We start from the raw sequence: 144,179 nt of genomic DNA, 5'->3' as shown, positions 1-144,179 counted from the left end.
CTGCAGTGCGGCGGGAAGGAGTGAAGGTGTAACCTGTGTGCGGCGGTGCAGTGCTAGGGTGGTGAGCGGGGACCTGCGGGGCAAGGAAGGGCATGAGGGCATGAGGGCCGCGTTTGGGTCAGATGCGGTGCGGACAGTCCGCAGTTTCGATACGGGTCCTCTGTGGCTGGGGGTCAGGTTGCGGCTCTGGGCCTTGAGCGGCTCCTCGGAGATCGGCCGGATAACGGTGGCGCGGGGGCGGGCACTGTCGCCATCGCTGCTCCCAGGGAGCGGCGGCCCCGCGTCCCGGCCCGCCTTACCTGCCGCCATGAGTGGCGGGCGGGATAGGTCAGAGCCGCTGTCCCCGTGCCTTCTCCTTGAAGTCGGAGGGCGCGGCCCCGCGTGGTGGGCTGCGGGGTCGAGGAAGGCTGTCCGCGGCACCTGCCACCTGCAGCGCCCCTGGGCGGGCTGCTGTTGCGCGGGCCTCACCAGCTCTCCGCCCGGCAACGCCCGGGGGTTCTGCGGCTGTAGGGAGAAACTCAGCCTTCCCCATGCTCCCCCTCCGGCCCCTGTGCCGGCTTCCAGCGGGCTCCGGACGGCCCCGCTCCGCGAGCGGCCCAGTCTTGGTCATACTGGAGGGCTGTGCCCCTAGCCTTTCGCAAGGGGTTTGAGGGACTACAGTGACCGGCCTGCGCGAGTGTGGTTTCCATTTTTAAAAACAAAAAACTCTACCTGACAGTTTGACGCGGTCTGTGTGATGTCATATGCTTTTCAGGTGAGCTCTGCACAGGTGTTTGCTCAGCTATTTTTGCTACTTGATTCCTTTATAATACTGTAGATATTGCTGAGTCAGCCGACAAGAGATGGGGAACTTGTGCTGATCTAATAGATAGTGTTGCAGAGGATTTCTCTGAGGTGAGAGCTGTGTGACAAATCGTAGGTATTTAAGCCAAATAGTCATACAGTTAAGTGGCAGATTAATGCTGTAAAGCATTACATACAACCAGTCTAGTTTGCTTTTTACATTCTGGTTAAGTTTTTGAAGGGGTTGCAGTTGGGTTCTTTTTGTTTGTATTTTGTTTTGATTCCCAGAATGCATTGCTTTATGTTATAGTCTCCTGGAAATTTTTGATTAAAAACAAAGGCAAGCAGGAAATGAATAGGATTTATAAAACATCCCTTTTGAACCACCATTTTGAAATTTAACAAAATAATATTAATTATAAACTTCAGCTTTAAAGATACAGCTTGAAATTAGCAAGACAGTGTAGTTATAAAAATATTTTTAAAGATAGGAATATGAGCTGATAATATGCATTGAATTTTTTTTTCAGCACTCAGTAGTGCAGAATCAGTACATGAAATCTTCATCAATGTTTTCTAGAAATGCCAGTTGCATAGCAAAAAAGATGCACTTCAGGCAGGTTAAATAAACATGAAGGCTTTAAAGAATCCTTTCAGATTAGGAGTTATTGCTACTCAGTTAACCCCAAGATCAGCAGTGAGGCCTCCTGTATTTCATAGCAGCAGTTAATTATAAAACATTGACTAATAATAGATATTATGGAGAGTTATTTTTGTAATCAAATGAATGCATTTTTCCCTAACTTATTTTTCTGAAGCCATTTTAAACTTACTAATTTTGCTTAGAAATGTGAGAAGTAATATCTGAAGAAAGATTTTGGAATCTTTCTAGATCTAATAACAATTCGTTAATTACCTAGATAATAATTCCAACTGTCAGAATTAGAGTTGTATTACTAATTTTAGGACTGGCAGGACCCTATATAGTCATGTAGTAAGTACTAACTCTGATTTTCCTGAAACAGTGTGGTATTCAAAAGTATTAGTGTTTTCATAGGATATTGCTATGCCTTTTCTATCTTTTGCTTTGTTTCAAAATCTTTGGTACTAAGATATTCCTCTGGCTATGTCTTATTTTAGTTTTCCTAATTAAAAAATACCTTCCATGCTGCTGAGGAAAAACCATAATACCACTTTGGAACAGAACATAAATTTACAAAATAGTATGTAGATTATATTATACAGGGAAAAACTAAGGATAATGTTGACTTTAAAAGGAGATTTTTGTTGTGTGTTTGCTGGGTGGGTTGGTTGGTTGGGTGTTTTTATTAAAGCCTTCTGTCAGGAAATGAAAGAATTTGTTCATAAGGCAGGTAGTCCTCTCAATGATTTCCACCAGTTGGTTCTGTCAGTCATGAAAATCCTGCCACACCTTCACAGTGGAAGGATAAAGAAAAATATATTGGTGCTATTGATGCTCACATGATCGAGACTGGCATTGATATCTGGTATCTTCAGTAACACTAAGGAGATAGATTTGCACTGTCTATTACTCTCTCCATTGAATGACAGCTTCATTTATGATGTCCAAGCAAGAAGTAATACTAGAAAGACTGTCTTCCCAGAAGCCTGACTGTTACTTTTAAGGCACTTTGAAGTGACAGTGTGTAGAGCCCTCAATCCTCTATGGAAATCTCCACAGTACTAGGTTTGTACATGTAAATACTGAACTATAGAATGTCTCTATAAGAGTACTATTTAAGCATCTTTTGAACTCTAGGATATAATTATATAGTTAACATTCATCACAGAGTCTTATAAGTTGTTGATTTTGTGCAGTGAGAAAAACAAAGTCCCAGTACTAATGTATTTCAGAGTGTTTTATGGCATTTTGTTTCTATCTGTGTTTCATGAGTAAACATCTTTGAACTCATCTAAATGTACAACACAGAGCAAATAGATTAGGTTGCAGTTTTTGTACAGAATATCCATGCTCTCAGTTACGTGAGAGAGGTGTGAGAGTTTCTGTTGAATGTTATCTATTGTGGTGGTTTGACCCCGGCTGGATGCCAAGTGCCCACCAAAGCCGCTCTATCACTCCCCTTCTCAGCTGGACCGGAGAGAAAAGATAATGAAAGGCTCATGGGTTGAGATAAGAAGAGGGAGAGATCACTCAGCAGTTACCGTCATGGGCAAAACAGACTCGACTCGGGGAAAATCCGTTTATTACCAATCAAAACTGAGTAGGAGAGAGGAGTGAGAACATTTGAGAGTAATGAGAAATAAAACCAAATCTTAAAACACCTTCCCCCCACCCCTTCCCTTCTTCCTGGGCTCAACTTCACTCCCGATTTTCTCTACCTCCTCCCCCCGAGCAGCGCAGGGGGACGGGGAATGGGGGTTGTGGTCAGTTCATCACGTTGTCTCTGCTGCCCCTTCCTCCTCAGGGGAGGACTCCTCACACTCTTCCCCTGCTCCAGCGTGGGGTCCCTCGCATGAGAGACAGTCCTCCATGAACTGCTCCAGCGTGGGTCCCCCACGGGGTCACAAGTCCTGCCAACAAACCGCTCCAGCCTGGGCTCCTCTCTCTCCATGGGGCCACAGGCCCTGCCAGGAGCCTGCTCCAGCGTGGGCTTCCCATGGGTCACAGCCTCCTTTGGGCATCCACCTGCTCCGGTGTGGGGTCCTCCATGGGCTGCAGGTGGATATCTGCTCCACTGTTAACCTCCATGGGTGCAGGGGCACAGCTGCCTCACCATGGTCTTCACCAGGGGCTGCAGGGGAATCTCTGCTCTGGTGCCTGGAGCACCTCCTCCCCTCCTCTGCACTGGCCTTGGTGTCTGCAGTCCTTCCTCTCACATATTCGCACTCCTCACTCCAGCTGCAGCTTGTGTCCTGGTGTTTGGGGGGGGGGTTGGGGGAGTTTTTTTGGTTTGGGTTGGTGTTTTGGTTTTTTTTTCCTTCTTAAATCTGTTATCCCAGAGGTGCTCCCACTGTCGCTGATGGGCTTGTCCTTGGCCAGTGGTGGGTCCATCTTGGAGCCGGCTGGCACTGGCTCTGTGGGACATGGGGGAAGCTTCTAGCACCTTCTCACAGAAGCCACCCCTGTAGCCCCCTGCTACCAAAACCTTGCCATGCAAACCCAATACATCTGTTTAAACCAAAGGGGATGATTAAATGCATGAGTAACCTGGGAGTTAGTTATGGGTACAAGAGAGCTCTTGCAGAATACTGTATGTGGGAAGGATTCATGTGTTTCAGATGAAAAAAGAACTGTTTTAAATGTGATTAACTTGAATCACTGAAGAATATTGAGCAGAAAGTAGAGAAGACACAATCAGAGGAAGATAACATTGCAGTTCCTGCTGTTGAAGTTGAGCATTACCAACAATGGTTTGTTGGTAATTTATATAGTTAAAATAAAGTTAATAAGTATTTTTGATAGGAAGAGTGAGTAGAAAGAAGTAATGGCATTTAGTGAGTGCTTACATAGAGAGGTGGTAAAAACAAGAAGTTGGAATCAAAGCGGTATTATCAAAAATTGTGTGACAGGAAGATACTAAGAGATGTTATGAAAGTGGTGGAGTCTTGCTAGTAAGACTTTGAAGAAACAAGGGAGATGTGTATTAAAAAAAAAGGATTAAGAAGGCAGGAGCGGATCATATTGTGTTTCAGAAGATTAGAAAGGAATGTGTTTTACATGGAAAGTTGAAAGGTGAAGATGAGTTTCCTTACTCATTTGTTACTTAACTGGTTTTGATTTGTTTGGTTGTTTTGGGGGTTGTTTTGTTTTGTTTTCTGAGAGATGAACTTGCAGATATTTATATAGCTCTCTCCTTTTTCCCTGAATCTTATACTTGCTTATATGAAATATTCTTTTGTTGCAGGTTTGCTAAGTATAGAAAAACAGTCTTGAAAATGTTGTCCAGACTCTTTCGAATGCATGGCCTTTTTGTAGCCTCTCATCCATGGGAAGTCATTGTGGGAACAGTGACTCTCACTATCTGTATGATGTCCATGAAGATGTTCACTGGGAATGATAAGATATGTGGCTGGAATTATGAGTGCCCCCAAACTTGAAGAAGTAAGGATTTAAGTTCATGTTATAGTACTTACTGTTAATCTGTAGATGAAGGGTTTTCTGTAGAGTAAGATCAGGTTGTGATGTATTAGGAGGAAAGTAGCTATGCAGAAACTTCTTTATTGCCTTCTTTTCCCATGCTGAATATTAAAGCTGGATGCAAGCAGTGATGTGCCTACAGAAGGTTTTCATTAAACCTAACTTTCAGTGGCATGGTATCTAGTGAGCAAGCATTTGATATTCATATTGTTTGCAATATTTTAATCTTTTTAAGAGAGACTAGCAGATACTTATTTTATTCCAAAGCTTTATTATTAGTGCAGCTTCACAATGGAATTTTTTTGTTACTGAAACTTAACAAGTTACTACTTAATGTAAAAGCTAACTAAATCACTTTGTATTTCAAACAGGATGTTCTGAGCAGTGACATCATCATCCTGACAATCACACGCTGTATAGCAATCCTTTATATATATTTCCAGTTTCAGAACCTAAGGCAGCTTGGGTCAAAATACATTTTGGGTACTGTATCTGATTTTTTTTTGTGTGCATTTTAATTGTTTTTTAAATACAAATTGGTAATAAATATAAGAGTTTTAATACTTATGTACAGAACAAGGTTATTTTAATTTTTTGCTAGATAGCAGAATAAATGTTCTGCATAGATCAAAGTGCAATTCTTTTTTTAAGAGAGATTGTGTAGGATTATGTAAACATTGGAAATGTAATTATTGAAATAATTGTTTATTGTGTGAAACCCTAAAAATATAGAGCTGTTTAAGCCAGTTTTCATTTTTGCTGATAAGTGAGAAGATTTGTGGCTTTTATTTCTCACAGTCTTACTTTGAATGCAGTACACACTTTAGATTTATATATCTGTATAAAAATAGCATCCTCATCAGTTTGTATCTCAACTGCTTTTTATGCACTCTGAGAGATGAGAATTGTCATTTGTTTGCTTCAGAATTGATTTAAAGGTATAGTGTTTCTTTTTCCTTTTTTCTTTTTTTTCCCTCCTTTCTCTCCTAATATATATATATAAAAAATAATTATTTATTTATTTTAAGGTATTGCTGGCCTCTTCACAATCTTCTCAAGTTTTGTTTTTAGTACAGTGGTAATTCACTTCTTGGATAAAGAATTGACGGGTTTAAAGTGAGTAATGAATTGTTATTCTGGATTTCTTGCTTGAATTTTTTTTTTTTCCTCTACAATAAACCTTGAATTTTACTCTTAACATATGCTTCTCCTTTTCAGTGAAGCTCTACCATTCTTCCTGCTTCTGATTGATCTTTCAAGAGCAAGTGCATTAGCCAAATTTGCGCTCAGTTCCAACTCGCAGGTCAGGGTTTTTTTTGTTTTAGTTGGGGTTTTTTGGTTGGTTGGTTTTTGCAATGGAGCTTCTGAATTTAATATTCAAAGATGAATAATCCAGGTGGAGAGACATACAGGTGAATACTGTATTGGTGATATATAAAAAGGATCAGACTTAATCCATATTCTATATTCTGTGTTGTCTTTTATTCAGATCAGTGTTCAAGTGAATAATAACACCTTAAAATTAGCGTGCATAATCATGTGAGCCAAGCTAACTGTACGTATGAGTACTTTATAGGTTCAGAACTTTAAACAGCAATGCTTATGGCTCTATTAAGGAGGCTAGAGTTCCTAGACTGAAGTCTTCCATTTATTGATAGAAAAAAGTTAATTTGTAGGGCTCAGGAACAGTATATAAATAGACATTTGATGTTATAATACTGATACAGAAAAAAGCAGACAAAAATCTTAGCAGAACAAACACGGCATATGTGTAGATAGATACATATTTAAGCTCTAATGCAATTAACACAGCACAATATGAAGGATTGACAGTATATCTTGCCCATCGTACATTGGAATGGTCATTTCCTAATATTCTAAGTTCTGAAATAAAAGTATTTTTAGTGAAATTAATTTATACCTACAAAATAATGTATGTGGTAATTGAGCATAATTGTGACAAAAATACAGTATAACATACAGTAATTATACTATAACATATTGTATATATGAGTATATTGTACATTCTATATGCAATAGTAGTGTGTTATATATTATATAATAATTACAAGCACATAATTTTTTATTTATTTTCAAGAAAGTATTTCACAAATAGGTTTTCACCACAGCTTCTCTCCCGCTCCCCCCAAAACCACCACCAACAACAAAACAGCAGCAGACCTCTAGAGTTTTCCATGCCTGGCTTCTGGAAGAAATCCCTTTCTCCCCAGGGGAAAGTCTTAGTGTTGTTTATGTCCTCTTTTACAGCTGAGTCTAGAGAGTTAAATAATTTAAAAAAAAAAAAAAAAAAAATTAGGGTACAGATATGTGGTTGCAAGAACTTTTGAGATGCCATGACATAAGTGGCTTCTGTTTTATGTCTTAAAATGTAGAAGTCCTGTTCTTCTGAATGTACTTTAATTAAAGTCTGTGCCCATCAGTGTTGTAGGACCTTAGAATACTGATGAGCCAAAGGTAGAGACTTACAAAATTAAATAACCTTGTTGTGTTAATAAAGACTATCAAAGTATAATAGCTTATGGGAAACTAAGCAATTAAATAATGTATTCTCTCATAATAGTTTCTTTTCAACATCTGTTTTATAAGGCCTTATCACCTGTTGTGGTTTAACCCCAGCTGGCAACTAAACACCACCCAGCTGCTCACTAACTCCCCCCACAATGGGATGGGGGAGAGAATCAGAAGGGTAAAAGTGAGAAAACTCATGGGTTGAGATAAAGACAGTTTAATAGGTAAAGCAAAAGCCACGCACGCAAGCAAAGCAAAGCAAGGAATTCATTCACTGCTTCCCATGGGCAGGCAGGTGTTCAGCCACCTCCAGGAAAGCAGGGCTCCATCACGCGTAACGGTGACTTGGGAAGACAAACGCCATCACTCTGAATGTCCCCCCTTCCTCCTTCTTCCCCCAGCTCTATGTGCTGAGCATGACGTCATACGGTGTGGGACATCCCTTGGGTCAGTTGGGGTCAGCTGTCCCGGCTGTGTCCCCTCCCAACTCCTTGTGCCCCCCAGCCTGCTCGCTGGTGGGGTGGGGTGAGGAGCAGAAAAGGCCTTGACTCTGTGTAAGCCCTGCTCAGCAATAGCTAAAACATCCCTGTGTTACCAACACTGTTTCCAGCACAAATCCAAAACACAGCCACATACTAGCTACTGGGAAGAAAATTAACTCTATCCCAGCCAAAACCAGCACATCAGCATAATATGACTCAATTTACTAATTATTTACTAATCATGTTATGTGCACTCCCTTACTTTGGTTTTTGTCTTTATGCTAATGTACAGAAATTTTTATTTTTAGGATGAAGTAAGAGAAAATATTTCGCGTGGAATGGCAATTTTAGGCCCTACATTTACACTGGATGCAGTTGTGGAGTGTCTTGTGATTGGTGTTGGTACTATGTCAGGTGAGACCTTTTATCATTGCCATCATTCCTGTTAACATCTTAAAGCAGCTGCTAAAATTTTCTCTTGGGAATTCTTAAAAATGAATGATACTTTCAGTACATGCATACCTATTTCATATTCTTGCAAAAACTAGTGTTTCTAAAAATGACTCCAGGTGAAGGAAAGTTATTCTAGTTCAATTAAAAATAACCAGTCCTACTGTGTTCCCCCCCACCTTTTGATCTTCAGTTCTGTGTGCAGTAGCAGTTGTCTTTCCTTACAGTTAAATGTAATAAGCAAAGGATTTTCATGTGCAAATAACTAATTTATTTGTAAAATAAATTGCAGTTCCATAGTACTTACTAAAGTGGGGGTTTTTTTTTGTCTGTCTGTTTTTTAATCTACCTTGCATACCTTAAAGGCATCTTTCAAAGCATTTGCTTTTTAAATTCTTTTGGACATTTGGGGGGGAGGGAAATGTGTGTTAATAAGCTGTTTTCCTGTTTACATCTGGGGGGGGGGGGGAAACTCTGTTGGTGTAGCATGTAGTTGATTTTTTTTTTAATGATTTATACTGTTAGCTCTTTCATCTTTATTAAGGGGGTTCTGTAATGCATGTATGATACGGCATATCGACTTTTCCTGGATACCAGACTTGTGAAAGAGTAGGTGGGGCATATACAGTTTTATTCCCTGAATACTTAATTGGCAATCTTTCACAAGGGATTTCAATACATAATGTTGGGTAATTGTTCTTTGCTTAGATAAGGGAGGAGTTTCAAGGTTTCATTGTGAAGCTTTAAAATCTTAGTAAACTGTAATTATTTCTATATTTATTTAGATTTACACTTTTAAAATTTTCTGTAAATACCATAAATACATATTGTGCTTAGAATAAGCTAATACAAAATGAGTAGGGCTTAACATGCTTGGTTTTCTTTAATCTAGACAGTTCCCTCTATAGTCTGCAGTGTCAGTTTAATGGTTTCTTTCTTACTTCTGCAACGCTTCTTCAAGTATATAGAAAGCCTGATGCATATTCAAATGTTAAACTTTTTTTTTTTAATGTAGGTGTACGACAACTTGAAATTATGTGCTGCTTTGGCTGTATGTCTGTTCTTGCCAACTACTTTGTCTTTATGACCTTCTTTCCAGCTTGTGTGTCCTTGGTATTAGAGGTAAGACCAACTTCAAGACAACATCAAGCTTAGTATTCAGACCCTGTGCTTCTTGTAGGCTATGCATTTCTTCACTGAGGTATACACCAGCATGTTTGTCTTCCTTTTGAGGTGAACAGAGGGAATGCACAGAAAGAGTTATGGTGGCTCAGCTGATGGACGGTGACTTGTTAATGCCACTGTAAATGAGTCGCACTCAGTAGTATGAGTTCTGATCTAAAGCAGAGTAAACAAATTCTATTTTAAATTAATGGCTGCCCAGGGTTTTTCACTATTTAAAGTCTAACATAGGCTAAACAGTAGACTGTAGGCTAACTCTTTTGTTGGTAATTTCTTAATGATCAAATAAAAATACAATGTTTAAGCTCACTTGTTGGTTCTTCTAATACATACTAAATAGGGCCTATTTCTTAATTTTGTTATTTTTGCAGCTTTCGAGAGAGAGTCGTGAAGGGCGTCCTATATGGCAGCTTAGCCATTTTGCTCGTGTTCTGGAAGAAGAAGAAAATAAACCAAATCCTGTAACACAGAGGGTCAAAATGATTATGGTTTGTGGCTTTTTTTTTCACCTGTAGTTATGCAATCAGTAAGATGTCCTGGTGCAATGAATAAAGCTTTTGTTTTCTGTAGACTTGTGTTCTGCATCCCATTAGTCTAGTTTACAGTGGTAATTTTTAATAACCTCCCCTGTATCTACACCTAAAGTCTTCCTGCGTATGCCACTTCTGTGCAAAACACTCATGGCTTTTTAATGCATACTAATTCTTTTCCTCTTATCCCTACAGTGCCCTCAGCTTCTTCTGCTTATTACTTGAGCCAAGAGGAAGGATGTGGTGGGACAGGTTCAAAGCTATGAGTGTTATGATTGGCCAAAAATGGTGTTGATGAGAGGTGTGGAAAATCAGCCTTTAGCTTTAGACTTTTGAGGCATGGGAAACAAAACAAACAAACAAACAAAAACCCTAAAAGTTTAATCTTGGTAGGTTAGTTACAGTTGAAAGAATTAATATTTGTTTTGTGTTTTTAATACAGTCGCTGGGTTTGGTTCTTGTTCATGCCCACAGTCGCTGGATAGCGGAACCAGCTGCTCAAAACAGTACTGTAGAAAATGCAGTGGGATTGGATGAGAATGCACCGAAGAGAATTGAACCTAATGTTTCATTATGGCAGTTCTACCTTTCTCGGTAGGCGACCTCACAGAAGAGAAGTGTATTTCCTCTATTAGGGTCTATTCGCCAGTGCTGCTAAGCTATGGTCCTAGGGTACAACACTTGTAAACTTGCAGATCTGATCACTGTAGGATTTCTTGGAACAGGAGATGACATTGCATAAGAAATATTTCAATATTATGCTGTTTGTTCTATTTCCTTGAAGTAATAAGAACATGATTAGGAGCCAGCTGTCCTGTATGTATCATAATGCTATCTTTTCCCACTAGCACTGACGCCTTTCAGAGCATGCTGGAAAATAAATTTTCTGACTGCACTAGAGTAATTATTTATGCAGAGCTTCTGACCATTCACATACAAGTGCAAAAGCCATGTCATTATTGCTTTTCCTTCAGCTCAACTGAAGTTAGCGGCAGCTGTGGTTCCATGTTACTTCTGAAAACTCATGTCGTGGTTTAGCCCCAGCCAGCAACTAAGCACCACGCAGCCACTCGCTCGCTCCCCCTCCCCCAATGGGATGGGGGAGAGAATCGGAGGAGTGAGAGTGAGAAACACTCCTGGGTTGAGATAAGAACAGTTTAATAATTGAAATAAAGTAAAATAGTAATGATAATAACGATGATGATAATATACAAAGCAAGTGATGCCCAATGCAATTGCTCACCACCCGCCGACCGATACCCAGACAGTTCCCGAGCAGTGTTCCCTGCTCCCCGGCCAACCCCCCTCAGCTTATATACTGAGCATGATGTCATATGGTATGCGATAGCCCTTTGGTCAGTTTGGATCAACTATTCTGGCTATGCCCACTCCCAGTTTCTTGTGTACCTGGCAGAGCATGGGAAGCTGAAAAGTCCTTGACTGGCATAAGCAGTACTGAGCAACAACTAAACCATCAGTGTGTTATCAGCATTCTTCTCCTACTAAATCCAAACCACAGCACTGTGCCTGCTACTAGGAAGAAAATTAACTCTATCCCAGCCGAAAGCAGGACAACTCAGAACTGTCTCTTAGGTTCCCCCCCCCCCCCCCCCCCCCCCAGCAGTTCAACTTCCATCATAGTAGTCATTATTGGTAGAAGATGATAATTGAAACATTCTACTTTATCGTTAGGAGATAGGTGTTAAACCAATTTGATGTATCTGTTAAATAGTGAATATTTTCCAGTCATTTCTCTTACTGGGACTGTTTTTTTAACTAAGATTTAGAAAATAGTTAATGAAATCTACAAGTTCTTAATATAAAGAATGATTTCTTTAACCTACCCTAACCTAGCATACTTGAATGTCCTGCTCAAAATGTCTTTTGACAGGAATTTCAGTAACTGTATAAATGATGATCAAACTATTACCCTTTCTAAAGCAAAGGGATGTCAAATGTTGTTATAAACAAACAAATTGTATATACCATGTATTTACTTTTTAATTTGTCTTTTTTAGAATGGCCAGTATGGATATTGAACAAGTAATCACTCTTGGATTAGCCCTTCTCCTTGCTGTGAAATATATTTTCTTTGAGCAAGCAGAGACTGAATCCACGCTCTCACTGAAGAATCCCATAACATCACCAGTGATGGTCCAGAAAAAGGTCCCCGAGAACTGTTGCAGGAAGCAATCTGGACTTCTGAAAAACAATCAGATATCTGACACAGTAGAAGCAGCTTTAGTTCCCAAAGATGGAAATGGTAATTTTGAGCATTTTAAAGTCTGAACCTATTCCTGAATATTTGGAATAAATAGTGAAATCTGTGTTAGCATGTCGTATTTGGAAAAAAATTTAAGATTTTTGTAAACCAAAGTTCATTTTAATTGTCTTTATGCAGCTGAAGTCATAAAACCTGTATTAGCAGAGTCATCAACCAATGCTAAATTTGTAGTTGGCAGTTGCAACCCTGTGGAAGCTTCTTCATTTCTTAATAGAAAAGAGGAAGAAGTTGAGTTACCTAAAGAACCACGTTCTATTACGGAATGTGTTTGCATACTTGGAAATGCAAAGGTATGGAAAAATAACTTTTTTTTTTTAACCTCTACTGCAACATCTGATTTAAAAATTCTTACAGTTCATTTTCCAGCTTTTAAATGATCCTATTGACCGTAATGTTATTCTTCAGAGAATTATATGGCTTTAATAACTTGGGGGGGAGACCAAAACAAGGGGGAGAAAAAAACCCACACCCTTTCATAAGTCACTTCTGCTCCAGACAGTTTGTTGCATTTTTTTCTTCAATACAGATAAGAAAAACAGAGGTGTATGTTTTTTGAAGTTGTAAAAAATAATCCTTTATTATGAGTCTCCCTCTATCCCCAAGATTGGGGGGGGGAAGCAGTTTCATCATTCATGACATACCAACTAACTGAAGCTTCATCGTGCACGCATATAAGTTTGGTGTCTGAGTAAAAAAAATTTTTTTATCATATCCTGTCCTACTATAAAACCTGACATTGGCAGTTGGTTCCTTTAGATGTTCTCTGATATTGTCAAAGTGAAGTTGTTAACCCTTTTTCATTTGGAAACATTTAAAATTATTTTCACCAAGAGAATCTATACTTTCTCTCCCCACCCTTTACATTTCCAGAAGGGAGCAAAATTCCTTACTGATGCTGAGGTCATCAGCTTAGTTAATGCTAAGCATATTCCTGCATACAAACTGGAAACTGTGATGGAAACTCAGGAGCGAGGTGTGTCCATTCGCAGACAGATGTTATCCAAGAAACTCCCTGAACCTTCATCTTTGCAATATCTTCCTTATAGGAACTACAATTATTCTTTGGTAAGTAAAAGGCATACAAGCAAAACTCACTGTAAAACCATTTTCCAAATCTATGAAATATCTGCTCAAAGTGATGTATATGAATTAACAATGAGCTTGGTCAAAACTGATGTAGAAGAGGGGGGGGAAAATAAAGCAAACATAAGGCACTATCTCTTATTGTCTTTGATGTTTTTAAACCTAGAGAGGTAGGTAAGTTTTATAGCTTACTCAAAAAATATTTCCTACCAAGGTATGCAGTTGCCTTATCTCCTGAATGCAGAATTCTATTCATACCGAGCCTGAGTTCAGCTGAATGAAAATATTACCTTGAGCTCAAGTTAAAATGGAAGATTATTTAAAATCAATTTAATAGTATTAAGCACTATTAAGTACAATTAATTTAAGACTTAATAAGATACAATAGGTCTGCTAAATACTAGACTTTAGCAGTATTAGCTGTTGATACCTGTAGCTGTAACTTTTTAAGGTGCCAATTGGTTGCTTTATGGGTAGGGTTGTGGGTTTTTTGCTAAGATACCTTGTTGTAGTCACATGCATAGTATGTAGCATGATGTACTATATTGCTGTACATGTAACCTTAATGATACCTTTTCTATTATTTTTGTAAGGTTATGGGAGCTTGCTGTGAAAACGTGATTGGATATATGCCTATTCCTGTAGGTGTAGCAGGACCGCTATTTTTGGATAACAAAGAGTTTCACGTTCCAATGGCAACAACAGAAGGATGTCTTGTAGCGAGCACAAACAGAGGATGTAGAGCAATATGTGTAAGTATTGTTTGACTAGCTTGAAAAGAATTTCTATATTATAAAACATATTTGGGGGTGATAGAAGGTGTGTGGGTTTTTTGTTTGTTTTTTACTTCCTAAAAACTAAAATTTACTTTCAGTAATCTTAATTTGTTTCCCTTCTGCTTTGATTTTTAGCTTGGTGGAGGAGCAAGTAGCCGCATTCTGGCAGATGGAATGACTCGAGGACCTGTTGTAAGGCTGCCCACTGCTTGCCAGGCTGCAGAAGTGAAAGTTTGGCTTGAAAGCCCTGAAGGCTTTAAAATAATGAAGGAAGCTTTTGACAGCACAAGTAGGTTAGTACAATGGCTATTCCAGTCTTATTTCTCGATATAAGACTTCCTATGGATGGTAGAAAGCTCCTAACTGTATTTCTGCATACTGCAATACAGGAAATTACATGCTCATTTGAGCTATCCTATGTAGTGTGAATCTAAGAAAACAAAAGTCACTCTGGCTATATACCAAGGCTAGTAATAAACATTTTCCGATGATAAGTGGTAAACAACTAGATCATAGCAACAAATACATTTGCATTGAGTAATACTTAATACATAATTTTATCTAAGCATTTAAAAATAAACATAAAAGCTTATTTGGATTTATAGTAGTTATTATGTAAAAAGTAATTATTAACATTAGTAATATTATCTGAAAGGCTAGATTCCAAACTTTGAATTAATTTGTGAGGTTCCAGAGAATACAGGATAAACTAATGCTAGAACTGAAATGCTTAAAAAATGTAAAACAGTATTAAGACTAAGTTTATTCCAAGCCCTAGAGTTTCTTCTAAGACTTATGATTACCTGCTTTCTTTAGGAAGATTTGGAAAGAGATTTCTTTATAACATGTTTCTTACCAATCTTACAAGTGTCACCCAAGGACATATGTATATTTTGGTGAGAATCAATTCATGCCACTGCTTAAATGCAGCGTTTCCTGTTTTTTTTTTGTTTGACTCTTACTCTGCATGAATAAAGCTTTGACTTGTGGAGCTTGCACTGTTGTTGAAGATAGCATGGGTTTTGCCTTGCTGTAAAACTGACATAAGAATTTCCAAAAGCCTCATTTTTAGTTTATACCTGGTAGTCAGATGTTTTAGGGAATACAAAGGAGTTAAATTTACGTTAGCACTTTGGGATATTTTATTTCATGAAGTCCAGGGATAGAAAACATAAAAAGGCAGTGAACACTTTTAAAGTTAATGTTTTAAAGTATAGTTTTTACTTCCATTAAAAATAATCCAGCCACCAAGGCAGGAAACATGAAATTGCTACTCTCCCCTTAATTGGTTTAGTGGTGGACTTGGTAATGTTAGGTTAATGGTTGGACTGGGTGATCTTAAAGGTCTTTTCCAACCTGAATGATTCTATGGTTCTATGATTTACTTGAGAGAACTATGTGCATGGTAGCTGTGATGTTTTTTGTCCTGCGCTGAGGGAGGAGTACAGATAGCACAGTGTAGTTAACAGTGCTATCTGCAATGATTTACTGTCACTTTGCCACTTAAAACTAATTTAATCTTTTTCCTTGAGGATTGTAAGTAATTAAATTTTCTTGCAGGTTTGCCCGCTTACAAAAACTTATCATCAGTTTGGCTGGTCGTAACCTTTATATCCGTTTTCAGTCTGGAACAGGGGATGCAATGGGAATGAATATGATTTCAAAAGTAAGGTCCAGTCCCCTTAAGTCTCTCCAATAAATGTGTATTTCTTTTAAAAATAAACAAATTGTATCCTACCAGTCTGTGACTACCTGGCATGTGAAGACAGAAAGACAAGACATAGCGCTGTTTGCAGTACTATAAAATAACAAAAGTGTTTGACCTTGTCAAGTGTAAACAAGAATAGGATGAGCACGATGAAAAAAAAAGGTTAAAGTAACTTTGCATTTTAATTTTTTTAATTTATTTTTTAAACAAAGTATTCTTGATAATATGGAAGTTGTTTGCTCTGTTGTTTTGGGCCAAAGATTTTTATCCAGCAGTAATTAATCTGTTACTGTGTTTATCACCCCTTGTAAATAAGGGATTAGACATCTGGTGAGTGGCGGCAGGGGGGGTGTTCTCTAGTTTTTGTTTGGTTGTTTTTGGTTTTTATGCAAACAAGTGGAAGAACCTGAGATATGACCCATGGACTGGGGGGGTGCTTTGTGCTGTTTGAGGCAAATTGTATATAGAATAGGCAATCAGTATTAAAGTTTGTCAGAACCATTACATAAATGGGTCTGACCATAGACAGGTACTAAATATAGCAGACCTTTTGTCTGACTTCCTAGTGTAGAGAAGCTCTTTCCGCTACATCCAAAGTGAATTCATTTCATGCCTGTAGTGTCTGCCTTGGTTCACGTTGTATCTTCATGGTAAGCATATGCCCATTCACCTAGAATGTATCCAGAGAGTCCATATGTACTGGGAAGAACCAGTTATTCCCCATATAATTCCCCAAGTGGTTAGAAAAAGGGTAGTGATAGATTTTTTTTTTAATTTTTTTTTCTCTCTCCTGTTTCAGGTTCCTTCCTGAAATCATGTTCTTTTCTTCAGCTGTAAATGATGATCTGATTAGACTTAATCTAATCTTGCTGTTCCACTATTCTTGAGTAGCTTGTTTTACAACCATAATGATATACTAGCTCTGTATCTGTTTCTTTTCTAACAGGGTACTGAAAAAGCACTGGCAAGGTTGAATGAAGAGTTTCCTGATCTCCAGGTTATAGCTATTAGTGGTAACTATTGTACAGACAAAAAACCTGCTGCTATAAATTGGATAGAAGGAAGAGGGAAGTCTGTTGTCTGCGAAGCAGTTGTTCCAGCCAAGGTTGTTAGAGAAGTAAGTGTCTGCTTTATTTTATTTCATTTGTTTATAAAAATGCATACATTTTACAAAACTGATACATATCTTACATCACAGATATTAACTGTAAGCTGTGTTCCATGTAAGGATGATCCCTATGTGTATTTTTAGACTACTGCTGTAGGATAAGTCATTTTTCCTGAGAACCTCTTACAGTAGATATTTTTTTTTTCCTTTCACTGTCTCTTCTAAGATAATGTGCTATATATTTAATGACAGATATCTAGTTGAAGGCATTAGGATTTTCACTTTTTACCTTTGAAAAAATTATGCCACGGTTTGGTTTGGGTTTTTTGTTTGGTTTGGGTTTTTTGTTTGGTTTGGGTTTTTTGTTTGGTTTGGGTTTTTTGTTTGGTTTGGGTTTTTTGTTTGGTTTGGGTTTTTTGTTTGGTTTGGGTTTTTTTTTACACATGGAGTTTTGCCTGACGTAATACCTAGTCATTTTGATCATTTCACCCACTTATTGTCTCTTGCACGAACCTGGCATTCTCTTCAAAGTTTATATGCACCCCGCTACAATGAAAACAAATAATCATAGAATACTTTAGGTTGGAAGGGACCTTGAGAGATCGAGCCCAACCCCCCTGCAGTAAGCAGGGATTGAACCTGTGAACTTGTCATTATTAGCACCATGTTCTAACCAACTGAGCTAACCTGGCTGGTCATCAGGTGCTTCACTTAATTCCAGAGCTGCCTTAGCTTCTTGCATGATGAAGGGTAACCTTTATAATCAGTGCCAGTCCTAGCCCCTGGCAAACTTGTCCTACATCATAAGGGCTATCTTAGATTCTCTTCCACCTGAGCTCAGAAGATTGGCTATGTGTGTCAGACCAAATCCATTGCCTGTTACCTACCTGGTTGCCAGCACTGGCCATGACAGACAATATCTAGGGAGGAGTTTACTACACCATACTCAGAATAGACTTCCACCAACGTGTTCAAGATTGTGTGAATTGGTGCTTTAGTATTTAATGGATCCACCCCCCCCCACACCCCCCCCCCCAAGTAATTTGTCCAGTCCCTTCTGTGAAACTACGTAAACTTTTAGTACTAATATACTGAGCAGAATTCCACAGTGTAGCTACACTTTGCGTGAAGAACTACCTCCTTTTTATTGTTGATATCATTTGATGATGCCCTAGTTTGTACTGGAAGAAATACTTAAGAGTCTTATCTTCTTTCTACCGCTCAAGATTTTATAGCTCTAACAAAGTTCTTCTACCTTCCCAGCTATTCTAATTTTCAGACTGAAAAGTAATAGTTTCTCTATGAGGAATGAGTAAAAAGACTATCCTAGCATGTCTTTGAACATCCTTATCTCTGGATCTTTTTCAATTCTAAAATTCTGTACACAGAGTTGGACATAGTATTCAAAGCGTGTGTATGTGCAGGCTGGATTTATACATTGGCATAATTATGTGTTTTGGTTTTGCTTCCTAGTAGTTTCCTAATTTTCAAATTGTTTGCATTTTTACTGCTGATTCAGTGGCAATATCTATTATAACCCCAAGATTTACTGCTGATTCAGTGGCAATATCTATTATAACCCCAAGATTTCATTCCAGAGTAATAATGGGGAGCCCATCCTTTGGTAATTGGCATTGATAGCTTTTAAGTAAATTTGGGATGTGTTTTCCCACCCCCCCAACTATGTACATCACTAAACTTACTTACATTGAACTCCTAATATATTAAACTTCATATTTTTGTAAGTATTGTAGACTTTGTGCAGATCTGTCATCAGTTGCTGTTCCTACTATACTGGAATATCTTAAATTTTGTTCATAGCACTATCTTGTTTGTTCTCTTTGATTATTTTTATACTAAATTCAGTGTAAATCTCTTATCTGAAGGTTTCAAAATACAGTCAGTATAGTATAAATGTCATTTAATTTGATATTACTGTGCACAATGTTTATTTAGCAATGTAGCACACCACTGTGCTTAAACTCTTCAGTTTAGCTCCATATTCTTATGCAGAGCAAAATTGGGGAGGGTTTACTGTCTGGAGCAACTTGGGAGGACAGTTGCTATCATGTCAAGGTGAATAAATGGGATATTTCTGCCAAGTTGGTTTTGTTTGTTTCATACTGAAGATAAAGAAGAATTTGAAATGGAAAAGGTAGCTGATGAATTTTTCTTAAAGGCATGTGCAAGTTCAAATCCTTTGCACTGACTTTTCCATTGCTACTTGGATGATGCGGTCTGGTTTTGAAAGGGCTCCTTTTGAACAAAAATAAAAGTAGGTATCTAGGACAATGATTGAGTCAAATTCCATATGGAAGCAAACAAGGGGCGGGGGCTTATTAAACATGAAAGGAGGTATTTCTACTCCTGCCTAAGGAATGGTGTAGTAAAAGTGTATCAATCTGTCTAGGTATTGAAGACAACTACAGAAGATATAGTTGAAGTCAATATAAACAAAAATTTGGTGGGTTCTGCGATGGCTGGTAGCATAGGTGGCTACAATGCACACGCAGCAAACATTGTGACAGCTATCTACATTGCATGTGGTCAGGTAGGCTTGTTTTACACCAACTCAGTTTTTCTTTAATTCAGTAATTCTTAACCAAACACTTAGTTGAGTTTTTTGTTTTGTTTCTTCTTCCTGATCTAAAGGATGCTGCACAGAATGTGGGCAGCTCTAATTGCATCACTTTGATGGAGCGAACTGGTTTCACCAATGAAGACCTGTACATCAGCTGCACGATGCCTTCTATAGAAATAGGAACTGTTGGCGGAGGCACCAACTTGCTTCCGCAGCAGGCCTGTTTGCAGGTATAAAGCAGAAAGTTTAAAGCAATTTAGCTTCCTAAATCAAAGCTCGCTTTCATGTTGTGTATGTTGTGTCCAAGTAATGTGGGAATGGGGCTTCTTGAAATTTGGTGGATTTGACATGAAAACTTTAGAATTATCTAATTGTTTTCATATATCTAGTTTTTAAAGCTCAAGACCTTTAATGTTAAAGAGACTTAAAGCTAGTTGATTGGATATAATTTGGAAAGACTTACTTTAAAATTTAGCATAAATTTACTTAGATTTCATAGCATAATATTGCATATTTTTCTCTTCAGATGTTAGGGGTTCAAGGTGCAAGCCAAGATAACCCTGGTGAAAATGCCCGTCAACTTGCTAAAATTGTATGTGCTACAGTGATGGCAGGGGAATTATCACTAATGGCAGCTCTTGCAGCTGGGCATCTAGTTAAAAGCCACATGATTCACAACAGGTAAGAAATAGAAAAATTCATATCTTTCTCTGCAGTTCTGTCCTTCCAAGTACACAAGATTCAATAATAATTACATGAATAATTGTAACATATAATAGCAGTGTATCATTTTAACTGTCTAATGTAGTTATCTTACTGTTTTTATTAGGTCAAAAATAAATCTACAAGATCTTCAAGGAACCTGCACTAAGAAGGCAGCTTGAATACTAAAGCAGCTTTGAAATGAAGAATTGTTCTAGCAACTGACCAGGTGCACAGGGGGGAGGGGAGAGAATCTGTGAAGTTTAGAATGAAAATCACCTTCAACTCAATGATTTCTGTGGAAGATAAACTGAGAGATCAATGGACTTGTGTGAGACTACTTATGCCTTTGACCTTCTTCAGTGGTTAGAGATGACTTCATGAAAGAAGTCCTGTCAGATGTCTTGAATATGGCTTTGGAATTCTTACTCTTGCGCATCATTTTCTGAAGGGTCTGTCTTATGTTTTTACAGGTTGAGATTATTTTGACTAATAAGCTCCTGGTAACTACCAAGGTGAAAAGTGATGTAACGTACTTTGTACTGGGGGGGGGGAAGTTGGTCTAAACTTGACTTGAATGCATTGGTCCTTGCCATCTTTATTTTCTGTTTAGCCAAGTATGTTTTTTAAAGTGATGGCAAGCCTAATCACTTTCCATGAACTCCCAATTTTAATTTTGTTTGCATGTAAAAATTAGGCTTTAAGACAATTTTATTGAATCGTATTAGTTTTATAGAAACCTCTATCTATATGTAGTACGTACTTAGCTGAAGCAGCAGCAATTTAGCATTCAGTGTTTTAACTCCACAATTTAGGTTATTCCTTCATGGAAAAATTGTGACCTACAAAGTGCTGAACTGTTAAATATAATCTGTACTGAAGTAGGGAAAAACAGTGCTTTCAAGTGTTTTGTCATTTTGTTCAGGTAGAAATAATAGATTTTGAAACTAGTAACTCCAAAAAAACAATTACAGGTCAGACAGCTTTAGTAATTTAAGCAAATGAAGTTTCTCAAAATTGTTTGAATGCACTCCTATAAAAAAAAACCACCAACAAAAAAACCAAACACAAACCAGGAATCAAGAACAGATGTTTACACTTCTATTAAAAGAAGTCTCTTAAGGTATAGTGTGTTTGTATATTCCTAATTTTTTTTAACTGTTTGACACTTATTCCCCAGGAACAGGTGTGTATCCACTGCTTAAGCTGAGATAAAATGAAGCCAGAAAATCCCACTGTTCTTTAAAAGGAATTAAAACATAAATACTTCCCCCTAAAAAAGAAAGTTTAACACTAGGTTTTTTATGTTAAGAAGAAATCTTATCCTTTTTTCAATTAAAAGTACTAATTAAGGGAATTTGGTGAAATGACATGTTAAGGCAACAAGCAGTTTTTGTATTACAATACTGTACTTGGACTAGTGGAGCAGTCTCAGGTGTTCTTAATGTAATACAGAAAACCCAGGTCTATTCTGGTTTGATTCACCTTTGGGAAGATTGCTAAAGGCATCACCCTGCCTAGTTAATCACAGAAGGAAAATTGTTAATATGCTTGATGATGTGTTTTTTTTTTTTTGTTTTGGTTTGGGGTTGGTTTGGGGGGGAGGGAATCAGTGGATTGAACTGGGTTTCTTACAGGAATGCAGCAGCGTTCCTAAAGGGGTGACTAGCAGAGGTGGGGTTCTAATGTGCAAATTTGATATAAATAATGATGGGTTGTTTTGTAGTACATCAACACACTAATATCATTGTAATGAGCTCATAAAGCTAATGTGCAAACATGAAGACATACTACATGCTGGATATGTTATGATAGCATGTAAATATCATTAATGTTTATCTTCCTGCAGTATTATTGCTAATAGCTACCATTTTATTTAAGGAAAGTGAAAACTACTTTGTTTTCTATGTTCATTCAGTGATCTTACTGAAAGTAACACTGTACTAGCAATAAATGGTGGTTCAGTGTTTATTTTGGTGGATTTAACTGACATTCTGTCTTGCAGAATTAACACTTTGTACTATTACTAAATTGTATACATTTTGGTACAGAACTACTTTTTCAGTTTGAGTAAAACAATGGAAAACATTGGCTTAATTGTGATATTTTAAGCTTACTTCATGGCTTAGTGAAATATCTTAACATAAAATAAGAGAGTTAAGGAAAATATGACTAGCATACAGTACTAAATACAGCAGGGATATGATACCAGAACCTCTTGCCTTGTTTGCAGAAGCCTGTACACATTTATTCTCCTTGAAGCTGAATTATGCGGTTTGCCCAAATGGGAGAACTAATTCACTTCACCATTAGTGATACCGTCTGTTGAGGCCTATTTGGGCATTTCTCCTATCTTCCAGAAAATTCTTGAATTATACTTTTGATAGTTTCTCACATATCCCCCAAAAACAAAGTTTCAAAGGTGCTTTTTAATTTGTTAACTTGCTACCTGAATTTTAAACACTGCTTTCACCAGGAAAATGTAATTTTTATCAAAATACACAGTACTGTATATTCTTGCAAGACAGGTTAAGCTGGAAGAGTAAAAGAACCTGTTGGTACCACATCAAGAACTGTTTGAAATTCTTATCAGAACTTTTAATATCATAGTGCATGTTAGCAGTGAAGTGGTTAAGCTTTCAGTCAGTACCCCACTACAAATCCTGGAAGCTATCAAAAATTTGGAGCTGTAATCTAGGATAGAGATTCACCAGCCCATGACTGCATTTCCTGCCCCCCCCCCCCTTTTTTTTTCTCCTCTTCTCCTCACCTCTAGTTCAACTCCCATGTTTGATCTTGATAACGTCCATCAGTCTGTAATCTGACATACAATGCAGTCTGTATTATCTCACAGTCTCGTCAGCACTACAGGTTTTGTACCAGAATCAGAGGTTACCGTTTCATATGTGTTAGAAAGTTTAGGGAACTGAAGGGTTCTTATTTCCCTGCATACATTAGAGTATTTCTACATCACTGCAAAATTTGTGTAGCAAGACTGTTTCAGTACAAGAAGTCCTGTTTGTTTTGAGTCCTTGGTAAAACCAAACCAGCTGACTGGAATCAAGTTTCTAGAGCTGCAGCAACCTAAATGCTATACTATTACAATTGATATAGTTTTTCAAATATTTTAAAACTGTAAAAAAAAAATGGTATATTTGACTTGGGTGTAACTAGTTTGCTTCTCTCTCTCTACCTAGATTACCTTCTTCCTTTGGTGTCCTGAATCTACTTTCCCCCACTGCTACACACCAGTCCTATTCCTGCTGTCTCATGTGAAAGTTTCAGAGCTGTGAGGCTTGGAAGTTATGCTGCTCCAGCTGTATCTAATTATACAATTTTTGTCCACTTTGATTTCTCTCAGCTAGCTAGCTTATAGAAGAGTTCAAGTATATCCAAGCTCTGGGTGTGTCAATATATAGCACTGTTTGGACAATTTCCATTCTTGGCATAAACCCTGCTCATAAGGCAAATACAGCTCTCGGAAAATTTGGTGGACAGCCCATCCTCCTGCTCCTTTCAGCTGCCTTTTGGGGTGGAGTGAGAGCTCTTACTACTCACAGTGCTTTTAAGATACATCATCATCTTATCTCCATCTCTTCTGGGACATAGCTTACCATCTTTGAGGTTTTGTCCTTTTCCCTTGCTCCCTTTTGGCTTTGGCTAGAGAAGGCTTATGCTGCACAATGACACCTGCTAAAACAAGGAGATGATGGTTTGGCTTCAGGTGGTGTCCTTGTTATAGCAAGTTTCTCTGCTCCACAGGTCCTCTCTATTGCCTTGGGGGAAGTTCATATTACTGGCAGGTGCATCTTGCCTTACTTAGATGGCAATTACAGGGCCATGCATCCAGTGAACCTCCTAGTACTGACAGTTCTGTACCTTGTCTTCCTGGCTACAGATTACTCCTGGCCCCAGAGTCACCTTGAACCATCCTCTGGGAGGAGGCCTGCCTCTGAAGCTAACCTTATCTCTACAGTACTCTAGGGATTTTGCAGTCTGTTATACAATGCAAAATTAACTGTTGTCCCATCTTGACCATTGGTTTATGTTCAGTCAGCTTCTTAATCTACTCAAGGGCATAATGGAGGCTTTTTAGCCCCAGCTTTTATAGGTTCTTCCCTAATTACAGAACCCAACAGCATTCCCACTAGGACTCAGGCTATCTAAAGAAATGTGTTGGGTTGATCCAGCTGCTTGCTTACCCCTACCCCAGCAGCATGGGGGAGAGAACTGAAGGGTAAAAGCAAGAAAACTCATGGACTGAGATAAAGACGGTTTAATAGGTAAAATGAAGCTGTGCACACAAAGCAAAATAATTAATTTATTCACTACTTCCCATCAGCAGGCAGGGCCTCAGCACACTAACAGTTATAGGGAAAGACAAATGCCATAACCACAAATGTCCCCCCAATTCCTCATTCTTTCCCTGAGCTTTTGGTGCTGAGCACAAGGTGTGGTGGGTTTGACTCTGGCTGGATGCCAGGTGCCCACCAAGCTGTACTATCAGTGCCTCCTCAGCTGGATGGGGGAGAAAAATATGATGAAAGGCTCATGGGTCAAGATAAGAACAGGGAGAGATCACTCGGCAATTACCATCACGGGAAAAACAGACTGGACTTGGGGAAATGAATTTACCAGTCAAATCAGAGTAGGATAATGAGAAAATAAAAACTAAATCTTAAAACACCTTCCCACCACCCCTTCCCTTCTTGCCAGGCTCAACTATACTCCTGATTTCCTCTACCTCCCACCCCTGAGCAGCGCAGGGGGATGGGAAATGGGGGTTGCGGTCAGTTCATCACATATTGTCTCTGCTGCTCCTCCCTCCTCACACTCTTCCCCTGCTCCAGCATGGGGTCCCTCCCATGGGAGACAGTCCTCCAGGAACTGCTCCAATGTGGGTCCTTCCCACGAGCTACAGTTCTTCACAAACTGCTCCAGTGTGGGTCCCTTCCACGGGGTGCAGTCCTTCAGGAGCAGACTGCTCCAGCGTGGGTCCCCCATGGGGTCACAAGTCCTGCCAGCAAACCTGCTCCGGCCTGGGCTCCTCTCTCTCCATGGGGCCACAGGCCCTGCCAGGAGCCTGCTCCAGCGTGGGCTTCCCATGGGTCACAGCCTCCTTCAGGCACATCCACCTGCTCCAGTGTGGGGTCCTCCATGAGCTGCAGGTGGATATCTGCTCCACCGTTAACCTCCATGGGTGCAGGGGCACAGCTGCCTCACCATGGTCTTCACCAGGGGCTGCAGGGGAATCTCTGCTCCCCTGTGGGCCTCCATGGGCTGCAGGGCACAGCTGCCTCAGCAGGGGCTGCACCAGGGGCTGCAGGGGAATCTCTGCTCTGGTGCCTGGAGCACCTCCTCCCCCTCCTTCTTCACTGACCTTGGTGTCTGCAGTCCTTCCTCTCACATATTCTCGCTCCTCTCTTCTGGCTGCTGTTGCACAGCAGTTTTTCCCCTATTCTTAAATATGTTATCACAGAGGTGCTCCCACTGTTGCTGACTCGCTTGGCCATGGGCGAGTCCATCTTGGAGCCGGCTGGCATTGGCTCTATGGGACATGGGGGAAGCTTCTAGCAGCTTCTCGCAGAAGCCACCCCTGTAGCACCCCTGCTACCAAAACCTTGCTATGCCATGCAAACCAAATACATATGGTATGGAATAATCCTTTGGTCAGTCTGGGTCAGCTGTATCCCCTCCCAACCTCTTGCCCATGCCCAGCCTACTCACTGGGGGGGAGCACAGTGGGAAAAAGCACAAAAAGAAAACCTTGGTGCTGCACAAATACTGCTCAGGAATAGCCAAAACACTGGTGTGTCATCAACATTGTTAGCCAAAAATTCAAAACACAGCCCCATACAGATTGCTATGAAGAAAATTAACTCCATCCCAGCCAGAGCCAGTACAAAAAAGAAAAAAAATCTAGGTCTTGGCACCAATATCTGTTGAGATCCACAACAGCCAAATAAAGACCAGCTCTTCTGGAGAAGAATTGTACAAGGTCAGTTCATTTTCATAAGCTGTAACACCAGCATGAAATAACCGTGCCATAAAAATTAAATCACACTGAGTTGGAATGATTCACAAAGGGATTGCGTATATAGGGGATAAGGAGGACCCTCCTGTTGAGTCACGAGGTTCAGAATAGACCCCCTTGCTTTCTAAACTCCTTCTCAGGGAGGAGTCTGGGTGTGGCTGGGCCCACTCTTAGGCTCAGACTTGGTCTGAATAAGGAATAAGGATAATGCAGCAGTATAAGACTCACTTTGAAATTAAATCATACATCTACAGACTACTTAAACTGATTCACACATGCATACACACAAACATGACTACATATATAAAAATGGTATAGCTGTATCCTGGTTTTGGCTGGGACAGGGTTAATTTTCTTCCTAGTAGCAGGCACAGTGCTGTGGTTTGGATTTAGGATGAGAAGAATGCTGATAACACACTGATGGTTTAGTTGTTGCTCAGTACTGCTTATGCCAGGCAAGGACTTTTCAGCTTCCCATGCTCTGCCAGGCGCACAAGAAGCTGGGAGGGGGCTGTGGAGTAATTGCAGGAGGTGAATTAGACATTAAACTTAGATTTACGATTTTAGGAAAGACACAGCATTGAAGAAGCTTTCCGGGTGGTATGCAGCTGGAATTGATTCCACAGGAAGTTCCCTAAGCCTGTAATCTTGGATGTCGCAACCCAGGGGAGCCTGGTGCGCTGGCTCTGAGGGGAGTTGCCCAGAGGGAGGAGTGGTGTGGAGACATCACGGCCAAGCCCTGCGATAAGGGACTCAGAGGAGTACCCCGGCACCAATAAGCTGCATATTTGTTACCCTGAGCCAACAAACTGTCATGATTTTGACAAAATGCTGTCCTTTTGGTAAACTTTGCTCATTATAATATCATTATAATACCAAAACACACCTCCATCCCAAAACCTACCCGCCTCTAAGGTGAGACCACTCCTCACTGAGCCTGCGCTCTGAATTTTTCCGAGCCTGTACCTTTAAAACGAAGCGAGAAAGTTTTACACCAATCGTAACAAAAGTATGTATGACTAGAGTCCCTCAAGCTCCACCTGAAAGGTAAAAGTACTATAAATTGGCCTAAGAGAGAGGGGATGTTAGGGAAGATACCATCATGTACTACTCTGACCTCTGGGATCAGTCGACGGGCTGAGCCTCTCTTCCCCCCCATCGGGACGCCTTTGGGTAAGAATCTAACACTTGGTTATACCAAGTGCCCCCCCACCCCGGGAAACTTAGAAACCTCTATAGAGTCGCTTTTATGTCTTTTGATGCATCTGTGTTATCCAAAGCTTTGGTATTTGCATGTGCCTTGCAGTCAGTGAATTTATCGCCGGTAATCCAAAGAACCTGTGTGTCTGTTGCTTTAATAAATTGCTTTGATTCATTGGTCTAGCGTGATAGTGGTCATTGAACGCGAGCAGACGCTTTAAGTGTGGCCGTGGTAGTTCATGCAGCACAACTAGACGAAAGGTGCCTACGTGATTTGTGAATCCGTAATCGTGATAGTTCAGTGCACTGAACGTGACTGGACTTATAACGATAAATTGGGTACTTTCCAAAGCCCTCTTGATGCAACAGGAACACAGCCAGAATAGCTGACCCAAACTGCCCAAAGGGCTATTCCATACCATACGGCGTCATGCTCAGTATATAAACTGGGGGGGGTTGGCCGGGGAGCAGCGATCGCTGCTCGGGAACTGGCTGGGTATCGGTCGGCGGGTGGGGAGCAATTGCATTGGGCATCACTTGCTTTGGTTATTATTATTATCATCATCATCATTATTATATTGTTGTTATTATCATTACTATTTTACTTTATTTCAATTCTTAAACTGTTCTTATCTCAACCCAGGAGTGTTTCTCACTCTTACTCCTCCGATTCTCTCCCCCATCCCATCGGGGCAGGGGGAGTGAGCGAGCGGCTGTGTGGTGCTTGGTTGCTGGCTGGGGCTAAACCACAACAACCTGTTAAAAATTCCCCTCGAGTTCAGTGAAATACTCACATCAAATGTCTTGGCATTTCTCAGCAGGCGAGGGTTGAGCCTCAAGGAGTGAAGGGTTTCAGCCCAGGCTGCACTATCAGTCTTCAGCAATGGATCTCTGGTTGTAGCAAACTTTCAGGGTCTGCTAGTTTCGCTGACTCTGAGAGGCGTTTCGATCAGAGGGAGATGCTGGTGCAGCCCGCAGCAGTCCAGGAGAGCTCAAAGGGCCTCACTTAGGACTGCTGTTTATAGGATTGTGAGATGATTGGCTTTAGTCAAGTCATTGTAAATCTCCATCCGAGCCACAATTTGAGTTGGTAATTGCTCAAATTCCAGTAACGATGATACCGCTCTGTTTCAAGGCTGTCAGGGGTAGCTGTTCTTTCTCCCCTCATTAGCCAAAATACAAAGATTTTGATAAGGACAGGGCCGCTCTCTGCTTCAGCCATGTAGGAGTTTCTGGTACAATTAAGGGGCGCTTAACTGACCAACTCACTACACAAAGGCTGTGGTCTGGAATTCCTGAGATTGTAAAGCGGTTGAAGAGAAAGAGGAATTGGCAGGGTGGGATGCACCACCACAGCCACTGACCAGTCTCACCTAGGACCACTGGGTGAAAGACTAGACTTTGGCAAGACTATCAAGCTCAGAGCAAGACAAGTCGCATAGGTCTGTAGCTTCTAGCTTTCCACCTAGCACCACAGCATGGTTTGCCAAATTGCTTCCCACTTACCCTGTAATGAAATGCTTGTCTCCAAGAAAAACTGGAGGGCAATCTCACAGTAAATATATGCTGTAGGCTGTATAATCATCAAGCTACATTCTCAGAAAAGTGGTCTTACAAAGAGGCAGTCACCCTGCTGACAGAGATATACATAAAGGTGCCCTCAAAACGAGTGGGCAATGTTGTTACCCTCTTTTGCCCAGCACTGATTGCTTGATCAGTGTTTCACCCATAGCCCATATCCACTCAAGCCTGCTTTATACACTGTGTACTGGTATAACTATGCTGCCACGAATAAAACTTTTTTTTTTAAAAAGGTACTCAGAACAAGCCTAGTACTAGTGTAAAAATACTTATAGCAGTCCAGCTCATTCTCCTTCTTCTGTATGTGAGAGCCACCTTGCTTTGTGTGATCTTGTTCAGTTTAACAATAGTAAAATAGTTAAAATTAGTTCAACTTTTGGGAATATCAGCTCTAAAAGACTGCTTCATTAGTGAAAAAAAATGGGCAGGCCTGTCAGACACAGAGAGGTATCACTGCTAGCAGAGATTCTGGCTAAACAGAGTTGCACTTTTCAAAGAATAATCTTGGCTTTCCCATATGAAAAATGTTTCTGGGTAAGTCTATAGAACAGAATAGAACAGAACAGAACAGAATAGAATAGTTCAGTTGGAAGGGACCTACAACGATCATCTAGTCCAACTGCCTGAGCACTTCAGGGCTGACCAAAAGCTAAAGCATGTTGTTAAGGGCATTGTCCAAAGGCCTCAAACACTGACAGGCTTGGGGCATCCACCACCTCTCTAGGAAGCCTGTTCCAGTGTTTGACCACCCTCTCCATAAAGAAAAGCTTCCTAACGTCCAGTCTGAACCTCCCCTGGCACAGCTTTGAACCATTCTCACGCGTCCTGGCACTGGATCCCAGGGAGAAGAGCTCAGCACCTCCCTCTCCACTTCCCCTCCTCAGGAAGCTGGAGAGAGCAATGAGGTCGCCCCTCAGCCTCCTTTTCTCCACTCTAGACAAGCCCAGAGTCCTCAGCCACTCCTCATAGGACATGCCTTCCAGCCCTCTCACCAGCTCTGTTGCCCTCCTCTGGATGCATTCAAGGACCTTCACATCCTTCTTAAATTGTGGGGCCCACAACTGCACGCAGTACTCAAGGTAAGGCCACACCAATGCTAAATACAGCAGGGTAATTGCCTCTCTTGACTGACTGGTTATGCTGTGTTTGATGCAGTGTTACTTGCCAAGGTGAGCAGCTCTGGTGCTGGCACAATCCACAGTGGAGCACTCTAGCACAGTGCACAGGGGGGTTTCCTGAACAAGGGAAACCTCAGGGGGAGCTAAGAGAACCACTAGAAGCCCTCTCACAACAGCAGCCGAGAAGACCTGAGCAGGTCCAGGAGCAACAGCAGTCAATCCGCCCCTCACACATATAAAAGAATCTCCTAGGGAGCATGGCGAACAGGGCAGGCAAACAGGGTGTAGCACATCAGCAAGAGCATGGCACGGCAGTTCATGCAGGAAGGGCATGCAGGAAGGGTGCTGAAGCTCCGCCGGCTCAACCAGGGAGTAAGGGTATCTACCTGGCAGAAGGCCATGGCCTCTCTAAGCTGTGCACCTGCCGCGACTGATGCAGCTTCTCAGACAGAGCTCCGGTGGGAACATGCTGCCACCCAGGTGTCAGGCTGCAGGGTGTGCCCTACTCTTATGCCAGTATTGGACAGCAGTAGTGAGTGCACCTGTGGGAGGTGTGCCCAGGTAGAGGAGCTCCTCAGCTTAGTGGCAGAGCTCCGGGAAGAGGTGAGTAGGTTGAGGAGTATCAGGGAGTCTCAGAGAGAGAGAGAGTGAGATTACTGGAACCGCACCCTACCTTCCCTGGGACAGCCCCGACAGGCAGACTGGACACATGATACGGAGGATTCCCTATCCTCTCTCCACCTGGCAGAACACAGGGATTTAAGGGACAGGGGGCAACAGCAACAAGTTCTTACCTGGTGCAGCAGGCATGTCTCCTCTGTGACTACCCTACCTTCCCAGGTGCCCTTGCATAATAAGTACAAGGCTCTGCAAGTGGAAAGGAACAACGAGGACGATGGTTCATCTAGGTTGGAAGTGTCACCAAGGTTAAGTTGGCCTATGCACTGCGTCAAAACCACTTCCATAACGAAAAAAAGACGTGTCATTGTCATAGGAGACTCTCTTCTGAGGGGAACAGAAGGCCCAATATGCAGACTGGACCCACTTCTTCAGGAAGTCTGCTGCCTCCCTGGAGCCCGGGTTAAAGGTGTGACAAGAAAACTTCCTACCCTGGTACAGCCCTCAGATTATTATCCATTATTGATTTTTCATGTAGGCAGCGACGAAGCTGCAATGAGATGTCCGAGGGCAATCAAGAGAGACTTCAGGGCCTTAGGACTAATGGTTAAGGGATCAGGAGCACAAGTAGTGTTTTCCTCTATCCTTCCAGTTGCAGGGAATGATGAGGGAAGAAACAGGAAGAGCCAGCAGATCAAAACCTGGCTCTGAGCCTGGTGTCACCAGCAGAATTTTGGGTTTTTTTGATCATGGGTCGGTCTACACGACACCAGGCCTGCTGGCAACAGATGGGGTACACCTGTCCCAAAGGGGGAAAAGGATCTTTGTGCAGAAGTTAGCAGAACTCATTGAAAGAGCTTTAAACCAGATTTAAAGGGGGGGAAGGGGATAAAACCAGGCTCGCTACAGATAAGCCTGGGGACAGCACACCAATGTTTGAGGGACAGTGTGCGAGCAAGGTCCTTGGGTCTGCCATCTCAGTGGAGGTATGGGATGGCGATCCATGCAGCAGCAAAGACACGAGGGTTACTGATGTGTTAGAAACCACGGAAGCGCCTGAGAATGATCACATAGGAATTAGGGCTTCTCCCCCCAAAAAGGTGGCAGGATCAGTAGCCCAACTGAAGTGCATCTCCACCAATGCACGCAGCATGGGCAACAAACAGGAGGAGTTGGAAACCGTTGTGCAGCTGGAAAACTATGATATAGTTGCAATCATGGAAACATGGTGGGATGACTCACACAACTGCAGTGATGCAATGGATGGCTATAAATGCTTGAGATGGGACAGGCAAGGAAAGAGAGGTGGTGGGGTAGCCCTGTATGTTAGGGAATGTTTTGATTGTCTAGAGCTTGATGATGGTGATGAAAGGGTCGAGTGTTTATGGATAAGGATGAGGGGAAAGGCCAACAAGGCAGGTATCATGGTGGGAGTCTGTTATAGACCACCCAACCAGGATGAAATATTCTATAACCAGCTGGGAGAAGTCTCATGATCGCTAGACCTTGTTCGCGTGGGGGAATTCAACTTACCAGATGTCTGCTGGAAATACAATACAGCAGAGAGGAAACAGTCTAGGAGGTTCCTGGAGTGTGTGGAGGATAACTCCCTGACACAGTTGGAGAGGGAGCCAACTAGGGAAGGTGCCCCTAAATCCAGTTGGCAATCTGTCACGAGCGGTGTTCCCCAGGGCTCTGTTTTGGGGCCAGCCTTGTTTAATATCTTTATCAACGATCTGGATGAGGGGATTGAGTGCGCCCTCAGTACGTTTGCAGATGACACCAAGCTGGGTGGGAGTGTCGATCTGCTGGAGGGTAGGATGGCCCTGCAGAGGGACCTGGACAGGCTGGACCCATGGGCCGAGGCCAACTGTATGAGGTTCAACAAGGGCAAGTGCCGGGTCCTGCACTTGGGTCACAACAACCCCATGCAATGCTCCAGGCTTGGGGAAGAGTGGCTGGAAAGCTGCATGGCCGAAAAGGACCTGGGGATGCTGATTGACAGCCGGCTGAACATGAGCCAGCAGTGTGCCCAGGTGGCCAAGAAGGCCAACAGCATCCTGGCCTGTGTCAGGAATAGTGTGGCCAGCAGGAGCAGGGAGGCGATTGTCCCCCTGTACTCGGCGCTGGTGAGGCTGCACCTGGAATACTGCATCCAGTTTTGGGCCCCTCAGTACAAGACAGACATTGGGGTGCTGGAGCGTGTCCAGAGAAGGGCAACGGAGCTGGTGAAGGGTCTGGAGCACAGGGCTGATGGGGAGCGGCTGAGGGAGCTGGGGTTGTTTAGTCTGGAGAAGAGGAGGCTGAGGGGAGACCTTATCGCTCTCTACAACTGCCTGAAAGGAGGGGGCAGTGAGGTGGGTGTTGGTCTCTTCTCCCAAGTAAGAAGTGATAGGACGAGGAAATGGCCTCAAGTTGCACCAGGGGAGGTTTAGATTGGATATTAGGAAAAATTTCTTCACGGAAAGAGTGGTCAAGCATTGGAACAGGCTGCCCAGGGAAGTGGCTAAGTCACCATCCCTGGAGGTATTTAAAAGATATGTAGACGTGGCGCTTAGGGACATGGTTTAGTGGTGGACTTGTCAGTGTTAGGTTAAAGGTTGGACTCGATAATCTTAAGGGTCTTTTCCAACCTAAATAATTCTATGATTCTGTAAATACTCCATCATAGGTGCAGAATCCGACATTTGTTCTTGTTAAATTTCATCCCATTAATCATTGCCCAATGCTCCAATCTATCCAGATCCCTCTGCAAGGCCTCTCATCCCTTGAGAGAGTCAACAGCACCTCCCAGTTTGGTATCATCAGCAAACTTGCCAATGCTGCATTCAACTCCTGCATCCAGATCATTGATAAATATATTGAACAGAAGTGGCCCTGGAACTGAGCCCTGAGGAACACCATGCTGGTGAATGGTCACCAGCCAGATGTAGCCCCATTTGCTAAAACCCTTTGAGCTCTGCCCTTCAGCCAGTTCTTCACCCAGCGCAGCATGAACCCACTCATCTCACAGCTGGGCAACTTGTCCAGAAGGATGCTGTGAGGAACAGCATCAAAAGCCTTACAAAAATCCAGAAACAACACATCCACTGCTTTCCCTTCACCCACTAGGCAGGTGACCTTATCGTAGAAGGATATCAAATTAGTTAAACAGGACTTTCCCTTTGTGAACCCATGTTGACTGCCTGATGATTGCATTGTTCTTTAAATGCCTTTCAATAGCACCCAGTATGATCCTCTCCATAAGTTTTCCAGGTACTGAGGTTAGACTCACAGGTCTGTAGTTCCCTGGGTCTTCCCTCATCCCCTTCTTGTAAATTGGAATAATGTTGGCTAGCTTCCAGTCAGCAGGGACCTCCCCAGATGCCCAAGACCTTTGGTAGATGATCAAGAGGGGTTGTCCTGGTTTTGGCTGGGATAGAGTCAATTTTCTTCCTAGTAGCAGGCACAGTGCTGTGGTTTGGATTTAGGATGAGAATAACGCTGATAACACACTGATGGTTTAGTTGTTGCTCAGTACTGCTTATGCCAGTCAAGGACTTTTCAGCTTCCCATGCTCTGCCAGGGGCACAAGAAGCTGGGAGGGGGCACAGCCAGGAGAGCTGATCCAAACTGCCCCAAGGGCTATTCCATACCATGTGATGTCATGGGCAGTATGGAAACTGGGGGGGGGGTTGGCCGGGGAGCAGCGATCGCTGCTCGGGAACTGGCTGGGCATCGGTCGGCGGGTGGTGAGCAATTGCATTGTGCATCACTTGCTTTGGATATTATTATTATTATCATCATTATTATATTGTTATTATCATTACTCTTTTACTTTATTTCAATTATTAAACTGTTCTTCTCTCACCCCAGGAGTGTTTCTCACTCTCACTCCTCCGATTCTCTCCCCCATCCCATCGGGGCAGGGGCAGTGAGTGAGCGGCTGCGTGGTGCTGAGCTGCTGGCTGGGGCTAAACCACGACAGGGGTCCTGCCATAACATCCGCTAGCTCCTCCTTCAGTACTCTGGGATGAATCCCATCAGGCCCCATGGAGTTATGAACATTCAGCCGATACAGCCAATCCTTTACAATTTCAGTGTCCACAAATGGAAAGTCACTGTTCCCACACTCGTGGTCCTCCGACTCAGGGGACCAGGCAGCCCAAGGTCTGTCAGTATTATTAAACACTGAGGCAAAAAACGCAGTGAATGCCTCCGCTTCTTCTTCATCCCTATTAGTCAGGTGACCATCTTCAACAAGTATCGGTCCAATGTTTTCTTAGACCTCCTCTTGCTATTAACATACTTAAAAAAGCCCTTCTTTTCTGACACAACACTGGCCAGTTTCATCTCTAATTGAGCTTTGGCCTTTCGTGTCTTCTCCCTGCATATGCAAACCACGGCTCTGTAATCTTCCTGCGAAGCCTGACCTTGCTTCCAGAGATCATACCGTTTCTTTTCCCTCTTGAGCTCCACGAGGAGTTCAGCCAAGCTGATTTTCTGCCCCACTTGCTTGACTTTCAACACAGTGGAATTGCCTGCTCCTGTGCTTCTTAAAACCTGACCAGCCCTCGTGGACTCCTAAGCCCTCAAAAGCAGATTCCCAGGGGACTCTGCTAAATAGCTCCCTCAGTAGCTTAAAGTTTGCTCTCCTGAAGTCCAGGGTAGCAACTCTGCTGTCCTTTTTTCATTTTTTTGTACTTATACAGACAGCCTCAGAAATGCCCAACCTCTCCTTACTGCAAATTACGTATTTTTAAAACACAGGCATAACTTATGGGACCAAGAATGTGACTGTATTCTTTTTATTTTGGGAGTATTTCTTTTTGCCAGCTGAAATTGCTGCATTCTTCAAGGGCAGGGCTTGCCTAAGGACTCTGCATTTGTTGCATTATGCTTACCTGAGGCCTGATGCAGCTGAGCTTAAGATAAGTTTTCTTTTTGTGCAAGTAATGCCTTCTATAATTTCAAGCTGTTCCTCCAGTCTTGCATACTTGTAAGGTTTCTACAACTTTATTGATTACTATATAAAAAGTAGAAATCCCTGCATAACAAATAAAAGTAGGATTGTTATTGATCCGTTAGGCACCAGCCATTCCTGCTATTAATAAAGCTTGCTCTACAGAAGCTCATCTCAGTTCTTAAAAATTCTTCATACTTTAGAAAAACCAAGTTTATCCTCTGGCACTCCTCAGTCCTGGATCTCCATTCTTCTCATGGAAATTTCCATAATGTTGTTAATTCTGTACAAACAGAGACAAAAGCTTAAATACAACTTTGCAAGTGCTGTATATTAAGACTATACTGTACAGAAACATCTTTTAACGTGCCTCTGATATGCTAGCACAAAATGAGCTTTTTGATATATAATGTGGCATTCATGTTTTCATCTCCATAACCTCAGTAATACAAGCAAACTACTTTCCTGTTAAATGTTTTCCATACATTATAGTATTGTATATAACTTTATACACGATCTAAAAGTTGGTTAAAAGGTAAAATGTTTTAAATAAGTTTCTCCAAAGCACTGAAAGTTAAAAATAACTACAAACCAGGATTTTTCTTCATAATTTTTAATACTTTTCACTTTTAAATACTGGTTTAAAATTTGTGATTGTAACATGGAAGAGCCAACTTCTTTTAACTTTTTAAAACATCATTAGGATCATAAAGCTATCATAGAACAAACAGTTACACTCTACACACTCAAGGTACTCAAAAATATGATTCATATTTTGAGTCTGTGGATGAACAGTGGCAATTCAGAGTTATCTGTACAACTTGACAAAAATACAGGTGGACAATCTGATTAGTTTAAAGAGAATCTGCACAACTTCAGATAAGCCAGCTCAGCCCAATTAAGTAAAAGGTAATTTTTTTCTCCAAAGTGCATCACATTTTTCACAGATAAATTTGCCAAAATAAGATGTTCAGGTTCTCAGGACAACAATGACCATCTCTCATCCTCATTCCCAATGCAAGTTCTACCAAGTCATTTCCTTCAGATCTAGTTAAGCAACATCCAAATTCTCCAAACAGACACAGATATTCAGAGAATGATATCTGATGAAGACAGCTGTGTTCTCAGCCCTTCAAATTGGTTCAGCTTATAAAAACAGCCATTCTAGAATCATGGGCTGCTTCTGCAAAGACCACAGCTGTATAAATACAGATCCATTAACAGGAAGAAGAGAACTCAGAGTGCACAGATATGTGGCAGTGACTGGAAAGAGGGGTGGGCTCAAGAAACGGGAAATTTTATAAAACCATAAAAGGAAGATCCCTTCTGGAAGAAAAGACCTAATGGCTAATTGCACACAGACAGTCTGAGAGCCCGATAGAGAGCTGCCTTTTTTCATTTGTTTTTAAAGAGATAATTAATACCTGTTCCTCAATCTGTATTCTTTAAGAAGCCTCTTACAACTCTGATTGGGCAGGGCTAGCTGTAGTGAAGTACCAGTGCCTTTATCTAAAAGTAAAATATTCTTTACAAATAGTATCTGTAGTTTAATTTTATTTACAGAATAAATTGCAAAAGTACATCACATTCAGTGCAAATGCAACTAATGATATAAGATTTATATACTGCTTTGTAAACTTTCCATACTTTTGTAAAATAAAGCCATCCAATTAAATTAATAAACAGTTACTTGCCTGTGTTCAACAATTACCAGAAATGGCAAATAAGGAGTTAAACTCTTTATATTTTGGACTTTTTTTTTCTTTTTTTTACATTCCCATCAGTGCCTATGGTGGAATGAACCATTGCTTGGTTGATTGTAAAATGAAGAAGTACGTTTGAGATAAGATTTTTTTTTTTTAACATCACTATATAAAATGTTCACTGGTGATACAGTAAACATGTACAAATTTTCATCTTATTTGCCTTACTAGCATTAACATATAGGCACTTTTCTACATATTCAAATTAACAGAATAACTCTGTAATAAGGCATATTCCATGCACACCATTAGAAAAAGGCAAATAAAAAGGGAAGAATTATGGAGCATGAAATCTGTGTGCATGTGTAATCATGTGTTATGTATGATTTCATCTCTATAGAGAAGATGAACAGATAAAGTAGTTTTTTCAACACTGTGTAGATCACATTTAATCATTCACCAAATCTTCATTAAGTTACTATCTTTTATTTATTTTCAGGCACCTACCATACTACATCAAATAAGACTTTCAGCTTTCTTTTGAAAAAAAAAAAAAAAAAACCAACCCAAAAAACCTCTCTCTCTCTCAAACTTTTTTCTTGAGATACACAGGTCAGTGAAACACCTGGCAGTCTCTGAAGAGTTTCCAACTACAGGACATAGATAAAAGACCTCAAAGTCAGTACCAGTCTGCTGGAGTCCTCTCTTAATGAGCATCTCCAGAATCAAAGGCAGGCAAATATCTGACATTTAAATTCTCACAGCAACTAGAGGGAACTTTCCAATAAGAACTACACATCCTTATAGAATCATAGAATCATGGAATCATAGAATCGTTTAGGTTGGAAAAGCCCTTTAAGATCATCCAGTCCAACCATTAACCTACACTACCAAGCCCACACTAAACCAATCAAGGGTAGACTAGACTAAACCATGTCCCAAAGTACCACGTCTGCCCGTTTTTTGAACACTTCCAGGGATGGGGACTCCACCACCTCTCTGGGCAGCCTGTTCCAATGCTTGACTACTCTTTCCGTGAAGAAATTTTTCCTAATATCCAATGTAAACCTCCCCTGGCGCAGCTTGAGCCCATATATAGCTCTAATGGGTTTTTGATCAAGAGGCAAGTATCAGGGCAACTCATTTTCTACACAAGCCTCATAGCATGGCTTTATTAAGATGAGGAAAACACGTGCAGGATCTGAAAATAATGTACTCATCCTCATTCTAGGCTGAGAACATTGTCCTACGTGGTCCAAACTACTTCAATAAATACTATAGTGTACCTTCTCACAGCTTCGGGAAAGCCCCAGATATCATGCAAGAAAGCAGTCCACATATACCATGGACAGATGACTCCTAGCTTTCAGGCAGTCTCTTGCTCTCTCATACAGAATCTTCCTAGAAATTTCTGGATCATGTTTAATAACAAAAATTCTGTAGCACATATTACATAACTAAAAAATACAATAGAAATATAAAGATGTCTGGAAAAAAATAAAGCTTTTTACACTCTTACTCCTTCAGAGCCAAAGATCTTCATAAGAGTAAGACAACAGAAAAGGCAAAGTCACAAGGATACCGACAGCCCTCAATTATTAACTGACATTTTATGTAACAAGATGATTCATTATAGAAACAAGCAGCAATGAACTATGATTATACAAAGCAAAACAAAACCTGCCAATAAGTCACCTAGGCTTTACTGAACTCCCCCCCCCCCAAAATACCACATATATTTTTGTGCATATAAAACACATACAGTATAGTATATGTGCATTTGTCTTTTGTGCTTTTTAGACATACACAAAAACTGCACGAGTATCTTAGGAATGTTGACAGTGAAATTCTGCAAGTTGTTTAAAATTAAAGCAGTAACCCATGTTGGTGATTCAAAGTTGTACACATTCTTCCTCTTCTAAAGCAAGCAAATAAAATAGCCATATACACGTTATCAATACATCTATTTATAATTACACACTAATTCCACAAGAAAATTTAGGAGAGCACTAGTGTCAAATATTCAGCCTCATGGTGTTGTAACACTTCTTTACTTCAGTATACAAAGCCTAGAACTTCAGCCATAAAAAGACTGTAGATCCTTCATTCCAGCATGGAGTGCTCTATGCATGGTCACTTCAACGTGGAATGCTCACCCAGTCTTGTTCTGATCACTGTAGGTAAGCAAAGACAAAATACAGTACTGAAAACTTTGAACACTAATAGGAAAACAAGAACTTGTTAAACCCCTTAAATAGTATCAGCACTGCTACTATCACGTTTGAACTATTGGCTCACAACAGCCATGTTTTAAATGGTTCACCTACGCTAGTTCTCTAACAATATACAAGTAAAAATGTGAATCATTACAGGGCTACCTGTTACAGAAGAATCAAATTACTAAGACTTTTGGAGTCCGACATAATAAATAGAACCTAAAAATAGAGGTAGCCTATGTCATGCATAGAAAAGTGATAAAAACTCATTTTCAGATCATGCTCTAATAGTCAAGCTACCAAATGCTACTTTGTAGCTGGAATTCGGTGGTTTGACACTACAGTTATACATAATGAAGTATACGGCAAGAGTCTACACTAACAAAAATTAAGCAAAGCCTTACTGAGCACAAAGGCTTACGCCTAACAGATTCAGACATCCCCAAAAGTGACCGAGAAATTATTTTCTAATGTCACATCACCATTTAAACATTAAAATAATTTTAGATTACCCAATGACCTATACCATTAAAATACATCCATTAACTTCGGAAAGCATCTGTAAATCCCTTTTCTTTATTAGGCTCATCAGAAAGACTAAAAATTTAAGTCACAGTCTTTTAAATACTCCAGTAATTGACACTGGTTTGTCAGAAAAGTTCCATTAATAAAAATCCTAGATCTAAACTATTCTGTCAATATAAAAGAATACTTTGATCTTCATAATATTCTATCAGTTATGCAATTATAACTAGAATTTAGATATCAAAATCTCACGAGGCTCTAGAGAAACTTCAGTATGTATTCTTTTCAGAACAAGTGTAAAATGCCTGTGATAGCTGAGGAAAAAAAAAAATCACAGAATAGAATCATAGAATTGTTTAGGTTGGAAAAGACCTTTAAGATCATCCAGTCCAACCATTAACCTAACATTACCAAGTCCACCACAAAACCAATTAAGGGTAGAGTAGCAATTTCATGTTTCCTGGCTTGGTGGCTGGATTATTTTTTAATGAAGGTAGAAAACTAGGAATCATTAAGATTGGAAAGGATCTCTAAGATCATCAGTCCAACCATCAACCCAACACCACCATGCCCACTAAACCATGTCCCAGAGAGCCACGTCTGCCCGTTTTTTGAACACTTCCAGGGATGGTGACTCCACCACCTCTCTGGGCAGCCTGTTCCAATACTTGACTACCCTTTCTGTAAAGAAATTTTTCCTAATTTCCAACCTAAACCTCCCCTGGCGCAGCTTGAGCCCATTTCCTCTCATCCCATCGCTAACTACATGGGAGAAGAGCCCAACACCCACCTCACTACAACCTCCTTTCAGGTAGTTGTAGAGAGCAATAAGGTCTCCCCTCAGCCTCCTCTTCTCCACACTAAACAACCCCAGGTCCCTCAGCCGCTCCCCACCAGCCCTGTGCTCCAGACCCTTCACCAGCCTTGTTGCCCTTCTCTGGACACGCTCCAGCACCTCAATGTCCTTCTTGTATTGAGGGGCCCAAAACTGGACACAGGATTCCAGGTGTGGCCTCACCAGCGCCTCTTGAAGTACAGGGGCGCAATCACCTCCCTGCTCCTGCTGGCCACACTATTCCTGACACAAGCCAGGATGCTGTTGGCCTTCTTGGCCACCTGGGCACACTGCTGGCTCATGTTCAGCCAGCTGTCGACCAGCACCCCCAGGTCCTTTTCGGCCAGGCAGCTTTCCAGCCACTCTCCCCCAAGCCTGTAGCGTTGCATGGGGTTGTTGTGACCCAAGCGCAGGACCCGGCACTTGCCCTTGTTGAACCTCATACAGTTGGCCTCGGCCCATCGGTCCAGCCTGTGCAGGTCCCTCTGCAGGGCCATCCTACCCTCCAGCAGATCGACACTCCCGCCCAGTTTGGTGTCATCTGCAAACTTACTGAGGGTGCACTCAATCCCCTCATCCAGATCATTGATAAAGATGTTAAACAAGACTGGCCCCAAAACAGAGCCCTGGGGAACACCGCTCGTGACCGGCCGCCAACTGGATTTAATTACATTCACCACTGCTCTCTGGGCTCGGCCATCCAGATGTTTTTTTACCCAGCAAAGAGTACACCTGCCTAGGCCATGAGCCGCCAGCTTCCTTAGGAGAATGCTGTGGGAGACGGTGTCAAAGGCTGGGCCCCATCCCCTGATTGGCCTGCACATGCCTGTTGAGCGCACTCAAGATGAGCCGCTCCATAAAATACTTAATCCTTTTATACTTCTACATATATTAAACATGCATGCAAATACTTGCAAGACAAACTAGTAAAAGGCTACAAAAACTAATGCTTGATAACTTGTGCAGCCCTTATTTTTCATGCTAATACACACAAATTACATGAATATTTTGAAAAGTATATCGTATACATATATTAACACTAAGCACTGAATTCATGCTAATTATAAAACATTTCTAGATTGCATACTTCTGGCCTTAAATATTTACAACAGTGAATCAAGAATAAAAAAAATGAATGTATACCTGCTAATACTAGAATAAAATAGGCTTTCCTGCCGTTTTCTCTTGCACGTATGATGTAAAACGCTTTAAGAATTTTGGATATTCTCGTTTTGCCACTGCCCGTAACACTGATGCTGGTGCCCATCCTCCTGGGTTCACTAGAAGTAGACAGACAGGAAGCCAGACACTGAAATACAGCAAATCTGCTAAAAGCTAGAAAATTTAAGTTTGTATTCCTGCAACTCTTTCTGAAATAACAGGAAAGAATAATCAGCAGAATTTATGCCCTTACAGCTTGCATTGCAGCACTTCCTACTTTTAATACTCTAATTCAGTCCAGTTCTATGATGTCAGTATTTAGAAAATATTAAACATGATGTGTTGTCTTTGCGGAATGCCCAAATGAAAGGTGATATTCTTTAAGTACTTCCAAGAAAAAACAGAAAAAGAGACTCAAGTTACTTCTTATTTCAAAGAAAATAGAAGTCAGTCTTAAATTGTCAGTAACTGCTGCATTTGCCTGCAGAATTGCTACATAGCCAATGTCTTACAAATTATTTTTAAAGCACTTTAAACAAAATTTGAACTGATTCTAAAATATGCTTAAATTCACAGGTCAAGTACTTTGCTGAAAAAGCTGCCACTTCCCATGTAAGCACAGTTCAGAATTTGTCAATGAAAATGTATTTTTTAAATAATTGGGAAACTTCTAAACAGGAAACAAAGCAGCTTACCCCAGAGTTTAACATCATATAGTATTATTTCTACAGGATTTAATACAAGTTGCATCACTCCTATATGGCAAAGATTTATTGAACCCATTTTTCAGACTTTAATTCTTTAGTAAGCCATGTAATAGGTGGTCAAAAATAATAAGCATGTGAGATACTCAAAGCATTTTGTAGCTACAGGAGAGGAGCAAATAGGTAATGTGGTTCTAATACTATAATACACTGCTAAATACTGGGTACAGTAACAATACAGTTTGGCTTTGCTAACTTGGCAGTCAATACCAAAGATTCTATCAGTTAAAAAAATTTTAAAATATGTAGACTACAAATTCTATATTACATGTAGATTACATATTACATATTACAGCTTGCAAACATCCTCATACAAAATTTATTTGTCCCTTCTTCATATTGAGGGTAAGAACCGTATCTTTACTATCAGCAGCTTTTCAGCCTAACAAGATGAACTGGGAAAAAAACTGACATCAGTACATGAATAAACAACCAGACTATTACTGAAACTAATAGATTATGCCAAGTCATCCCAGTTGCAGACATTTCTTCTACCCACCGCCCTCCACCCCAAGGTTCTGTACTTAGGACTGAGCTACACATTACTTTAATTTATTACTCCCAGAATGCCACACAAAGAAGGATCCCATTCACTAATTGATGTAGCACATTAATTCGAGTCTTTTTGATCATGAAGACCACAAGTGTGATCCTATATAAAAATTTAACATAAAACTGCATCAACCTTTTATTTGCCAGTATTCAGCTCCCCAGAATTAGCATTGTCCTGGTTTAGGCTGGGATAGAGTTAATTTTCTTCCTAGTAGCAGGCACAGTGCTGTGGTTTGGATTTAGTAGGAGAAGAATGCTGATAACACACTGATGGTTTAGTTGTTGCTCAGCACTGCTTATGTCAGTCAAGGACTTTTCAGCTTCCCATGCTCTGCCAGGGGCACAAGAAGCTGGGAGGGGGCACAGCCAGAATAGTTGATCCCAACTGCCCCAAGGGCTATTCCATACCATATGACGTCATGGGCAATACAGAAACTGGGGGGGGTTGGCTGGGGAGCAGCGATCGCTGCTCGGGAACTGGCTGGGTATCGGTCGGCGGGTGGTGAGCAATTGCATTGTGCATCACTTGCTTTGTGCATTATTATTACTGTTATTTTGTTATTATTATCATTATATTTTACTTTATTTCAATTATTAAACCCAGGAGTGTTTCTCACTCTTACTCCTCCGATTCTCTCCCCCATCCCATCGGGGCAGGGGGAGTGAGCGAGCGGCTGCGTGGTGCTGAGCTGCTGCCTGGGGCTAAACCACGACAGTCCTTTTGGCGCCCAACATGGGGCCCGAAGGGTTTGAGATAAGAACAGATTAACCAAAGTGTATTAAGGAATCTGTTAACAGTTGCCGGTCATAATATTAATTCATCTGATCTGCACCGTGCTCCTTTTTTTGCTGCACATGTTAAAGCTTGGTGTTGCTTTGTGCAGTTTGTTGTGCTCTGCAGTGATTCATGATGTTGTGCCTGAGAGATTTGTTATTAAAACTCTGACCTTAAGCACTATCTGGTATCTGGGGTTTGTACTGAAGCCATTACTGTACTTTGGGTACCTCCTCATGGAGAGAATTAGCAATTATATCTCTTCCTATGAGAGGTTTTTTATAGAGGAAATACAGAATGGCACCTTCACTACCTTCTTCTATGATGTTTCCTCCTTCATTACAACAACTTTTCAGTATCTTGAACACCCCATGGCACTTAAGATACTTCTGTTGATACTTCTTGGGAATACTGTTTCGGTTTTGACAAAGGTTAGTAAGCAATTTAAGAATATCATCCAGAGATCTGCCCCAAGGCTGGAGAGTTATGAGTGGCAGGGTGTGTGGGATCGTATGGGCAAGTACCTAGGGCAGTGGGCACCTCCAGTGTTTTGGAACTTCACCCCTGAACAAGTGCAGAATCCTGAAGAACTAGTAAAGTATTTGGAAAAAGTATGTTGTCACCCTGGCAACTCCAGAGAGACACAAATCACTGCAACGTCCTGGGGGCTTGCCCATGCCTATCGAGCCATGGTCAACACTATTCAGCACCCTCAAGGGAAATAGAAGGTCTCTGGATCTGATGACAAAACAACAGGCACTGCGGCTACTCCAACCACAGCCACGGGCACTACAGGAACTCCAACCCCACTGACAGGCACCATGGCTAAACCAGAGAACCAACCTGCGCCGGTATCAGTTGCCCCTATACAGAAGAAAAAATACACGAGGAAATCAGTTCGTTTAGTAAGGGATGAAGATGAACCAGGGCCATCACGAGAACCAGAGGAGGAAGAACCCATAAATGAGATGGTGACCACCCGATCCCTATCCCTGAGTGAGCTGCGAGATATGCGAAAAGATTTCAGCCTTCGTCCAGGCGAGCACATCATCACCTGGCTGCTCCGATGCTGGGATAACAGGGTCAGTAGCCTGGATTTAGAGGGTAAGGAAGCCAAGCAGCTGGGATCCCTTTCCAGGGAAGGGGGCATTGACAAAGCAATTGGAAAAGGGGCAAAACCGCTCAGCCTCTGGAGGTGACTGCTGTCAAGCGTGAAGGAAAGGTATCCCTTCAAGGAGGATGTTTTATACCGCCCAAGCAAATGGACCACCGTAGAGAAGGGTATCCAGTACCTGAGGGAATTAGGCGTGCTGGAGGTGATTTATAGTGACCTGAACAATGAGCAGTTACCCAAAGATCCAGATGAAGTCAGGTGCACACAACCCATGTGGCGGAAGGTGGTATGGAGCGCACCAGCATCGTATGCCAACTCGTTGGCAATACTGGCCTGGAAAGATGACGAGGCACCAAAGGTGGATGAAGTGGCTGGCCAACTCTGGGAATACCAAGAAAGTATCTCTCCCTCCCTATGGGCCTGTGTCTTGGCTGTAGAGAAACTGTCCCAGAAGGTCCAGCAACTCGAACAGGATATGTCCTACTCCCCACCCATACGGACCAATATCTCAGCCATTAGGAGTCAACGTCCTGCTCAAGAGAGAGGATATAGAGGATACACACCATGGGGCACCCTGTGGTTTTACCTGCGTGACCACGGAGAGGACATGAGGAAGTGGGATGGGAAATCTACCTCGGCCCTAGAGGCACGTGTGCGTGAGTTGCAAGGAAAAACTATTACAAAAGGCGGTTCTCCCAGGAAAATTGCAGCTCCAGTTTCCAGTGAGCAGTTCCCCAGAGTAAGAGGGCTAATTTCACTTGTGATCTTCATCAAGGGACTCTTGATTCACATTTACAAGGGTGAATTATTTATAGCTCGGTGGGCCCATGATGCCTCAGGCCATCAAGGAAGGGATGCAACATATGGATGGGTTCGTGATCGAGGGGTGGACTTAACTATGGACAGTATTGCACAGGTTATTCATGAGTGTGAAACATGCGCTGCAATCAAGCAAGCCAAGCGGTTCAAGCCCCTTGGGTATAGTGAACAATGGCTGAAATATAAATATGGGGAGGCCTGGCAGATTGATTCTATCACACTCCCACACACCCGCCAAGGCAAGTGCTGTGTGCTCACCATGGTGGAAGCAACCACTGGATGGTTGGAAACATATCCCGTGCCCCATGCCACCGCCTGGAACACCATCCTGGGCCTTGAAAAGCAAGTCCTGTGGCGACATGGCACCCCAGAAAGAATCGAGTCAGACAACGGGACTCATTTCCGAAACAACCTCATAGACACCTGGGCCAAAGAGCACGGCATTGAGTGGGTATATCACATCCCTTACCATGCACCAGCCTCCGGGAAAATCGAGCGATCCAATGGACTGTTAAAGACTACCCTGAGAGCAATGGGTGGTGGGACATTCAAACATTGGGATACGCATTTGGCAAAGGCCACCTGGTTAGTCAACACCAGGGGATCTGCCAATCGAGCTGACCCTGCCCAATCAACACTTTTACGTACTGTAGAAGGAGATAAAGTCCCTGTAGTGCCCATAAAAAATATGCTGGGGAAGACAGTCTGGGTTACTTCCCCCTCGGGCAAAGGCAAACCCATTCGTGGGATTGCTTTTGCTCAAGGACCTGGGTGCACTTGGTGGGTGATGCGAAAGGATGGGGAAGCCCAATGTGTACCTCAAGGGGATTTGATTTTGGGAGAAAACAGCCAATGAACTGAATGGTATGGTGTTAGTTGCTACATAATACTGTGTGCCATCTCTTTTATGGTTGTTATATGCCACATCAGTGGTATTACAGTAGGAATCGCCCAGGTTAACGAAGATGAACTTTGATGAATCCGAGCAAAGTGCAGCGGTGATGGAACCAGAAGTGGCTTCAGCATGCAACAATCCAACACTGCACACCATCTCTCCTGCCCTGAAGGACTGTGATGACAGATGGAACCCAAAGTGATGGACTAAATGAACTCAACGTATATTTTAGAAGGATGGCCCATAAACAAAGGAAATGATATCTGTGTGTATATATCAGGATAGGGAAAGTGGTGGTGATTAATTAGAATGCATTGGAAAGCGTGGGATCTGCGCATACCGTAGATGGTATAGAATAAGGGGTGGATACTGTCCTGGTTTCGGCTGGGATAGAGTTAATTTTCTTCCTAGGAGCTGGCATAGTGCTGTGGTTTGGATTTAGTAGGAGAAGAATGTTGATAACACGCTGATGGTTTAGTTGTTGCTCAGTACTGCTTATGCTAGTCAAGGACTTCTCAGCTTCCCATGCTCTGCCAGGGGCACAAGAAACTGGGAGGGGGCACAGCCAGAATAGTTGATCCAAACTGACCAAAGGGCTATTCCATACCATATGACATCATGGGCAGTATAGAAACTGGGGGGGTTGGCCAGGGAGCAGCGATCGCTGCTCGGGAACTGGCTGGGTATCAGTCGGCGGGCGGTGAGCAATTGCATTGTGCATCACTTGCTTTGGATATTATTATTGTTATTATATTGTTATTATCATAATTACTATTTTACTTTATTTCAATTATTAAACTGTTCTTATCTCACCCCAGGAGTGTTTCTCACTCTTAGTCCTCCGATTCTCTCCCCCATCCCATCGGGGCAGGGGGAGTGAGCGAGCGGCAGCGTGGTGCTTGGTTGCTGGCTGGGGCTAAACCACGACAAGCATATATCATGAATGTCATCCTGAAAAATTTTAGACTTACCATTAGCTACATATGTAATCTTGCATAGGATATTGTCCCTGCTTATTTCCTTGTTCCCCTCTGGCGGGCTTACTAATGTCTGACAAATCATAGCAATATTTATTTTGGCACGGACACAGCGATTGTTCAGCTGCTCAAAAAGACAAAAGAAACATTTGTAAGCTGCAAACTATGTTTATTTTAGCATACTTGACTGCTAACATTTTAATTTAGTATAAAGTCTAAGACACTCCAAAAGTTGTGTTTCGGGGAGTTTGCATTCTAGTACTACAGGGATGTAACATGAATGCGAATGAAATGAAAGGTACATGGTGAATAGGGAAAGGGTTAAACTGAAATGCCTGAATCTCAGGTTTCTGTTTGCTTAATACAGTGAATTATTTCAATTATTGTGACAAGTAAGGAAACATCTAGAGAATAATGCATCAGCATTTACAAATATCAGTTAGTAACTTTTCCCTTGTAAGCAGGCAATGGCATAGCAATCAGCACAGAAATACTCCAAAGAAAACAATCATTGCTACTATCTGACAGAACCAAGGCAGAACTGTGTAAGCTGGAGGTTGAACAGATTCCATATTTACAGTTATACAAGCCTATTCCCATGTCTGACAATACTGAAGAGTTATTGATTTGATTCCATACAAAGTAACCTCAATTCTTTAAAATGTTTTCACATCTCCAGAAATTTTGCTTCCACTTTTCTGCAACACCTTAGATCTGCCAACTGTTGAGATAAGGTAAGAAAGCTTTAGGCTCAGAATGCCTTCATCAGGTCATTGTATCATTTGGTTTAAACAAACTGTATTTTTGCATACTTCCCCCCCTTACACTAGTATTGCAAGACCATCACCACATAATAGAAAAATGGTATCTTAAAAGCAGAACTTGACAGAATGAAAATAACACTTACAGGAGCACCGTCATGTTCCACGGAGAAATTGCACACAATCCATGTTTCAGGATCATTTTCACTGAATGCTGGTATCTTTCTGATGGCAGACAAATATAGCACATCCCTTTGAGAAGCCGGCCACACCCTCTGCAGAGAAACACCTGAATATAAGCTTTTCCAGTTTTGCAAATTAAGTACTTACTATCCTTAGATAAAGGAAAAAAACAAACAAGGCAAAACAGGTCAGTCATTTAAGTAAAAAAGTTTCTTCAAGTTAGTAATTTCATGCAATTTTCAAAACTGAAACAGAACATAGGTGTTGTAAAGATGTGTATCAGGTTATATGGCTACACTTAATTTAAAAAAAATTAAGGCAAAAGTTTAAGGCCTTTGAAAGGCAGGGAGCCAAGCTGCAATGACTTTTTCAGTAGACAACCAGGAAGAGGCACTTCTCCTCCTGTTCTCTCAACCTCAGGTTTACATTTTAGTTAATACTTGTAAGCTACAAACTGAACTAGTGGTTAAGTATAAATAGATGCATCTACAGTTATTTATGTCTCCATAAATATGGAGAGAGAGAAAAAGAGAGCAAGAAATAATTATAACAAGTATTATTTCAAAAAGCTACTACTTTAGTGAGACAGATATAGTAAACTGGTATTATCTAAGATAAAGTTTCAGAAGCAAAGTGTCTGATAAAGTAAAACTATACAGAAGCCATTTTCCTGACACTCAATAGGGGAAAAAAGTCTAGCCTTTACCACAACACTATACAGTTCACACAACTGCCGTATTAAAAAATTGGAGTCTGCTGTTATGGCAGCACATATGGTAACCGCATTACTAGTAAAACTGTAAAAAAAAAAAAGATTTGTTTTAATATTTGAGTATACTAATACTTGGAATCATGCAAGATTAAAGATGAATTTCTACACTTCATTCCCAATTTTTCTGAACCTGTCAGGTTACAGTTATTGGGCTATAAGTCAAATGAACATTTTAGTAAAGCTACATCAGAACTGATTGGGGTGAAAAACCACAATGAAGTTAAAAGAACAAATGTTGTACCAGCAATTATACCACCTCATAATGCAAATGCATATGTCAACTAATTGTGGTCAACAATAGCTTGCATTATTGCAACAAAACAAATGATACAGTGGTATGGGTTTCTTCCTTGTAGTCAGTATCAACTTATTGCTTCAAGTTTGCTTTAGATGACCCTTGCCTTGCTGGCAGTGATATACTTAGAGATTAAAACCAGTCCTCATTTGTTATCACAAGCTCTATCAGACACATACACAACCAATTATGCTATCAAGCCAAGTTTGAAAAATTGACAAAGTTGCAGTTTAATAGAGAACTTGTTCTGAACTGTTGTTTTGAACAGTATTTTAAGTTGTTAAGACATTAAAGTATTTCAGAATAGACTAGAACACATATGCCCCAGACTGTCTCACTAAGGTATGTATACAGGTGAAGTGTTATTACCTTATGCATCTGGTAAACGATGATTGCATTATCAGCTAAATTTTCCACAACATGGAAATTTTCAATTGTTGCTAAAAGAGCGGGGGGAAAAATCCATCAGTAAACAAGCACAGATATTAGGTCAATTTTATAAATAATATGCTTGCTGATAAACATGCAAAGCTTAAGAACTGATTCCTTACTTTCCCAATCATTACGAACATCGACATTCCAGAAGTAGTGGCAAACTTCATGCCCTGTTACCCCTTTAACGGCATGTGTTGCTTTCAAAGGATCTAAAACTATTCCATTCTCTTCCACCTCTCTTCTGTACACCTATGGCCAAATACAAAGAAGGAAATGCAGAACAGAAATTGTCAAAACTGTTCATGTTTTAATTGTTTAAAGTTTCATCAGCTTTGATAAAAACTTACCTAGAAGACTAACACATGAATAAATTGCCATGTCAGTGTTCTCTGGTAACTACCAATGCAGACGTTCTTACATGGCACTTCACATTAAAATACCAGTATTTTGAGAATCTCTACTCCAAAAATGATTAAGCTACCTTATTTATCACTATGCACAAGAATGCATACAAGCACAGTGGAGTAGCCAACAGTAACTTACTACCATATAACATTTTCATACATTGAATTTACACACTATTTTGATACCAAGTGTTAGCTAGAAGAAAATGAGAAAGGAATCTGCAAAGACAAAGCTATTGCAAGCATTGCATAAGATTTTGCATGAATAAAGCATATAGAAGAATATTAGAAGCTGCAGCTCTTGTGGACTCCAGTCCTAACTTAAACAGTGCTATTCTCAGAGAGAAGTTTTAACAGCATAACTTGCTGAGTGGTAGTATTCAAAGAGAATAAAAATATCTGTCTTCACAGCATATCATCTTATATCAGTTAAGCAAAAAACTAAATGCTTACCTTCATTTCTCCTTCTTCTACCACTAGCTGCCAATTAGCATCTCCTCCTACATCTTGCAAGGAATATGTCATATGGTTTTGTACCATCTCTTCCACCTTTAAAGGAAAAAATACACATTTTAAAATCATTCCTTACATCTTCTTGGGCAGGGGACTGTATAGTATTGGAAGCCACAAGTCAATACTTCAAATCCTGTGCAGGAGCTGAACTTGGACAACAGAGCCTTCTATCACAGTTTAAGAACAAGCAGATACTTCTGGCCTTCAGAAACAAAAGCCAAAATCTTGATTCAACTTCCAACTTCATTCTTTATGGGTACTTCCCTATCTTTCATTTGCACCTGTAAACTGTCAAGACTCACTATTTCTACCTAAGACTGTTTTATTTCAGCATGTAGAAAATTACTTCAGGTATCTCCAAATAGAATTACAATGCATTGTAAGACTTGAAAGCCAATATACAGTGAAGAGCATTTAAAAAGCTGAACAAGGGGGGGGGGAGAGACAGACAAGCTCTAAAAAAGTGAATGCATATCAAGTCATATTGAAACAGCAGTGAAAGAAACAGTCATGAGCAAAGCATGCCTATTCTGTTTCATTGGCATCTTTGCACAGTTGCCAGCCAGAAAAACAGAACAGAAATGCTTACATTCAAAAAAATTACGATGATGCAGACACTCCACTATTATAAAATACTAATTTAAAAATTACTTAGCTAGACAGTTATGTGCTTTTCTTAAAGGCCAAATAAATATTTGATACATTTTTATTGAGCTCGGGTTTCTTTGTTGTTCCAAATAATGTGCATGAAAATGGATAGTGGGACAGGAAATGGATTTTTATTTTAAATCTACAGTCTTATTCTATGTTTCTTTTGTGTCTATCCCCCCCATTTCCAAATCCCACTCTCCCCCAAATAAAAATAGAGACAAAAATATAAAGAATCCATTGCTGTGTAATGTTTACAAGTGCTGGAAACAATTTAATAAATTTTGCAACCTAAAAGGTAGGCGACTACTAAAACACATCACAGCAAATAAGTCCACGTAATTGACACTATTTTCCTGAATTACTAGAAATACCTTTTTTAAAAAGGAAAAGCACTGCAAGGAAAGGTTAGTCAATTGACCAACATACAGATTAGTCTAAGAAATATACAATCACCAGATTAACAGCCTGAATTTATAAGTGTTTTTTGCACAACTTACAAAAATATTTTACATGCACACTAGGCTTCATAACCTATAAATCATAACTGAGCAAGTAGTACAAGTATAAAGCAAAATTAAAGAATACTTAATGACCTTTTTCTGATAAGATATAGAATTGAAAGATGTTATTTACTTTTAATTTAAAGCAGTAATTTTGTTTGTACAACTTACTCTTTGGGCAATACACTTAAGACCAGGAAGAAAACAAGTAATTGAATCAAGTGAAAAACCTCAAAGTACAACATAAAAATAAAATCCTTTCAACATGAATTCTACTTAATCATAACTATAGACTTCTCTACAGAAACACAAGTTATCAGTCCAGTTTTAGGGGTTTTCTTTAATTTTTTCTTTTTTTTTTAGTTAAAATGAACTATAAACACCCGCAAGATTTGTGTTTCTGCTTTTAGACAGGCCATCTTTTCCTACCACTTATTAAGAGGTTTCCTACAAAATATTCTTCTAATAATTTTTTTCCAGTGACACAATAACAGTACAATCCCAGCCAGGTTAAGAATGTGGGCTATTCAAATATTCAATATACTAGCTCTAGGTCAAACTTCATTCAGAAAAGAATCCTCGCCATGTTCCCAACCTTTACCTGCCACACCTTCAGGTCCCTATCTCTCTTCTTCCCTAGCTCCTAATCTATTAAGGACAAAGCTGGCTTTTATATCTTTCTTTTGTATTTTGCTGCTTTTTGCTTTATGATAAATGCAGATGGAGAAGAAGAACAGGAAATAAAAAAGAGAAAGAAGTATCCACAGGAGTGCAATCTAAACAGTTTAGTGCCTCTGGAATTGTTCAGCATTTAGCCTTCTGACTTCCTCTGAAAACTTGAATGGCATTTTTAGTTTGGTTCTCTCCCACTCCCTCCCGATAAAGTTTCATTCCTGCTAATACAACATCTTTCAGACAGCTTACCCTTAGGTTTGGGGGAAGAAGAGATACCACCACTGCAGCTTACAGAGGAAAGTGAATGCTCTCTTCCATGCCACTCTTCTCCAGAGTGAAGTATATCTTCCTCCCTTGTCTTGGCTGTAGAGAAAAACTGTCCCGGGAAGTCCAGCAACTCAAAGAGAACAGGTCCTACTCTCCACCTACACGGACTTCAGCTATTAGAAGTCAACGTCCTTCTGCTCAAGAGAGAGGATATAGAGGATACACACCATGGGGCACCCTGTGGTTTTACCTGCATGACCACGGAGAGGACATGAGGAAGTGGGATGGGAAATCCACCTCGACCCTAGAGGCACGGGTGCAGGAGTTGCAAGGAGAAACTATTACAAAAGGTGGTTCTCCCAGGAAAATTGCAGCTCCAGTTTCCAGTGAGCAGTTCCCCAGACAGAGTAAGAGGGCTAATTCTACTCCCGATCTTAATCAAGGGACTTTTGATTGACATTTACAGGAAGTGAACAGCAAATACTGTGACCACTGTTAGAGGGACCCTGCCTCCAGCCAGGTGGAGGAAAGGGACAACCGGGTTTCCTGGACTGTGTGGATTCGATGGCCTGGAATGTCAGACCCACAGGAGTAGAAGGCTCTAGTGGACACCGGTGCACAGTGTACCCTAATGCCATCAAGCTATAGAGGGGCAGAACCCATTTGTATTTCTGGAGTGACAGGGGGATCCCAACAGCTCACTGTACTGGACGCTGAAGTGAGCCTAACTGGGAATGAGTGGCAGAAGCACCCCATTGTGACTGGCCCAGACGCTCCGTGCATCCTTGGCATAGACTGCCTCAGGAGAGGGTATTTCAAGGACCCAAAAGGGTACCGGGGGGCTTTTGGTATAGCTGCCTTGGAGACGGAGGAAATTAAACAGCTGTCCACCTTGCCCGGTCTCTCAGAGGACCCTTCTGTTGTGGGGTTGCTGAGGGTTGAAGAACAACAGGTGCCCATCGCTACCACAACAGTGCACCGGCGGCAATATCGCACCAACCGAGACTCCCTGATTCCCATCCATAACCTGATTCGTCGCCTGGAGAGCCAGGGACTGATCAGCAAGACTCGCTCACCCTTTAACAGTCCCACATGGCCAGTGCGAAAGTCTAACGGGGAGTGGAGACTAACAGTGGACTATCGTGGCCTGGATGAAGTTACACCGCCACTGAGTGCTGCCGTGCCAGACATGCTAGAACTTCAATACGAACTGGAGTCAAAGGCAGCCAAGTGGTGTGCCACAACTGACATCACTAATGCGTTTTTCTCCATCCCTCTGGCAGCAGAGTGCAGACCCCAGTTTGCTTTTACCTGGAGGGGTGTTCAGTACACCTGGAACCGACTGCCCCAGGGGTGGAAGCACAGCCCCACCATTTGCCATGGACTGATCCAGACGGCACTGGAACAGGGTGAAGCTCCAGAACATCTGCAGTACATTGATGACATCATTGTGTGGGGCAACACAGCAGAAGAAGTTTTTGAGAAGGGAAAGAAAATAGTCTAAATCCTTCTGAAGGCTGGTTTTGCCATAAAACAGAGTAAGGTCAAGGGACCTGCACAGGAGATCCAGTTCTTAGGAATAAAATGGCAAGATGGACGTCGTCAGATCCCAATGGATGTGATCAACAAAATAACAGCTATGTCCCCACCAACTAGCAAAAAGGAAACACAAGCTTTCTTAGGCGTTGTGGGTTTTTGGAGAATGCATATTCCAAATTACAGCCAGATCGTAAGCCCTCTCTATCAAGTGACCCGGAAGAAGAACGATTTCAAATGGGGCCCTGAGCAACAACAAGCCTTTGAACAAATTAATCGGGAGGTAGTTCATGCAGTAGCCCTTGGGCCAGTACGGGCAGGGCAGGATATTAAAAATGTGCTCTACACTGCAGCTGGGGAGAATGGCCCTACCTGGAGCCTCTGGCAGAAAGCACCAGGGGAGACTCGAGGTCCACCCCGAGGGTTTTGGAGTCGGGGATACAGAGGATCCGAAGCCCGCTATACTCCAACTGAGAAAGAGATACTGGCAGCATATGAAGGGGTTCGAGCTGCTTCAGAAGTGGTAGGTACTGAAGCCCAGCTCCTGCTGGCACCCCGACTGCTGGTGTTGGGCTGGATGTTCAAAGGGAGGGTCCCCTCTGCACATCATGCAACTGATGCTACGTGGAGTAAGTGGGTTGCACTGATCACACAACGGGCTCGAATAGGAAACCCCAGTCACCCAGGAATCTTGGAAGTGATCATGGACTGGCCAGAAGGAAAAAACCTTAGAATATCACCAGAGGAGGAGGTGACACGTGCTGAGGAGGCCCCACTGTATAATAAACTGCCAGCAAATGAGAAGCAATATGCCCTGTTCACTGATGGGTCCTGTCGTCTTGTGGGAAAGCATCGGAGGTGGAAAGCTGCTGTATGGAGTCCTATACGACAAGTGGCAGAAACTGCTGAAGGAGAAGGGGAGTTGAGTCAGTTTGCAGAGGTGAAAGCCATCCAGCTGGCTTTAGATATTGCTGAACGAGAAAAGTGGCCAGTCCTTTATCTCTATACTGACTCATGGATGGTGGCAAATGCCCTGTGGGGGTGGCTGCAGCAATGGAAGCAGAGCAACTGGCAGGGCAGAGGTAAACCCATCTTAACTTGCACAATAGTGTCAATGGTCAAGTTATCCATGAGTGTGAAACATGCGCTGCAATCAAGCAAGCCAAGCGGTTCAAGCCCCTCGGGTATGGTGAACAATGGCTGAATCATAAATATGGGGAGGCCTGGCAGATTGATTACATCACACTCCCACACACCCGCCAAGGCAAGCGCTGTGTGCTCACCATGGTGGAAGCAACCACCGGATGGCTGGAAACATATCCCGTGCCCCATGCCACCGCCCGGAACACCATCCTGGGCCTTGAAAAGCAAGTCCTGTGGTGACATGGCACCCCAGAAAGAATCGAGTCAGACAACGGGACTCATTTCCGAAACAACCTCATAGACACCTGGGCCAAAGAGCACGGCATTGAGTGGGTATATCACATCCCTTACCATGCACCAGCCTCCGGGAAAATCGAGCGATCCAATGGATTGTTAAAGACTACCCTGAGAGCAATGGGTGGTGGGACATTCAAACATTGGGATACGCATTTGGCAAAGGCCACCTGGTTAGTCAACACCAGGGGATCTGCCAATCGAGCTGGCCCTGCCCAATCAAAACTTTTACGTACTGTAGAAGGAGATAAAGTCCCTGTAGTGCCCATAAAAAATATGCTGGGGAAGACAGTCTGGGTTACTTCCCCCTCGGGCAAAGGCAAACCCATTCGTGGGATTGCTTTTGCTCAAGGACCTGGGTGCACTTGGTGGGTGATGCGAAAGGATGGGGAAGCCCAATGTGTACCTCAAGGGGATTTGATTTTGGGAGAAAACAGCCAATGAACTGAATGGTATGGTGTTAGTTGCTACATAATACTGTATGCCATCTCTTTTATGGTTGCTGCATGCCACATCAATAGTATTACAGTAGGAATCGCCCAGATTAATGAAGATGAACTTTGATGAATCCGAGCAAAGTGCAGCGGTGATGGAACCAGAAGTGGCTTCAGCATGCAACAATCCAACACCGCACACCATCTCTCCTGCCCTGAAGGACTGTGATGACAGATGGAACCCAAAGTGATGGACTAAATGATCTCAATGGACATATTAGAGGGATGGCCCATAGATGGAGGGAATGATATCTGTGTGTAGATATCAAAAGACAGGGAAAGTGGTGGTGATTAATTGGAATGTATTGGAAAGGGTAGAACCTGTGCATGACATAGATGGTATAGAATAAGGGGTGGATACTTTCCTGGTTTCGGCTGGGATAGAGTTAATTTTCTTCCTAGTAGCAGGCACAGTGCTGTGGTTTGGATTTAGTAGGAGAAGAATGCTGATAACACGCTGATGGTTTATTTGTTGCTCAGTACTGCTTATGCCAGTCAAGGGCTTTTCAGCTTCCCATGCTCTGCCAGGTGCACAAGAAACTGGGAGGGGGCACAGCCAGGACAGTTGATCCAAACTGCCCCAAGGGCTATTCCATACCATACGGCGTCATGGGCAGTATAGAAACTGGGGGGGGTTGGCTGGGGGGCAGTGATCGCTGCTTGGGAACTGGCTGGGTATCGGTCGGCGGGTGGTAAGCAATTGCATTGTGCATCACTTGCTTTGGATATTATTATTATTATTATTATTATTACTTTCTCTTCTTCTGTTGTCCTATTAAACTGCCTTCATTCTCAACCCATGGGTTTTACTTTTTTTCCGATTCTCTCCCCCATCCCACCAGGGCAGGAGGGTGAGCAAGTGGCTGTGTGGTACTTTGTTGCCAACTGTGGTTAAACCATGACACAGCCACACTAGTGCTCTGATACTCAGGTTTACCATATGGATCCAGAAATGTTATCACAGGCATAAGAGATGAAAATGAGAAGGTTCGCATATTTTAGTGACTATGAATTTTTCTTACATTGAACTGGCCATGTACCCATAGCCTGACAGACAACCAATTCTATCTTTGGAATCAAACTTGCTTTCTATTACTTGATTTCCCCCCTCCTCCCAAACAAAACCAAACTTGAATTACTAATGTGACTACTGGAGTACCCGTAGATGAGCCTATCAGTGTTGTGCAATATGACCTGCATACTTTTCCCGCTTTTGATAAGTTCAAATTCCAGAAATTAATTGACTGCAATAGGTGAGGGCAAGTGTTGGAATTTCAGTTCAATAAGCAAGTCCTTAAGTGTTAGGGTTCTGCTCACAAAGCTGGTGGTAAGGTCTGCAGATAGTATGATTCCAGGCTCTGTTAATCAAAAGAAAATCCATTCCTTCTATTTGAAAAAGCAGGCTGTTTGCAGCATTAGTTAATAATTTAAAAACCAAACAAACCCCAAAACAACAGATCCCAGAAGGAAGCCCCATATTCACAATCATATATGGACCACAGCAGAAGGAAACTAATGGCATGAATGCTATGTCTGAACAAATTTTTTTTGAGAATAAAGACCACACACATGAACTCACTTATTTAATTCAACTCTAAACTATGATCTTCAGAGCAAGCACCTAGAGTCATTTTGTACATTACTGGAATATGTCACTACAACTACATTCACATATTCAGGATGTCAGACATTTTCTGAAGGATAATTGAATATATTGGAACCTTTCAGTAAAAATTCTCATACCCACAATCTACATAAATTCTCATACCCACAGTATAAACATACTTTATGACCTTTCAGTAATAAAACTGGTTGTAGAGGTAAAAAATTATAATAGAGAACCTTAACATTTAGTATCTTAATGTCATTACAAGTGACAAACAAATTTTAAAGACAAAATTCAACCTCTGATTTAAAAGCAAGAAAAAAAATATTCAATTTGAAGCAAAGACCATTTCCAGCCCACACAAAACAGGTGTTATTTTATTACTTTTACTATAATCAGAAATGCAAAATTTTCAAGTTGTAGGCATTTTTATTAAAGCTACTGAAATCAATCCAACAGTTTCACAAGATTTGGGCCTCTGCACAAGTGATATGCATGCAAGCAGAATGTAAAAAGACAACCGTTTAGTATAGGAATAGAGAACTTTTTTTTTGTCTCAACATACTAGTTTAAAGCAAGCAGTGATTTATGCAATAAAAAAAAACCCAGGTTCTAGAGAAGAGGATGAAATACAGCAAAGATATGCAACCCCCATTCTACACATTAATACAGTACCTGGGCGCTGAATCTGTGAACATCAGAGGGACTGACTAGATCAATGGAAGACATGGAGGAAGAGCAACTATAGGGCTACCAGAGACAGACAAAGAAAAAACCAAGTAATCAGAACAAAGGCACAACAGAGCATTCAGTACCATCTTGCAAGCACAAGATAATGAAAAAAAGGAAAACAAAAGCACCATAAGCAGCAAGCACAGCAGTGAATGCTGATTTCATGTACCTATTATGTATTATGCTCCCAGTGTAGCCCTAAGAACAGCATAGTGTTTCCAGTAACACTAAAAAAAGTCAACTGATCCTAATGCAAGGGACTGGATTATTTAATTTTTTTTTTTTTAAAAAATCAATTAAATGAATTTTGGTGAAGGTATCTTAAAAACACTGAGGTTAGCAAGTTGGGATTTTTTTTCCTTTAATATCATCTCTAACTGACAAGCTTGATACAAGTCAAGAGTAAAATTAAAAAATTAAATTGAAAATGAGTAAACCATTGAAAGTTATACTAGAAACACCTAAAAAAATAATAATAAAAAAATAAAAATCAATCTTACCTGTCCATATAAACTATTATATAGAAATATAAGTTAGCCCATTATTCAGAGGAGATCATGAGAAATATCTTACCTTTTGGACAAATCTATGAGTCCCCACAGCAGAATATGCATCTCCAGAAGGTAAGGATAATGGCCAGTGTAATCTGATCTTTTCACTTTGGGACTGCAACAAAATAGGTTTAATTATTGGTAGTCAGCTGCTACTGGGTGGAATATAGCCACTCAATCTATATAGTGGCTACAACAACTAATGCTGTCCATGACAGACATGAAGTTGTCATCCTGCTGGAGTTCTCAGGAAGTGAATGGGCCTGGAGACTGAATTACCCATTCATCTATACTTCAAGGTGTATTTCCAGGTTAAGCAAAATAGATTGGCAGCATTAAGGATGTTGCATCCATGTAGTAGTACAACAGTCACTCAAAACTTTTACTCTCTCCTAAGAGACCTCAACATAGATAAACTCTGTTGGGTACTGTATGTCCACTAGAAAGTCTTATAATTCTTAACCAAGTCATTTTATTCACTATATCCATAAGCCTAAACACTTTTAAGACAAAGAAGGCACCATATTGTTATTCCCTCTCATTTTATACACTACTATATGTTCTCATATTCTATATATTTCATCACATGCATCTTATCCCTTTTTGATCCTTGTCACTGAAGTGTATTCCAGAAACGAGTTAGAGAAACAGCAGAGCCTACACAACTTTTAATAAAAACAAACACCAACAGAACTATGTCTTTCCTATTTCACATACTGCTACAGTCAAAAGAAACTTCAGAGCAATAATTAGGTTTTGAAAAATAGCTGCAGTATTTGATATTCTTATTTGCACAGGGCATCAGTTACATATAAAGATAAGTTTTATACAGGACTAATACACTTGTTTAGGAATTAAAAACCAGAGACATTCAATTAGCTTAACACTTATACTATCCTTTTCTATGCAAGCTGTGAAGTCACTTTCTCAAAATTAGTGTTAACTGTACAAATATTACATAGTGAATTCCATTTATAAGTGTCAGTATAAAGAGTTTCAGGAGATGCACCCCAGGACTAAGTCACAGAAGTCTTCCACAAAGTGCCCATCATTAACACATTTTTCAAGTATCAATACCTGTTCTTCCATTTTATCCTGTCTATCGAGAGCAGCTTCAACAGCATCAAAGAATTCTTCTTCATTAATCAGACTATTAGGACCCTCCTAGAGCATAAGAAACAAAACTAGTTCAACATTCTGGAGACACGAGAGCTCCACTTAAGTTTAATATTAGAAATGGATATTTATATATTATGCATATAACTGACAGAAGGAAATTTCTTCCATAGACCTCAAATATTTTCACCAATATTCTTAGATTACAATTCATCTGAAAACCCTACTTGTTAAAGGAAGTTATTTCCTTTAATTACAATTTAGGGGTAGTTCTATAAACAAGCAAAAAACCAGGAAACTGAAGACTGAGTAACAGTGTCAATATGCTTTGATATCAGATTTAGGTTTTAATTAACATATATCTTCTGTTAAAAATGTTTACAGTGTGTCAGTAAACATATTAACATAATTGTGTAGTTAGACTCCTTCCAAGTATTCCAGTGCCTTAGGGTGGATTTCAGATATGTGCTCAAAGCACAACAAGACAAGACAAAATCCTGGGGATCACTATTGAAAATTCTTGGAAAGAACAGTTTAACAATAAATAGCAGATAGAGTTAACTATTAAAAACTTGTGTCCGCTAAGTAAAATGGTAATTTAAGAAAAGTTTACTGCTTTTATTGTATTGTAAAACAAACTGGTCCAGCAAATTTCAAAAACCTACTTTACAACAGAAATATCTGGGAGAAGCAGCTGGGTTCATAACCAGGTAGACAAAGTCCAACATCCTATCCATCTTTTTCTTTTACAGTGCCTCAGTCACAACGGAGAACCTAAGCTCAAGTATCTTTTAAATATCCCAACATGTTAGTGCTATTTCTCAGGCTATGATTTGTAAGTAGAAATCTGCTTGATTAACATAAATGAAAGAGTCAAGTTCTTAAAAATTATGCAAACTGCATTATAGGTTCATTAGCTTACATTATTCTTCAAAAGGTAGTTTAAGAGCCTTAGAATTTGACTAAATAACCAAACTGAGGAGGAAGCTGCTAAAACATGCAATTTAACAGATGAAGCAGGACCTAAAATCATTGAATTTATCAACACATTTGAAGCAGCAGTGACAAGTTAAAAATCAATTCAAGTTAAACTTCAGATTCCAGGACTGCCTCTGCAGTCAGGGTTTTCATATTTGCATTACATATCTATACAGCTGACTCATTAAAAAGTAAGAGTACAAAACTTGCATATGAGCAGTATCAAATGTACAAGAAAAATAATAAAAAAGCAGAAATATCTGTAAGCAAAATGCTTTAGACAAAAGCAGAATAAGGAAACCTGAGGTGAAGACAGACTTCTATTCTCAAAAAATTAAGGATTTAGATTCTTCATTCAGTTTCAGTTTCCAAGGCAGAAAAAGAAAAGTGGCATGAACATGCTTGCACAGGCAAAGACCTTGATTTACACACACACTCCTTTGAGAAACAAACCAATCTTTAAAAGCCTTAGCATTTTTTAAAAATTTCAGAAGCAGAATTTCTACCTCATAGTCTGGCCCTCCAAAGTGGGACTTTTTCTTCAGTTCTGTCACAGCATTTTTGTATGCTTCTTCAATTCTTCTCCTTTTCTCTATCTCCTGTAAAATTACATGATCATTTGATGCAGCAAGAATGAATTGGCTGATAACAGTAAGCATGCCAATAAATGGAATGACCAGTATAGGGGTTTTTCCCAAGTAAAAATTGCAAAGCTGCTGATTTTCTGATTTTATTTGCATGCATGCATTATATGTGCCCATATACATGCATATATAATACAAAGCTTGCTTGGGGAGCTAGCTAACTTGAGTATACCTTCTTTAAGTCACGTGGAAGAAACTAGATCAGCAAGCAAAATCTGGTATCTAGTTTAAGCATAGCTATTCCTGGTTTGTTGAGGGTCAGACTTGGTATCTGACAGTTTATATAAACTCCTTGACACAGATGTTTGGGCAGTGATAACAAAGGGTGAAAAGTAAGACTGGTAGAAAGCTAACTTGTTGAATGGGGTGAGATACTAGTGAATCACAGCATGTAAGCTTGTATCTATAATTAGCTGGCATAGGATCCACGTGAATCATTTTGTGAACTCCATGCAGAGACTAACAACTCAACATCATTCTCCCATAATAGGTGTGTGACTGTGCTAGAGCCACTAATGATGTCTATGTCATTGTATATTTTGAATAAAGTAGTAGTAATGCTAGAATCAGATTAAGCCTAGTATTTCCTCTGCAAATTCTATATACTGCCAGATATTCCCAGAGAAAGCGCTATAAACACTTCTGAAATTCTCACAGAATTCAGCTTTTGTACATAAGATGTTTCTCTGTTCCCTTTCGGCAACTGGACACCACACGCTACTTCTTGCAGATATGAGTATAATTATTCAACAACCCACTTTGAACTTTAATGATTCATTGGAAAACCCTTAACAACACTGAAAGGCTGAGTTTTACCAACTGGGAATTTGGTGGTAACGTTCACTCTGGAACACATACTTTCCAGTTTCTAAAGAAAAGTTTGAAAAATAAAGCAACAGTTTTGATGCAAAACAAAGTAGCATAGTTTTCCACGGGAAAATTCTTAGGAAAAAAGCAGCACTTAGATGAAGACAGTATTGCCTTTATCTGTGAATGTAGGCTTTTCCCTTCCTGAAACTATCACAAACAGGTGATAACTGCTAACACTTATGTTTCACAAAATTTTGCAAGTTTACCTATTTTGAAAGTAACTAGAGAGTCCTGAAGATGCATAAAGCATGACTTCAGTGCAAGTCATTGAGAGAAAGCATAGAAGTTTTACCAGAATACTTGGAATGAAAAACAAAAATCCACCCCAAAACCAATTCCCCCCCTCCAATCCCCACACTTTCTGTACTTCAATCTGCAAATTAGTGATAATTCACATGTGTCAAAAGACAACTCTCCAAGTCTGCCAGTTTGTCTTGGCAACAACATTAAGTAAGGCAGAAACTGGAAAATTGTTTGACTGCACAGCAGAAAAATTACTGGTGTATCAAAACTATGTAAAATTTAATGAGACATTTAAGTTACAACTGTGAAAGGTGAACAAAATAAACTACCCAAACATGTTAATCTTAAAGTAAAATTTAACATTCAGAAGATAAGTTTGCACATTAATACCAATTATTAAGACCAAAGGAAAGAAGAATAGAAAAATGTTGCTGTAGTCAAGACAAGAAAAGCATCATCACAAGGATTTTGTTGCAAATAAAACAATGGACCAAATACTAGAGATTAAATCCTTTCCCTGTTATACATTTTCTTTTAAAAAAAGTCTATTTTACAAATACATTCAAGAGGCTTATACTAAAAAATATACTGCACTGGAAAAATAAAAAGTCAAGCTCAAGATCTTAACAGCTAAGAAAAAAAGATCAAAAGCAAAGTTGTAACTACAGTTACCTTTAGATAACATTACATGCTTTTGTATTAATTTTATTCTGGCCATTTGACAGTTTTGGTAACAGAAAGAAAACTAAATATAGAATTCTAAAATTACAATCACTAAGTGCACTATTTTAGCAGTCTCCTTCAAAATTAAAAGATGTTTTTATAATGATTTCTTGCTTTCAAAGGTTTAAAAATAAAGTTTCCAACCTTCAGAATGTAACTTAAAAACCTTTCATTTATTTAAAAAACAGGGTTTCTAGAGAAAGATACTCACTTCATAAGACCGTACTCATCTCAAGTCAAATTGTAGTCAGCTCCGGATTCAACAAATTCTGATGATCTTGAGCTTTTTAATATTAGAAATATTAGCTATAATTTTGAAATATATTTGCTTCAAGTTCAGCAGACATAAATCTCTCTTGCATCTTTAGGCTAAAGATGCCCTCTACAAGATGAAGACTGTATAGTTTTGTGAAGTAGCAGGACTCTTCCTAATCACATTTGTGCTTTGCTGTCAAGTAAAACGTGGTTCTGAAGCTAGTGGAGTGAGGAGGCTAGAGAGGGAAGGAGAGCAAGCTGTATTACAACGGTACCTACACTACTTGTAAAACACTCATTGCTTTTAGCCACTGACAGAGATCCTGTTCTTCCTGTGACAAATCTGCACAGCACAGAGCCTGCAGAGTTATTCTGCTGATATACAAAGGAAAAACTTGACACTGCACCTTTCAATTCTTCTAGCTGGTCTTTTACAGGCACTGGACAGACTTACAAGAGCTTTAAAACCCTCCCAGCTAGAACAAACACAAACGGCTGCCCAATTTCATATTATTTTCCCCTCTAATCTCTCAGAGAATATATTCTGAACTTTATCATCACCTAATATTTACTTCCTTTTCAGAGCAGCATAAGCATCTATCCAAGAAAACCAAGAGTAGAGATCAACATCATTCTCCTCCTACATCTATTTATCAGATGACTGTCCTGGTTTCGGCTGGGATAGAGTTAATTTTCTTCCTAGCAGCAGGCATAGTGCTGTGGTTTGGATTTAGTAGGAGAAGAATGTTGATAACACACTGATGTTTTTAGTTGTTGCTGAGTACTGCTTATGCTAGTCAAGGACTTTTTCAGCTTCCCATGCTCTGCCAGGCGCACAAGAAACTGGGAGGGGGCACAGCCAGAATAGTTGATCTAAACTGACCAAAGGGGTATTCCATACCATATGACGTCATGCTCAGTATAGAAACTGGGGGGGGGGGGGTGGCCGGGGAGCAGCGATCGCTGCTCGGGAACTGTCTGGGTATCGGTCGGCGGGTGGTGAGCAATTGCATTGTGCATCACTTGCTTCGTGTATCATTATTATTATTATCATTATTATACTGTTACTATTAGCATTACTATTTTACTTTATTTCAATTATTAAACTGTTCTTATCTCACCCCAGGAGTGTTTCTCACTCTTACTCCTCCGATTCTCTCCCCCATCCCATCGGGGTAGGGGGAGTGAGCGAGCGGCTGCGTGGTGCTTAGTTGCTGGCTGGGGCTAAACCACGACAATGACAGAGCAATGTTTTTTTTGCTCAAGCCCATAGTTACAGAAGAGACTTTTACAGAGCCATGTTTAGCCACTAAAACAACAAGGTAAAAAAACCAAAAGAAGTCCTACAACTGAAGTGGAATAAATAGCATTAGCAAAGGTCTGAATACAGTTGACTGCTGTCTTTAAATTCTTGTGCAGGGTGTAGGTGTCAAGGTAGAGGGGCCTGCAGTGAAAGAATGAAGTTGAGACTGGGAAATGGGGGAAGAAAGCTGTTTTAGTGTTTTTATTTTTATTTCCCAATAACTGTACCTATTTTAATCAGCAACAAACTGATTTTCCCCAAGTCAAGACTGTTCTGCCGTGACAAGAACTGGTAAGCAATCTCCCTGTATTTCTCTTGACCTATGAGCTTTCTCATCCTATTTTTTTCCCCTGGTCCTGCTGGATGGGGTGGTAAGTGAGCAGCTGGGTGGACATTTGGCTGTTAGCAAAGGCTAACCCACCACGATTCTATATTTAACTCAATCAAAATCTCCTCTTCTAAAAGGCTAGCAATTAGAGGAATCCAAATAAAAAAAAAGGTTATTTTATATTAGAATTGCAGTACTTCACCATGAGTGTGCTGTAAACCCCAGGAAATTTCACTGACAAGTGTGACAAAGTTGTAGGTCTACCAAAGCAGAGAAACTTAAAATCTCCAAGTTTTTAGAAGCTTTTGTTATTTTAATTTCTGGGACACCAAGTCCAAATACGCTTGTGACCCCCTTTAAAATGTATTTACTCATGCTGTATGAGGTGGTATGTTGCCGTATGAGGTATCAGTCACATGAGACTCGAAGCAAAATTTAGGTTTGAATTTATCCACTTGCAGCTTAAAACAAGTGCTTTAAAGTTAGTCCACAGAAGAAAAATGTGACCAATAACTAATCTAAACCAATTCAAATTCTATATTAACATATTATTCTGTATTAACATATACTAACCTACTGACAAGAAAAAATTCACTTCATCCATGCTCTAAGCAAAGTCTGATCAGCAAGAGTGAACTGTGTTTGCTCAGTCCAAAGAAGAGAAGGCTTTTGTGGAGGGACTTAATAGTAGCCTTCCAATACCTCCTAGGAGGTCATCAAGAAACTGAGCCAGGCTCTTCATAGCAGTCTTCAGTAGGAAGATGAAAAACAATAGGCAGATACTGGAATAAGAGCTACTCCAACTGGATATAATGAAAAACTTTTTCACTATAACAATAGCTGAGCAGCAGAACAGGCTACCCAGAAAGGCTGTGCGATCGCCAGCCTTGGAGACTTGAAACCAGACTTGATAAAGCCCTGAGCAACCCAGTCTGATCTCAAACTGTACTTCCTTTAAGTAGGAGGTTGGACTAAAGACCTCTTGAGGTCTCTTCCATCCTGAATTACCCTATGATCCTATGAACAAGCGTCAAGTCTTAGGTCTGCCATAATTCCTCCAACTACCTAGATGAAGCAATAATAATAATAATAATAAATTGTTGACAGAAGTCGCAATACAGTTACATAGGACGAGGCCTTTGACATACGGACAAAGAAGAGCCAGAGGCAATGATTCCAACATGGATGCATTTTGTCTGAATGATATCATTCTTTGAATTGTGTACCACTAACACATATGGAGTAAGTTTTGAAGTGTGGTGTGATATGCACCATATGGAAACATGTTAAATTAAAAACAAGACAACAATGGCTAAAGGACTGTAAAAGACAGCAGCCAGTGATGGCAGGATTCTAGAAATCAAAGACTGAAGTACAACCTAGCCATGCTTCTAGCACATCTCATCTGAAGAGAGGAGACACCGCTCCTTTTGAGCTGCTGCAGTGGTTGAGTAGGCTTACCATGAACTGCCACTAGAATAACAGACATTATAGAATCATAGAACCATAGAATTGTTTAGGTTGGAAAAGACCTTTAAGATCATCCAGTCCAACCATTAACCTAACATTACCAAGTCCACCACAAAACCAATTAAGGGGAGAGTAGCAATTTCATGTGTCCTGGCTTGGTGGCTGGATTATTTATAATGAAGGTAGAAAACTAGGAATCATTAAGATTGGAAAGGATCTCTAAGATCATCAGTCCAAGCATCAACCCAACACCACCATGCCCACTAAACCATGTCCCAAAGTGCCACATCTACCCGTTTTTTGAACACTTCCAGGGATGGTGACTCCCCCACCTCTCTGGGCAGCCTGTTCCAATGCTTGACCACCCCTTCTGTAAAGAAATTTCTCCTAATACCCAATCTAAACCTCCCCTGGCGCAGCTTGAGCCCATTTCCTCTCGTGCTATCGCTAACTCCGTGGGAGAAGAGACCAACACCCACCTCACTACAACCTCCTTTCAGGTAGTTGTAGAGAGCGATAAGGTCTTCCCTCAGCCTCCTCTTCTCCAGGCTGAACAACCCCAGTTCCCTCAGCCACTCCTCATAAGGCCTGTGCTCCAGACCCTTCACCAGCCTTGTTGCCCTTCTCTGGACACGCGCCAGCACCTCAATGTCCTTCTTCTACTGAGGGGCCCAAAACTGGACACAGGATTCCAGGTGTGGCCTCACCAGTGCCGAACACAGGGGGACAATCACCTCCCTGCTCCTGCTGGCCACACTATTCCTGATACAAGCCAGGATGCTGTTGGCCTTCTTGGCCACCTGGGCACACTGCTGGCTCATGTTCAGCTGGCTGTCAACCAACACTCCCAGGTCCTTTTCCACCAGGCAGCTTTGCAGCCACTCTTCCCCAAGCCTGTAGCATTGCATGGGGTTGTTGTGACCCAAGTGCAGGACCCGGCACTTGGCCTTGTTGAACCTCATACAGTTGGCCACGGCCCATCGATCCAGACTGTCCAGGTCCCTCTGCAGGGCCATCCTACCCTCCAGCAGATCGACACTCCCACCCAGTTTGGTGTCATCTGCAAAGTTACTGAGGGTGCACTCAATCCCCTCATCCAGATCATTGATAAAGTTATTAAACAAAATTGGCCCCAAAACAGAGCCCTGGGGAACAGCAATTGTGACCGGCCGCCAACTGGACTTAACTCCATTCACCACTACTCTCTGGGCCAGGCCACCCAGCCAGTCTTTTACCCAGCAAAGAGTATGCCTGTCCAAGCCATGGGCTGCCAGCTTCCTAAGGAGAATGCTATGGGAGACGGTGTCAAAGGCTTTGCTATAGTCCAGGTAGATGACATCCACAGCCTTTCCTTCATCCACCAGGTGGGTCACCAGATCATAGAAGGAGATCAGGTTGGTCAAGCAGGACCTGCCTTTCATGAACCCATGCTGGCTGGGCCTCAACCCCTGGTTGATCTGCACATGCCTCTTGAGCGCACTCAAGATGATCTGCTCCATGACCTTCCCCGGTATCGAGGTCAGGCTGGCAGGCCTGTAGTCCCCTGGATCCTCCTTCCGGCCCTTCTTGTAGATGGGCGTCACATTGGCAAGCCTCCAGTCATCAGGGACCTCCCCTGTTAACCAGGACTGCTGACAGATGATGAAAAGTGGCTTGGCAAGCTCCTCTGCCAGCTCCCTCAGTACTCCCAGGTGGATCCCATCCGGCCCCATAGACTTGTGAGTATCCAGGTGGCATAGCAGGTCGTTAACTGCTTCCTCCTGGATTATGGGGGCTCCATTCTGCTCCCCGTCCCTGTCTTCTAGCTCAGGGGGCTGAAAACCCTGGGGATAACTGGTCTGGCTAGTTTAAAGCCCTCTCAATGAGTCCCACCAACTCATGGGTGAGGATCCTTTTCCCCTTTGGAGACAGCCGATCTCCATCAGCCGCCAGCAGGCCCGGTGCTGTGAAGACCTCCCCATGATTGAAAAAAACAAAATTCCACCAATGGCACCAGCCTCTGAGCCACCTGTTAATCAGGTGAGTTTTCCCATTCCTTTCAGCATTCTTCCCTGCCAGTGATGGGACAGAGGAAAACAGTACTTGTGCTCCCAATCCTGCAACCAATCGCCCCAGTGCCCTGAAGTCCCTCTTCATTGCTTTAGGACTTCTCTCTGTAATGTCATCACTGCCAACCTGTACAACCAGCAGCGGGTAATAATGGGAGGGCCTTACCAGATCGGGGAGTTTCCTAGTAACATCCCTAACCAGGCCCCAGGGAGGCAGCAGACTTCCCTGTGGGATGGGTCCGGATGGCAGATTGGGCCCTCAGCTCCCCACAGGAGGGAATCACCCACCACAATTACCCTCCTTTTTTTCTTAACAGGGGCAGTCGTAATCTGTGGGATTGACTGACTGGCCCTCGGCAACCCCCTGGCTGGACCTTCGCCTGCACCTCCCTCCCCGCTTGCCTGGCCCTCAACTCCCAGAGCCCCGTATCTGTTGTGTAGGGGCAGCTGGGAAGGTGAGGGAGGCCGGGAGGGGATTCGCCTGCCACCCCGGGCAGGGACCTGTTTCCATTACCCCCATCTCTTGGATCCCCTCCTTCTGCTTGCTGGCAAGAGCGCAGGGGATCCTCCGCTCCTTGTGGGGCCTCTGCCTGCTGCCCTGGCCCCAGGGACGGACGGGTGCAGCTCCACCAGTCTATCTCCCTCTCACACTCCCTGATACTCCTCAGCCTTTCCACCTCCTCCTTCAGCTCTGCCACCAGGCTGAGGAGATCTCCCTGGTCACAGCCAAGACATTTGCTGTCTCCGCTGCCCTCCGGTACGAGCAACAGGCTCAGGCACTCCCCGCAGCCAGACCTGGACGGCTGCATGTTTGTGCGGGAGCTCCGGCTGGGTCGCTGCATTCCTTCTGGCAGAGGCTTTCGGGCGGGTGGTAACCACAGCTGCCAGGTGTTCTCCTGGGTGGATGATGACCGCTGCCTGAGTTTCCCTTTGGAACTGGGAGTGGGGGCACTCGGCCTTCCCCGCGTGAACTGCCGTGCCACGCCCTGTTTGCCCGTCCTGGTCGCTCGCGCTCCCTGGGGGCTGCTTTTATAGGTGGGGGCTTGGCCGCCGTCACTCCGGGCCCTGCCCACGCTGCGTCAGAGCTGCCCCATGTCAGCAGCTCGCCCTTTCCCGCTCTTCCCCGCTCGAGGCTGGGGGCTGGGCTGCCTGCTCTCGCCCTGTGCTTTTGCTGCCTTAGCGAGGGTGCCCCGGCACGAGCGGCCGCTCCAGAGCCCTTCGCCTCGGTGACTGCAATAGAATAACAGATATTAGAATACCACATACCCCCCTAAAAAAATTAACCAATTGGTATAAAACATGACTTAAATTAATCTCTTCAATCTCCTAAAGGTAAATTAAATAACTGTATTTTAGACCTTTAAAGTTCGAACTGGTTGTTCTCCTCAGTACTGTCACCATCTCTTATCACAATTAAAACTTTTCAGAGATTTGCACATCATTTTGCAAGCATGGATAATTAGGTCTCTTTTAGAAGGCTGCAAGCAATACACTTACTACTGTAGAATACTATCACAATCTTTATAGATATAAAAAAAATAGGAATACTATCTGAACAAGGGCTGGGAAAAGAAAGAATATGATGAATAATGTTACTGTATCACCAACAGTCAGGATGAGGTTTTAACATTTTATAGGAGTAATAAATAATGAAAGCACCTAAAATTAATAAATGCTGTACATAAAAATAAAAGCAATACCTGGAATAAAAAGGTTAAAAACACCTAATTTGAAATTTCAATTTCAAGCTAAAGAAAAAATTTTTTCAACAAAAGTAAAAGAAAAGTGATCTTACCTTATCTAGTCTTTTTTGCCAGCTTTCTTCACGTTTGACCATGAGTTCAATACAATGAGAGAGCGTAGCAAGGATTCCAGCAGTAGTTGCCTTGAAAGTTATAGCTTCTCCTTTAAAGTCTATGCCATTAATTCCTTTGGGTGTCACATGTGGAAACACTAAAAACAAACATGAGTCATTCACTGATAGCTGCCTTTAACTCAAACAAGCATTTTTACATGTATGCTTTATATTACAGCTGTTTGAAGAAAATAGACTGGCTAGAAAGTTAATTTAAAAATAAAAATCAAAAGCGATAATAATTTTCAGCTATCCACAGGACAAGGAAAGAGATTCAAAAGGAGGAACACATCCCTTCAGCTTCATCTTGCTATACTGTATTTCAAGTCTGCTTGTAATGCTGTATTACTCTGCACTCTGCAAATCATGTGGGTGGAGGGAGTGGGAATACTTTTTAACAACAGCAGTTTGACAGCTTGAAGTGGGGCCTAATTAACACAGAGCAACCTTAAAACATATCCAATACAGCGCTAAGAAAGGAACAATTTTCAAAATGCAATCAAACCCAAAAGGTAACATTTCAAGGTTGCTTTAAGCAGGTAATTATAGATTTAAAAACCTCAACATAAAAAGGTATATCAAAGTATCAACTGTGTTGAATTATCCATGTACTGTGGGGTTTTGCGGTTCCAACAACTACTTCATGCTGTCAACCAGGCCATCTGTTGCTAAGGCTATTTAAACAAGTCACTTAAAATATGCAACAAAAAAGTACCCATTTTATGTCAAACTCGTATGTAGGTTGACAGAATAACAAGTCAAACACTACACATTAATGTCAGAAAACATCAGAAAGCAGAAGTAACACCCATGTTGAAGCTCACTGAGCCCAGAAAGTTAAAGTAACTCCTGCTATGCCATGGGGCAAGCTAATGACTTATCACCCAGTGATTATCCTTTTGTACACGGCACTGGTGAAGACCACACCTCGAATACTGTGTCCAGTTTTGGGCCCCTCAATACAAGAAGGACATTGGGGTGCTGGAGCGTGTCCAGAGAAGGGCAGCGGAGCTGGGGCAGGGTCTGGAGCACAGGGCTGATGGGGAGCGGCTGAGGGAGCTGGGGGTGTTCAGCCTGGAGAAGAGGGGGCTGAGGGGAGACCTTATCGCTCTCTACAACTCCCTGAAAGGAGGTTGTAGTGAGGTGGGTGTTGGTCTCTTCTCCCAAGTACTTAGCGATAGGACGAGAGGAAATGGGATCAAGTTGCACCAGAGGAGGTTTAGATTGGAAATTAGGAAAAATTTCTTTACGGAAAGGGTAGTCAAGCATTGGAACAGGCTGCCCAGAGAGGTGGGGGAGTCACCATCCCTGGAAGTGTTCAAAAAACAGGCAGAGGTGGCACTTCGGGACATGGTTTAGTGGTGGACTTGTCAGTGTTAGGTTAACAGTTGGACTCGATCTTAAGGGTCTTTTCCAACCTAAATGATTCTATGATTCTCAGCTACAGTTAAAAAAGACTGTCCCAGTCTTTACAGTACTGGATAGAGACTTCAAGAAGGGAACCTGAAACTTGAGAAACCAAAGAATCTTAACAGCTGCTCTGAGGCAAAGCTTCAGAAAAGGGTGAAGTTTAAGATAAATCTTTCATTATCAGTTAGCCCGAGTAGTTTTCTGCTCAATACATAGGCATGGGTGTCTCAATCTGAGACACCTACTTCTCCCACTGCATCACTTATGACTTATGATTCCACTTTAGGGCATAGAGTTTAACTTTTCATTTCTAATCAAGCTTTGCAGCACTCAGCTACTAAGTATCTTTAGTAGCTTTAGATTTAGCCCTTCGAAATCAAACAGAAGCATAGAAAAACTAAAATGAAGATAAAGCTTTTAATAGAAATAATTGATGGAAAGTAAATTTAATGGAATCAGGATTCATAAGAACTGGAAATAGAAGTTTTGCAGAAAGCAAAGGGTTGCAGAAATTATTTTCTCTAGTGAGCTATAGTAAGTGAGTTTATATACAGGCACCCATAATACATAGCAATTTCTTAGCACATAAGTTCCTAAAGACTTGATAACAGAACTTTTTACAAGAGGAATGTGGATATCACTTCAAATTCCTGTTAAACACGTGATGAAAAAAAATGAAGTCACTTTGCATTTAAATGTTCTAAAGATATAGACTTTCCTAATGACATTCCACATACTGAATGTGTATATATAGTAGATACACCAGAAGAACGTAGATATGAAGAAATATTCTAAAGGTAAATGTGAAAGACTAAAAGAGTTAATGTCTCAAACATTGTGGCAGGACAAGTTAAGGTCTGCAAAGAGACAAGTTAAGGCCTCCATGGCGACAAATTGGGGTCTGCATAGCACCACAGGTGAGAAGCCAACTGGCAGGGAGTCAGGAGGCCTGTTAGACAATGCGCAGTTCTGCCCTCTGATGGCCGAAGGTCATGCGGAGTTCATTTGAGGAAGGGGCTCAAGACCACCCAAAAGACCCCTCGTGACCCCCCTCTCCCAGTGGTGCCTGCACAGAAGATGAAGAACATTCTGGAACAAGCCTTAAGGGGGGTGAGACTAGAGGCGGGGACTGGCCTGTAAAAGACACAACTCTGAGGAGCCATGTGCGTGCCCCCACCACTGGAGGACTGCCACGTTTATCATCAACATCACGGGATCCACGGGTGGTGATATCTCTCTCTCTCTCTCCCCCCTCTTCCTTCCTTTTCCTTTCCTCTTATAAGTATTTGAATTAGAACCCACGTTGCCTATCGTTGCGCTTTCCTGGTTTGGGTTGCCTACCATTATGCTTTCCAAGTTCAGGTTGGTGTTTACCATCAATAAAGTGTTTAATTGGTCGTTTGGTGTTTTTTCACCTTAATTTAGCCCAAGGGAATCACAGAACCTCCACAATTCTCTCTGGGCAGCCCAGTTTGGGTCGTGACAGTAAATTAAGCTGAAACTCCTACATCATTCTACAAAAATTAAGTTTGACAAAGACATCTTTTTCAAAATGAATCATGCAGTGAAATTAAATTCTCACTTAACATTTTTCAAGAAGACTTTTTCAGTTTTCTGAAGTTTGTTCTGACTTAACAGTCCTCAAAAATGTAGACTTTTATATATAAAATAGGGTTAGTGGAACTGTGGACTTGGTTACAGGTGAGTGTTGCAAGCTTGCTTATCTTTACTGATAAGAGGCAAGAAAGATTGATTCAAAACTTCAGAGTTATACACTACTTAACCTCTGAAATCAGCACTACAATTAATCCTTAGCAGAGCAAGCACTTTATATCATTTAAAAAATCTACTCATATGATTAATTCTCTGGAAGTATACTGAAAGCTCCTTCCATTTCCTTTCCTCATAACAGTTTTGGCAATAATCTAGAAAGAGCACTTAAATACAGCAAGGAAAAATGCAGCATACAGGGAACTAGAGCTGGTTAAAAAGAAAACAGAAGACAGAAAAGGCTTATTTTGCCCATATATTTTCCAGGTTCTTGAAGAAAGTGTCTACATTTTTAAAAATGCTTTTGGTAAGTACTTCTTTTGGAGATTCCATCAGATTTGAAACTGGACTGCTTCAAAGTTTTGTGAACCAAAGTCTAACAAATACTGAATCATCAACAACTAGAGAATGTAAATACTGAAATAATTTCAGTCAGGAAACAAGAGAAAGTATAAGAAGAATGCAAATAGATTTTAAATGCATACACAACTTCTGGCAGGCCAGAAGTATCATATTTCTAAACCAGCAAGACTTGCATGAGTTCTTCACATTTACTGCATGGATGCAGTGAGTACAATGACTATAACCAGATCATTTAAGATAAGAATAAAAATCAGAATTCTGTTCATCATAACCTTAGAAAATACAGTTTAAAAAAAGTGCTAAAATTATTGATGAGTGAGAATCAGTAACAATGTTGACTTAACCATTACATAGCCACAGAACTTAGAAAAACCATAATGGGGCATAACTAACTGGAAGAGCATTGTGCTCCGCCACACTGCTAAAGCAGATAACACTTGCAAGAAAAACTGCAATTGCCTGTTACAAATCTCAGTTCTCAATATCCGAATGATGCAGCTGTTTCAACAGAATTTTGTAGTGGAAATGGCTTTGGACAGAGAATAGGAAATTCCAGTTTGACAGGCTTGCATTAATATTTGTGTGAATTAAGAATAACTCAGATTATCATTCCTTAGCTGCTTTTCATTATTATCTTAACACAAATAAGAACTTCCTGTCACATACATTCAAATAACTATTCTTGTTTTTTTCTGCTTAGAAAAGAGCATAAATACCCATTCTTGTATCAGGCTTATCATACCATTCATATGAATTTTCAGCGAAAAAGTTGACACACTTACATTTTTCCTTACTGCTGTTACTGTTATGTAAAAAATCCCCATCAGAACGCATTGTAGGGAAATCATCTTCATCATCTTCTACCACTAAAATTGAGAGAGAGAGAGAGAGAGAGTGTTATGGGAGTGAGAAAGCTTTCCCAATTCTTTAGTGTGCAAGAAAGAATTAAGAGCTTCTTCATGGCTAAGCAGCATTTAAGATTTTTTCCTATAACAAGTCATGAACCCCCCCCCCTTTTTTTTTTACCCGAGACCACTATCAACATTACTGTCGGAAACCATCAGGAGACTAACATTTGCTCAGTGTTGAAATTTAGCACTTGATTCAATGTAAGAACAACATTATCTCAGTGTTACAACTGGATAAGCAGGGAGCCACAACTGAGCAACTATCTACTCTTTTACACTAGAAAGTTCGCGAAGAAGTGGAATGGTACTTATCTACTGTTTTTTCGCTACTGAAAGTTTCAGGCTGCCAGAACAAATGTGGGGATGAATATAAATGCCTCAGGAGAGTGCATGAATACGACAACAAGCTGTGCTCTGGGAAGAACAATTCAGAGATATGTAGACATCTACACCTGAGTCTACTAGGACCTCTAGCTCTAGCTGCAGCCAATACATCTCAGGAGCATTCATTATGGCAGAACCCTTGCCTTTTTTCAAGAATGTATTGTTCCTATAAAAACTAATATCCTATTGTTTTTCAAAATAAAGGTAAGAGACACAGTGGTAAACTAACTTGAATTCATCTTATGGGGGTAAACAATTATTGTTCTATAACATCAAATGCTTAAAAGAACATTTCTTTTATACAGTTGACAGCTACAGGTTAAATATTTAAGTTAAGCAGATTTTTATGGGAATCCAACTTCTGAAGTGAAAATAGTTAACACTGTTTATGCAGAAATATCTATGATTGATCCCATTACTAAAGAGTAAATTTAAGATACATATTTTATTTTATGGTATCAAATGCTATAGTAACTATTTCAAGGGCTATTACTGTGTAAAAAGTTAAATTCTATGGAGATAAGAGTTTTCAATTACAGTTTTACCTTTATCCCTCTGGAGTTCATCTTTGGAAACTGCATCTGCACAGGCATCAAAGTATTTCTGTAAAGTATCAACTTGTCTACACAAGATGTCTCTAAAGGTTTCCATTTCTGCAAGCTTCTCACGTAAGCTATGGCCCTTCTGAAGATACGAGAGAAAAAAAGCTCAAATGCTTCTACATACTCAGCAATAGTTCAATGCCAAAAAAAAAAAAAAATTTCTGCAATTATGAAGAACAAATTCAAGTACACTAAAGATATTTCAGATAGCAGCAGCTATGAAATACTGTTAATGTTAGAACATAAGAAACTGTAAAAAAGTTTCTTACTCATTTTGTCCACTAGTCTCAATTTTTCCTCTTGACTGCATCTGCTACTTTAGAGCATTCAATAAAAGCTTATTAAAAACACGATCTTGCATGCTACCAGGTTTACAACTATTTGCCTGAAAACAGTCAGTTCTAGTTTAAGATCTTTGTTCTAATCTTTACTCCTCCCTTTCCTGTACTGCTCCTCTTCTGCTCTCCCAGAAGTACAGCCCACCCAAGTTCAAATGTTAAATATTTATACACATAAAACAAGGAAAGCCATAATTTGTCAATCAGTATTAATCAAATTTGTTAAGTCACAGAATCAGCATTTCCTTTCATTTAGAAGCCCTGATATTCTCAGAAGTATGCTAGGAAAGGTTAATAAATCCTCTCACAGGTTTGATTTTCTTGCCATTCGAAAATGACACCAGTTTAAGAGGGACAACTGCACAGAGGCATGAAAAAGCTTCCTGTACGATCTGTTCATCATCACATGCTGAGTTACTAACACTTAAAATAAAACAAAGATTTGGGGCTTTTTTCCTATAATTGTGTGAATAAGTCTTCACATAGCTTATTTCCTTTCCAGTTGTGTGTGTTATTTACACACCAATACTAAGAAAATGTTATTCACTAACCTTGAACGAAGAGGTGGATGTTGCAGAGTATCCACTTGCTCCAGAAACAAGAGACACCATGGAGCCATGGCGTCGTAAACTTGACTCTGATCCATAGCCAGATTCATTCTAAAAATCAAACCACACACAAAACTAGAGTGCTGAGGCTTTTAATAAAAAAAGAAATCATGAAAGCAAGTTTAATGTCATCTCCTCTAAAACCAGCCCATTTGTTTCTTGTCATGAAGCAGCAGGGGCTTAACTCAGATTGTGTCTGCAAGTTTAAGATGTTGATGTAGCATCTGTAAAGTTACTATGAATCTTTTTTGTTATCATAATGATCTGGGAAAATGTAGTTATCTGCAGCTTATTATGTGCCCCCAAAAGAGCAAGACAACATATATTTAAGGGTTCAAAAAAGGGGTAATGTTTCCATTATTTTGGTATATGTAATCCCTACCAAGCAATTTTCACCTAGCATTCAAAAAACCTACAGTACTCTACTATTAATCAAGGGATTAACATGGTTCAGTTTGAAGACAATCAACAGCCTCAGTTAATCCTTCCAATCATTCAAATAGTGCCATTTTAGTTTTAAAAGCAACAAAATAAGTAGAGATCATAGAAAACCAGATAATTACTGCTACCAATTTTTTTTGCTTTTTCCAGGCTTCTTTAGCAATATTCTTTATACTAGACTGAAATTATTTTTGACAAAGAACTAAAGTCTACATAAAACAAGGTGACATACTGAAAGCAAGAGGGAGAAGACAACAATAGTAACTAATTAAATAATGTAAAAAATGAAAAACATCTCTTGATTAAAATAGCATGAAAAAGATCTAAAAATATTAAGTTTGACAAATGTCCTCACAAGTGAAACAGAAGCAGATACTGAGGAACTGGAAGAAAAATATTTCCCTAAAGGTTAATGTAAAATGGCCCGTGCATGGCAAAGAAGAAAAACCCTGAAAGAGAACATAAGACGGTGTTGGAAAATCTCATTCCCTAACTACTGTACCAATTAGTCTTTATAGTATGAAATTGTATGAACTTTCTTAGGATATATAGTTTACATTGTATACTGTATAGTCATGGTTAAATAAGCATGACTAAAAGACCCCAGCTCATTGCAAGGAGAAGGACAGCCCCCACCCTGAAGAATAAAGGATACCCCTGGACTATCGAGATAACACTAGCATCCTAGCCCCTCTAACCCCTCTGTGACACCCTCATATTATCTGGCATCATAGACAAGTAACTGTAGCAAGACTGACTCCAGGGACATCTAGATAAAAAAAAAAGCAGATGGATGATGATGCCATAGAATTATAGTTGCTTTGCAAAACAGTAGTGTGTACATGTTAAGTAGTGATTGGTCAAATCATGTTATATCTGAACACTTGAAAGGTATAAGAACCATGTGTAAAATCACATTCAGTGTGCCCCAATCTGAATGAGACACCTCACGAGCATGAATAAAGAATTACTCTTTTAATTCTATACTTTGCATCTGTGGAGTAATTGCTGGAGGTGATTTAGAGATTAAACTTAGATTCACAGTTTTAGGAAAGGCACAGCACTGAAGAAGCCTCCAGGGTGGAGTGCAGCTGGCATGCAAGGAATCCATTCCACGGAAGTTCCCTGGGCCTACAACCTTAGACGTTGGCAACACCAGGGGAACTTGGTGTGTTGGCTCTAAGAGGAACTGCCCGGAGGGTGGAGCGGTGTGGAGACCCCGTGGCCAGGCTCTGTGTGGCACCCCAGATGGGACTGCTGTGAAGCCTTCTGCCCAGCCGGGGCAGCTGTGTGCCCTTGGATTCCCCAGTACACTCCGTCAAGCCCGGAGACTTGGTCTAGCTACGGACATGAAAAGACCAAGCATTTGTCGCCTTATTGCTGCTGCTTTTGGTCTCTGTCTAGTCCTGACTGTGCCAGAACATGGACCAAAACACACCTCCATCCCAAAACCCACCCGCCTCTAAGGTGAGACCACTCCTCACTGAGCCTGCGCTCTGAATTTTTCCGAGCCTGTACCTTTAAAACGAAGCGAGAAAGTTTTACACCAATCGTAACAAAAGTATGTATGCCTAGAGTCCCTCAAGCTCCACCTGAAAGGTAAAAGTACTATAAATTAGCCTAAGAGAGAGGGGATGTTAGGGAAGATACCATCGTGTACTACTCTGACCTCTGGGATCAGTCGACGGGCTGAGCCTCTCTTCCCCCCCATCGGGACGCCTTTGGGTAAGAATCTAACACTTGGTTATACCAAGTGCCCCCCCACCCCGGGAAACTTGGAAACCTCTATAGAGTCGCTTTTATGTCTTTTGATGCATCTGTGTTATCCAAAGCTTTGGTATTTGCATGTGCCTTGCAGTCAGTGAATTTATCGCCGGTAATCCAAAGAACCTGTGTGTCTGTTGCCCTCTTGACGCAACAGTATCCTAGCCTCTCTGTTGGCATGGGCCAGTTGCGAAATTTTTGTGATAAAAGAAACAGATGGTTTGGAGTAATATCTGAAATACTGTTAATAGATGAACTTGATCGAGTAGACAGAGAATATCGTGAAGGATCTTTGACAGGAATAAGAAATTCTGTAGTGACAGAGAAATTCAGATGGGGCAGGGAGAAGGGGAGACAGAACAAATGATATGGAACAAGCAAGAAGCAACAGTGAAATTCTAGCTGTTGTACTTTTGTCGAAAAATTGAAAACAGCATAGGCTTTGGGAAGGCAGGAAACTGCTGATAAATTAAGATGCAACTGAACTTAAAGAGTATTAAAAGCAAGGAGAAAGGACAAAAAGTTGACGTTGGTTGAAACAGGAGAATTTGGACAATACTGCAAGTGTGCAGGACAAAGTATGTATGTTTGGGTTACAAAGGAGCGGTGGCAGAGAAATACAATTTTGGAGAAATGAAGGTATGACTGAAAAGAAAAATGTGAGTTCCAGAGTTGTTAACATAATTCCTGGATGAACATGACTGAATGAGATTACCCAGCAAAAACAAGTAAGAAGGAGCCAAGAGTCAGTTTCTATCTGGCCCATTTAAAGAATGAAGTAGAAGACAATATAGCATTGAGGAAACATCATGAGTATCAAAAGCAGAAAAATGAATATGACCAAGAAATGCAAGTGTAGTTAGAAAAAGGTACTCCAAGTCTTGGTGGAAGATGGCTAAGTGATCATCAAATTAAAATTAAAAAAAAAATATGGGCACTCATAAGTTCAAAAGATTTAATAAGGCACATCTTAAGTTCATTGCTTAATTTAGCAAAAAAATAGAAATATTGTAACTTATCTGAAATAGCAGAAATAATAGTTTTTTAATGACAGCTTAGAGTGAAATGATAGAAGGCAAGACGCATTTAGAAATTTCTGCTGTAAATCATGGTGGAGTCCCCATCCCTGGAAGTGTTCAAAAAACGGGTAGATGTGGCACTTTGGGACATGGTTTAGTCTAGTCTACCCTTGATTGGTTTAGTGTGGACTTGGTAGTGTAGGTTAATGGTTGGACTGGATGATCTTAAAGGGCTTTTCCAACCTAAACGATTCGATGATTCTATGCATTTAAAGCTATTTTATACAGAGCAAGAGTCCTAGAAAAATAGCTACATAAGTGTAGCAACAGAAGTGCTAAAACCTCAATTTTTTAAGAATTAGTCCTACTATTTGTTTTAAAGCATAGCTTTAAAATATCTGTTGGAATAGGCTTTTTATTAGAAACATTCACATTGGATACACAGGGCTCTTCTAGAATATCAGTTCAAGTTTTAAGCAGTATACCTGGCTTTGGTAACATTTGGTATACTGGACCACGTTTTGAATTGCAATGCACTTGTGTGACAGTGCAAAGATTATACCTTAATTCACTGGATTTTAATTTTAAATATAACAAATCAAATAATGAAGCTTTGATTAGGTTTTTTGCAAATACTTAAGTAAGGGCTTTTAGCTCTTTATATAGACTTTAAGTCCTCCAAAGGCTTGACAAGTGAAAACAAAGCAGGTAAGGGAATAAAAGGATTTTTAAAAGAACAATTAAGAGGTTTAGGCATACAATACTACAATTTAATTTCAGAAGCGTTTAATAAGCATAAACCTCAAGAGAGCATTTTTTAAGAGTCACACAACACCTTGAAGCATCATAAAACATTTCTGTTTAGATTTCCTCTAAATGCCAATCTAAACGAAACTTCACTGTTTTCCTGGTAACTTCAATGTTTACTTAATCATATGCTACAAATATTAAGATTACTTTGAATGTGTTTTTACTACAGACAGTTTGACAGTGGGGACTCATTCAATTTTCTGTTTAAGTTGTACACACTAGAAAGAAGGTAAAATTTCATTTCAACAGGATATGACTTAATGAACAGATCAATTTTAAAATGTAGCCAAAATATCCATTGCATTGAGGTCAGAGCATTTTAACTAAGGACAGCAAATGTTTTCTGATTTTCTCCTTTGAGCGAGCAAGACATATCTATGCAAAACCTGGATTTAAGCTTAGGAAGTGAAATTTCTGAATGTCCCTATTTGAAGACTTAATCAAAGTCACATCTTAAGAGTACTACTCTAGTACTTACAAGAATAGATGTAATCTTAGAAGTAGAAAATCTCATTACTTATATGCTGCATTTGAATTAAATCCTTTTCTTCCGACATTACCCTTATAGTCAATGCTCAGTGAGTTTAGTTCACAAAATAAAAGCTGAGGGGTGAAAGAAAAAAACCTTCTTTCCATATCAATATGTAAGCTTGATTTTTTTTTTTAAAAGTACCTTTTCAGCAGTATGTTTATTTGACTGTCATTTATGCTTGTGATTAATAGTTCCATTAAACAGTTTATCCATGCTTCTGAATTGTATACAAGACAGCTGTATACAGCTATCAGCTTTCAAACCCCACCAATAAAAAGGTGCTAGATAAAAAGCATTTAGGCAGTTTTAACTACTTGCAACCAAGGAGCAAATACATCAGATTAAACAGCAGACCAAACAGCACACAACACAAATCCAAAGCGTGTGCATTTACAGATCATGTTCACAAAACTGTCTCAGACAACTATGGGAAAAAAATGAAAATTACATCAAGAATACTTATTTGTCAGAAGAACTAGAAAACAAGCATTGCTTTATAACTGATGCAGAGACAAGTCATCCAGCTCACAGCAGGTGCATGCAGGCAGCTTAACACAAACAATTAAAGCATGCATCATGCAAAGCCCCACCATTCTACTATCACAGAGAGCAGGTCACTGTCACATTTGTCTTGCAAAGCATATTATCATTAATTATTCACTGCAAAAATACTCAATCACATTGAGAAGAGGAATTTTGACACAAGCTGCTTCTGTTTACTCAATTTTTCATTTCCCAAGATAAAAATTGGAAAAGCAGGTAGAGTCCACATGATAGAAGCCAACAGTTGTTGCTTGAAAACAAAATAACTTGCAGAGGTTGTATCAATTCATAGCATCAAGCACTAATGCTAAATTACCATGCTCAGTATATAGATGCAGTTCTTTGAAATTCCATACATACATCATAGCTTCAAAGCTACACTCAAAACTGGCATTTGTTAGTACATAGCAACACCTTCAGCTTTCTAAGGCAGTTCATTAAATCCATTAATCCTTTCAAAATACTTTTTCATTATGATAGACAGGAGGAAAGAGCCACATGATCCAAAGCTTCATGTGATTCTTTACTGGAGCAGGTGCTGGTATCAGCAACAAGGCAGTACATCAGAAAAAATGCTTTCAGTAAAATAGCTAAGTATTTGCAGAATCATATTGCAGACCTCCATTATGGCTCACGCTGATCTGCCAGTTAAGGATTTCCTAAAGTGGGTAAATAATACTCTGGAGTAAAGCAAAGACTCACTGAAAAGCTCCCCCACTTAAAAAAAAAAATCAAATACAGCAAATTATTCTTCCACATCTTAAAGGAATTATGGAATTATTTTGATTATGTCTTAATTTAGTGCCTGTCAAGCACTTCCATGTATGTTTGTCCACCAAAGCAAATATTTTCAGTTCACATTATAAATTATTTATTATTTTACATAACACAAACAGCAGGCAGCTCCTCCAAGACATACAGCTCAGCCTAGGAGGTGATGAAACAGACATTAGGATACAGTGACTCTAATCATGTTCTCTGCGGTATTTGTGAAAAAACCTACTAAAACATCTATGAGATCAAACCACAATATCTTATAAAAAACAATAATGTAGAAAAAAGTAGAAACACAAAATGAAAGAGCTGGAAGACACTATGAAAGACTTGGTAGAGACTAAGCAGAAAAGCTCTATCGAACACCTATGTTCCAAGGGCAATTTTTAGACTTGCTGCAAAGGTTTCAATATATACTTGAAGAAAGGAGGGGTACTGCTAGGATGAGCCAAGGAAGGGCTACCTAGGGATTGCTGCAGACAGAACACAGACGCTACAGGTAGGGCAGTCTGGGATGCATTTCTGTGGATTGAAGTTAAAGATACAATTAACATGTGTCTGTAGGTTTGATTTATATTGTTCTACAGGCTCTGACAATGGAAATGTAAGGTTTCAAAAGTGAGGCAGTTATCAGGAAGGCAGAGACAGAAATTTCACAATCCAGGTCACAGCAGCTAGATGATGATTCCCCTGCCTACAGCCCTCCCAAGCACAGTGCAGGAGACTACTTAGCAAAAAATCTTCTAACGTGACCTTTCTTTCCAACTGCAAGAACAGGTAAAGAAATGTAGACATATTTTTCCTCCAACAGCGATAAATGTTACAAATCCACAGTAAATAAGCATACTACATGCACAGGAGGAAAAAACAGGAATTCCAAGCTGAAAAATAAGCATAAGACGACAACTGAAAAATAAAGACTATAGCAATACAGCACTAAGATTATCATAACTGCTATACTCACTCATCCAATCTAAGTAACATCATCTTTTGCGTCTTTACTTATCAAACACCATATACTTTTCGTAAGTCATCATGTGTTGCCAGCAGACAATAAGCACCTTTAATAGCTGCATGAGCAGCCCTGGAACCACATACTGCTTTCTAAAGAAAGGGAAAGGGCCAAGAAGTAGTACCAATAAGACAAAATGTTGCAGAGAGAACACAGGTTGACAAAGAGGCAACCAAAGGCAAATGACTGGCCTTTGATAATCTTTATCCACATAGTCCACACCCATGTTCAATTACATGGATATATACTGTTTTTCCATGAATTCTCTTAATTGTTAACGTGCACAGGAAAACTATTCACCAAATATTATTCAGCATCTTTAAATGCTAAGATTCCACAAAAGCTGATTAGGAAGGGTCAAGCACTCCAGGAGAATGAAGAACAGCCAGGACACTGAGCAGGAGGACACTCAAGAGCCCACAAAGTCCTGCTTCTCAGGCTCAGGAACCACTATGGAAAAGCGTGATTTACAGAATAAAACTCTTTCCCGACCAAAGGTGCCAAAAAACAATCTGACAATAACTGCTTCCCTCTGTATGCTGACTTAATAAATCTAAAGCAGCTTCTACCACTGGGGCAGCAGGCTATAGCAAGAGTGGGAGAGGGCTACATTTGTCCCTCCTGTAAATCTGGGCTGTCAGGAGGGGGACAAGTAAGATCTGCAAGAGCCACACAAGAACCAGAAATCTACATTCTGCTGTTAGACGCTATCAGGAAAAGCACGGATGTTCTGGCCTCAGCTACCAGTGCGCTAAAGTTCACCTACTGCACCTATCTTGTCACTGCCAGATACAGGAACAGATTTTTTTTTTTTTTTCTCTCCACTCAATCCTCAGACATTCACCTAGCCATCAGAACAGAAACCGATTAAATGCTCAACATATCCCAGAGTATGCAATAGGTAGCAAGCACTGGAGCATAAAGATAGAAAACTCCATATTATATTTGACAGGATGTCCTGGTTTTGGCTGAAAGAGAGTTAATTTTCTTCTTAATACCAGGTGTAGTGCTGTGTTTGGATTTAGGATGAGAAGAATGCTGATAACACACTGATGGTTTAGTTGTTGCTCAGTACTGCTTATGCCAGTCAAGGACTTCTCAGCTTCCCATGCTCTGCCAGGGGCACAAGAAACTGGGAGGGGGCACAGCCAGGAGAGCTGATCCAAACTGCCCCAAGGGCTATTCCATACCATATGGCATCATGGGCAGTATAGAAACTGGGGGGGGTTGGCTGGGGGGCAGTGATCGCTGCTCGGGAACTGGCTGGGCATCGGTCGGCGGGTGGTGAGCAATTGCATTGTGCATCACTTGCTTTGGATATTATTATTATTATCATTATTATATTGTTATTATTACCATTACTATTTTCCTTTATTTCAATTATTAAACTGTTCTTATCTCACCCCAGGAGTGTTTCTCACTCTCACTCCTCCGATTCTCTCCCCCATCCCATCGGGGCAGGGGGAGTGAGCGAGCGGCTGCGTGGTGCTGAGCTGCTGCCTGGGGCTAAACCACGACAGTCCTTTTGGCGCCCAACGTGGGGCCCGAAGGGTTTGAGATAAGAACAGATTAACCAGAGTGTGTTAAGGAATCCGTTAACAGTTGCCGGTCACAATATTAGTTCATCTGATCTGCACCATGCTCCTTTTTTTGCTGTACATGTTAAAGATCAGTGTTGGTTTTTGCAGTTTGCTGTGCTCTGCAGAGATTAGTGATGTTTTGCCTGGGAGATTTGTTATTAAAACACTGACCTTGAGCACTATTTTTATCTGGGGTTTGTACTGAAGCCATTACTGTACTTTGGGTATCACCTTATGGAGAGGATTAGCAATTATACCTCTTCCTCTGAGAGGTTTTTGGTGGAGGAAATACAGAACAGTACCTTTGCTACCTTTTTCTATGACGTTTCCTTCATTACAACAACTTTTCAGTATCTTGAACATCCTTGGGTAGTTAAGATACATCTATTGCTATTTCTTGGGAATACTGTTTCGGTTTTGATGAAGGTTAGTAAGCAATTTAAGAATATCATCCAGAGATCTGCCCCAAGGCTGGAGAGTTATGAGTGGCAGGGTGTGTGGGATCGTATGTGCAAGTACCTAGGGCAGTGGGCACCTCCAGTGTTTTGGAACTTCACCCCTGAACAAGTGCAGAATCCTGAAGAATCAGTAGAATATCTGGAAAAAGTCTGTTGTCACCCTGGCAACTCCAGAGAGACACAACTCATTGCAACATGCTGGGGGCTGGTCCATGCCTATCGAGCCGTGGTCAACACTATTCAGAACCCTCAAGGGAAAGAGCAGGACTCTGGATCTGATGACAAGACAACAGGCACCGTGGCCACTCCAACCACAGCCACAGGCACTGTGGCCACTCCAACCCCGGTTACAGGCACTGCGGCTACTCCAACCCCAGTAACAGGCTCTGTGGCTGAACCAGAGAACCAACCTGCGCCGGTATCAGTTGCCCCTATACAGAAGAAAAAATACACAAGAAAATCAGCTCGTTTAGTAAGGGATGAAGATGAACCAGGGCCATCATGAGAACCAGAGGAGGAAGAACCCATAAATGAGATGGTAACCACCCGATCCCTATCCCTGAGTGAGCTGCCAGATATGCGAAAAGATTTCAGTCGTCGTCCAGGTGAGCACATCATCACCTGGCTGCTCCGATGCTGGGATAACGGGGCCAGTAGCCTGGATTTAGAGGGTAAGGAAGCCAAGCAGCTGGGATCCCTTTCCAGGGAAGGGGGCATTGACAAAGCAATTGGAAAAGGGGCAAAACCGCTCAGCCTCTGGAGGCGACTGCTGTCAAGCGTGAAGGAAAGGTATCCCTTCAATGAGGATGTTATATATCGCCCAGGCAAATGGACCACCGTAGAGAAAGGTATCCAGTACCTGAGGGAAGTAGGCGTGCTGGAGGTGATTTACAGTGGCCTGAACAATGAGCAGTTACCCAAAGATCCAGATGAAGACAGGTGCACACAACCCATGTGGCGGAAGGTGGCACGGAGCGCACCAGCATCGTATGCCAACTCGTTGACAATACTGGCCTGGAAAGATGACGAAGCACCAAAGGTGGATGAAGTGGCTGGCCAACTCCGGGAATACCAAAAAAGTCTCCCTTCCTCCCTACGGGCCTGTGTCCTGGCTGTGGAAAAACTGTCCCGAGAGTTCCAGCAACTCAGAGAGGATGTGTCCTGCTCCCCACCTGTGCGGACCGGTGTCTCAGCCATTAGGAGTCAACGTCCTTATGCTCAAGAGAGAGGATATAGAGGATACACACCACGGGGCACCCTGTGGTTCTACCTGCGTGATCATGGAGAGGACATGAGAAAGTGGGATGGAAAACCCACCTCGACCCTAGAGGCACGTGTGCGTGAGTTGCAAGGAAAAACTATTAGAAAAGGCGGTTCTCCCAGGAAAACTGCAGCTCCAGTTTCCAGTGAGCAGTTCCCCAGACAGAGTAAGAGGGCTAATTGTACTTCCGACCTTGATCAGGGGACTTTTGATTCACATTTACAGGAAGTGAACAGCGAATACTGTGACCAGTGTTAGAGGGGCCCTGCCTCCAGCCAGGTGGAGGAAAGGGACAACCGGGTTTACTGGACTGCGTGGATTCGATGGCCTGGAACGTCAGACCCACAGGAGTAGAAGGCTCTAGTGGACACTGGTGCACAGTGCACGCTAATGCCATCAAACTATAGAGGGGCAGAACCCATTTGTATTTCTGGAGTGACAGGGGGATCCCAACAGCTAACTGTCCTGGAAGCTGAAGTGAGCCTAACTGGGAATGAGTGGCAAAAGCACCCCACTGTGACTGGCCCAGACGCTCCGTGCATCCTTGGCATAGACTGCCTCAGGAGAGGGTATTTCAAGGACCCAAAAGGGTACCGGGGGGCTTTTGGTATAGCTGCCTTGGAGACGGAGGAAATTAAACAGCTGTCCACCTTGCCCGGTCTCTCGGAGGACCCTTCAATTGTGGGGTTGCTGAGGGTCGAAGAACAACAGGTGCCCATCGCTACCACAACTGTGCACAGGCGGCAATATCGCACCAACTGAGACTCCCTGATTCCCATCCATAACCTGATTCGTCGACTGGAGAGCCAGGGAGTGATCAGCAAGACTCGCTCACCCTTTAACAGTCCCACATGGCCAGTGCGAAAGTCTAATGGGGAGTGGAGACTAACAGTGGACTATCGTGGCCTGAACAAAGTTACGCCGCCGCTGAGTGCTGCCGTGCCAGACATGCTAGAACTTCAATACGAACTGCAGTCAAAGGCAGCCAAGTGGTGTGCCACAATTGACATTGCTAATGCATTTTTCTCCATCCCTTTGGCAGCAGAGTGCAGGCCCCAGTTTGCTTTTACCTGGAGGGGTGTTCAGTACACCTGGAACCGACTGCCCCAGGGGTGGAAGCACAGCCCCACCATTTGCCATGGACTGATCCAGACGGCACTGGAACAGGGTGAAGCTCCAGAACATCTGCAGTACATTGATGACATCATTGTGTGGGGCAACACAGCAGAAGAGGTTTTTGAGAAGGGAAAGAAAATAGTCCAAATCCTTCTGAAGGCTGGTTTTGCCATAAAACAGAGTAAGGTCAAGGGGCCTGCACAGGAGATCCAGTTTTTAGGAATAAAATGGCAAGATGGACGTCGTCAGATCCCAATGGATGTGATCAACAAAATAACAGCTATGTCCCCACCAACTAGCAAAAAGGAAACACAAGCTTTCTTAGGCGTTGTGGGTTTTTGGAGAATGCATATTCCAAATTACAGCCAGATCGTAAGCCCTCTCTACCAAGTGACCCGGAAGAAGAACGAATTCAAATGGGGCCCTGAGCAACAACAAGCCTTTGAACAAATTAAACGGGAGGTAGTTCATGCAGTAGCCCTTGGGCCAGTCCGGGCAGGGCAGGATATTAAAAATGTGCCCTACACTGCAGCCGGGGAGAATGGCCCTACCTGGAGCCTCTGGCAGAAAGCACCAGGGGAGACTCGAGGTCGACCCCGAGGGTTTTGGAGTCGGGGATACAGAGGATCCGAAGCCCGCTATCCTCCAACTGAGAAAGAGATATTGGCAGCATATGAAGGGGTTCGAGCTGCTTCAGAAGTGGTTGGTACTGAAGCCCAGCTCCTGCTGGCACCCCGACTGCCGGTGCTGGGCTGGATGTTCAAAGGGAGGGTCCCCTCTGCACATCATGCAACTGATGCTACGTGGAGTAAGTGGGTTGCACTAATCACACAACGGGCTCGAATAGGAAACCCCAGTCGCCCAGGAATCTTGGAAGTGATCATGGACTGGCCAGAAGGAAAAAACTTCAGAATATCACCAGAGGAGGAGGTGACACGTGCTGAAGAGGCCCCACTGTATAATAAACTGCCAGCAAATGAGAAACAATATGCCCTGTTCACTGATGGGTCCTGTCGTCTTGTGGGAAAGCATCGGAGGTGGAAAGCTGCTGTATGGAGTCCTATACGACAAGTGGCAGAAACTGCTGAAGGAGAAGGGGAGTTGAGTCAGTTTGCAGAGGTGAAAGCCATTCAGCTGGCTTTAGATATTGCTGAACGAGAAAAGTGGCCAGGCCTTTATCTCTGTACTGACTCATGGATGGTGGCAAATGCCCTGTGGGGGTGGCTGCAGCAATGGAAGCAGAGCAACTGGCAGCGCAGAGGCAAACCCATCTGGGCTGCCCCATTGTGGCAAGATATTGCTGCCCGGGTAGAGAACCTGGTTGTAAAAGTTCGTCACGTAGATGCTCATGTACCTAAGAGTCGGGCCACTGAAGAACATCAAAACAACCAGCAGGTGGATCAGGCTGCTAAGATGGAAGTGGCTCAGGTGGATCTGGACTGGCAACATAAGGGTGAATTATTTATAGCTCGGTGGGCCCATGACGCCTCAGGCCATCAAGGAAGGGATGCAACGTATAAATGGGCTCATGATAGAGGGGTGGACTTAACTATGGACAGTATTGCACAGGTTATTCATGAGTGTGAAACATGCGCTGCAATCAAGCAAGCCAAGCGGTTCAAGCCCCTCTGGTATAGTGAACAATGGCTGAATCATAAATATGGGGAGGCCTGGCAGATTGATTACATCACACTCCCACACACCCGCCAAGGCAAGCGCCATGTGCTCACCATGGTGGAAGCAACCACCGGATGGCTGGAAACATATCCCGTGCCCCATGCCACCGCCCAGAACACCATCCTGGGCCTTGAAAAGCAAGTCCTGTGGTGACATGGCACCCCAGAAAGAGTCGAGTCAGACAACGGGACTCATTTCCGAAACAACCTCATAGACACCTGGGCCAAAGAGCACGGCATTGAGTGGGTGTATCACATCCCTTACCATGCACCAGCCTCCGGGAAAATCGAGCGATCCAATGGACTGTTAAAGACTACCCTGAGAGCAATGGGTGGTGGGACATTCACACCTTGGGATACACATTTGGCAAAAGCCACCTGGTTAGTCAACACCAGGGGATCTGCCAATCGAGCTGGCCCTGCCCAATCAAAACTTCTACGTACTGTAGAAGGAGATAAAGTTCCTGTAGTGCACATGAAAAATATGCTGGGGAAGACAGTCTGGGTTACTTCCCCCTCGGGCAAAGGCAAACCCATTCGTGGGATTGCTTTTGCTCAAGGACCTGGGTGCACTTGGTGGGTGATGCGAAAGGATGGGGAAGCCCAATGTGTACCTCAAGGGGATTTGATTTTGGGTGAAAATAGTCAATGAACTGAATGGTATGATATTAATTGCTGTATAATACTGTATGTTATCTCTTAACTGTATGTTAATATAGTATAATGTTAATATAATACTATAGTATGTTAATGTTAAGTATATAATACTGTATGTTATGGTTGCTATATGCCACATCAATGGTATTACAGTAAGAATTGCCCAGCTTAATGAAAATGAACTTTGATGAAACGATGTTGGAATGAGAACTGGCTTCAGCATGCAGCAATCCAACACCGCACACCACCTCTCCTGCTCTGACAGACTGTGATGACAGATGGAACCCAAAGTCATGGATAGAGGGATGGGCCATAGACGAAGGGAATGATATCTGTGTGTATATATCAGGATAGGGGAAGTGGTGGTGATTAATTAGAACACATTGGAGAGGGGAGGCCCTGTGCATGACATAAATGGTATAGAATAAGGGGTGGATACTGTCCTGGTTTCGGCTGGGATAGAGTTAATTTTCTTCCTAGCAGCAGGCATAGTGCTGTGGTTTGGATTTAGTAGGAGAAGAATGTTGATAACATGCTGATGTTTTTAGTTGTTGCTCAGTACTGCTTATGCTAGTCAAGGACTTTTTCAGCTTCCCATGCTCTGCCAGGCGCACAAGAAACTGGGAGGGGGCACAGCCAGGATAGTTGATCCAAACTGCCCCAAGGGCTCTTCCATACCATCTGATGTCATGCTCAGTATATAAACTGGGGGGGGGTGGCCAGGGAGCAGCGATCGCTGGTCAGGAACTGTCTGGGTATCGGTCGGCGGGTGGTGAGCAATTGTATTGTGCATCACTTGCTTTGTATAATATTATTATTATTATTTTATTGTTACTAGTATGATTAGTATTTTACTTTATTTCAATTATTAAACTGTTCTTATCTCACCCCAGGAGTGTTTCTCACTCTTACTCCTCCGATTCTCTCCCCCATCCCACCGGATGGTGCATCACCTGCCTACTCACATGGATACTCCAAAAAGAGGCTATGTATGACTGGTATTGCTGGCTTAACACACTTCATTTATTGAATAAATGAGTCTAGCAGCCATGACAGCCTCTTTTCAAGATTAAAACACAAGGCAGCCCAATAAGTCTCTGAAGAGCAATTAGATACACCCGTACAAACATTAACTCCTATGTGGTGTTTGATTAGATTATGGGAAGTATAATCTAATTAGCTCTTGTTGCTTATCTTTGCACTTTTTTACATTTCAAAATGGTAGGTTTACCTAACAGATTTCGTCAAACTTACTAATACCACTAAACAACACACGAATGATATTTTATTTCCTGATTAGCCTTGTTTAGCATATTTGTGGGCAGGTATAAACAAGAATGGAAATAAGTAGAAGCTGCACCTTCAAACAGTGCAAGAATAAAGCAAAACTTCAAGGAGACAGTTAAACCAGATCTTTTATTTACTAAATCTGAAAACTAGCAAGTTTGAGGCAATAAAACTTCACTGTTTGTTTAAAAAAAAAAAAAAGGATCTTTCACTTGCTGTTAAGTAGAAAATATTATGACATGAGCAAGGAAGAATTTAACTGCTATAAGCAATGGGGTTTTATCAAAGAATCAGAATAACTTAGGTTGCAAAGGATCTCTAGTACCACCCTCCTGCTCAAAGCATATCCAAGTAGATATCCAGGCCTCCACTCCATAAGGAAGTATTCTTCAGAGAATTATAATACCTACTTTCAAAGCCAAAGTGATTGTTATGAAACATAACTGGAACACACATGCAAAGAAAGACTGGGTTGGTCAAAGTGAAACAATCTGCATTGTTTATAATTAATCAAGTGTGTTGGGCTGGAACTGACTGAAAGCTTTAGTCCAGCTTTAAACAGTCTCAACTGTAACTACTTATTAATAAAGCTGCAACTTACTGCTGTGGTTGGAACATGGACCTTTGTCGTGGTTCAGCCCCAGCCCCAGCTCAGCACCACGCAGCCGCTCGCTCACTGCCCCTGCCCCGGTGAGATGGGGGAGAGAATCGGAGGAGTAAGAGTGAGAAACACTCCTGGGTTGAGATAAGAACAGTTTAATAATTGAAATAAAGTAAAATAGTAACGGTAATAATAACAATATAATAATGATAATAATAATAATGATATCCAAAGCAAGTGATGCACAATGCAATTGCTCACCACCCACCGACCGATACCCAGACAGTTCCCGAGCAGCGATCGCTGCCCCCCAGCCAACCCCCCCCGTTTCTATACTGCCCATGACGCCGTATGGTATGGAAGAGCCCTTTGGTCAGTTTGGATCAACTATTCTGGCTGGGCCCCCTCCCAGCTTCTTGTGCGCCTGGCAGAGCATGGGAAGCTGAAAAGTCCTTGACTGGCATAAGCAGTACTCGGCAACAACTAAAGCATCAGTGTGTTATCAACATTCTTCTCCTACTAAATCCAAACCACAGCACTGTGCCTGCTACTAGGTAGAAAATTAACTCTATCCCAGCCAAAACCAGGACGACCTTCTTGGGCAAAAGGGTGCCAAGAGAGACAAAGAACTATTTTTTAATTTCCTGAAAGGGAAGTTTCAACAGTTTGGAAGTGATAGCATTAAGGTTTGCTGCAGCATACACTTATGCAGTCAACTGAAACTGCTGATTCACTAGCTTTCCCCTAAAGTCTTCTTTCAGGAAATATACAATGTCCAGCAATAAGTGCGCTTCACAAATTTAGTAACCTTAAATGACAAGCAATATCTTGTGTAGTAAGAGTTCCCGATGATATCAGTGCTAAAAAAATGGAATGTGTAAGACATACCCAACCTTAGTTTTCCTCCTTGAAAGAGCATATTTGATTCAATTTTAAAGAAAGAAACTTTTGTTATTTCCAGTAAAGGACTAATAACTTGAGCAATCCATCTAATCTTCCCCTAAAAGCACGGCTTCTCTACAACATCTACAAGTTTCATTATCAGCATCATAACATACAAGTAGTACATATCAGCTGAGCAGCCCCAGCTATACTTGATTACTCAAACCAGCAATTTTAAGGTAATACACAAATCCCCACAAGTTATTTCAGATTACCGGGGGGAAGAAAGATGGACATCTCTCTATTCCACTCCCCCCAAACCCCAACATATTCTAATACCCATGTTCATACCAATCAATATATCTGACATTTAAATATTAGGAGTTAAATATTAAAACTTTCTTCCTCCCCTCCCATTTAAAACAGCTATGTTCAAGACACCAGAATTTTGATTCCTCTGCAGTAAGTCCATTCACCTAGATGACACTAAAGAGAAAGCAAATGTATGTTTTCAAGCGTTATTTTTTTACAGAGAAAAAAAAAATCTTTTTATTCTTCTACAATAGAAATTATATTAGGAGTATTACCTTCAAAGCTTCCAATAAAGGCAAGTGGACATTGAGTTAAACAAGCAGAAGATGTCCTAAGTCTTGTTCTTCTGTTTTTAAAAGAATTCCCCTTTTCAAAGTCTCCCTCAGCTCTTTAGAGTGCTGTTAGCTGCTGCAGCTATTCTCTTTTTTGGGAGGGGCATGGGGGGGTGTGACAAAAGAACCAAAAAGCCACGAAGGACTTTGAACATTACCTCTGTTGCATGTTACTGAATATATATCATTGCTATTTGTGCACCCCACCCATGTGGCTGAGCAGCATCTACTCCCTATGGCTAGGGTGTAACTCTGGTCTGTTAATATCAAATCAATGAGTTTCACTCTAACAAAAGCTCACTGAAGAAAACCCATCCCTTACAAAGTCTTTTTATGAAAAAAGAAAAAAAAAAAAAAAGACCGCATTTGGTAGATGAGGCAGAGTATCCAAGATTTTTCTATTAAACTGTTTATGCACAGTACTATTTGAGCTGATGAGTAATACTTCTGAGTAAACAGCATGCAGATCTATTTGGCAAGTGTCAACTTTTAACTGTTTAACCACTCACTACTTCCACATTGCAGCTCCGTACTTTCTGTTCTTGATACCAAGAGCAGCACTTACCCTGATTTGAAGAGGCAAGCTTGACACAGGTGTCTCAAATGATATTGTTTTCAGGGAGACCATGCAAAAACATGCTGCCACTCTGCCACAGAGAGCTCGACTCCTAGAGCTACCATGTATCATTCTGCCAGTTACAACCACTGACATTCCCCTTATTTCTATGAAATGAAAGTATACACTATCAAAATGATCTACCACAGTTGTTTTCAAAGTGAATTAATAACACCTTTGAGTTTACTACTAGAATCCCACTTGCTTACAGAAATGAGACTGGTTATTTACTACAGAGCCAGCTGCATATTGAGTCTGGTAGCTTAGTTCCAGTCACCTCAAGATTCAGCATTAGACTTGGCACCAAGTTTACTTCAGCCATGTACATCACCTTTCATTAAATAGCATTACATAAATATTGATTGACATACTCTTAACAGCTTAGCAGTAGTGTCACAAGCCTTTTATGCAATCTGGTATCAAGTTAGCACTTTTCAAAGTGGGTTTTTTTGTTTGTTTTTTTCCCCCCACATGGTATTGCACCCACAAGGAAAAGCTCTGCTTATTTGCATTTTGGCCTGTAATTGTCAGGCATTCTTTAGACATTTCAGAACACCCTGGGTCACCAATCCGGCTATACAGTGAACAAAAAAGTTACTTTAACCTTTAAATACATTTGAATCTTCAGTCAATTCATATATTTAGCTAATTCAAGGGAAAGATAAGAGTAAAGTATCTTAAGTTCACTACCATTTGGGGGCAGGGGTTTGAAAGGAGAGTTCAAGACCTCTACTGAGATTATGAAGACCACCTGTTAATGCTCTGACTAGATGGAGGAGAACACTTTTTAATTTGGAAAATATGGCAGAAAGTGATCACAGCTTTCATGGATACAAAGATTTAAGATTATCCTAAGTCCACATTTTCCACCCCTTATTCCATACCATTCATGTCATGCTCAGGTTCCACACTATCCAATCCATTCTCATTAACCACCACCCTCCTTTCCCATCCTTTGATATAATACAGAGATATCGTTCCCTTAGTCTATGGACCACCCCTGTGAAATGTCTGTAAAATGTCCACTGAGTTCATTTAGTCCATGACTTTGGGCTCCATCTCTTATGGTGGTCACTCAGGACAGGAGAGGTGGTGTGCAGTGTGGAGTTACTGGGCACCAAAGCCAGCTCAGGTCGGGTCACTGCTGCACTTGCACTGCTTCTTGTAAGGCTTCTCCTCCATTGGTTCGGGTGGTTCCTGCTATATTAATTCCTATAATATGCAACTCAAATCACGAGTTACAACAATTTAAAGGTATTTCCATTACAATCTCCACCTCTGGTCCCTTTGGGTCAGGTTATAAGGTTTAACATTGCAATGAACTCCTCCCCTTGCTCCTAGCCTGGCTAGCAACAAGAGGTTCCTGCTATAGTAATTCCCATAACATGTACCTCAAATCGTGGATTATTTTCACCCAGGATTAAATCACCTTGAGGTACACATTGGACTCCCCCATCCTTCTGCATTACCCACCAAGTGCACCCAGGTCCTTGAGCAAAAACAATCCCTTTCCTGAGGAAGGAATAACCCAGGCTGTTTTTCCCAACAAGTTCCTTATATGTAATACAGGGATCTTACCTCCTTCCATGGTGCCCAGGGGCCTTGAATGGGCAGGGCCAGGTCAACTGGCAGATCCTCTAATGTTAAACTACCAAGTGGCTCCTGCTAAATGCATATCCCAACGCTTGAGTGTCTGGTAGGTTGACCTGGCTGGATGCCAGGTGCCCACCAGAGCCACTCTATCACTCACCCTCCTCAGCTAGAAAAGAGAGAGAAAATATAACAAAAAGCTCATGGGTCAAGATAAGGACAGGGAGAGATCACTCAGCAATTACCATCACGGGCAAAACAGACTCGACTTGGGGAAATCAGTTTAATTTATTACCAGTCAAAACTGAGTAGGGTAATGAGAAATAAAAACTAAATCTTAAAACACCTTCCCCCCAGCCCTCCCTCCTTCCCAGGCTCAACTTCACTCCCGATTTTCTCTACCTCCTCCCCCCAAACAGCGCAGGGGGATAGGGAATGGGGGTTGGAGTCAGTTCATCACTCATCATCTCTGCTGCTCCTTCCTCCTCAGGGGAGGACTCCTCACACTCCTCCCCTGCTCCAGCGTGGGGTCCCTCCCACGGGAAACAGTCCTCCACGAACTGCTCCAATATGAGTACTTCCCACAGGCTGCAGTTCTTCACGAACTGCTCCAGCATGGGTGCCTTCCACAGGGTGCAGTCTTTCAGGAGCAGAGAGCTCCAGCATGGGTCCTGCACGGAGACACAAGTCCTGCCAGCAAACCTGCTCCAGCATGGGCTCCTCTCTCTCCACGGGTCCACAGGTCCTGCCAGGAGCCTGCTCCAGCACAGACTTCCCACAGGGTCACAGCCTCCTCCGGGCACATCCACCTGCTCCGGCATGGGGTCCTCCATGGGCTGCAGGGGCACAGCTGCCTCACCATGGTCTTCACCACAGTCTGAAGGGGAATCTCTGCTCCGGTGCCTGGAGCACCTCCTCCCCCCTCCTTCTTCACTGACCCTGGTGTCTGCAGAGTTGTTTCTCTCACATATTCTCACTCCTCCCTCCTGCTGCAATTGCGCAGGTTCCCCCCCCCCCCCCCTTCCTAAATATGTTATTACAGAGGTCCTAACACCATCGCTGATTGGCTCAGATTTGGCCAGTGGCAGGTCCTTCTTGGAGCTGGCTGGCACTGGCTCTATCGGACATAGTGGAAGCTTCTGGCACCTTCTCACAGAAGCCACCCCTGTAGCCCCCCTGCTACCAAAACCTTGCCACGCAAACCCAATGCAGTCATTCTTCTTCCAGGTCACTCAATAGAGAGGGCTTATGATCAGACTGCAATTTGGAATATCCATTCTCCAAAAACCCACAACGCCTAAGAAAGCTTGTGTTTCCTTTTTGCTAGTTGGTGGTGTGGAGTAATTGCTGGAGGTGACTTAGACATTAAACTTAGATTTATGATTTTAGGAAAGACACAGCATTGAAGAAGCTTTCCGAGTGAAATGCAGCTGGAATGCCAGGAATCTACCCCACAGGGAGTTCCCTAAGCCTGTAATCTTGGATGTCGCAACCCAGGGGAGCCTGGTGCGCTGGCTCTGAGGGGAGTTGCCCAGAGGGAGGAGTGGTGTGGAGACATCACGGCCAAGCCCTGCGATAAGGGACTCAGAGGAGTACCCCGGCACCAATAAGCTGCATATTTGTTACCCTGAGCCAACAAACTGTCATGATTTTGACAAAATGCTGTCCTTTTGGTAAACTTTGCTCATTATAATATCATTATAATACCAAAACACACCTCCATCCCAAAACCTACCCGCCTCTAAGGTGAGACCACTCCTCACTGAGCCTGCGCTCTGAATTTTTCCGAGCCTGTACCTTTAAAACGAAGCGAGAAAGTTTTACACCAATCGTAACAAAAGTATGTATGACTAGAGTCCCTCAAGCTCCACCTGAAAGGTAAAAGTACTATAAATTGGCCTAAGAGAGAGGGGATGTTAGGGAAGATACCATCGTGTACTACTCTGACCTCTGGGATCAGTCGACGGGCTGAGCCTCTCTTCCCCCCCATCGGGACGCCTTTGGGTAAGAATCTAACACTTGGTTATACCAAGTGCCCCCCCACCCCGGGAAACTTGGAAACCTCTATAGAGTCGCTTTTATGTCTTTTGATGCATCTGTGTTATCCAAAGCTTTGGTATTTGCATGTGCCTTCCAGTCAGTGAATTTATCGCCGGTAATCCAAAGAACCTGTGTGTCTGTTGCTTTAATAAATTGCTTTGATTCATTGGTCTAGCGTGATAGCGGTCATTGAACGCGAGCAGACGCTTTAAGTGTGGCCGTGGTAGTTCATGCAGCACGACTAGACGAAAGGTGCCTACGTGATTTGTGAATCCGTAACCATGATAGTTCAGTGCACTGAACGCGACCGGACTTGTAACAATAAACTGGGTACCTTCCAAAGCCCTCTTGACGCAACAGGTGGGGACATAGCTGTTATTTTGTTGATCACATCCATTGGGATATGATGACACCCATCTTGCCATTTTATTCCTAAAAATTGGATCTCCTGTGCAGGTCCCTTGACCTTACTCTGTTTTATGGCAAAACCAGCTTTCAAAAGAATCTGGATTATTCTTCTCCCTTTCTCAAAAACTTCTTCTGCTGTATTGCCCCACACAATGATGTCATCAATGTACTGCAGATGTTCTGGAGCTTCACCCTGTTCCAGTGCTGTCTGGATCAGTCCATGGCAAATGGTGGGGCTGTGCTTCCACCCCTGGGGCAGTCGGTTCCAGGTGTACTGAACACCCCTCCAGGTAAAAGCAAACTGGGGCCTGCACTCTGCTGCCAAAGGGATGGAGAAAAATGCATTAGCAATATCAATTGTGGCATCCCACTTGGCTGCCTTTGACTCCAGTTCATATTGAAGTTATAGCATGTCTGGCACGGCAGCACTCAGCGGCGGTGTAACTTCGTTCAGGCCACGATAGTCCACTGTCAGTCTCCACTCCCCATTAGACTTTCGCACTGGCCATGTGGGACTGTTAAAGGGTGAGCGAGTCTTGCTGATCACTCCCTGGCTCTCCAGTCGACGAATCAGGTTATGGATGGGAATCAGGGAGTCTCGGTTGGTGCGATATTGCCACTGGTGCACTGCTGTGGTAGCGATGGGCACCTGTTGTTCTTCGACCTTCAGCAACCCCACCACAGATGGATCCTCTGAGAGACCAGGCAAACTAGACAGCTGTTTCATCTCCGTACTCAAGGCAGCTATACCAAAAGCCCACCGGTACCCTTTTGGGTCCTTGAAATACCCTCTCCTGAGGTAGTCTATGCCAAGGATGCATGGAGCGTCTGGGCCAGTCACAATGGGGTGCTTCTGCCACTCATTCCCAGTTAGGCTCACTTCAGCTTCCAGTACAGTGAGCTGTTGGGATCCCCCTGTCACTCCAGAAATACAGATGGGTTCTGCCCCTCTATAGCTTGATGGCATTAGGGTACACTGTGCACCAGTGTCCACTAGAGCCTTCTACTCCTGTGGGTCTGATGGGCCAGGCCATGGAATCCACATAGTCCAGGAAACCTGATTGTCCCTTTCCTCCACCTGGCTGGAGGCAGGGCCCCTCTATTCCTGGTTGGAGTCTTCATTACTTGATTTTTGTAACTGTAAAACAGAAGTCCCTTCATCAGGGTCAAAAGTATGATCAGCCCTTCTACTCTGCCCAACAGACACTTGGAGCAGCAATTTTCCTGGTTGGATGCTTTTTTTTGGCTGTTGTTTTTCCTTGCAGTTCCTGTACTCGAGCTTCTAGTCTCTAGGTAGGTTCACCATCCCAATTCTCTATGTCCTCCCCCTGGTCACGCAGGAAGAACCACAGGGTTGCACGTGGTGTGTGCCACCAGTACCCTTTCCCTTGAACAGAAAAAGGCTGACTCTTAATAGCTGAGGCCTTGGTTGGTGTGTGTGAGGAAGACCTATCTTTCTTGGCTTGCTCGGACATTTTTTGGGTCAGTCTGTCCACAGCCGAGACGCAGGCCCAGATGGAGGAAGCGAGATTATCCTTGTATTCTCAGAGTTGTCTGGCCAGTCATTATCGCCAGGGTGTGGGTGTATGACATTGGTGCATGACCTTGGTGCATTTCATACAAACTTTCACCACATGGATTGAGTGCACCGGATTTCATCCAGGCCTTTGGATGTCTGGGCATCATCCAGGTTGTTATAGATCACCTCCACCACGGCTAATTCCCTCAGATACTGGATATCTCCCTCAATGTTGGTCCACTTGCTTCAGGAATTTGCAAGTTCTTCCTTGAAGGGATACCTGTCCTTCACACTTGACAGGAGTTGCCTCCAAAGACTGAGGACTCCTGCCCTTTTTCCAATCCCTTTGTCAATGGCCTTATCCCTAGCAAGGGATCCCAGCTGCCAGGCTTCCTTACCCTCTAATTCCTGACTACTCACCCCAATATCCCAGCATCAGAGTAACCAGCTGAGAATTAGCTCACCTGGTTGATGGCTAAAATCTTTCTGCATGCCTTGCAGCTCACTTAAGGACAGGGATCAGGTGGTTTCTGTCTCATTTATGATTTCAGTCTCTTCCTCCTCCTGTTCTTGTGACTGCTCTGCTGCAGAACAGGCTGCCTCTTCTGATTCTTTCTCCTGCTCCCTCTTAGGAGAAGCTTCTTCATTCCTTACTAAACGAGTTGACTTCTGCTTCCATTGTTTCTTTTTAGTTATAGGGGCAACTGATATAGTGTCTGGTTTAGCCATAGTGTCTGTTGGTATGTTTTCCCTCTCTTCTTCCTGAGGGTGCTGCATAATATTGATCAGTGTTTGGTAGATGCTGGCCAGGGCCCAGCACAGTGCAGTAAGTTGTGCCTCTTTGGAATAGCCACAGCATTCCCCCCCAAACATTCTATCACTTCATCAGGATCCTGTAGTTGTTTGGGAGTGAAGTTCCAGACCACTGGAGTTGAGAAGTTCTCTAGATACCTGCCCATATTCTCCCACATGCCTTGCCACCCATGACCATACTCTCACAGAGCCTGGGTCATATTCCTAAATTGCTTGTTAACCTTATACAAAACTGAAGCAATATTCCTAAGAAATACCAATAGAAGTATCTTAACTACCCAAGGATGTTCAAGATACTGAGAAGTTATTGTAACAAAGGAGGAAACATCACAGAAGAAGGTAGTGAAGGTGCCATTCTGTATTTCCTCCACAAAAAAAACCCTCTGAGGAAGAAGTATATTTCCTAATTGTCTCCACAAGGTGGTACCCAAAGCACAGTAATGGCTTCAGTACAGAGCCCAAATACCAGATTAAACTCAGTGTCAGTCTTTTAATAACAAATCTCCCAGGCAAAAAGCCATCACTAATCCCTACAGAGCACAGCAAACTGCAAAAGCTAACACCAATCTTTAACATGTACAGCACAAAAAAGAGCATGGCTCAGACCAGATAAACTAATATTGAGAACAGATAAATCAATATCGTGACCAGCAACTGTTAACAGATTCCTTAATACACCCTGGTTAATCTGTTATTATCTCAAACCCTTCGTGCCCCACGTTGGGCGCCAAAAAGGACTGTCGTGGTTTAGCCCCAGCCAGCAGCTCAGCACCACGCAGCCGCTCGCTCACTCCCCCTACCCCGATGGGATGGGGGAGAGAATCGGAGGAGTAAGAGCGAGAAACACTCCTGGGGTGAGATAAGAACAGTTTAATAATTGAAATAAAGTAAAATAGTAATGACAATAATAACAACAATATATTAATAACAATATCCAAAGCAAGTGATGCACAATGCAATTGCTCACCACCCGCTGACCGATACCCAGCCAGTTCCCGAGCAGCAATCGCTGTTCCCCGGCCAACCCCCCCCAGTTTCTATACTGAGCATGACATCATATGGTATGGAATAGCCCTTGGGGCAGTTTGGATCAACTATTCTGGCTGTGCCCCCTCCCAGCTTCTTGTGCACCTGGCAGAGCATGGGAAGCTGAAAAGTCCTTGACTGGCATAAGCAGTACTGAGCAACAACTAAACCATCAGTGTGTTATCAACATTCTTCTCCTACTAAATCCAAACCACAGCACTGTGCCTGCTACTAGGAAGAAAATTAACTCTATCCCAGCCGAAACCAGGACACCACTATAGGGAGAAAAATCATGCAGCCAAAGCTCGATTAGAGTTCAACCTGACCAGTACTATTAAGGACAAAAAAGGCTTTTTAAAATATGTTAACAGCAAAAGGAAGATCAGAGATAAAATTGGCCCATTACTTGATGAGGTCGGTCACCTCTCAAATAGAGACATAGCCAAAGCAGAACTGTTTAATGCCACCCGCACCTTTGTCTTCAACACCGATGATGGGCCCTGGGACCCCCAGAGCCCTGTGTTGGAAGACTGTAACTAGCGGGGGATGATAAACTCCCAGCCGACCCTGAACTTGTTCGAGACTTGCTGCTCCAGCTGGATGCCCATAAGCCTATGGGGCCTGATGGGATTCATCCCAGGGTACTGAAATCGCTGGCCAATGTTATTGTGGGACCTCTCTCCATTATTTTTCAACAGTCTTGGGAGTCTGGAGAGGTCCCAGTAGACTAGAAGCTGGCAAATGTTGTCCCAACTTTCAAGAAGGGTAAGAAGGAAGACCCTGGTAATTACAGGCCTGTCAGTCTCACTTCAGTGCCTGGTAAAATTATGGGGAAGGTTATTCTGGGAGTTATCGAAAAACACCTGAGAGACAATGCAGTCATTGGTCATAGTCAGCACGGGTTCACGAGGGGAAAGTCCTGCTTAACCAACTTAATTTCCTTTTATGACAAGGTCACCCATCTAGCTGACCAAGGGAAGCCAGTAGATGTGGTGGTTTTGGATTTTAGCAAAGCTTTTGATACCGTCTCTCACAGCATCTTTCTGGACAAAACGTCCAGCACTCAGCTAGACAAGTCCATAATACATTGGGTAAACAATTGGCTGACGGGTTGGGCTCAAAGAGTTACAGTAAATGGGGTTACATGAGGCTGGCGGCCAGTCACCAGTGGGGTGCCCCAGGGCTCAGTTTTAGGGCCAGTGCTCTTTTTATGTTTTTATAAATGATCTGCATGCAGGAATCAAATGTACCTTAAGTAAGTTTGCCGATGATGCTAAACGAGGAGGAGCTGTGGACTCCCTCGAGGGTAGAGAGGCCTTACAGAGAGATCTGGATAGACTAGAGAGCTGGGCAATCACCAACCATATGAAATTTAATAAGAGCAAGTGCCGGATTCTCCACCTGGGACAGGGTAATCCTGGTTATACATACAAATTGGGGGACGAGAGGCTGGAGAGCAGCCCCGCGGAAAGAGATCTGGGGGTTTGGGTTAATGACAAGTTGAATATGAGTCAACAGTGTGCCCTGGCAGCCAAAAGGGCCAACCGGGTCCTGGGGTGCATCAAGCACAGCACAGCTAGCCGGTCGAGGGAGGTGATTGTCCCCCTCTACACTGCACTGGCGTGGCCCCACCTCGAGCACTGTGTGCAGTTTTGGGTGCCTCAATATAAGAAGGACATCAAACTATTAGAGTGTGTGCAGAGGAGGGTGACCAAGGTGGTGAAAGGTCTCGAGGGCAAGACTTATGAGGAGCAGCTGAGGCCACTTGGTTTGTTCAGCTTAGAGAAGAGAAGGCTGAGGGATGACCCCATCGCAGTCTACAGCTTCCTCTAGGGGGGCAGCGGAGGGGGAGGTGCTGATCTCCTCTCTCTGGTGACCAGCGATAGCACACGAGGAAATGGAATGAAGCTGCCTCAGGGAAAGTTCAGATTGGACATTAGGAAAAGGTTGTTCACTGAGAGGGTGGTCGGTCACTGGAACAGGCTCCCCAGGGAAGTAGTCATGGCCCTAAGTCCGTCAGAGTTCAAGGAGTGCCTGGACAATGCTCTTAGTCATATGGGTTAGTTTTAGGTAGACCTGCGAGGAGCAGGGAGTTGGACTCAATGATCCTTATGGGTCCCTTCCAACTTGAGATATTCTGTGATTCTACCTGTGTAACCCAGATGCAGAAGTTGCATTGTGCTAGGTACTGTAGTTTAACTCAACATCTTGGAGCAGTGCCTATCTTGTATCTGAAAGCATAACAGATGTTTTGTGTGCTACATACTTTAAAAATGCCTGACCTTCAAGACCTTTAGGTAAAATCAGAGTAACAGAGTTCATCAGAAGAGATAAGGCATAGATCAGGAAAGCTGAACCAAAATGGTGATGAACAGTAGGGCCTTAAAAGACAAGGAGAGAAAAGCCAGTAATCAGATACAGTAAAAGCAGCCAAACAATGAAAGAGATGAGCCTAAAAACCAGAATGATAACCTAGGAGAATGGACTTTAACAAGTTTAATATCTAGGCCATCTAGATAAGAACCAATTCAATAATCAGTGAGAAAGGATGGAGAAAACCACTGAAAAGTCACTCAAACATAATGCAAGCTTTTTCTTTTTCAAGCTAGAGCGCTCAAGAAAGGTTCACAGTTAGCTCCCAGTTCTCTAAACTCTTAAATATGAAGGATAAGCAAATCAATTCCTTTGGAACATATTTAACACACTGCTTCAGTCTTGCAGCTTTTATCTGTCATAAATACCTGAAGTACTTTAATGACTGTACAGTGAAGCTTACAACTCTCCACAAGCACCACCAGATCTAATGAGGGAGTGAGAAAGGAAATCAGAAAAGAACCCATACCTTGTGTTGTTCTATTGCATCTACCCACTGTTGTCTGTGGTCTGGGTCCTGAGCTCGGAGGTACCAAACACTATCGTTTACACTAATATCAAATCTGCATTCATCAAAGTCATGGGGCTGTGAAAGAAAAGAATGTAAGAATAGCTAAAATTATCAACATGATCAACAACATCTCACACTCTAAAATACTGTAATTAGAAAGACTGATTGATATTGCCTTGAATTCATCCTAGATTCTAAACTCCATTTTATGTAGCTGTCTCAAATAATGAACTAACATACACTTCCATAATGAAAAATGCCAGTCTTCTGAAACAGAAAAGCCTTTTTTGTACATTCTTATTAAACAAAATTGTCGCAAACAAGTTCTACACAAGCACTGACCAAACCTTCATACTTCGAAAGGAATCCTTTAGCAAAATAATTAGTGGACACAGCCAGGAAAATAAACTTTTTTTTTTTTTTTAATTTTCAAAGCAGAAAAGAGAAATTAAGGTTATTGCTATCAATATTGATTTTAGATGGAAGGAATACATACATCATAGCAAAAAGCACCAGGACAGAACCATAAAAGCAGACTATAGCAAAATGACAAGGAAGGCAGGCAACTAAAGGAACCTGTGGCACCCTCTGCCTCAACTATCTTCACTAAGACAGGATTGTCAGATAATTGGGAGCAACATGCAAACCCTTCCCATATCACCACTCAAATGCATCTAACTTTCAGTTCACATGCCTCAAATACTAAAAAGCTTTTACTAGCATTACAGTGAATGCTGGTAAGGAAAGTACAAGGGAACAAAACAATGATCTAATCTGCCCTGTGCCCTGACACTGTCAGTTCAAAGTTACTCCCTAGCAAACATCCAACACAGAGCACAACTTCCCCCCTCCCTTCATTGAAAACTATTCTTAACAAAACATAACACAGGTATAGCTGAATACCTTTTTGAATTCAAATACAAAGAAAAGTTACACATACAAGTAACCACAGGAAGATAACAGGCTCTAAGGTTAAGGTGAATGATGCAATCTGAAAGACCATAAATAATGATTCCTGATGCCAAAGACAAGACTACACATGTTAATATCCTTTACAACATAAGAACTACTCTGTGAATACATTCATCTTGCAGACAACTAAAGCACTGTGGATCACTCGTGAAACACTCCACAAAAATAAACCTAAAAGCAAGTCTCATTTGTTGTGTCATGCACAACAGTTCAGTGTCAGTGAGAATTATTTTCTAAGGATCTGGAAATCAGAAGCTACTTACACATAATACACAATCTTTCTTATTTAAATATACTAAGGAGGAAGAAAAGTACAACAGAAGCCAACTAGAAAATAAAAAATTAGCTAGGAAGAGTTTAACAAAAGTACTTGAAGCTTCACCTTTTTTTAACAGCTTCACATATTTGGCCAAACATCTTAACCTAAGTTCAATTTAAAGAAATTTAAACTTCCCACAGAAAAAAAATCCAGCAACTGGCAAAGCTGACAGTCAAGTGAATCAGCTGCAGCTACTCATTCCCTTAATACCTGACCATCTCAACTTAATTCAATTCAACTTTCAAAACTGGTTACATATGCTGCTTTGCTTTCACTGAACCACAGAACATAGGGGACATAAAGTCTTCTAGTCCAGGCCCCTCTTTTTCAAACTATTTTCTACATTATTATTACTATATATGAGAAAAATGTTCATCTGCTTTAAGGTAGCAAGCCTGCCACATCTATGTGTCAGGCTTATAATCCTGTTCCCAGCCATCCCTCTACCAGGACCTCCTTGAGCAATGTGGTGGGGGATATGTACCTACAACAATGGAAGATTCTCCCAAAAATCAAGTGTACAAGAATTAGCTATCAAAGTTTTTCCTGCCATGATAGTATTCCTCTGACTGATCTCTCTCCAAGGCCCTTTGGGAGGAGTTAAAAGCAATTACATGCTATGCAGTTGTTGTGGTTTAACCCAGCAGGCAGCTAAACACCACACAGCCATTCACTCACACCCCCCTCCCCAGTGGGATGGGGGAGAGAATTGGAAAAAAACCTTAAATTTGTGGGTTGAGATAAAGACAGTTTAATAGGACAGAAAAGGAAGGGAAAATAAAATAATAATAATAAAATAATATCCAAAGCAAGTGATGCCCAATGCAATTGCTCACCACCTGCCAACCAATGCCCAGCCAGTTCCCGAGCAGCGATCACTGCTCCCCGGCCAACCCCCCCCCAGTTTCTATACTGAGCATGATGTCATATGGTATGGAATAAGGGGTGGAGAATGTGCTGGATTTGGCTGGGACAGAGTTAATTTTCTTCCCAGTAGCTAGTATGAGGCTATGTTTTGGATTTGTGCTGGAAACAGTGTTGGTAACACAGGGATGTTTTAGCTATTGCTGAGCAGGGCTTACACAGAGTCAAGGCCTTTTCTGCTCCTCACCCCACCCCACCAGCGAGCAGGCTGGGGGGCACAAGGAGTTGGGAGGGGACACAGCCGGGACAGCTGACCCCAACTGACCCAAGGGATGTCCCACACCGTATGACGTCATGCTCAGCACATAGAGCTGGGGGAAGAAGGAGGAAGGGGGGACATTCAGAGTGATGGCGTTTGTCTTCCCAAGTCACCGTTACGCGTGATGGAGCCCTGCTTTCCTGGAGGTGGCTGAACACCTGCCTGCCCATGGGAAGCAGTGAATGAATTCCTTGCTTTGCTTTGCTTGCGTGCGTGGCTTTTGCTTTACCTATTAAACTGTCTTTATCTCAACCCATGAGTTTTCTCACTTTTACTCCTCTGATTCTCTCCCCCATCCCAGCAGGGGGGAGTAAGCGAGCAGCTGGGTGGTGCTTGGTTGTCATCTGGGGTTAAACCACAACAGCAGTTAGAAAGACTTGCTAAAACTAATCTTAAAAGCCTGCAGTAGTACTGATTCCATACACAACTTATCCCAGTGCACAGTGATCCTTGCTGTCATTTTTTTTCCCCTCCATCTCTAACCTAAAAGTCTTTTATTGTGACTTAAGACCATGACTTGTCTACCCTCTTCAAAGGCAGGTTTATGTATTCCCTTTCTTTGCATAGCAACTTTTAATATATTTTAAAAACTATGTCCTGTTGCTATGACAAGGAAGGGAAATGTTTTCCTTGAGATCTAGCTAAAACTTTTAAACACCTTTCTGGGCCATTCACTGCATGCACACTTCTTCATTACCTATAGTTAAGAGACTAGGCCACATAAAAATCAGGTCTAGGGTTATCCTCAGCTCACTGTGCAATTTCATATTACAAAAAAAGCCAGCTGAACAGGTGGTCCTGTTAGACAAGTTACTTAACAATAAGAAATCTCCACTAGCAATGCTAAATACTGCTTGAAAAGTTAGGTAGGAGATACATGATTTGCTCCTGACAAATGCATGCTACCCATTTACCATGTTATAGTAGTTATTAATTGCCTATTTTCCATATTTTTCTGGCAACTGAAGTCAGGCCCATTGTTTCCCTCCTTTTCCTCTGTGTCTTTTAAAGACAGGCTCCACCATAAGAACCCTGAATTCACTGAACATGAAAGTCAAGTTCTCGAATATGTATTTTACCAAGAGCAAATAAAATATCTGAACACATGTGACAACTTCTTAACCCAGAACAAGTCAAGTTGTTGCCAATTAACCCTTTTCTCAACCAAAAATGAGTTCATACTTCATTTTCATTCATAACTTGGCAGACAAATATGTAATTTTTTGCTATCATATCTGTTACATTCTCCTCCCCACTGAGCTCTGGACAAACTTCCTTCACTTCCCTCTTGCTATAAATGCTTTTATTTTTTTCTGTAGCTGCATCTAGCAGAGACCACAAAGCATTATTCACCACTTCTCAGGTCTGTCCTTTATTCTTGTAACATCCTCCTCAGACTGGTTTGAGCCTCTCCTTACACTTGCTTCAAGTTTTCCCATTTCTCTTCCCTGTAGATCTTGCCTCATTTCATTTAGATCTCCTTTTATCTGAAGTTCACTCATTCTAGCCTAGCGTTCACTTTCCTCCATATGCTCAGAACGGATTATAAAATGGTGTAGTTCTTACCCAGCCACCAGACAAGACATTGCAGGAAAACCAGTGATTTTCAAGTGTAACAAGCTAAGGGCCTGCGTTGAGGCTAGGATATATCCTACTACCCTTTCACAAGCAAAACAAGGCAAGAAAGTGAGGAATGTTTTAGTCACACAGGGAAGCAGAAAGCAAGTAGGAGTCACTATCTGCCCTCAGGACCTAAAGCAGGTTGGAGAACTTCAGCTGCTTTTTCCTAACACCCCCACCTCTCAGCAGCCTCAAGCAGCATACACAAATTGAGAGGGTACTGGGGAACAAAACCCAGACTGACATGACACTGTGAATGGGAACACCTGAAAACCTTTATAGTTTTCAAAGGTAAGTTTGGCAGACTTTAAGAGTCTGTGGCAGAGGCAGCCAAGAGCTTCTTCTAGAGCCAGCATTTCAAAGAAAAACAACTAAATCATAATTCCATGCAAGAATACTGTCCTGGTTTCGGCTGGGACAGAGTTAATTTTCTTCCTAGTAGCAGGCACAGTGCTGTGTTTTGCATTTAGTAGGAGAAGAATGTTGATAACACGCTGATGTTTTTAGTTGTTGCTAAGTACTGCTTATGCTAGTCAAGGACTTTTTCAGCTTCCCATGCTCTGCCAGGCGCACAAGAAACTGGGAGGGGGCACAGCCAGAATAGTTGATCCAAACTGACCAAAGGGCTGTTCCATACCATACGGCGTCATGGGCAGTATAGAAACTGGGGGGGGTTGGCTGGGGGGCAGCGATCACTGCTCGGGAACTGTCTGGGTATCGGTCGGTGGGTGGTGAGCAATTGCATTGGGCATCACTTGCTTTGTATGTTATTATTACTATTATTATCCTGTTACTATTATCATTAGTATTTTCCTTTATTTCAATGATTAAACTGTTCTTCTCTCACCCCAGGAGTGTTTCTCACTCTCACTCCTCCGATTCTCTCCCCCATCCCATCGGGGCAGGGGGAGTGAGCGAGCGGCTGCGTGGTGCTGAGCTGCTGCCTGGGGCTAAACCACGACAAATACACTGCAAGAAACAGGCCTCTGGCATCACCAAACATCCTTTCTGTATGCCTCCCAAAGCTTTCTTTCAAGGCACCTGCAGAGAATCCTGCTGAAATAAAGGCAATTGCAAGTACTCACGTGTCCCAGATTTTTCTGTATAAAACCAACTGATACTAGCTCTTAAATTCTAAACAAGCAGTTTATATGAAGAAACATTTACTTGGCCACAGTTACTGAGGAAGTCCCTAGCCAGCTCAGGTCTCATGAGTCATAGCTGACTGCATTGCCACAAAATCCTTCCTGCTATACAGCTCTCAAGCCTGAGGTATTCATGAAACAAGCATAACAGCGGTATCTGCTTGAAAAATAGTTTCAAGTGCTTAAGGCAAATCACACAGGGAGGTTTAAGTGGTTTTATATGCTTCATAACCTTCAAGAGTACTCCATGGGGGGAAATACTTGAAGAAACTTTTGCTTGTTAAACCAGTCTCTCACTACTCTAAAAGGTATTTCTTCTCTACATAGGAAAGCCAGGGCAGTTCATAGCAGGTCCAGCTCAAGTCTGTACATCGCAACTATTAAGGGTGCTTGTGCTGCTATTTCCATTGCAGAACTAAAACTTATCTACAGTGAAGTTGTTATTTTAAAATAATTTTGAAGGGTTTTTTTTGTATTAAGAAAATACTGAGCAGGGCACTAGGACATAAGACAAACAATACAGGCCTACAGAAAACAAGAACCACCATTCATTAGTTCTCTCTCAGGCAGGAACAGCACTAGCATTAATATGACAAAGGCTGTTATCTATCCTAGTTCCACTGGTTCACAGTTATTAACAAAATGATACCATATACTGCTATGAAGATAACAGCAGCTTACAATACACCAGTGTTATAAACTGTAATAACATATACAAACCAAGTGAACACAAACATTGTGCTCACCTAATTCAGCAGTACAAAACTATTTATCCCTGAAGCTTTGACATACCAGGTTGTTTTTTTTTTTTTTTTGTGATGTCAAGAAGTCATTTTTTTTTAAATACAAGATTAAGAAAAATTTAGTATAGCTGCACATTGATTTTAGCCCATGGCTAAATGTGCAAACCTGTTCAGTTGCTGAATATAATTCTTGATATTTCACTATATTCTTGAATTTCTAAATTCCAGTCATATTTAAGCCATATTCCATGAAACTTCTAGTGCTAATTTCCACTTTCATCCTGCTAGAACACCAGATTATTTACTTTTCTGGGGACTAAGTTATCACAGCCATAAGATCTCATAAGAGAACTATATTCATAAAAGAGTAATATTTGCTTTCATTGTCAAATTAAGTAAACTGTTTTATTTCCTCTAATATTCCCCTATTGCAAAATTGTGAGAAATCACTGCTTTAGAAAAGGCATTTTGTAAAACAATGCATTTTGGTTTACTTAGGTTTTACAAAATTCTCTTAAGGGAAAAAAGCTATCTGTTTTAGCAATTAATACTATGCTTGGTAAGAATTTTACCAGACAAGATAGGTCTAAAAACATGGTCTCTCGTGCCCTATTAAATACTAAGGAGAAGTATTTAGTCAAGTTAGTATATTTCTTTCTGAAGTCACTGCTCATTTTCAGAATACAACCTGAACACTGCTCATCCAAATGGTCTATTCCTTGTTGTATCCTCCCTTAACATTATTTCCTGTGAACGAGCATCATCACTGTATTTTCCTTTAGAGATCTCTTCCTTTCCCAGAGTTGGAGTACACGCAGCAAAATCCTGCCTCTGCTTAGGAACAGTCCTTGTCCCTTATTCTTTCAAACAAGTACATTAATCAAAAGCTATATCTATGACTACTCTCTAGATTATTGCAGTGGGTATACCCTAGCTGGCTGCCAGACCCCCACCCGGCCACTCCCTCACTCCCCCTCCTCAACTGTACAGGGGGAAAAAATAAGATGAAAAGCTGTGGGTCAAGATAAAGACAGGGAGATCACTTACCAATTGCTATCATGGGCAAACCAGACTCAACTTGGCAAAAATTCATTTTATTTTTAATTAGCAATAAATTAAGTTGGATGGTGAGAAACAAAGACAAAACTAAAAACACAGGTGCAGGGAAATGGGGGGGTTGCAGTCAGTTCATAACACTTCAACTCTGCCACTCCTTCCTCGCATTTTTTCCCCTGCTCCAGCATGGTTCCTCTCCATGGCTGCAGTCCTTTGGAATAAACCTGCTCCAACATTGGCTCTCCACAGGCTGCAGCCTCCTTCAGTGCATATCCAGTTGCTGCAGTGTGGAGTCCTCCACAGGCCACAGTGTGGATATCCACTCTGGCATGGTCCTCTCCACAGGCTGCAGGGAAATGCCTGCTGTGCAGTGGTCTCCTCCAGGGGATCTCTGCTGGGTACATGGAGCACCTCCTCCTGCTCTCACCACAGGGCTGTTTCTCACACTGTTTTCCTCACTCCTCTTTCTCTCACACTGCTGCACAGTGTTTTTGCCCTTTCTTAACTGCTTACCCCAAGGCATTACCACAGTGGCTGAGGTGCTCAGCTGTGCCCTGCAGTGGGTCCACTGGAGCCAGCTGGAACTGGCTGTGTCCGGTGCACAGCAGCCCCAGCCTCTCACAGAGGTTGCCCTGCAGCCCCCACCCTTGCCACATACACCCAATGCAATTATAAAAGTGCATAAAGATCCTTTTTTCTCTACAAGTTATTTTTGAAGACACTTGGCTTTGGAAGCATAAACATTAAAGTTACTAAATGAAGTCATTAATTTAGCAAGGCTGTGGTTTTGGTGTTTTGTTTTATTTTTTAAAATATCATTAACTATCCTAGATCTAACTGTCAGAGTGGAACAATTTAGAGAATGCATTGTATTTCATTGTTTATCATACATTTTATTCAAAATGTACTGAAAACCCAAGAGATGTGGCAAGTTCTAATTCACTTAATTTGCAATTCATGCTGCATTGGTTTATATGCGAACACACCTCTGATGCATGCTATTCCCAACTGCCTACTGAAAAACCAATGACTTGCAATAGCAAAATCTAGAATATAACAAACATGCACTTGAAATATCAGCTAAACTTTGATCAAAGTCATGGAATGACACTGTGTTATTAGAAGAAATGAGGGCAAGATTGAAATAGTTGTAAAACAGCATGTGCACACAGCCACTGCCTGAAGTGATCTACCATTGACTGTGGATACCCTACGTAAAAGCTCCATGGATTAGTGAGGGGGTGTTAACAGATTTAGATACACACTGTGAGAAATGAGGATATAACCAATGGGCCTGTCCTGTTTGAACACAGTCTGAAGAACCCTAAGCTTTATTGTCGTGGTTTAGCCCCAGCCAGCAACTCAGTACCACGCAGCCGCTCGCTCACTCCCCCTACCCCGATGGGATGGGGGAGAGAATCGGAGGAGTAAGAGTGAGAAACACTCCTGGGCTGAGATAAGAACAGTTTAATAATTGAAATAAAGTAAAATAGTAATGCTAATAGTAACAGTATAATAATGGTAATAATAATAATGATACACGAAGCAAGTGATGCACAATGCAATTGCTCACCACCCGCCGACCGATACCCAGACAGTTCCCGAGCAGCGATCGCTGCTCCCCGGCCAACCCCCCCCAGTTTATATACTGAGCATGACGTCATATGGTATGGAATAGCCCTTTGGTCAGTTTGGATCAACTATTCTGGCTGTGCCCCCTCCCAGTTTCTTGTGCGCCTGGCAGAGCATGGGAAGCTGAAAAAGTCCTTGACTAGCATAAGCAGTACTCAGCAACAACTAAAAACATCAGTATGTTATCAACATTCTTCTCCTACTAAATCCAAAACACAGCACTATGCCTGCTGCTAGGAAGAAAATTAACTCTATCCCAGCCGAAACCAGGACATTTATTAAAGTCATAACTTGTGTTTAGTGCTAACTATCAGTTAATGACTCCAGGATATATGATACTGGAAACAGAAGCGTGCATGTTGTCACCTTGGTGGGAATTAAACCAGAGAACCAAGTCCCCTGCAGAAAAATGCAAATGATGTTTCTCAGGTATCCATTAGGAGCAAAATATTTGCAATATCCACTGACATCATACATTAGTCATGGGAAAAAAAATCAGAATTATACCATCTGGAAAAACAGCAGCTTAGAATTGATATGAAATTGCTGAGTTAAACTCATTGGGAATCCCATCATATACAGGAAGAAGTTAGAGTTATTAATCAGGCAGGAAGCAAGGCAACTTCATATCAACTTTAGAGAACGTAGAAACCCCATGTATCACTTTTTTTTTTAGTTTTAATAGGACAGTCAAATACAGGAACAGGAATCACATACACTGCTGCACCCCTAAAATCACTATTTGTGTATTGATTAGCTGTCTTTTTGTTATATCTCATACTATGTACTGCAGTATGCCATGGAAGATCCAAAAGTTGTACATACACCAACAGTCCAACATTGATTTCACAAGAAAACCATGAGGCAACACCCAGACAGGATACTCTACCCTAAGAGCAAAGCCATGCTTTGCAGCAGTACTGTTGAGCTGTCAGAGAGAATACAGCACCCTGGACTCAGACTCACAGTGATGGGAATGGAGAGTTCCCATCCTATGAAAGCAGGGGAGCTGCAGCTAGAGCAGAGGCCTGCTGTACCCATGAAAGCGGCACACTAAGACTTTAAGATTAGCTTGCTTTGAATCCAAACATAAGCAACTAAATACAGTACAACTGTATAAGCATTTCTATAAATGCAGTACTATCATTACTAACAACAGGCCACAAGCCTTATGCTAACTATGCAAGGCACCAGTCCTGGTCTGTAAAGCTCATTATCAACTTGTTATGAAAACTGGCTCAGCAAACTAGAGCTTGGTACCAGGTGTCTCTTGTTATGACATACAATTTAAGCATGAGATAACAAAGGCTTTGAAAATATGGACACAGACTAAAAGCAGAGGCCCCAGAACCATAAAGAACTCATTAATGGTCAATTACTAGTCAGTGAAAAAGTGCAACCTCCAGAGCTGGGAAGACTGCTTTTGCTCTAAGCAGCAGCAGCTGCTACACAAGGGGCAGAAAAAACCCCAAACCAAAACCCCAGAACAGCTGAGCAACAGGGCAATGCACCTGCTGCAGCCTGGGAAAGTAACACTTTCCACCCACCCCCGCCCCCCACCCCCACCCCCAGCATCACACAGCATGTAGTCCAGGAGCAGGAGCCAAGGATTAAAAGTCACCTAGAAGCTCAATGATTTTATATAAGATGGTTACAAAAGATCCCAAATTGGGGCAGGACTGGCAGAAGATGCCTACTTCAATTCTGTCCCTGTCCTGTCATCCATGTGTGTGTCCCCTCCCATTAAGGAGCTCTCCAGTCAGGTCACCTTGTCCTCAGCAACTAGGACCATCAAGAACAAAGATATCAAGCTAGCTATATGGCATTGGCTCGGTGGTACTGCATACTTGCAGCTAATTTAGGATATAAGTGTTAAAGACTGGCTGCTTTGAATACATAATGATAATGGTTAGTGTGTAAGAACTAATGTATAGTGATAATTAACAACATGTAAGAGCTAATTATAAGCACAAGGTATGTTGCTAACAAATGTTAACCTAAAAGCTTTCATTCTAAAGTTTAAAATTGACCTGCTGTCAGTCTAAACTCTCTCATCACAACTCTCTCTAATTCCTTGATATATATAAAAAAAAATTCTATTTGTGTACATATATATCTATATATGCACACATATTTAGTTGTGAAAAAACTTTTCTCCTGCAACTTAAAGTTTTAAGAATATATTAGACACCAGTCACAATGCAATCTGGGTTCTTAAGTGTCTGAAGACATGGGGTAGCAAATTCTGTTGGTAGAATGGCAGACTTCAACTGAGAGGAAAGACATGCCAAACAGACTAAGAAGCGACTGAAGCCTGCCAGAAGATTTGATCTAAACCACATTGATTAGAATTCATGAGGAACATGGCAAAAGCAGCAACTGAAGTTTACATCTAAAGGAGGAGGCAAAAAGAACAACTCTGAAAAGCAGAAACAACACTAAAGAAGTCATCTGTGAACAACTACTGTGTTTATGAACAGAAGCAAAAGGCTGAGTTAGCAACTTTAGGAAGCAGCAAAACAGGAGATGGCCTGGTACAGCTGCATATTAGTATATATCTATAAAAAATATTCTGACCCTTTTACTTAGCATTCCAGGAATGCATATCAGTAAGTGAGGTCTGATATTACACAAATCCTCAGTAGAGATTTTAAAAATGTCATTAACAGCTATCACAAGACAGATCAGATAATCAACAGCAGGTTGCCTAGCAGGACTGTTGAGCAACACTACAACCCTGGAAGGGGGTTGACATATGAACAAACTGTATCCACTAATAATAAATCAATCTTAGGAAGATTCACAGAAATTCAGATTGAGCAAGAATAAGGATTGCAAATATCACAGAAAAATTTGCTGAGGTATAAAACCATACCTTTAATACCAAATGCAAAAAATGAAATTATTTAAGGCTTGGTATAGCATCTGTGAGAAATGTTCCAGAGCATGAAAATGCTCAGATAAAACCCATAGGCAGGAATTAGGAACCTAAAGGAGATGTCAAGTCATGAACACTGTTAAAACTTAATTCTTTTAATAAAATAATCAAGTGGGGGAATGATATTCTAATTGATAATAAAAAGTTAACAGAACTAACGTTGGATTACAGTCCTAATGTCAACTGTGTGGTAATATATAATTATATTCAAGTACTAAAGCTGAATTCTTCAGCAATATTAAGTAATCCTACAATATTTGGTCATTTAATACACATTACTACTTTTTTTTTCACATCTTGTTCATATTATGACAAAAAATTCCATAATGATTAACAGTCTTACTTAAGCTGTTCTGAATGCATATTTTTTCACTTCTGAATTCATTTCCTCAATACATAGTAAGGAAGAAATCTTCTGTTTCTCCACCCAGCCAAATAATTGCTTTTTGCTTGCCAAAGAGATTAGCACTTTACAGCACTTTGATAAATACAGAACAACATTCTGACTTTTTCACTATGAACATAACCGATCCATTGCTAGCTCAGATAACTCAAAGACTGTAAGAGATTCATATACAAATTTGTAGATTCATAGAATCATTTAGGTTGGAAAAGACCTTTAAGATCATCCAGTCCAACCATTAACCTAACATTACCAAGTCCACCACTAAACCAATTAAGGGTAGAGTAGCAATTTCATGTTTCCTGCCTTGGTGGCTGGATTATTTTTTAATGAAAGTAAAAACTAGGAATCATTAAGACTGGAAAGGATCTATAAGATCATCAGTCCAATCATCAACCCAACACCACCATGCCCACTAAACCATGTCCCAGAGTGCCACCTCTGCCTGTTTTTTGAACACTTCCAGGGATGGGGACTCCACCACCTCTCTGGGCAGCCTGTTCCAATGCTTGACTACCCTTTCCATAAAGGAATTTCTCCTAATATCCAATCTAAACCTTTCTGATGCAGCTTGAGCCCATTTCCTCTCGTCCCTTTGCTAACTACTGGGGAGAAGAGACCAACACCCACCTCACTACAACCTCCTTTCAGGTAGTTGTAGAGAGCGATAAAGTCTCCCTTCAGCCTCCTCTTCTCCAGACTAAACAACCCCAGCTCCCTCAGCCACTCCTCATAAGGCCTGTGCTCCAGACCCTTCACCAGCTTCATTGCCCTTCTCTGGACATGCTCCAGCACCTCAATGTCCTTCAATGTCCTGGGCTCAAAACTGGACACAGTATTCCAGGTGTGGCCTCACCAGCGCTGAGTACAGGGGGACAATCACCTCCCTGCTCCTGCTGGCCACACTATTCCTGACACAAGCCAGGATGCTGTTGGCCTTCTTGGCCACCTGGGCACACTGCTGGCTCATGTTCAGCCGGCTGTCAACCAATACCCCCAGGTCCTTTTCCACCAGGCAGCTTCTCAGCCACTGTTCCCCAAGCCTGGAGTGTTGCATGGGGTTATTGTGACCCAAGTGCAGGACCCGGCACTTGGCCTTGTTGAACCTCATACAGTTGGCCTCAGCCCATTGGTCCAGCCTGTCCAGGTCCCTCTGCAGGGCCATCCTACCCTCCAGCAGATCGACACTCCCACCCAGCTTGGTGTCATCTGCAAACTTACTGATGGCACACTCAATCCCCTCATCCAGATCATTGCTAAAGATATTAAAGAAGGCTGGCCCCAAAACTAAGCCCTGGGGGGCACCGCTCGTGACCGGCCGCCAACTGGATTTAACTCCATTCAACACAACTCTCTGGGCTCGGCCACCCAACCAGTTTTTAACGCAGCGAAGAGTACGCCCGTGCAAGCCATCAGCTGCCACCTTCCCAAGGAGAATGCTGTGGGAGACCGTGTCAAAGGCTTTACTGAAGTCCAGGTAGATGACACCCACAGCCTTTCCTTCATCCACTAGGCGGGTCACCAGGTCATAGAAGGAGATCAGGTTGGTCAAGCAGGACCTGCCTTTCATGAACACGTGCTGGCTGGGCCCCATCCCCTGATTGGCCTGCTGTTGTGGTTTAGCCCCAGCCAGCAACTAAGCACCACGCAGCCGCTCGCTCACTCCCCCTACCCCGATGGGATGGGGGAGAGAATCGGAGGAGTAAGAGTGAGAAACACTCCTGGGTTGAGATAAGAACAGTTTAATAATTGAAATAAAGTAAAATAGTAATGCTAATAGTAACAGTATAATAATGATAATAATAATAATGATACACGAAGCAAGTGATGCACAATGCAATTGCTCACCACCCGCCGACCGATACCCAGACAGTTCCCGAGCAGCAATCGCTGCTCCCCAGCCAACCCCCCCAGTTTATATACTGAGCATGATGTCATATGGTATGGAATAGCCCTTTGGGCAGTTTGGATCAACTATTCTGGCTGTGCCCCCTCCCAGCTTCTTGTGCGCCTGGCAGAGCATGGGAAGCTGAAAAAGTCCTTGACTGGCATAAGCAGTACTGAGCAACAACTAAACCATCAGCGTGTTATCAACATTCTTCTCATCCTAAATCCAAACCACAGCACTATGCCTGCTGCTAGGAAGAAAATTAACTCTATCCCAGCCGAAACCAGGACAGTATCCACCCCTTATTCTATACCATCTACGTCATGCACAGGCCCTCCCCTCTCCAATGTGTTCCAATTAATCACCACCGCTTTCCCTGTCTTGATATACACACAGATATCATTCCCTTCGTCTATGGCCCATCCCTCTAAAATGTCCATTGAGTTCATTTAGCCCATGACTTTGGGTTCCATCTGTCATCACAGTCTTTCAGAGCAGGACAGGTGGTGTGCAGTGTTGGACTGTTGCATGCTGAAGTCAGTTCTCATTCCAACATGGTTTCATCAAAGTTCATTTTCATTAAGCTGGGCAATTCTTACTGCAATACCATTGATGTGGCATATAGCAATCATAATATACAGTATTACATACTTAATAATAACCTACTATATTATTATATTAACATACAGTTAAGAGATAACATACAGTATTATAAAGCAATTAATATCATACAATTCAGTTCATTGACTATTTTCACCCAAAATCAAATCCCCTTGAGGTACACATTGGACTTCCCCATCCTTTCGCATCACCCACCAAGTGCACCCAGGTCCTTGAGCAAAAGCAATCCCACAAATGGGTTTGCCTTTGCCCGAGGGGGAAGTAACCCAGACTGTCTTCCCCAGCATATTTTCATGTGCACTACAGGAACTTTATCTCCTTCTACAGTACGTAAAAGTGTTGATTGGGCAGGGCCAGCTCAATTGGCAGATCCCCTGGTGTTGACTAACCAGGTGGCTTTTGCTAAATGTGTATCCCAATGTTTAAATGTCCCACCACCCATTGCTCTCAGGGTAGTCTTTAACAGTCCATTGGATCGCTCGATTTTCCCGGAGGCTGGTGCATGGTAAGGGATGTGATATACCCACTCAATGCCGTGCTCTTTGGCCCAGGTGTCTATGAGGTTGTTTCGGAAATGAGTCCCGTTGTCTGACTCGATTCTTTCTGGGGTGCCATGTCGCCACAGGACTTGCTTTTCAAGGCCCAGGATGGTGTTCCAGGCGGTGGCATGGGGCACGGGATATGTTTCCAACCATCCAGTGGTTGCTTCCACCATGGTGAGCACATAGCGCTTGCCTTGGCGGGTCTGTGGGAGCGTGATGTAATCAATCTGCCAGGCCTCCCCATATTTATATTTCAGCCATCGTTCACTATACCCAAGGGGCTTGAACTGCTTGGCTTGCTTGATTGCAGCGCATGTTTCACACTCATGAATAACCTGTGCAATACTGTCCATAGTTAAGTCCACCCCTCGATCACGAGCCCATTTATACGTTGCATCCCTTCCTTGATGGCCTGAGGCATCATGGGCCCACCGAGCTATAAATAATTCACCCTTATGTTGCCAGTCCAGATCCACCTGAGCCACTTCCATCTTAGCAGCCTGATCCACCTGCTGGTTGTTTTGATGTTCTTCAGTGGCCCGACTCTTAGGTACATGAGCATCTACATGACGAACTTTTACAACCAGGTTCTCTACCCGGGCAGCAATATCTTGCCACAATGGGGCAGCCCAGATGGGTTTGCCTCTGCGCTGCCAGTTGCTCTGCTTCCATTGCTGCAGCCACCCCCACAGGGCATTTGCCACCATCCATGAGTCAGTACAGAGATAAAGGACTGGCCACTTTTCTCTTTCAGCAATATCTAAAGCCATCTGAATGGCTTTCACCTCTGCAAACTGACTCGACTCCCCTTCTCCTTCAGCAGTTTCTGCCACTTGTCGTATAGGACTCCACACAGCAGCTTTCCACCTCCGATGCTTTCCCACAAGACGACAGGACCCATCAGTGAACAGGGCATATTGCTTTTCATTTTCTGGCAATTTATTATACAGTGGGGCCTCTTCAGCACGTGTCACCTCCTCCTCTGGTGATATTCTAAGGTTTTTTCCTTCTGGCCAGTCCATGATCACTTCCAAGATTCCTGGGCGACTGGGGTTTCCTATTCGAGCCCGTTGTGTGATCAGTGCAACCCACTTACTCCACGTAGCATCAGTTGCATGATGTGCAGAGGGGACCCTCCCTTTGAACATCCAGCCCAACACCGGCAGTCGGGGTGCCAGCAGGAGCTGGGCTTCAGTACCAACCACTTCTGAAGCAGCTCGAACCCCTTCATATGCTGCCAGTATCTCCTTCTCAGTTGGAGTATAGCGGGCTTCGGATCCTCTGTATCCCCGACTCCAAAACCCTCGGGGTCGACCTCGAGTCTCCCCTGGTGCTTTCTGCCAGAGGCTCCAGGTAGGGCCATTCTCCCCGGCTGCAGTGTAGGGCACATTTTTAATATCGTGCCCTGCCCGGACTGGCCCAAGGGCTACTGCATGAACTACCTCCCGTTTAATTTGTTCAAAGGCTTGTTGTTGCTCAGGGCCCCATTTGAATTCGTTCTTCTTCCGGGTCACTTGATAGAGAGGGCTTACGATCTGGCTGTAATTTGGAATATGCATTCTCCAAAAACCCACAACGCCTAAGAAAGCTTGTGTTTCCTTTTTGCTAGTTGGTGGGGACATAGCTGTTATTTTGTTGATCACATCCATTGGGATCTGACGACGTCCATCTTGCCATTTTATTCCTAAAAATTGGATCTCCTGTGCAGGTTCCTTGACCTTACTCTGTTTTATGGCAAAACCAGCCTTCAGAAGGATTTGGACTATTTTCTTTCCCTTCTCAAAAACCTCTTCTGCTGTGTTGCCCCACACAATGATGTCATCAATGTACTGCAGATGTTCTGGAGCTTCACCCTGTTCCAGTGCCGTCTGGATCAGTCCATGGCAAATGGTGGGGCTGTGCTTCCACCCCTGGGGCAGTCGGTTCCAGATGTACTGAACACCCCTCCAGGTAAAAGCAAACTGGGGCCTGCACTCTGCTGCCAAAGGGATGGAGAAAAATGCATTAGCAATATCAATTGTGGCATCCCGCTTGGCTGCCTTTGACTCCAGTTCATATTGAAGTTCTAGCATGTCTGGCACGGCAGCACTCAGCGGCGGTGTAACTTCGTTCAGGCCACGATAGTCCACTGTTAGTCTCCACTCCCCATTAGACTTTCGCACTGGCCATGTGGGACTGTTAAAGGGTGAGCGAGTCTTGCTGATCACTCCCTGGCTCTCCAGTCGACGAATCAGGTTATGGATGGGAATCAGGGAGTCTCGGTTGGTGCGATATTGCCGCCTGTGCACAGTCGTGGTAGCAATCGGCACCTGTTGTTCCTCAACCCTCAGCAACCCTACAATCGAAGGGCCCTCCGAGAGACCGGGCAAGGTGGACAACTGTTTAATTTCCTCTGTCTCCAAGGCAGCTATACCAAAAGCCCACCGGTACCCTTTTGGGTCCTTGAAATACCCTCTCCTGAGGCAGTCTATGCCAAGGATGCACGGAGCGTCTGGGCCAGTCACAATGGGGTGCTTCTGCCACTCATTCCCAGTTAGGCTCACTTCAGCTTCCAGTACAGTTAGCTGTTGGGATCCCCCTGTCACTCCAGAAATACAAATGGGTTCTGCCCCTCTATAGTTTGATGGCATTAGCGTGCACTGTGCACCAGTGTCCACTAGAGCCTTACACTCCTGTGGGTCTGACGTTCCAGGCCATCAAATCCACACAGTCCAGGAAACCCGGTTGTCCCTTTCCTCCACCTGGCTGGAGGCAGGGCCCCTCTAACACTGGTCACAGTATTCGCTGTTCACTTCCTGTAAATGTGAATCAAAAGTCCCCTGATCAAGGTCGGAAGTAAAATTAGCCCTCTTACTCTGTCTCGGGAACTGCTCACTGGAAACTGGAGCTGCAATTTTCCTGGGAGAACCACCTTGTGTAATAGTTTTTCCTTGCAACTCACGCACCCGTGCCTCTAAGGTTGAGGTGGGTTTTCCATCCCACTTTCTCATGTCCTCTCCATAATCACGCAGGTAGAACCACAGGGTGCCCCGTGGTGTGTATCCTCTCCATCCTCTCTCTTGAGCATAGGGACGTTGACTCCTAATGGCTGAGACACTGGTCCGTGCAGGTGGGGAGTAGGACAGACCCTCTCTGAGTTGTTGGAACTCTTGGCACAGTTTTTCCACAGCCGAGACACAGGCCCGTAGGGAGGAAGAGAGCTTTTCTTCGTAGTCCCGGAGTTGTCTAGCCACTTCATCCACCGTTGGTGCCTCGTCGTCTTTCCAGGCCAGTATTGCCAACGAGTTGGAATACGATGCTGGTGCGCTCCGTACCACCTTCCGCCACATGGGTTGTGTGCACCTGACTTCATCTGGGTCTTTGGTTAACTGCTCATCATTCAGGTCACTGTAAATCACCTCCAGCACGCCTAATTCCCTCAGGTACTGGATACCTTTCTCTACGGTGGTCCATTTGCTTGGGCGGTATAAAACATCCTCCTTGAAGGGATACCTTTCCTTCACGCTTGACAGAAGTCGCCTCCAGAGGCTGAGTGGTTTTGCCCCTTTTCCAATTGCTTTGTCAATGCCCCCTTCCCTGGAAAGGGATCCCAGCTGCTTGGCTTCCCTACCCTCTAAATCCAGGCTACTGGCCCCGTTATCCCAGCATCGGAGCAGCCAGGTGATGATGTGCTCGCCTGGATGACGACCGAAATCTTTTCGCATATCTCGCAGCTCACTCAGGGATAGGGATCGGGTGGTCACCATCTCATTTATGGGTTCTTCCTCCTCTGGTTCTCGTGATGGCCCTGGTTCATCTTCATCCCTTACTAAACGAACTGATTTCCTCGTGTATTTTTTCTTCTGTATAGGGGCAACTGATACCGGCGCAGGTTGGTTCTCTGGTTTAGCCGCAGTGTCTGTCACTGGGGTTTGAGTAGCCGCAGTGCCCATGGCTGTGGTTTGAGTAGCCGCAGTGCTCATGGCTGTGGCTGGAGTAGCCACAGTGCCTGGGGCAGGGGTTTGAGTAGCTGCAAGGCCTGTAGTGGGGGTTGGAGTAGCCGCAGGGCCTGTAGTGGGGGTTTGAGTAGCCACAGTGCTTGTTGTTTTGTCATCAGATCCAGAGACCTTCTCTTTCTTTTGAGGGTACTGATTAGTGTTGACCACGGCTCGATAGGCATGGGCCAGTCCCCAGCATGTTGCAATGATTTGTGTCTCTCTGGAGCTACCAGGGTGACAACATACTTCTTCCAAATACTTTACTAATTCTTCAGGATTCTGCACTTGTTCATGGGTGAAGTTCCAAAACACTGGAGGTCCCCACTGCCCTAGGTACTTGCGCATATGATCCCACACACCCTGCCACTCATAACTATCCAGCCTTGGGGTAGATCTCTGGATGGTATTTTTAAACTGCTTACTGACCTTTATCAAAACGGAAACAACATTCCCAAGAAGTATCAATAGAAGTATCTTAACTGCCCAGGGGTGTTCAAGATACTGGAAAGTTGTTGTAATGAAGGAGGAAACATCATAGAAGAAAGCAGCAAAGGTGCCATTCTGTATTTCCTCCACAACAAGCCTCTCAGAGTAAGAAGCATAATTGCTAACTCTCTCTATGAGGTAGTACCCGAAGTACAGTAGTGACTTCTGTATGAAACCCAAATACCAAAGAATGCTCAAGGTCAGGGTTTTGATAAGGAGCCTCCCAAGCAAAAGATCATGAATCACTGCAGAGAATAGCACACTACACAAACTGACAACAAGCTTTAACGCGTGCTGCAAAAAAAAGAACATGGTACCTCATGAGTACCTCAGCCTTCTCCTCATCCTTGGTGGCAATGTTCCCCCCCGCATCCAATAAAGGATGGAGATTCTCCTTGGCTCTCTTTTTGTTGTTAATGTATTTGTAGAAACATTTTTTATTATCTCTTACAACAGTGGCCAGATTGAGATCTAGCTGGGCTTTTGCCTTCCTAATTTCCTCCCTGCATGACCTAACAAGACCCCTGTACTCTTCATGAGTTGCCTGCCCCTTCTTCCAAAGGTGGTAGACTCTCCTTTTTTCCCTGAGTACCCACAAAAGCTCCCTGTTCAGCCAGGCCGGTTGTCTTCCCCACTGGTTCGTCTTACGGCACATAGGGACAGCCTCCTAGTAATTGTATATAGCAGACTCCCAACAGGACATCCGCCTTGCTGGCCTTCCCCCTCATCCTTATCCAGAAGCACTTGACCTTATCATCACCACCGTCGAGCTCTGTACAGTCAAAACACTTCCTAACATACAGAGCCACCCCACCACCTCTCCTTCCCTGCCTATCCCTTCTGAAGAGCTGACAGCCCTCCAGTGCAGCACTCCAGCCATGACAGTCGTCCCACCACGTTTCTGTGATGGCGACTATGTCATAGCCATCCTGCTGCACAAGGGCTTCCAGCTCCTCCTGTTTGTTGCCCATGCTATGTTCATTGGTGTACATGCACTTGAGCTAGGCTATCGATTTCACCCCCAGTGTTGCCATGCCGCCCCTGGGCTCCTCACTAGCGGGCCCATTTATATCCCCTTCCCCCTTCAAACCTAGTTTAAAGCCCTCTCAATGAGTCCCGCCAACTCATGGGCGAGGATCCTTTTCCCCCTTGGAGACAGCCGATCTCCATCTGCTGCCAGCAGGCCCAGTGCCATGTAAACCTCCCCATGATCAAAAAAACCAAAATTCCACCAATGGCACCAGCCTCTGAGCCACCTGTTAATCAGGTGAGTTTTCCCCATTGCATTTAGCACTCTTCGCTGCCACTGACGGGACAGAGGAAAACACTGCCTGTGCTCCTGATCCTGCAACCAATCGCCCCAGTGCCCTGAAGTCCCTTTTGATTGCTTTAGGACTTCTCTCTGCAACCTCATCACTGCCCACCTGTACAACCAGCAGCGGGTAATAATGGGAGGGCCTTACCAGATCGGGGAGTTTCCTAGTAACATCCCTAACCAGGCCCCAGGGAGGCAGCAGACTTCCCTGTGGGATGGGTCTGGATGGCAGATTGGGCCCTCAGCTCCCCACAGGAGGGAATCACCCACCACAATTACCCTCCTTTTTTTCTTAACAGGGGCAGTCGTAATCTGTGGGATTGACTGACTGGCCCTCGGCAACCCCCTGGCTGGACCTTCGCCTGCACCTCCCTCCCCGCTTGCCTGGCCCTCAACTTCCAGAGCCCCGTATCTGTTGTGTAGGGGCAGCTGGGAAGGTGAGGGAGGCCGGGAGGGGATTCGCCTGCCACCCCGGGCAGGGACCTGTTTCCATTACCCCCATCTCTTGGATCCCCTCCTTCTGCTTGCTGGCAAGAGGGCAGGGGATCCTGCACTCCTTGTGGGGCCTCCGCCTGCTGCCCTGGCCCCAGGGACGGTCGGGTGCAGCTCCACCAGTCTATCTCCCTCTCACACTCCCTGATACTCCTCAGCCTTTCCACCTCCTCCTTCAGCTCTGCCACCAGGCTGAGGAGATCTCCCTGGTCACAGCCAAGACATTTGCCGTCTCCGCTGCCCTCCGGTACGAGTGACAGGCTCAGGCACTCCCCGCAGCCAGACCTGGACGGCTGCATGTTTGTGCGGGAGCTCCGGCTGGGTCGCCGCATTCCTTCTGGCAGAGGCTTTCGGGTGGTTGGTGACCACAGCTGCCAGGTGTTCTCCTGGGAAGACGATGACCACTGCCTGAGTTTCCCTTTGGAGCTAGGAGGAGGACTTGGCCTTCCCTGCATGCCCTGCCTGTGCTAACTGTCACGCAAACTGCTGCACCACGCCCTTCTGCCACGCCACGCCCTGTTTGCCTGTCCTCATCACCATGCTCCTGGTCGCTCGCGCTCCCTGTGGGCTGCTTTTATATGTGGGGGGTTTGGCCGCCATCACTCCAGGCCCCGCCCATGCTGATTCAGAGCTACCCGTCTTCAGCAGTTCACCCTTTCCTGCTCTAATGGGGGGCTGTACTGCCCGCTCTTGCCCTGTGCTTTTGCTGCCTTAGCGAGGGTGCCCCGGCACGAGCGGCCGCTCCGGAGCCCTTCGCCTCGGTGACTTCAAGGATGTGTACAGAGGATGTGAATGCTAAAGTAATTGTCCAGGAGAATCCCGTGTTCCAAGCAACTTCTGCTTGCCTCACCAACTCCGGCCCCATCTCCTAGGCATCAACTCTTTCTCTCCCTCACTCTTCTGTTGCTCTTTGGCATTTTCCTCTCCATAATACAATCACCTCAGGCCTTTAACATATGAGGAAGCATTCCTGACCACACTTGCCTCTGTAGGGTTTTTTGGATATGCTGTCTAGAATCTCCATTCAGATTTCTCTCCCGTTTAGCCAAGATTTTTCCACCAATCTGGATGTAACTATTTGATTATTTAAGGCACACACCAAAGCCTAAAAGTACTAATTGCCTTGTGTCCTAAATAAACCCCTATCTAGTGAGGGCTTGTATTCTATGTCTTAGTTTACTCAGGTCATCTTTTTAGTAGCAATTAAGGCTGAGGAAGCACTTTATCAAGTTACAGAAAATTAATTATTTAATTAAACGCTCATCACTTCATACTAAAACAGATTGTTTTCCAACCTCAGACAGTTGGAAACAATATTTCCCCATGCAATAAGCAATTATTACAAATTTACTGCTATGGTATTTCTGCCCATGGCATGGATTTATAGCTTAGCTTTTTTAATAAAAGCTTTCACCAACTAAAAGCTATCAGTTCCCATTCAACTTAACTAGCAGCTGACAGAATCAAACCTATCAGCAGATAAGTCGCAATGACATCATTCTTTTATCATAAGCAGGTCTGTTAGCAAGACCAAAGTTCAGAGCAGTAGCTAGAAAAAGCTAATCCAAAGTTTACCCACATTAGTTCTCCAAGTGGGTCCACTTCTATACGCTACCACTCCAACTGCTTCTGAAATTCTTTTAAATTGTATAAAATATGAAATGTAACAGTAAGACACCAATGTACTATTAATGTCATAGTGAATTTTTGAAAATCTATTTTGCAAGACATGATTCTTCATGCTAAAAGTGCTTTAAACAATACTACTAAGAATATTTGTTTAGCACTGACATTCCCTTCAATTAAAAATAAATACACATCTATCTTAAATATTTGTAGAGTTTAAAGTTTCTGTGAAAAAAAGCTCCCACAGGAAGCTTCTAAATCTCTTTAAATTGACAAATGTATGAAGCATGTTAAATTGTCAATCTATTTTTAAAGATGTCAAACTGTACTTCCTCTCACAAGTGCCCAATTATTAATGGTGGCCAGCATCATACTATAAATAAACCATAAATACTGCTAGACAGAGGAAGGAGGGTTGTTCAACTAACAGTATCTTTAAAAAAGCAGGGAAAGTTTTTTTTATTATTAGCAGCTGATTACTGGAAAGAACTGTCTCACTTTTTCTTCAGACTATGTGTAAGAAAATGAGAAGGTTAAAATTGGAAACTGCCAATTTAGCTCTTTCATGTATAGTGTTCTTGTTCTTTTGGTAAACCAGAGCTAAAACATGTTTATTCCAGCCCTAATTTATAACATGAATATATATTAACTTCTTCAGAATAGCAATTTATTGTTGTATTGGGTTTGCGTGGCAAGGTTTTGGTAGCAGGGGGGCTACAGGGGTGGCTTCTGTGAGAAGGTGCTAGAAGCTTCCCCCATGTCCCACAGAGCCAGTGCCAGCCGGCTCCAAGATGGACCCACCACTGGCCAAGGACGAGCCCATCAGCGACGGTGGGAGCACCTCTGGGATAACACAGTTAAGGGGGGGTGGGAACCAAACCACTGGGACACAAACTGCAGCTGGAGTGAGGAGTGCGAATATGTGAGAGGAAGGACTGCAGACACCAAGGCCAGTGAAGAAGGAGGGGGAGGAGGTGCTCCAGGTACTGGAACAAACATTCCCCTGCAGACCATGGTGAGACAGGTTGTCCCCCTGCACCCGGGGAGGAGCCCACGCCAGAGCAGATGGATATGCCCAAAGGAGGCTGTGACCCCGTGGAGAGCCCGCGCTGGAGCGGGCTCCTGGCAGGGCCTGTGGCCCCATGGAGAGAGAGGAGCCCACGCTGGAGCAGGTTTGCTGGCAGGACTTGTGACCCTGTGGGGGACCCACACTGGAGCAGTTCATGGAGGACTGTCTCTCATGCGAGGGGACCCCACGCTGGAGCAGTTAGTGAAGGACTGTCTCTCATATGAGGGACCCCACGCTGGAGCAGTTAGTGAAGGACTGTCTCTCATGCGAGGGACCCCACACTACAACAAGGGAAGAGTTTGAGGAGTCCTCCCCTGAGAAGGAAGGAGCAGCAGAGACAAGGCGTGATGAACTGACCACAACCCCCATTCCCCATCCCTGTGCGCTGCTCAGGGGGAGGAGGTAGAGAAAATGGGGAGTGAAGTTGAGCCCGGGAAGAAGGGAGGGGTGGGGGGAAGGTGTTTTAAGATTTGGTTTTATTTCTCATTATCCTACTCAGTTTTGATTGGCAATAAATTAAACTGATTTTCCCCAAGTCAAGTCTGTTTTGCCCATGATGGTAATTGCTGAGTGATCTCTCCCTGTCCTTATCTTGACCCACGAGCTTTTCGTTATATTTTGTCTCCCCTGTCCAGCTGAGAAGGGGAGTGATAGAGCGGCGTTGGTGGGCACTTGGCATCCAGCCAGGATCAACCCACCACACTTATTTAGAAAAATAAGCTAAGAAAATTCACTAGGCTGTCTGTCTCAGGCATACTTCAGTTTCCATCATCTTGTCTGTTCCAAGCTCCAGATATCCACAAGCAATAGACACTCAAGAAACCCACCCTTTCAGAAGTCCATTCTGAAGGGGAATGGCTTGCAACTTGTATTTTAATATAAAAAACATCATTACTGCCTTCATTAAGCAACCGTTCTTTCCAATTACTGTTTCTGGAAACAAACTAGTTTACTAAAAATATCTCCATTATGCATTATACTCAATCCTAGTCCAGGCATTTCCACAGAACTGTCTAAACATCTCTTTACAATACAATAACAACAAAATGTTCTAAAAAAGACTAATAACCAATAGCATATTTCCATTAAGATTTTTACATGAGTATGCATCATCTCAGTATAACCAAAACCAAGGAAAATCACTGCATCACAGTTATTGCATCTTGTTTAAGCTACCAAATTAGAAATCAAAAAGTTTTACTTTTTCTACATCAGTAATACAGAAAGTAAACTGAAGACTAGCCACTGGTTTAAAACAACATGGCAGATATGAATCCTATCTCGATAAAAGCTCAAATTTAAGTTGGAACTCTTCCTGTATAGGTAGTCACCTCTAGTGACAAAAAAAAAAAACCCCAAACACCCACAACAAAGTGCACACATGGCTGAGTTTAAGCATTCTTAAAAGTTATCAAGCATGACATTTCTCTAAGCATTTTTCAAGATCCATGCAGAAGAGCTGTCCTGACCAGCCAAGGCCTTTCTGGAAAAACTCTAGAACTCATGAGATAAACACTTCATTGTTAAGAATTTGTAAACAGGTTTGAAAAATCTATTAATATAAATTACCACCAGGATTAAATTAGTGCTGGCCTTTCTGTGAGACTGCCTGGAGCGGGGGCGGGGGGGGGGCACAGCAGATAAGCTGGAAGGGACCTCTGGAGGTTAAGTTATTCTGTGCATACCATGTTACTTCTTGATATACCACACTGTCACTGCATGAGATAGTACAAGTCCCTCTGTACAAAAGCAGCAATGGCACTATCAGAATAGACAGTAATCAAGGCAAAGACAGTACAAGCTGAAAGGTGAGTTTCCCCTGGAAGTTGGACTTTGAATTCTACAAAGCATTTCTGTGTGTTCTTTTAATGACAGACCCTAGAGCTTCGAACTCCAAAGCTGAATCCCACAGATCTACCACTACAGGAACGCCATCAACATCCACTCCTAACCATGTACATAGAAGTCCCCATTGAAAGCTTGACTTTAGGAATGAAAGAACTACAGAGTTTTACAGTAATGAAGGATGTCTTTAATAAATGTTATCTCTGACAATCAACTGCAGCAGTAATTTAGGATGTCCAAGCTAGAGTAATAGAACAAAGCTTAAATCTGTGCATATATCAACTTTTTATAATACCCATAATTTCTTCGCATCCCTTGACCACATAGCAGAACTTTTAACTTGAGTTCAAGCCTCCACTCTGTTATAAACTGGTTAAACACCTTTGAGGTGTTTTTCATTATCTGGCTAAAAGCAACTCATGTATTGACTTTCATTGTCCTCCTTAATAACTTAATTCACGTGGCTAGTTCTTGACAGTTAATTACTTGATGTAATCCAGTGAGTATACAATAAATATTCATTGTTTAGTCCTCTACTCCAGAGAAATCAGCTTTTCTCAGTCCCAGTGGTTATTACAGCAAGTAGCCCAACCAGACACCATGTTTTACATTCAATTAAAGACTACTGTCACAGGAACCTACCTGTTTTGGAAATATGACATTATAATTCTACACTTAAAATACCTAAAGAAGCTACTTCAATGAGCTAATTTAACAAGTCTTCCTCTCATTAATTAAAGAGGGGAGAGACAAGTGTCATTTTATAAAATATCTCTGTAGAATTATCTATCAATCTCTGCCCAGTGTGATAGGAATGATAAAACAAGATCAGAAAGGACTGTGGCTTTCTGAATGCAGCATTCAGGTCTCTTAATTGATACTATGACTTATCATTAGGCTTATCTTCATTGCTGGAAGTACAGTAAGACTACTCAGTGAGAGCAGCTTTCCAAATTTATGCTTATACATCAATAAAATGTGGACATTTGTCCTGGTTTCAGCTGGGATAGAGTTAATTTTCTTCCTAGTAGCTGGCATAGTGCTGTGTTTTGGATTTAGGATGAGAATAATGCTGATAACACACTGATGGTTTAGTTGTGGCTGAGCAGTGCTTACACTAAGACACAAGGACTTTTCAGCTTCTCATACTGCCCTGCCAGCGAGGAGGCTGGAGGTGCACAAGAAGCTGGGAGGGGACACAGCCAGGACAGCTGACCCAAACTGGCCAAAGGGACATTCCATACCATATGACATCATGCTGAACAAAAAAAAAAAAAAAAAAAAGAGAGGAGTTGGCCGGGGGGGGTGGGGGGTGGTACACCCCCCCACACCACCCCCTTTTCTCTCTTCGACTGCTTTATGACCTCAGGAATTCCTGCCAGACCACAGCCTTTGTGTAGTGAGTTGGTCAGTTAGGCGCCCCTTAATTGTACCTGAAACTCCTACATGGCTGAAGTGGAGAGCGGCCTTGTCCTTATCAGAAACTCCATATTATGGCTGAGGCAGGGAGTGAGAACAATCAGTTATCCCCTGACAGCCTTGAAACATAACCAAGTGGAGCAGTATCATCGTTACTGGAATTCCAGTAATTACCGACCCGGATTGTGTCTCTGATGGAGATTTACAATGACTAAAGCCAATCGTCTCACAATCCTATAAACAGCAGTCCTAAGTGAGGCCCTTTGAGCTCTCCTGGACTGCAGCAGGCTGCACCAGCACCTCCCTCTGAGCGAGACTCCTCTCAGAGCCAGCAACCTCTCAAAGTTTGCTAAAATCGGAGGTCCATTGCCGAAGACTGACAGCGGAGCCTGGGCTGAAACCCCTCGCCCCTTGAGGCTCAACCCTCACCCATTGAGAAATGCCAAGGCATTAGATGTGAATATTTCACTGAACTCGAGGGGAATTTTTAACAGGTATACCTTTAAATATATGTATGTAAATATATATTCATGTCTCTGTGTATGCATGTGTAAATCAATTTAAGTAGTCTGTAGATGTATGATTTAATTATAAAGTGAGTCTTATACTGCTGCTAGATATATACATATTATCCTTATCCATATAAACCGTTGACCAAGTCTGAGACTAAGATTGGACCCAGCCGCACCCAGACTCCTCTCTGAGAAGGAGTTTAGAAAGCAAGGGGGTCTATTCTGAACCTCGTGACTCAACGGCAGGGTCCTCCTTATCCCCTATATACACAATCTCTCTGTGACTCATTCCAACTCAGTGTAACTTAATTTCCCTTTATGCACTTCCATGTAGTAATAGAGTGAACCTTGCCATCTTTGAATCTTTAACTGAGTCGCTGCTTTGATCAATTTTGTCTAATCACTTTGTTAATCACTGATGATTGAGTGCTATTAAAATATCACAATCAAATCCTGAGATTTGCCACAAGTAAATTCTAAACTGCTACTAAATCAAACTGCGTGAAGTCACTCATTCATGACAAATTAGCATAGTCAGCAGGATTCAAACCTGCATTCGCAATGGGGGGGGGGGGGGGGGGGGCAGTGCACAGCCACTGCTCAGGAACTGGCTGGGCATTGGTCAGCAGGTTGTGAGCAACTGCACTGTGCATCACTTGGTTTGTATATTCTTTTATCATTATTATTATTTTCCCATCCTTTTCTGTCCTATTAAATTGTCTATCTCAACCCACTAGTTTTACTTTTTTTCTGATTCTCCCCCCCATCCCACTGGGGGGGGTGGGGAGAGTGAGAAAACAGCTGTGTGGTGTTTAGCTGCCTGTTAGGTTAAACCACAACAGTCCTATACTACTACTAATATTAATTACACACAGAAAATCATTATGTCCCCCGCTGAACACAAACATGCATACCTAACCTGAGCCCCTAAAAGAAAGCTTCATGAGAATCCAATCCCCCCTTTCCTACAAGAAAACACTACAGCCATCAACACCATCTCATACCACTCATGCCCTGCTTTGTACTTAAGGAAAACTTCCTGCAATACACCAGGTTAGGAGATAAGTAGTTACTATGCCTGACTCTGGATTAGCAAGATCAAGGAAAACTAAACTTACAGTATAGTGAAAGACTGTTGAAAAATATTCAAGGTGAGGATCCCAACTACATCAGATCAGTGCTACTTATCATTAAGGCAGTAAGAAACCCGACTTCCCTTCTCTACCGAAGTAATCACAAGACATACGGTAACGAATAAGTTCCATTGATAGCAAAAGTAGCTTTCTATTATCATCTCAACAGTCATTTTATCAACTATTGGTGTTTGCCTATGCATTTAAACACATGCTAATAAGCTTATAGTTTGTAAGACATTACAAGGACATGAAAATAAAGATTAACTATGTACCTCAGGAAAAATATTTTAAACAATTGCCTTTGAGCATAATTCATTTTCTACTATTGAAAAACACAGTTTTTAAAAAAAACTATTCAATTTGCTACCAATTAACTATAAAACTAGAAGCATTCATTCTAAAACCCTGGCCTAGAAAAATATTCTGAAAAATAAGAGATAAAATAATCACATGGCACTTTCAGAAGGAAATTTCTATATCCTAGAGACACATGGAATGATCCAATAGTATTCCTGAACCTCTAATACTTACACAGCAATCACTAACTGCAGCTAGAAATAATTAACAGGAGTTTACCAGGATTCAGAGATGCCATTTCAAACTACAATCAAGCAATTAAATGGTCAAATACTATTGTCCTGGTTTTGGCTGGGATAGAGTTAATTTTCTTCCTAGTAGCTGGCACAGTGCTGTGGTTTGGATTTAGCAGGAGAAGAATGTTGATAACACCCTGATGGTTTAGTTGTTGCTAAGTACTGCTTATGCCAGTCAAGGACTTTTCAGCTTCCCATGCTCTGCCAGGGGCACAAGAAACTGGGAGGGGGCACAGCCAGAATAGTTGATCCCAACTGCCCCAAAGGCTATTCCATACCATACGGCGTCATGGGCAGTATGGAAACTGGGGGGGTTGGCCGGGGAGCAGCGATCGCTGCTCGGGAACTGGCTGGGTATCGGTCGGCGGGTGGTGAGCAATTGCATTGGGCAGCACTTGCTTTGGTTATTATTATTGTTTTTATCATTATTATATTGTTATTATTATCATTACTACTTTACTTTATTTCAATTATTAAACTGTTCTTATCTCAACCCAGGAGTGTTTCTCACTCTTACTCCTCCGATTCTCTCCCCCATCCCATCGGGGCAGGGGCAGTGAGTGAGCGGCTGCGTGGTGCTGAGCTGGGGCTGGGGCTGAACCACAACAGCTACTCACAATGCATGATCCTCAAAGAGGAACAACTAAAGTAGCAGATTAATTTTTAGGACTATGCCTGCTTCCTATTCTTTCTCAATGTACTCACGAACTAAAAAAAATAAAGCGACAATTCAACTCAAAGTTACCAGATATAACAAGTGCCAGAAAGAAGAGAGAAAAAAAAAAGCACTATCTGCAAGAAGTTTCAGTGTTACACACTTCCTAGTCAAAAGATAAGCAGCTCACCAGCTTCCATTCACAAAGTGCAATATACCAAAACATTCCAGAAGCAATATCAGCATCACTATAATCTCTCCAACGCCACAAGTGGAATTCAAGCTGCTGAGATGTGCTCTACAGTGCACTTCCAGACATCCCTTGGCCTACCTCCTTGTCACCACCTTCCTGTCTCTGCCTGGTTAGCGTGTTAAGCCTCTTACTAGTTGTCGTGGTTTAGCCCCAGGCAGCAGCTCAGCACCACGCAGCTGCTAGCTCACTGCCCCTGCCCCGATGGGATGGGGGAGAGAATCAGAGGAGTAAGAGTGAGAAACACTCCTGGGCTGAGATAAGAACAGTTTAATCATTGAAATAAAGGAAAATACTAATGATAATAGTAACAGTATAATAATAGTAATAATAACATACAAAGCAAGTGATGCCCAATGCAATTGCTCACCACCCACCGACCAATGCCCAGCCAGTCCCCGAGCAGCGATCACTGCTCCCCGGTCAACCCCCCCAGTTTCCATACTGCCCATGATGTCATATGGTATGGAATAGCCCTTGGGGCAGTTTGGATCAACTATTCTGGCTGTGCCCCCTCCCAGCTCCTTGTGCCCCTGGCAGAGCATGGAAAGCTGAAAAGTCCTTGACTGGCATAAGCAGCACTGAGCAACAACTAAACCATCAGCGTGTTATCAGCATTCTTCTCCTACTAAATCCAAACCACAGCACTGTGCCTGCTACTAGGAAGAAAATTAACTCTATCCCAGCCGAAACCAGGACACTAGTGAATGAGACACCTTTTTGGAAGTCCTGAGCAGAGGCTGGTACCTCTACAGACAGCCAGAAGTACACTTAAGTGAGCACTTCTAGATGCTGTGCACCATATATTCCTGAATAAGTCAAATCTTGAGCATGTTTTAAAAGTTTAAGCAGTTTTAAAAAGAGCTTTAAAAGAAATGAAGTAATCTGATTTAATTTTCAGATGACTGAAATACCTGTCAGACATCTAAATGTAAAAATCTGTTTTTTCTTCACAATCTTTTTTCTAAAACACATACAGTTGATGTAATCAATCCAGTTTTTTTTAAAAATAACAAATTGTTTTAAAAAAATCTATTTGCAAGCTGAATATTAGTAAGAAAAGCAAACTTCTTATTTTGTCATCCTCAATTCAGTTTGAAAGCAAAACATTTGGTGGAATAGGAACATAAATACTAAGATTTAACACTACTGCTCTAGGAAGTTATGTGCTACAGAAGTCCAGTTTCCCCCCCAAGTCAAGTAACTAGAGTATTTAACAGTAACACAGAAAAGCTACAGCATGCTTTTTGGCAAGCATTAGGCATAATTAATACATATCATAATTCTGAAAGCTACAAAAATTTTTTTTTCTTTATCTAAGGTCAGTTCATCTCTATGAGACTTCACTTATATGTAGGCTCTTTATTCTTACCAGCATAATACTGGATCTTTTAGCATTAGGCAAAAACAGCACCACACTTGTTTAGAGGAAGAAACACATAGTAGAACTTTTTCTTTTGGAAATGTTGTACAGTCATGTTCAGAAAGTACAGACAAAGAAATACTATCCTCTCTTTCTAGTGCAAAATCTAAGGACTGTGATGGATGCTGCCTCCTTTGGGAAGTTGGTCCAGGGTCTTAGGCTGACCACTGGGAAAACCCTGCCTCCTCCAGAAGCAAACTGTATTCCTACCTACAGAAACATCTAAGATAACAGAGATGAAAAGCTGCTTACTGCAGTCTCAAATGAGAACAGCTTGTTTTCCTATTAGTAACTCCTTGCCCTGCTCCACAGTGTTACACTAATATCACTAACTTTAATATTAAAAAACCTAACAGAATTTGCCATATACATATTTGCTTTCACCAGACATTAGCCTACAAATATGTAACACCCCAAAACGTGAAAAGATGGCAATACTGAAATAGCACTTACCGTAATCACAGCCTTGCTCAGACAGATGGAGCCTCTGCAGCCATACTCAGTTTCATCTTCAGACTTGTAATAACTGAGTGTGTTGCTTTTCAGAACTACCCATCGATCCTGCCACCCATGAATGTAGTTGGTCCACTGTAAAAAAAAATTAAAAACAACCAACAACAAAACCAACAACAAAACCAACAACAAAACCAACAACAAAACCAACAACAAAACCAACAACAAAACCAACAACAAAACCAACAACAAAACCAACAACAAAACCAACAACAAAACCAACAACAAAACCAACAACAAAACCAACAACAAAACCAACAACAAAACCAACAACAAAACCAACAACAAAACCAACAACAAAACCAGTTTGGCTGATATTTCTCAGGCTTTCAAGCACCAGAAAAAAAAAAAAAAGCAACTTCTATAAAAGTTCTTCCCAATTGAGAACTTTTATTCCTCTTCTGCCCAGAGCTCCTAAAATCATTTTACAAACTCCTGAAGGTACTAAAACCCAGTTGTTTCAAGTGAACAATAAGATAACAGATGTCTTAACTGCAACTGCACTGCCAAGGCCAGTTAAAATAAAGGTAATAAACATACTGATGACAAATTGGGGGTGGGGGTGGATAAAACATTAATCACTAAGGTGAGTTTAGTCATTTGATTTAAAATCTGGAGTTAGACCAAAAGCCAAGCTTAAGTGGAACATGAAATAATTTTTTTTTATAAAAGTGTAATTTCTACAAAAAATAAGTTTACTAAAGTATCTAGTTCTCTTCATATAAATAAAAACATGACATTATCTCACCAGTACAGTATATAACTACTATAGTGCCTAGAGCAATCAGTTCTTTATCAATTTAATATTGGCAATAGATATTGCTTTAGGTTTTAATTCCTAACCACTTTCTCATTAAGATACTTGCTTATCAGCAGACATCCAATCATCCTTTTGTTATTCAGATTTTTCTAGGGACTCCACATCCACACATGGAATGAAAGTGATATTCCAGGAACAAGTCCTGGATTCATCCTACAAAGATCTAGTTAGAAGTAACTAAAAGTTCTGATTATTAATCTTATTATTTGCAACATCTTCTCAACAATACTGAACTACACTTTGTAGAATCATATGACACTGATCAGTACTGTTCTATAACTCTGGCTACACACTGGTGCTTGGTCTTCAATCACAGTGCAAAAATTATAAATTAGATAAAAATGGAAACAAAAGCACTGAAAATTTTATCATGCAAGCACTTCTTTGATCATGACAACCACTCTTTGACAAAAAGCTCCAAGAAATAAATTTAAAATGTCTCTTTTTTAGCATTTAATTCCAACCATTATTCACCATTTTTGTAACACATAAATAGGGGGAAGAAGGTGGACTAACAGGCATTATACTATACATATTAGTTAATACACATCCCATAACAGCATGTTAACTCTATTAATAACAAGAGGAGGTCTACAGAAAACAAATTCTATAGCTGAGAAATTCCTAAGAGTTTTCAAGCATAGGTAAGACCTAGATTTGCTCTCCAAAGATAAAGCCCTTTATGATCTCTTAATACATCAAATTGCTAAGTTTAGTATTTCTTAAAGAAAGCCTCAGCTGTGCTTAGTACATGAACTGGTAGCACAAGCTGTCATGGAGGTATATTATTTCCTCCCTTCCCCCTTTTCCCAACTCCTCCCAGATGTGAAAGGCAGAGTCCAAAGTTATCTTGGGCAAAAGAGCAAGGGACAGGGAGGAAAGCACCTTTCCTTCTTTGACACAGTTAAGTGAGGTAAATATAGCAGCCAATCTTGCATTTGCTGTTGCAATCAAAGTGTGTCATTTATTAAAAGACTCCTTAAAGTATACAGGGTAGAAACAAGGTTTTGACAAAGAAAAGACCACTGGTTCAAGCATCTAGATTCTTGTGCTTCAAGAAAGACATTTGCACATCAAAGTTCTTTCTTTGTATCCACCTTAAAATGGTAAGAAGGAAATACAACTGGAAAAAAAACTGGAGTTCTGAAACATTTAAAGAGACCAGCAGGACATACTTCTAATAAGATTCTCTTGCCAAATTACTGTTTCCTTCAAAGCTTCTCTCTTTACCAAAGGGGAGAGCAACTGAAACACTACTAAGCACACAGAGAACTACAGCCTACTTTTATTGATTTAAAGTGCAATTATACACAATAAGTTATTATAAATATTTCTTTAGTAGAAAGTTTGATATGCTACCATTTCATTTTAATTAGTTTGTCTCAAGTATTGTTGAGGCATCAACTAGCAAAATGTAAACTTATCCCTCAAGCATATTCACTGCAACAGGCTTCACCATACTTGACTATTCAGATTACATCCCATGTTCTCACAGGAAAGGCAGTGTCAGCTACACTCAGCACAATCATCCAGAAACATTTGCACATACCTAAGTTACAGAATGTCAGAAGCAGACATGGCTTCACCAATAAAAAACAGCACTGGGACTTAATTTGCCAACATAAAAATCAATTACATCCCACAAACATTAAAGTTTCTAATGATGGGAAGCATCTAATCAAAGGAAAACTTTGCAATTGGGAAAAAAAAACCACAATAAAACTACACAAATCAAAACCTCATGTTTTAACTGCTGTAATATCTCACATCCATCTCATCCTCTCCCTCCTCCATCCACTATTAGTGATAAAATCTTACAGATGAGAGCCAAGGCCCTTTTTTTCTCCTAACCGTTCCTCCCATCTCTGGGCTTAAAAACATTTTCAAGACTGGAAGGAGTTCAGAGTCCCTCACAAAAAGTAGAGTACTAGCCCCGTTAAGCCTGTTTTCTCAGCATCCAGGGCCTGTTTATGATCTTGGTATTCCATGACCTGTGTCTGGCCTTATTATGTAGGAAAGGACAGAAATTCAAAACATAGTGCTTTAACTCTAAAGATTTCAACATTATTCTGAATGTACTTTCAGTTAAAAAAAAAAATCTGCTTTCAAACTTAGTAATTCAATATTCAACTTTAAAGCACTCCTAAAGTTTCCCAGTATCATCCAACACATACTTGCAAGTCATCTTCTTTTCAGTGATAAAAGAGCAAAAAGTGATGTTTATTTTTAAAAGGGGAAAACAAGCTTTAATGCCATTTTCCTTCTGCTCCTCCCCACCTCCCGTATCTCCTGCTGCAGGGGTATTTTATTGCCCTGTTTTGATACGTAGACTAAAGGTTGTGCCGCTCCTGTGCTAGGGCATGCTCCTGGGAAGCAACCACGGGCTGTGCCTGCCTTCAGGAACTCCCGGGCAGGCGAGCGGGATGCCGCGGCCCCAGCCCGCACCCGGGCCCGCCGCCAGCTTCGGCCAGGAGCCTGAGGGAAAACCCTCCCCGCGCGCATCTTGCCGCCCCCTCGTGGGCCTTGCTCTCCGGAAGCTCACGCCAGCCAGCCAGCGGGCTCGGTACGGAGCCAGGGGGCGGCAGGGACTCCCGGGCCGGGCGCCGACGCCTCCCTCAGCCGCGCGGCCGGAGCTGAAGCCGCACCCACAGCTCTTCCCCAAGAAAGTGCTTCCTCACGCCGCCTCTCAGGGGTGGGGAGAGCGGGCGCTGCGCGGATGCGGGGGTAAGTACGCGAGCCCCCCCGCCCCCCCAGCCCAGCTGGGTTGGTGCCCCCGGCTGAGGGAGGAGGCGCGGGCAGCTCGCGCCGGAGCGGCTGCCTAGCAGGCTCCCCGCCATCAGGTGGCGGCTGCCTCGGGCGTGCCGGCGCCTCCCGCGCCCCCATCAGGCCCCTCCACTGGTGCCGGGGGAGGCGGGAGCCTCGGCCCGACTGTCCGGAGTGGCGGGGTGAGGAGGAGACAGGCGGACGGGGCTCGGCCAGCTGCAAGGGGGCGTAGTGCGGCGCGGAGAGGGGAAGCGAGAGGCCGCCAGGCACAGGCTGCGGGGAGGAGAGAAGACAGCTTACCTTGCTGAGCACCCCACAGAGCTCAACAGGCAGGCCGAGCTCGGTCTCGGGGTCCTCTTCGGAGCCGGAGGAATTCCAACTCTGATTATCCGACATAGCCGAGCAGGGAAGAGCCGAGCGACCCCCGCCCACAGTAGCCTCAGCTTCCTCCTGCTAAAGGGACGGGAGCAGCGAGCTCTACCTGAGCAGCACTGCTCCGCGCCCGCAGTACCACCAGCACCACTCGCCTCTGTCAGCGACCGGCTAAGCACCGAGGCACACAAGCTCAGGCTTCCCCCTCACTATAGTTCCACAGCCCCTACCCACGGCAAAAGCCACAACATAGAGGTAGTGAGGAGAGGAAAGACAAGTATACGTCTGCCTACCGCGCACTCCACTTAAAGCGCGGCCGCCATCATCTTACGCGAGGCGGATGCTCTGTGCCACTATTTATCAGCTCCGCCCCTCACCTTCCCTCCCAGTTCTGCTGGCTGGGCCGCACTGCGCCTGCTGGGAGTTGTAGTCTTCTTCTGTGCAGTAATAAGCCTGGCCACAGTTGGCTTTTAGAGATGTAGTCCGCTACAGTAGCTGTCTCTCTCTCGTCAGCAAGTAGTCGCCATCTTGGTTTCGTCGTTTCTGTGGTGCTAACAGTGGGTTTCACCTCCGTAGCTCTATGAGGTGGGGAACTCCGTTCCCTCTGCTGCTGGGCGAGGGCAGCGGTACTGCTTACGGTGGCGTTATTTTTGTTTTGTTTTCTGGGTTTTTTTTGTTTTTTTGTTTTTTTTTTTTGGGGGGGGGAGGGGAAACGACAGACGACGAACGATACTCTTTCTTTAGTAAGGTGAAGAGTTTCTCCGGCTCCGCTCGCTTTCTAGCGTGAGAGAAGTAGTATCACCTTCCCTACTCCAAGCCGGCAGGACTTGGGGGATGAGCGGCAAACCTTTCTCTTAACAAAAATGGTGGCTATGGAGGCCGCAGGAAGGGGTGGGAGGTGCTGCCGGCTCCCGGGTGACGGGGGGCGGGTCGGCCCAGCCCGTCCCCGCCGCAGGTAACGGGTCTGCCGTCTGCGCGGGACTGGCGGGTATCTGTGCTGCTTCCTAGGGCTACGGGGCGAAGAGGCTGTTGAGGCCTTCGCCTTGTGGGCGGCAGTTATTGCGGGTTAGGCGCGGCTGCGGTTAGGCTCAGCAGCCTGCTCTTTCCTGGCTGTTGGGGCACCTCTGTGCCACCCGCTTTCGTTCTGCTTCACCAGCTCAGACCAGGGGCATGTGAGCAGAGCGGAAAGTGGCAGTCAGCAGTCTGCCTCAGCTGTGAGGTAGCAGTGTTCTTTTATTTGCCGAATATTTTCACGTTTTAGGGAATGAAACGATAAATACTTTTTTCTTCAGAACTCCGTTTGAGATATGTATTCTTGCTGATATTTATCGGTGGAGAAATATTTGCAGAAAGGAAAAAAAAAGAGGCATTTGAACATATTTCATATTTATGAACAGATGTAGTGGGTTGGGAAGGACTGGCCCATCTCCTTTCTTGTGATTTCCTGAAAAAAAGTGTGTTAGTTGAGGAAGCTTCAGTATTGGAACACACACGTCTGGTTATATTGTAAGAGCAATGTTGTAAAATTGTATTTTCTCCAACTTCCTTCTTGTGACAAATCATTGTATAATTTTTCTGTTATGCTGCTTGAAAGTTTCCATTGAGGGATTATTATTTTTTTTTAAAGAGCTCTTAGCATTGGTATAATTATTTATATGTATTCTCCATTTATGTGGCAGCTAAAAGCTAAATAATATTAGTACCAGCTCAAAGTCTCTGGTAT

The 144,179-nt window shown here is 42.5% G+C and overlaps 2 protein-coding genes across 3 annotated transcripts; one reads left to right on the top strand and one right to left on the bottom strand.

Annotated features, from left to right (window-relative positions):
- Positions 1-713: 713 nt before the first annotated feature.
- Positions 714-20,500, top strand: LOC142596488 (3-hydroxy-3-methylglutaryl-coenzyme A reductase-like). The gene is given in 21 exon segments (XM_075725611.1): positions 714-754; positions 4,671-4,851; positions 4,853-4,867; positions 5,275-5,386; positions 5,932-6,019; positions 6,122-6,206; positions 8,223-8,328; positions 9,380-9,486; positions 9,918-10,034; positions 10,519-10,670; positions 12,095-12,339; positions 12,478-12,650; positions 13,231-13,425; positions 14,037-14,195; positions 14,355-14,512; positions 15,780-15,885; positions 16,874-17,044; positions 19,446-19,586; positions 19,688-19,846; positions 20,143-20,297; positions 20,446-20,500. Coding segments are annotated over 21 exon segments (2,691 nt in total). The 5' UTR covers positions 714-743.
- Positions 20,501-42,242: 21,742 nt separating this feature from the next.
- On the bottom strand, positions 42,243-142,480 carry LOC104028113 (ceramide transfer protein). Of its 2 annotated transcripts, XM_075725574.1 has the most exons (17): positions 142,385-142,480; positions 138,442-138,576; positions 106,087-106,203; positions 78,119-78,226; positions 77,173-77,311; positions 76,118-76,201; positions 71,733-71,890; positions 62,560-62,652; positions 61,037-61,123; positions 59,982-60,074; positions 59,352-59,426; positions 51,451-51,546; positions 50,710-50,842; positions 50,528-50,598; positions 49,055-49,183; positions 48,142-48,271; positions 42,243-42,370 (listed from the first exon to the last, which is right to left on the bottom strand). In XM_075725574.1, exons 1-17 carry the CDS (start codon positions 142,478-142,480, stop codon positions 42,243-42,245), a joined length of 1,872 nt encoding a protein of 623 aa, XP_075581689.1. The 2 variants fall into 2 exon arrangements, with proteins under 2 accessions (XP_075581689.1, XP_075581690.1); XM_075725575.1 differs by lacking the exon at positions 59,352-59,426.
- Between the last annotated feature and the right edge of the window lie 1,699 nt (positions 142,481-144,179).

This window comes from Pelecanus crispus, chromosome W (assembly GCF_030463565.1).
Source record: "Pelecanus crispus isolate bPelCri1 chromosome W, bPelCri1.pri, whole genome shotgun sequence".
Lineage (NCBI taxonomy): Eukaryota > Metazoa > Chordata > Aves > Pelecaniformes > Pelecanidae > Pelecanus > Pelecanus crispus.
Note: the sequence above shows the minus strand (reverse complement) of the source record. Positions and strands in the feature narration are given on the sequence as shown.

Excerpts from the sequence above, each read along its gene's own strand:
- LOC104028113 (XM_075725574.1), bottom strand. The coding sequence starts at position 142,480 with ATGTCGGATAATCAGAGTTGGAATTCCTCCGGCTCCGAAGAGGACCCC. Across the intron at positions 76,202-77,172 it reads TGAACTCCAGAGGGATAAAG|TGGTAGAAGATGATGAAGAT; the intron begins GTAAAACTGTAA and ends TCTCAATTTTAG. Across the intron at positions 61,124-62,559 it reads TTGGAGGGCCAGACTATGAG|GAGGGTCCTAATAGTCTGAT; the intron begins GTAGAAATTCTG and ends CTTATGCTCTAG.